Raw genomic sequence first — 144,179 nt, 5'->3', positions numbered from 1 at the left:
ACCAGAAGACACAGGGGGTCCCCAGGACCAGGGTTGGGAAGCACTGTTCTAAGCTTTCCAATGATACTGCCCCTTTCTGTCTAGCTGCTACAGAGCAATACAGACTCAAAACGAAACCTAAGCTGTGAACTCTGTCACATGATGAGAGGCTTAACTCCAGGCGGTCGTGGTTCCGGCTAGGAGTACCGCATACACACACTGAATACGTCATTGGAAAGCCCCGAGTCTGTACTGTCACCACCGGGTAGGTGGCTTTTACGGTGCCTGAGTAATATGTGCGTAACCTTCAGTGCCCTGGTGACCCAAAATGAATGGGGCTGAGTTTTAACCACTCCAGATGTAAAAATGAAACCCCTTCTCAGGTACCAGATTTTGAAAATAATAATAATATTGTTTTCAAACCTGTAATTGCTATAAAATGTTAACATATGATAAATAAAACACAAATAAATGACTTAAACTGTGTTTTTCATTAACTCTTTATGCTGCTGTGTACTACATACCCATATTCAATATAGAGATAAAAAAAGTTTTTTGTTTTGTTTTGTTTTTTAACAATGAAAACAAAAACAATGCTAATAACAATAATAATCAGTAAACAGTATCAAATAAAAATCAAACAACATCAAAACGTGTGCCAGTATCGACTTGCTCTGTGCCATTTATTGAAATGTTCAATACAACTGAACCCGGGATTGCCTTCGCAACCACTGCACATTTTTCTTTTGTCTTTTCCTTTGTTTTCATTTTCGTAGCAGACCCTGTACCTTTTTTACTGTGTCTGCTTCGCTTGTGTTGGAGGGATAGTCACAAATGCGTGTACAGGGCTACTTTGCGTAGGCATTGTGATGGAACTGGCTGCCGCATTGCCTGTACCCAGTGATGTGTTTTGATAGTATTTCGTCACAGCACTGCCATTTCAAACCAAACAGCTTCCTGTTTGCAGCTGGCTTACCTATAAAGTAGCTGCATGCTATTCTGTTTGTACAGTTTGTATTGTTCTTGGCTCCAATCCTCTTCATCATAATCGCTGAGTGATAAGTTAGCATCACTGTCGCTGGTATCGAAATCCTCTGAACTCTTGTTGCTCATTATAGAAAGACCACGTACGTTGCCATGTTTAGCTTTAGCTAAAAACTATATAAACTATAACTAAACAAGTCAAACTAATAATAAATCTAAAATAATAATTTAAAACACTATATATATACTTGTAAAAGCTGAATGGCTTCCTGAAATGTATCTCAGCCTTCTAAACACCCACAGCTACAGACTGGAATTGCTACATGACACGCAATTGGATAAAAATGTCACCTGACCCTCCCCCAACTTTCATTGGACATTACACAGTACTAGCACTACTTTAGAGAATGAAACCTGAAACGCTAGACTGAGAAACAGATCATAGAATAGAATGGGAAACTTGACGTACGCAGGAACGGCATGGTACTGTAAATGGGTTTTCATTTGACGTACATGCGTACGTCATGGTGTTGAAGTGGTTAAGAGTTTGAAAGTCATCGCTTGCAAAACAACACCTAGATAGACTTAAAATCGTCTTTTTTTTTCTTCAAAACTGTTTACTTACTGCAGTGTACTGAGTTTCTATAATCCTTAAAGATAGCTGCCGATACTCACGTACACGAGAATAAAGTCTTGCGGTGCTTAAAATATCCAGCACTACTTTTATGTATCTATTTTAACCAGAACTACTCAGAATGCGGCTCATACTGCTTTCGTCACTGACACACACTTCCTTATAGATTGTTGTAGCGTTTCAGGCATTCTAAATTGGGTGAAAAATACAGTAGCTTGGTGTCTTAAAATATCTCTGCAGGATTGTGACAGGATGACGGAATGTGGTGTAAATAATCGACAGACCAGTCCAGTTTCCAATAAACAAGCGCCCGGTTTAATTTTCTAATAACAAGGAACCAGAAGGCACCAAAAATAGGGGAATTAAACAATAGGGAAGCCGGGGTACACAGTGATGTGTAACCAGACAAAAATAAAGAGAACGGGGGGTTGCAGTCCCAAACAAGGAGAAACAAAACAGTCCGTCTTTTTAAATCCGGGAAGGGAAAAACAAGGGGGTAATAAATCCGGCACTTCCGGGTTCTCGCTCCTCCTGCGTATTCCCGGAGCGTCCCGTTAGTGCTCTAAAAACACACAAAAGGTAGAAGGGGTTAGCAGGTATGCACACACAAAACAACAACCTGTCCTCTTATTCCCCTTTCTCTATTTATTTCCCTGCTCGTCTCTCTCTTTAGCTCGCTCGCTCGCTATCTCTCTCTCACACACTGTACCTTGCCAGAAGGAACAGAACCCTGGGCCACACCCCCTTTTGTACGCTCCATCCCGTCCCCATTGGTCAGCGAGGGCAACCGCCGTTGACCAATACGCAATTGCCACAACGCTTCCCGTCTGGGTCGATGACGTTGCGCACCGTGGTTCCGCCCCCGTCCCAGGTGGCCGACTCCCCCCTTTTGCAGCAATAAAGTGCCTTGCCACCTGTTCTGGGAATGCCTGCTCCTCCTCCCTGGCGCCCTCACCGTTCATTCTCTTTGTCACAGGGATTTTCCCGCACTGAAAGTTGCAGATATGTGGGAGCAACTTGGAAAATGCGCGATTCCCGCAATCCCGCTCTGAAATTCAAAAGTATGCAATGTTACTATAAGAGCGAAAAAACTGAAAACAGTTGATATACATACCTCTAGACAGTTTCTGTAAAATTGTACAGATTTGTGAAATGTGCATTTAGTTATTGGTACATTCTTATGATGTGTGATATCTGGAATATTACCATAGCATATTACCATACAATGACACCCACTTGTGTGGCACTTAGAAGTTTGTTGTAAACCCTTAAAAAATAACTACCTGTATTTACAGATTTGCTTGTGGCTTTAACAACACAAGAGTTTCAGCTTCATTGGTTTGTTGTCTGTCTTGGGTTGTTATTTTCTTGGTCCTGCGTTGAAAAGCAGCTTTGTGGTTGATTTATACCTGCTTTGTTTAGCTCCACCAACAAGAAACCAATTGGTGTCTTGTTGGCTCAAATCCGTCACCAACCTACATGAGTTAATACCTGATTTTACATCATTTTAACTCTGGAAGCCCTACCAGTGATGCAACAAAAATCACAAAAGTCTTCTCTTGTTATTTTCATATATCTCTTATGCCTTTGTCACCATTGATTCTGTCTCCATAGTCACCCATTGTATAATCTTATTTCCTTTACTCCCTTCATCTTTTGTTTCTGCCTCTAGTTTCATCTCACTATGTTTCATTGATACCAGTTTCTCTGTGTTGCTGCACTGTTATCTTAACCTTTAGTCTTTCATTCATACACGTACCATTTTTCTCCTCAGTAGTTTTGCTTTGCTCTTTGTTTTTGCTACCTATTATAAGTAATTTATAAGGCAACATTATATAAAAAGTTACATTAATGTACAGATTTTTTTTTTTAAAAGCTGCCACATTCCTGTCAATGAACAAATAACTAGGGCTGTCAAGTGATTAAAAAAATTAATTGCGATTAATGTCTTTGATTAATGATTTAAAAATTGTAATATTAGTTAATCTTGGTTTTAATCGCAAATGTAATTGATAGAATTACTGCATCCATCTCATTCAAATTTGTTTTATTACTGGTGCTATTATTATTATTATTATTATTATTATTATTATTATTATTATTATTATTATTATTATTATTATTATTATTATTACCTATATGGCCTTATATGGTCTTGTACCTTCTTATCCTCAAGCTTTGCTGACCCTGTATGTTCCTGATCATTCCCTGAGATCAGAAAATGCTAATCTTCGGACAGTCCCTAAAATTTGTTTGAACTCTGTTAGGTACTCCCTGCCAGCTAGGTAAAACCAATGCTTTAAATCTGTCTGTTGATGGAACCATGCTTGAGTTCAGATCTAAGATGAAAAATTTGGTTGTGATTTTCAATCCTGGGTTAACTTTTGAATCGCATGTGCTGAATACTGTCAAGGTTTCTTTTTTTCACCTTAAGAATATTGCCAGACTGCGTCCCATGCTTTCTCTACCTGCAGCTGAAAAACTGGCTCATGCTTTTGTTTTCTCCAGGATCGATTACTGTAACGCCCTGCTCGCTGGGGTGTCTAATAGCATCCTCACTAAAATTCAATTTGTTCAAAACTCTGCAGCCAGAATTTTGTCTCGGTCCCGCTCAAGAGATCACATCACTCCTGTCTTGGAGGCCTTGCACTGGCTGCCTATCAGATTCAGAATTGATTTTAAAATTTTAATGCTGACATATAAGGCTCTTCATGGGCTAGCTCCGACTTATCTGTCAGATCTTTTATCTTTTTACACTCCCACTCGCAACCTGATTTCAGACTGCTGTGTGTCCCGCCTGCTCACCTGCGCTCTATGGGCGACAGGGCCTTCTGTTGCTATTCCCACAAAATTATGGAACTCAATTCCACTAGAGATCAGGGACTCAGCTTCTCTGAGTGTTTTTAAAGTTAATTTAAAGACTTACTTTTTTAGAAAGCAGATTTTTATGATTGTTTTATTTCCTTGTGCTTTTTTATGTATAATCTGTTTATTTTTTGCTGTACTATTAATTGTGAAGCGCTCTGAGATGACTGCTTTTAAGGGCACTATACAAAATAAAGTTTATTATTATTATTATTATTATAACTCTGTCGGAGCCAGGGCATTTAGTTATAACGCCCCTCGTCTTTGGAACTTGCTCCCGATTCATATCAGGAATGCTAACACAATTGAATCTTTTAAATCCTGTTTGAAAACGTATTTGTTTGTGTCTGTATTTGTAACTAGATTCAGTTTTTATATTTCATTTGTAAAGCTCCCTGGAATGCTTGCATGAAGAGCGCTATGTAAGTGACATTGTTATTGTTTTGTCGTTACTATTATTATTATTATTATTATTATTATTATTATTATTATTATTATTATTATTATTCAAAAAACAACCCAGCATAGGGCAACAGGATTTTTTATTACTGGATTAATATTGTTGCCCCTTCTTTACAGTTTTATATTTATTTACACAGAATTATACAGAACAACTCCAGCATTTGCTGTTAAATTGTTTGAACCAACTGCTAAATCACAATGGAGTCAGTTTATTATTCACCTTAATGCATTTCAAATTATACTGTATCTTTTCTTATCAATTTCCTTTAAAAGGGTATCCTTTAATGATGTATTTCATTGCCGTTTAAAAAGAAGTATTTTCTTTTATTAATAACTTTAGATTGTCTAAATAAAACAAAGCATTCATTGAGTAATGGTTATATTCTCCTTAATTGTAAACACTTATCATACTTAGCATGATTCATAGGCTTGCAGCGATCCTGTATTTCTAAAAGTGTACTCTGTCTAAACTGATGGGTTCCATTTGTTGTGTTGTTGTTTAGCACGCGGGTGGATGGTGCTTCAGATTAGATGTAGCCTATGTTTGTGATGCTGATAGTTTTAATTTGACAGACGATACGTCAGAACTTTTTTTTTTAAATAAACTTCTCCTTCACAAGTCCTTCACTTTTATTACTTTGCTCCATAATGCAGTTATATGACTAACTTTCTATGCAAACGCAGACTGCACTCATTGCGTTGCATTCGCTCAAGTATATTAAATGGTGACAGTATGCTAAGAGACCCTATAGTCTGGACGTCGCAAGTTCAAGTCCAGGCTATTCCTTTGCCTACCAAGGACGGGAGCTTCCAGGGGGTGGCGCTCAATTGTCCGAGCGCCGCCCGGGAGGAGGGAGGGTTAGGTCGGCTCACCGCGCACCAGCGACCCCTGTAGTCTGGCCGGGCACCTGCGGGCTTGCCTGTAAGCTGTCCGGGAGCTGCGTTGTCCTCTGACGCTGTAGCTCTTGGGTGGCTGCATGGTGAGTCCGTAGTGTGAAAAAAAAGCGGTCGGCTGACGGCACACGCTTCGGAGGACAGCGTGTGTTCATCTTCGCCCTCCAGAGTCAGCACAGGGGTGGTAGCGGTGAGCTGAGCCTAAAAATAATTGTCCATTTCTAAAATGGGGTGAAAATAATAAATAATTCGCAACGACTACATTTATAGAAAAAAAATAAAAAAAAACAAACATAGGAGTGCAGTTAACACATCTCCAAAGATATGAACGCAGAAGTGAACTGCGATTAATTGACAGCCCTACAAATAACCAAACCTGATTTTTGCGTAAACCCATTAGCATAAAACCACTGTAACTCCTTACAACACAGTTCTTCTTTGGCACAAAGTGCATGCATACATTAGATTTATTCGTAAGTATAAATTGCTTCTAAATATGTTTTTATTTTCTTGGGTGTTGTACACTAATCATATTGTAACACAGAATGCAGTAATCTATTACTCAAAACACCTTTTTTATTCTTAACTGTATGAAAGTGTGTGACAGGGCAGAAGCCTTGCACATGTAAATAGTGTTTTTTTTGTGTGTTGTATAAATAAAGTTTGATTATTTTTTATTTAAGTTTGGCAGGGATGGGGTTAATTCCAACCCAGCCAAATCCATGTGGAGAATGTGGCTGGACTGATAATTGATCATCAATCAAGTCCCAGCCACATGGTATAAAAGGGAGGACAAATCCTTTGCTAAGTTGGGTTCATTAGGGAATGGAATGGAAACAGCAGGTTGTGTGCCCTATACGACACTGTGATAGTGCTGCTTTGTTTGAACCTTTATGTTATTGGTTTTGGTTATTTTTGTTTCGTGTTAATAAATGTGTGCAAACAGCACTTTAAACTGCAGCCTTCCTCTCCACGAATAACCAGGGATAAGCTAATTTCAGTAAGAGAGTTTTCTTTTTTTTAAGTTGTGGAAATACCACATGTGAACTTCAGGAAGGAACAGAATAAACAAAGATGAACCCACAGATTGCATTCCTGTATGTATTATTATTTGTTTATTTAGCAGACGCCTTTATCCAAGGCGACTTACAGAGACTAGGGTGTGTGAACTATGGATCTGCTGCAGAGTCACTTACAATTACGTCTCACCCGAAAGACGGAGCACAAGGAAGTTAAGTGACTTGCTCAGGGTCACACAATGAGTCAGTGGCTGAGTTGGGATTTGAACCAGGAACCTCCTGGTTACAAGCCCTTTTCTTTAACCACTGGACCACACAGCCTCCTGTATGCTATAGTTGTAAATACATTTTATGAGTACTAGTAGCTAGATGGGGTAATGTTATCCTATGAGTTGAATAGAGGCTGCCATAATTCACCATCAATTTGGAAAGGTCCAGAAACTGAGGAAGGTGTGAAACTCAGGAGCATGTTAAAAGTAAGTTGTTCTGAGAAGCTTTGAGAATTGTGTGGCATTCCAGTTTGCCGTTTCTCTTAGAGCACTGCAAAATGGGAGATTTACCGCTGGTGTATTTTACTGTTTTGGAGGGAATTGAAGTTTTCTGACTTGTCTGGCACTTCATTTTTCATTTCCAGTCTTCAGGTTGGAAGCTTAAAAGTAGTTCTGCTCAGGGCTATAATGTGTAACAATAATCTAGACCCTGTTGACTTTTACAAGTTGCTTCATTAAGCTCACACTTGACAAGCAACCCAGACCTGTCATTAACACAAACACCAAGATATCACTAATGGCAAATCTCCACTTTGTTTTTTTACTTTACTCAACCATAATGCAGTGATTTGGGAAATAAATTGATTAAAAAGGGTCTAAAGATCCCTGAGTCATAGACGCTATAATATACCTTAAATGGGACATTATGACATAAATTTCAGAATTAGGACAACATAATGATAATTGCTTCTGATCATAACTGTCTCTAAAGTTTTCAGAACATCATTTAGATAAGGACACAATAACAAGACATTCCTCACCACAATTAGGACATCATTGCAAAACTGTGTGTCTCTGTGTTCTAATTAGTCTGGAGAGACTCACTTGAGGTTTCCTCCTTCAAATTTTTCTTCAGTGCTTTGTAAAAATAAAATATGTTGACAGGTTCTTGTTTAGGTTCACCTAAACTACGTGGTTTTGTGTGAGTTTTGAGACAGTTTCAATACCATATACAAAAGAAAATATCATAAAAAATGTTTTTATTGATAGCACTGAATAATATATATATATATGTGTGTTAAGGGAGAAACCCGGTGGTCTCGTGAGTCACGTTTTGCCCGAGCCAAGGGCTTCTGGACGAATCCCAGAATTTTTTCGGCACACACCCCCGTCCAATCGGGCGAATCTAGATTGGCCCAGATCTTCAAAATCGATGCTGGGTGAATCTGGTTGCCCATGCCATTAATTTTGGCAAGTCTAGTTTTGTCCAAAGCTTAAACATCGATGCTGGGCCAATCTAGTTTTGCCTATGCCAATTATTTGGCCTAGTTTTGCATTTCTATACTTTCCTCTGCCCAAGGGCAGGAGCTAATATACAGTATATATATATATATATATATATATATATATATATATATATATATATATATATATATATATATATATATATATATATGAGATGTTTTTTTAAAAACTTTGTAGGAACAGAGGTAACACACTATGATTGTTGCACTATTATACCTCATTGACCCTGTCCTTTTTTTATTTTGACAATGGTTTACAACAAACTTCTAAGGGCGTGCAAGTGGGTGTTTTTTGTAAGATTTTAAAATGATTTTACAGAAACGTTCCAATTTTACTAGCCTATTCATGGCCATCCAGGTTTACTGCCGATGTAACTGGAGCGTTCTACTGGTCTTCTCTGCTTTTTTTTTTATATCTTCATGGGTAGTTTCTATTAAGATTTCCTCATATCACAAAAGGGATTAAAGTGCTATGCTAAAGTTGTGTCAACATGCTACCGCCACTACTAATTAAATGAAGTTCATTTTTAAAACGTTAACATGTGCTTTGTTTTTTGCTTACTCAGCATTGCGACTATTAGAATTGCTATACTGTAACATGAACTTCATTAAAAAATATGTCTGGTAAAAGATGTAAAATTCTTAACTTTAAATCAATTCTAATTATGAGGAGTATTTTGTATTCAAATATTTTTTCAACAGCAGGATTCAAGGCTATGATCTTAGGGACCATAAACTGTGGATCTCAGCCACAGTTAGGTATGTATATCAACTTGTATATTGCATTTATGGTTTATATTGATACAAATGTTACAGTATAAACAGTATAGTCTAATAATAGATAAACTGTACCATTTTAAATAAAGCATAGTAATATTGTATACTGTATGATGGACAAAACATCTACTGTAATAGCAGGTCATACAATATGCGGAGCAGCAGTGTGAAGTAGTGGTTAGGGCTCTGGACTCTTGACCGGAGTGTCGTGGGTTCAATCCCAGGTGGGGGACACTGCTGCTGTACCCTTGAGCAAGGTACTTTACCTAGATTGCTCCAGTAAAAACCCAACTGTATAAATGGGTAATTGTATGTAAAAATAATGTGATATCTGTATAATGTGAAATAATGCGATATCTTGTAACAATTGTAAGTCGCCCTGGATAAGGGCGTCTGCTAAGAAATAAATAAATAATAATATGCAATTTTCTTCCATCACTAAACACTCCATGTAATGTATTCTGTCAGGTGGTGTGAAGTAATTTCAGTAAGACTCATTAAAAATGTCTTGTTTCTACGATTAGTAACACATATTTATAATTTGATAGAATTTTTCAGTCCATACAGCTTCTTCTAGTTTTTGATATGACAACAAGAAGTATGAGTTATAAACTCAGATGAGGAGGCTGTGTGGTCCAGTGGTTAAAGAAAAGGACTTGTAACCAGGAGGTCCCTGGTTCAAATCCCACCTCAGCCACTGACTCATTGTGTGACCCTGAGCAAGTCACTTAACCTCCTTGTGCTCCGTCTTTCGGGTGAGACGTAATTGTAAGTGACTCTGCAGCTGACACATAGTTCACACACCCTCTGTAAGTCGCCTTGGATAAAGGCGTCTGCTAAATAAACAAATAATAATAATAAATACATTGTAAACAATTAGTCTTTTGTGCGTGTGTGTATATATACTGAATAAGTATGGTTGCCAAATTACAACCCATTTTGATCAGAGCAACGCCGTGATTGCTTGATTCCGGTTTTCATTGGGTTGTCATTTAAATGTCATTACTGCCTAAAAAAATTCTAAAATCAGATTGTTATGCCAGTGCCAAAAGATCTGTTACCACCACTGAAGTTACTTCAAGCACCCTTGATCGAACTAGTAAAATTCTGTTTACTAACACAAACACAGGTCAGATTATGCCTGTTGATTTTTACTTCAGCTATACAGTACATAATCCAACAGGAAATGGTATAACTAGTACAGACAAAATGTTTCATTGAAAAGCAATGCCATGTGAGGATTGTGTGAGAATGAGAGTAATAAAAATCTTATAACTGATGTAGAACTAATGCTATTCCGGTTTCTGGTAGCTGATTGATCCCAGTTGGCGCTAAAATGATTCCAGTGACTCAGCAGCAACAACTTGGCCTGTTAACTCATTCCATACTCCGTTACCTTCTAATTTCCAACCATGTCCTGGTCTTTGTGTCGTGCTTTAATAGTGACTTACAAAATGTACTTGGTCAACTTCTCTCCTAAGTCTCCCCAAACCCTTTTTTGATATGGGTTAAATAAATTAAATTCCCCTCAGATTAATGTACATAAATCATAGTTTTTTAGATGTGAATTTAGCTAGTTGCTCTTCTCTTGCTACCCATCCTTTTTAAAAATGTTAAAATGTAAAACAGTTTAAGTGCGGTCTCACCAGTGCATTATACAGCCTCATCATAACCTCAACTTATTTGTAATAGCTTTTGACTGTACAGCAAGTCTTTTTTAATTGCCTCCCTACACTGCTGTAGGACCATAAGAGTGTTTGGTTAAACTTTGCTATAATGGTCGAGTACCTGGAAATGAAAAAGGGAGTTGAGAAATTCATAGCATTATAGTTTGGAGAGAAATAGGCCCCTGGTTGCCATGACAATTTGAGGTTATAAATAATGAAATGTCTTGGCCACGTGGTAAAACACGATTTTGGGGAGACATCTATCACGAAATCCTAAGACTGGAAGGCCCCTGAATAAATGATATAGCCAAGCCAGGCTGCACTTGGTTACCAAGGTTGAATGTTGCAAAAAGATTAGAGTCAGAAAAGCGGAGAGCTCCCAAGAATATTCAATTGCAACACCCCAGGATTAAAATTGTGAGAAACTTTAATAATACAAAAAAGACTTAGACCAGATAGATCACCATCGAATAAAGAGGAAAGGTCAAGGAACGTTGAGCCAATAAATTAATGAACTGATTTGGTTTGCTGGCACTGGTCAAATTTACAGCAAGATTTCCTATATACTGAGCGAGACTAGGTTGCCTAACCAGGAGCGTAGGCAATCTTCCAGCAAGTAAGTCTCTGACGCAAGTGGAACCACAGACGACTGAATCATACCCTGCATCGACTCTGCAAGACAAACACTGAGTATTCCCAGTTCAACTAAAGAGATAATGTAATAAATGTGTGAGCAGAAAGAGTGAGAGTTATAAAGTATAACAGGGTGTGGCCATAAGTCACTGTATTGTATAAGTGTGAAAGCTGGTGGAAACAATTTAACAATCAGACAGTGAAATGAATTGAAGCAATCTACTTAATTGAGTAATTGGTGCCAAAATAAATATAGAATGAATAAGAGCAAATATAATGGGTGTTAAATTTAGGTGCTGTGGATTTTAATTAAGGGGTACATAATTAAACAACAGATTGCTAAATAATTGATTACGATTTCATAGTATTCTATTAATTAGAATTTACTGAGTTTGTATTTCGATAATTTTCCTGACTCAGATATATATTCAGTTATCCTATCTACTGTACATGTTATATTCATGCTAAAAAAAATTAAATTGGTTTTATCCTATAAAAACCAGAAAAAACACTGGAAATGGTTACTCAATTCATGTAAATAACCTGCAGTTGGTCAATGTCCCTCCTTCCTGACTTGTATCTCTCATTGATTCATTCGAATAATTAAACCCACCCCAACTACTGAGTGGCAGCAAATTCCTACATTTCTATTGGAGGATTGTACACGCTCATGAGATTTAAAACAAGATCACAAGAAACGGAGGATTGTTGTTGCTCACGAGATTTAAAGCTATATTACAGTTTGATAGGGAATATTTACACGCTTGTGGAATTTAAAACAGAATTGTGGCAAAATGTGGTGAATATGCCTGTGACCATAAGGATTTAGTTGTGGAAGACAGCAAAGGAGAGAAGGTACAATTGAAAAAGTGTGCAAGTATTGTCGAGTTACTATACATATTTTGAGAAGAAAACTAAAATAATAATTTCATACAGTACATAAAAAGTGAAAGAGAAAAGAAAACGATTTACAGTCACCTCCAAAATTATTGGCACCCTTGATAAAGATGAGCAAAAAAGACTGTATAAAACCATACCAGTACTGAGCTATATTGTAATTTTCCAACATGTGGAATATATTTAACTTTATTAATGATTCAATGGAATCAACCAAAATTACACATTTCTCAAATTATAAATTTATTTAAAAAAAAAAAGAAGTGTCACAATTATTGGCACCCTTGTTTCAGTACTTTGTGCACCCTCCCCTTGCAATGATAACAGCACTGAGTCTTTTTCTATAATGTTTAATGAGATTGAAGAACACATTGGGAGGGATCTTAGACCATTCCTCTATACAGAATCTTTCCAGATCCTTGATATCCTTCGGTCTGTGCTTATGGACTGCCCTCTTCAATTGAAACCTCAGGTTTTCAATGGGGTTCAAGTCCAGAGACTGAGATGGCCATTGCAAAATGTTGATTTTGTGGTCAATTAACCATTTCTTTGTGGATTTTGATGTGTGCTTGGGGTCATTGTCTTGCTGGAAGATCCACTTGCGGCCAAGTTTCAGCCTCCTGGAAGAGGCAACCAGGTTTTTGGCTAAAATGTCCTGGTACTAGGTAGAGTTCATGATGCCGTTGACCTTAACAAGGGCCCCAGGACCAGTGTAAGCAAAACAGCCCCATAACATCGAAGATCCACCACCATATTTTACTGTAGGTATGAGGTTCTTTTCTGCACACGCATCCTTTTTTCGACGTCAAACCCACCGCTGGTGTGCGTGGCCAAAGAGCTCTATTTTCGTCTCATCTGACCATAGCACCCGGTTCCAATGCCGTTTAGCAAACTCCAGGTGCTTACATTTGTTGATTGCTCTCAATAAAGGCTTTTTTTTCTGGCAACCCTTCCAAATAGCCTATTGGAATGGAGGTGGTGTCTAATTGTAGATTCGGAGACTTGGTGAGCCCAAGATGCAACCAAGTTCTGTAATTCTACAACTGTGGCCCTTGGATTTCCCTTTGCCTCCCGAACCATCTGCCTCAGTGTGCATGGGGGCAAGATACACTTGCGTCCTCTACCAGGCAAGTTTACCACTGTTCCAGTGGTTTTGAACTTCTTAATTATTGCCTTAATAGAGGTAAGTGGTATATTTAGTTTTTTAGCTATTGTTTTGTACCCATTGCCTGATTTATGAATGTCAACAACCATTTATCTCTTTTCATTTGTGAGTTATTTGCCTTTCCATGGTGATGGATGACAAATGGATTTCATATGCGTATTACCTCATTTTTATACCCCAGTGAAACAGGAAGCCATGGAAGGCCACAATACAGTTCCTTAAGACTGAGATGAACTTAAAGAAGTAGAATGTTAATGCAGATTTAATTTTGTTTGATTTTATTTATAAGAATCTTTAGGGGTGCCAATAATTCTGACACCTATCTTTTTGAGAAAGTTTTTTATTAACAAGTAATATTTTTTTTTTCTCTGGGCAATTGTATTAGAATAAATGAATATGGTTTTTCCATATATTTGAGCATACAATATAGCTCATTACCTGTGTTGTTTATTTTATACAGCCTTTTTTGCTCATCTTTATCAAGGGTGCCAATAATTTTGGAGGTGACTGTATATATAACTGGAAAAAATATAAAACAAAGCACAGAAAAATGAAATTAATAAAATCAGAAAAACAGAAGCCCTACTATAATTGACATGTCACATTAAAGCTGAAGTATTACCTGAATATTATCCACTGCTAAACTTAATGTACTGATTATTTTGACACTAATTCTTACATTTGTACCATATTACTTCTCTTTGCTAAAACTTATAGACTACATAACAGTGTTGTGTGATTATTGTATAGGCAGCAGTGTGGACTAATGGTTAGGGCTCTGGACTCTTGACCAGCGGGTTGTGGGTTCAATCCCAGGGGGGACATTCATGGTAAAAATTAGTCCCTTATATGAAGATTGACCAGGGCAAGCTTGAAAAACTATTAAAATAAAAACATAATACTGCTCAGTGTAATCAGACAATAAGTGGAGTAAATGTATCCATAAAATACATAAATAAGTTGTGTAAAACACAAAAAACGTGGTGCCATATGTTGTAGCAGTGTGCAGTCTTTATTACATAACAACCAAATCAATGCTGTGATAGTGGTGCATTACTAAGAATTCCAGCCCATTACTATTTATTTCTAGTGCCAGCTGATTCTAGGACAAGTAAATCCATACTGAAAGCATTAAAACAAGAACAGAATATAAATAAAATATTAATAAACCATATTAGAAACATGTGTTAAATCTACACATGAAAAGAAAATACGTAAGCAGGAAATGTTACCAATTTCACAATAAAAAAGGTCCATGCAACAGCTCCATCCTTTTCAGGATTATGCAAACTGAAAAGCATTCCTGTAGCCCACCCTTAACCCTCCTAGGACTTCATGTGACACAGGCATTAGCATTCCACAGCTCTAAGCCTGAGTTAGAAAAGGGACGCAGTGAGGGAAAATTGCCAGATCAGCCCTGTGAATCACTCTTAATTTTAGCAGCACTAAAAAAACCCCACCTGTGTATGCATTTTATTGCATGAGCAAGTTAACCAATTATTATGTGGTGGGCTCTCTATAAAATTGCTGTGAGACTGTTAATAATGAAATAGTGTCATAACTGAAATGGCAATGCCTGTTGCAAAGCCAGTGTATGAATAGTGATGTTTGATTCATGGGTATCATTATATAAAAAAACATCTGTTATTACCATCAGCAATGGATGGAATTTGTTGTAAAATAAATGCTCTGTTAATTCTGAACACCTAATTAGGTTTATTAGTGGATCGTTATGAAAACAGACATTCAGTAAGACGGCAGATGATAACTATAAACGCATAAAGTAACTTAAAAAACATGACATTTAGGTCAGTATGACGCACAAACAGTGTTATATCACATTATAGCAACCTAGTAAGAGGTTACAAAAGAGAAACAAGGAAAGGTTATGCTTTAGACCGTGATGCTGCTTTCAACCCTGTATTTGAAACTCTGTGACGCTACTGAGCCACAGTTTGGCCATTAATCTGTTTTATTACCCTGCAGAGGCCCTAACCCTTAACAATTTCAGGTTTGGAAAAATAAAATGAAATAGTAATTTAACCCTTATAAAAATGTAGCATGGTAAATCTGCACATTCTCCCATGCTTTCCCGTGGTTATACTGTGTATTTACCGTGGTTTCCCATGTTTTTAAATCTGCATTTCCAGACCTTTCTAGGATTTACAATGCTAAGCAATGCTTTACAATACCTTTGCTATGCTTTATTATACATCAATACGCTTTTAGTCAACTTTTATAAGGGAACTAGCCTACATATTAGAGAAATTGAACCCTCCTGTCCTACAGAAACATACAGTTGTTAACGAAGCTACCAATAGCCCTCAGATGAGATGAAAATTTTTTGAATGCTGACAGGGTGGACATTTCTGGTACCAATTATGTGAACCTACTGTACACAGTATGCAGCTTGAATTGCACAAGATATATCCTACTAAAAACATTTTCCACACACATGGCCCTCTGACCTTGACAAATTGTTCTATGTCACTGACGTGTGAACTAGTCTGAGGCTGCACCATGAATCATTCAAGAGATATTAACTATCAATGATATCTTAACAATATAATTCATTCTAAAACTATTATTATACACTTTGCTTTATTGACAATTGCAGACACTAGACTAGATACACATCAAATAATCAGTTACATTGTGTGACATAATAAAAATGATGTCTGGTTAAATTGATATTCAGTATGCAGGGATGGCAGAGCAAGCATAGGCAGTGCAACCATACATTAGGCATGTGATTTTCCTGTAAATTGTTTATATGTGTATTTTGAAATGTAAGTTACACCCAGAACTAACAGCAAAGCATTTATAAGTTAGAACACAAAGAAATCTATCCAACACTTGAAAAGGCTGAACAAAAACAAGTTACTGTGCTACAAGACATTATGCTGTCCTAATTTGCAATACCGTAAGTCACAAAATCCAAGGAACTAACAGACAACTCAATTTTTTTTGTGAGTTCTTGGTGTAATGAGTACATTGAAAGTGCTGTACATTTTCTGAATAATGAGACAGTTTTCCTACATTCACATTTACCATACTGAAACAAATCCTGAACAACAGATGTGGCATTAGCAGTTCTAATCCCCAATGTTGCTATTAAAAAGGAACAGTACAAACTTTAAGCTGCTTGAGAATCACTGCCTGTGTCAGAGTTAAAGACAAGCTATTTCCAAGCCATTGTAAAAGAATAATTACTGGTGAGACCAAGAGAAAAGAAAAATGACTTCTAAGATTTGGATGGTAAATATTCCTTGCCTTTTCTAATACCTTACTGAAGGTCTGCAACATCACAAACAGTAAATGCCTTGGATAGGTACTTCAGTGGTGGTAGAGTGATTCGCATCTTGGTGCTGTATTTGTAGTGTACAGAAGCATCACTGACTTACCACATCATGGTCAGGTGAAGGCAAATGCTGATATCACCACAACCTGCTGGCATTCCAACCAGAAGCTGACAAAGGTGCAGGGGATAGGACATGACAAAAAGTCCCAATGTATCTCAATAAAGTGTGTCACGGAGGTTGGGAAGGATATGGGGGGTGGTCAGAACAGCAACATTAAAAAGCTTTGGACAAATAAATTGCAGTGTACATTAGAAATCTTGGCACTGTCATCCAGCATCCTTCGGCACAAGTTGGATTGAGTTCTAAAATGAACAAGTCTGATTTCAAACAGGTGACAGAAATGTGCCATGATATGTTGTGCAACATCTTTGGTTTCTACATTGTATGAAACATGTTAGCAGATGTAGAGCAATATTGTTAGTTCACATCTGAAGTATTTAAATGTTAAACTGTAAACTGAATAATAAGTAAACAATATTATGACACTGTGTTTTCTACACTTGAAATCAATTAGTATTTCACATATAAACATGAGTTGCATCTCAGAACTGCCTTGTGCTCTTCTGGGTATTCTCTTGTTTTCATATGGCACACGTATGTATTGTATAAACATGTAATACATGTGAATTCCAGGCTAAGAACCCCATGGGATTACGATGACATACACTCTTTCAGTTCTAAACAAGTCTTACTTATCCACATGTGGGATTTTCACAAGAATGCTATTTATGTGAGTTCAAAGTTTTTTTCAGTCATCCTGACTTTTGTTTTTCTATTTGCAAACAATAATTGTGTGTTTTATCAAGAAAGTGTACATCCCTATATGTAGTAGTTTAGGCTGGAGCTTGGAGCTGTTACTTGTAGTATTGTCATACTCAATCAACCTGTTGAATGGCTTTCTGTTGGTTAACCACAACACACAGAAAAAGCCAAAACAATATGTTTTTGCATAATACTCAAAAGTGATATGTCTGTGCATTAATTAAATTCAAATTTTAATACAGCATCAGGTGAATCCCATTAGGGAATGCCTGTTAGGCATGTTCATTTTAGACAACTGTATAGTTGGTAATACAATGCTTTGGGACTAGTTGGCATTTAGAAACTGATTGCAGGTGCAAAACATGCTCTCTGCTGTGTTGTACATATACAGTATGTATATATATATATATATATATATATATATATATATATATATATAGCGATTGTTTCATATTTTTGGTCCTAAATCAGTTACACCTCGATTGGTATAGTATTTTATGAGGTACATTGACCTACAAAAAAAAATTGGTGCCTAGGATGGGGCATGTGTTCCTGAAAAGCTAATTTTCCCATCTTTATAATATGCAAACTATTTAATAGGTTTGAAGCATAACACAAACTGTTATTTTTTATTCAACCCTATCCCTGTTTTAGATATACTGTACAGTGATGTCTTTAATTGGATTATTACAAGATTAATATAGTTTGGATAAGGGGCATAAGCAGGACAGTTATCATGTTCCCCCAATTAGAGTGTGACGGACGGGCAGATGGACATGATCAGTGCATCTTTTGAATGAGAATTGTAAAGAGGGTGCATGAGTGGAGACAATTGCAAGTGCTTTATTTAAGGAGAACAAACTAGGTATCTAGAAATCAAGCATTTCAATCCGCAAAAGCTATCTTAAACCTCGGAGAAACTCACCTAGCTGTTCCACCACGCTAACCTGGACTTGTCAGATCAGTTCCTTGTTCAGGGGGCAGTGGCTTCTTTCGTCCCTTGAGATGAGGAACCAGCGGCCAAAACTGTAAGCACTAACATCACCCATACCAAAACAAGCAGCCATGATCTTGCCACTGCATTTTAAAGAATGGCAACTGGTACTACACCAGATTAAATGAAGTTCTCAGTTTGTCATTCAGGATGTCCAGGAAGTCTGGCACTGCTTTACTTCCTTGGTTATGTCACGCTTGCAAATCATGTCAGTAACCAAGCAACTGTTTGGTTACTGACAGGAACAAAGGCCCTGGATTTTCACTCTGCAGTATTCTGTGACTTTGACTTGGAAGTCAAATATTTTGTAGGCCTGTGTGACACTGGCTTTCATGACCACCTCAGTTTGTGGGATATGCAGCGTAAAGGGTAGAAATGCATGATGTTAATATACCGTGTCGTGCTTTGTGTGACTGCAGATAACAATATAGTGTAAGATATTTCTTTCCAGTGACACCAAAATCTTTGAAGCTTCATGTTCCTCCTGCTTTTCTCACTGCTTTGTTCCAGTTCCATTATTTACCTCTTCTGATGTATTCTGTTATGTAAAATATTTTAAAATATGTTTTTATTGAATTCATTTTAGTTTGGTTGAAACTGGATGGTTTATGATTTTTGTGTTACATACAGTATACTACAGTTTTTATGTTGTCCAAAAGCACCAATCCTTGTTAATGGTTTTGAAAAGAAATAAATTGAAAAGCTCCACACTGACCAGAGTCCTTACTGATTTGCAGCTGACTCATCCATCGTATATAGATGTGCATTGTTGTAAGGCAATTATCTACCAGCGGCATAGAGAAGCACACGGATGCAATGTTAGTGGGATTATGTAACATGTTAATGCCCTATAACGGAAATAAAAAAAGGAAAACAAGCTATTTTGTAACTATCTTTGTACTGATGGCCAGCGATTCTTACAAATAAGCCTCTTCTCATTTATTTAATTGGATGCTGACCAGGGTCTGTTCAATTGATCTTAAAACAATACATGTTTGGATCCTTTGTGTACCAATGTTCTGAAAAACAACAACTTCAAAAGTACAGGAGAGTCCCTTTGTGTATTTTTGCTTTTCTGTAATTGCACTAACAGATAAAAAAATTGAAAACAAATGTACTAAAAAAAGACTGATTGTGAAAGGTATTGTAACTTCAGTTGTTTATTTTTGTATATCATGGATATTTGAATTTTATGATGCATATGTATTTAACCAACAACTACAAAACAAAACATTCAGCTGCTGTCATTCATGAAATAATTGGACCTGCATTAGTTTACTCTCATCAGCATTGCTGTATCAGACAGTCACTTGCACTTACCAACAGCCAATTACATAAATACTATTGCGTCACCCTAAAAACAACACATTTAGAAATACCAGTGGTTGTAGCCTGACAAATAGGGCATGTTGTTATCTCTGACTTCAAGTTCAGACTCAGCCTGCTGCTTAGACTGTTAATTGTGTTACACAGGGATACAGTATTAGTCTTGACTCTATAGATGTGTAGGGGGGAATGCTAACTGTATAGACACAAACTCATACCTCTTCAAACATTTAAACTACATAATACTGTGCAAGGCTTTTGCCAGCTCCTGATAATGTTTCTTACAGAAATGTAAGTGTCAAGTAGCAGTACTGGCTTTCTTGCAGCATACAGCAGTTTTCTAGCTTTAAATATGTTTTCCTGCTTAAAGTATTATTAACCTGCACTGAAAAAAATGCTTTGTTAAAATGCTGAAATGAGTTCCCTAACCAATCTTTCAATAATTGTGTTTGGCTTAATTCGATTAACTTTTATTGTTTATTTGCTGTACAATTTGCATTGCTATAGCTGCGTTCTGTTCCTAAACAATTCATTTATTGATTTTGTTTACTCTTGCATTCTTAGCACCATTAATCACCCTCTATACAGTCAGTTGTACAGACAGTTTCACAGAGAATCACTAATTTTCTGGCAATGTGGTTTGGCAGACCAGTAGAATAATGCATGTAAGCAGCAGTTATTTGTGTAATGAAAATGACTATATACAACTCAGTGCCAATATATTCATAAAGAAAAAGGGTCAATAGGTCCAACCAAGATCAGATTTTGTGCTAAATGCATCTATACCACTGCACCCCAGCAGTGTTGTATGTCTGTTCACCTTTGAACCCTTTGATAGCATTATGGTGTACATGTATATGTATGTGTTTAAAAAAAGAAAAAAAAGCCAATTGCCTCTTTTAAGTCACCAACCCTAAGCAATGGATCTTACCAAGCTACTGTACCCCTTGAGGTGAGGCACAGGTCAGCTAGTGTCAGTGTGGACGCTGGGTACCTTACCCTGCATGCACATAGGTCATTGCAGCATTAATTGTGAGTCAAGATGGGCAAATTGGTGCTAGCAGCATTCAAACCATGCTCACATGACTTAAGCCTAGGACACACATGAGGTCGTGGCACCGCTTGCAGGGAGTGAAGCGGGGAGGCACACGGCCATACCGTTTTGCTTGGTGGATACACAGCAACGGTTTTGAAGCGCCGATAAAAAAAAAGAAAGAAATCAATCTTTAACTTTTACTGCTTGAACCCAGAGTGAACGACCATGTCCATCTGTAGAAATTTTTATCAGGATCAGGATTTATCAGCTATTATATATCCAGCACCTCACTTAACAAGACTGGACTGTGGTACTGTATCTGTAGTTATACATTGTATAGGAGCTGCTATTATTCTTCACAATTGTATACACAATAATCAGTCGGCTGGCAACTGGTTAATTACTTGACGTGTATATCTGACAAATGATACAGAATGTGAAGTAACTGGATTCATGCAGGGTGTAAGCGGTTAGTATTTGTTTTGGATCATTCAATAGACCCATAATCAACGTCCTTGAAATTCTTATTTTTATAATCAGATAGCTCGGGATGCTCAGAAGCTTCAGCTATCAGTAGCTCCTCCATGTTGATGGATATTCAAGTTCATCAAGACATGACGTATCCCACACCATGGACCTGATTGGCTACACCCAGATTTGCCGCTGCGGGAAAATGTTTGAGCAGCAAAATATCATGATAAAAGGTGAGTGACATGTGGAGAATTTTGCCGCTCCCCGCTAGCGGTGCCGCACCGCTCATGTGTGTCCTAGGCTTTACACTGCATTCCAATCTGCAATGCTTTTGCTGGGTGAGACCCTTGGGACCCCCTTCATTTAATGAATATTGATTTTTTTGAAGGTGTCATAGCAGGTAGTATAAGGCTGTGACCTTCACGCTCAAAGATACCTTCACAGACAGAGAGAGAGAGAGAGAGAGAGAGAGAGAGAGAGAGAGAGAGAGAGAGAGAGAGAGAGAGAGAGAGAGAGAGAGAAGCAAGCTCATAAATCTTTTCTTGTGATCCCTAAATTTACATTTACAATTTTGCTTTCACATAGATACAGACATGTATCAGCAGGGTAAGGTTTTATTTAATTTTTTAAGACTAAAATTCTATTATGGCATTAATTCTTTTCTGAAAGATAAGCCTTGAAAGAAGGCTTTCTTGTAAGGTTAGTTTTCTTACAATTGAATGTAGATATGCAAATGCACAGTACTTTCACCATAACTCTGAGCATTTTAAATAGAAGCCTAATTTCTGAATTAAGGCACATTAATGCAATTAAGTATTTTTCTTAATTTTGTGGATCATTAATACAGTATTATATCCCAACTGTAGATCTTTCACAGATTTAATAATTCTATAATGTAAAACAACAGACAATTTTTCAGTACAAACATTTACTAATAAGATATACTTTCTTTAAAGAGTAAGTACCAGGGTTCCGAAAAATACAGCGTTATACGTCCCCACGTGTTGCTACAACTGTTTATATAATTACCTGTCTGTTTCACAGCTATTTTCAAAATGGACGCTCTAGTGTACTGGATCTGTCCTCTAAATCACTGCTCTGGCTTTTCTGTTCCGTACCACATCATGGATCGTTATTGCTGTGCTACCTATTTGACAATGTGTGCAATAATCCTTACACTATCAGTGCACTGGAGTGACCATTTTAAAAAGTGTTTTGAAATGGTATGTAAAGTTATAAGGGTACAAAGTTGCCAGGATGTTAACAATGAAAATGAAAATTACAGGTACATTATTTAAACAGTTGTAGCAATACCTGGGGACGTGTAATGCTATATTTTTCTGAACCCCGCTACTTACTCTTTAAGGCAGTTGATTTGAATATGAGAAAATACAAATAAAAACATTACTGTCACATATGGTTTTGTCTGACTTCAGCTCATTGAATAATAAAAGTAATAATGCCAAACACGTGGTCAAAATGCTTATGAAGTGTAGGAAACGAAATGCATTTTAGGCAATGCTAGTAATTATTTCATGACACCAATTTCAAGCAACATTGTACAATTACTGAAGGAGTGTAATTGAAGCTAGTCTTCAACAAAGTATACAAACACTATAGTCAATATACATATACAGTAAAACCTGAACTAATTGGGACCAAGGAGTAGTTAGATAATCTAGTTATTTGAATAATTGAACTTCAACTGTGAAATTGTTTATATGACTTTCCCAGTCATATAACCTACTGAAAACAATATAATATAATCCATTTGAGTTTAAATACATAACATACAGTTGTTTACTTTTTTAAATAGCAGAGATTAAAGGTTGATTGCAAGAGGGTTTTCTATGACAACGGGGCAAAAGGGCCCTGCATACAATATGAGACAGGTTACCAAGTGGACTGTTCAGATAACACAGGTGTTTGGATAATTATAGTTTGCATAACAGAGGTTTTATTTTACGTTAGTATATATAATTGTTTGTCCCTTACAACAGTATCTTTGTGATTTGTGCCTAAATTACAATATCCTTTGACAGCCATGATGATGGATTTAGAAATAGGGGTGCATTTGTATTTTATAACTGTGAAATTCATTAAATATGTATGAAAACATACTGACTTACTACACTAGCAGAATGCTGCCTGTAAAAAAATAGTGCCAACAATGTAATTGTGGCCTGTAGTTAGATACTTTACAAAAAAAAATTTAATTAATTATTTTGCAACCTAATTTGCAGCTTCATTCCCTTATAATGTCATGTTTCAATTGAAATCCATACGGTTTGAGTATCAGGCCTAAATCTCATTTAATTAGAAAGTACACCCTTTTCTCAATTGTTCTCGTAATGGCATTCAGATCCAATTGTAAATTTGAGACAAGAACCGTCGAAGGCAAAATACATCAAAAGTGTTTTTAGGATACTGAAATACTGAGATGGCCATGTTTGTGACAAAATACATTATTAAACTGCCATCTTGCAACATTTGGGTTTATCTCATTATTCTCACACATATCCATATGTTACCTTTTTATCTGAGGTATGTTTAATTAAAGAGGCATTCCGTTCATTCTCTGCATTGGCTATTTTTAATCAGTCTATTAGAATTTAATTATTCATAATTTGTGGATATTTGACTTGGAGCAATACAGTATCTGTATAAACTTATTGAGATTATCAACATTTGTGTTCAATTTAGTTAATGGTGCAATATCTTTAAACCTGTTCCTATTATAATTTCAAATATTACAAAGGCTGATTGTAAGACTACGTGACTCATTCTTAACCACCTGAATGTCACAAGAACAAGGTTACTTCCAAGTGAAAAATGTAATTGAAGGCACTGTAAATCTTGTATCATTACAGCTGTACAGCTCATAGGATGGAGTTCCCTGTGAAATATGAGGTTGTGGTCAATTATTCTGTACCTGATAAATAATTAATATATGCAGTGTTAGACTGGGGAGTGGACGCCGGTGGACGCAGTCCACTCACTTTTTTGGAAGGGGGGACGCAGTCCATCTACTATTTTTGCTGAAACACAGTCCTTCATTGTTATTTATCTTGAACAGCCTATTTGATTTCTCCCCAATACTTAATCCTTTAATGTTCCTTAACGTTCCAGACGCAACTTTTCCTTTGAATGCGTCTGTGTGTGCTCTCTGGCTAAACAGTCACTGGAGTCTTTTATTGAAATTGATAAGCGGCACCGTAAACTGAAATTCATGTGACAACTGGTTTTTAAAGGGTGAATACATATTTTAAAGAATGTTATCATATAATAATAACATGTGTTGATTAATTTAATACATTTCTAAAGTAAACTAAGTGAATAACAGCATAACAGCTGACCTTGTTTTTTTTTTCTTCCAAAACTGACAAACTAAAACACTATGGGACAAACTCAATGAAAAACAGCATTTGCTCCACAACAGGCACTGCCTCTCTCATCGGTCCTGCGTTGCTAGTAAGATCTCTCGATTTGCTGAAAATAATTGTGAAAGCTTATAATACAGCGAAAGTTATTTAATATCCCATCTGTGTATACGAAGACACTGCACACTCGTTTTTACTAGGCTATAATATAAAGCCTTCTGTTCTTTATTTTATTGCATACATTTTGTGTATTGCATATATTTATTCATTACAGTGGATATGTTACGTCAAGGCCTTGTTAGTTGACTCTCTTTTTGTGGAAGATATATCTTTGTTCACCGGTTTTAAATAATCATTGTCTAATCCTAACATTGTTTTAAACATTATACCAGACATTTAGTGTATTTAATAACTTTTTGTTTTTATTTTTATTTTTTATTTTAAATGTTTAAACCCTTTTCTTTGGGACCACTTAGGAGATCTGAATTGTCAGATTGTTTTACAAATGGTTTCATATGCGCACAACCGGCATTAACATTTTTGAAAATCCAGTATTGCACCGAATATAGCCTTGCAGCCAAATAATATAGAACAGGCAAGAATAGCCCTCCTAGTTTAGAGAGCGAGAGTCTCCTTTTTTTATTCTGGGCTGGGAACCTTCCATAGACAATCTACCCAACAGTGAGATTGGCAGAATTTTACAGTTTAGCGTGTTCTACTATTAATTCTAATTTTTATACTGATTATTGGTAGCCTAATATAATATACTTCTTTACATACAAATTAACGTTTTCCCATCCAACTAACAGTGAGATTTTTCATGGACCCAGGCTCCCCAGTTAATATCTTCATCTTTTTAGGTGTAAAATGGACTGCACTGGCACTGTAAATGTAAAAATCTCCAGAGGCATTGCCCCTAGACCCCACTGGGGTAACCTGATTGGTCCCAGGCCCCTTGTGTGTAGGAAAATATGCACCATTGGTCTACATTGCGTGACCCTAGAGTCCACTCACTATTTTCTGTGGGAGTCTAACCCTGATTATATGTATGACAAACGTAATGAAGGATGACATATTGCCTTACTTTTACTCCATATTTGTATGACCTTACTCAAAATGTCCTCTTTTTTAACACAAACTTCAGCTACCGGTACAGCAAAATGTTATTATAAACGTAGTTGTATTTATTGTGACTTGTATGATTTATTATACAAATATTTACTGTGGTACTGACTATGTATTTAATATGCATAATAAACATGGCTGTGGAGCTGGTTCTGTTGTAATTGCATCATTACATTTGTGTTCATTTAACAACGTGAGCAGCATTATTAATATACCTTTTCATTTCTTAAAATAAAACTGCTGCATACAATACAGGTTTTATGGGGTGTTTATTATCATTGTAGTTGTACTTCCAACTGTGAAATAGTAACATATGTATCTGAAATGTAAATAAATCACATTTGCTACATGGGTCTATTTTCTAAATCTTTGCTGCTAGTCCATTTATAAAGTGGATTGTACACTTAAATCCCTGAAGGGATTTTTTTTTTTTTTTTTTTTTTGCAATTTGGTTGCAGCTCCTAATGTTAGATATCCTGGTTCCTGTCAGGATATATACTGTGTTGAGAATTGCCAATGAGCTCAAATGTTCAGATTCAACAGTATAACAATTTGCTTTCATAGATTAAGGTTGAAAATGAACACCAAATCCATCCACCATCCATTTATTTTAAACAAGTGCACCTGACAGCCATACTGAACATCATGGTTTTAAGAGGAGCTGTTATAGCTGAAGAGATCAGATGACCATATAGTATTAATATTGCTGTATTATGTTTGCAATCATTCTCAGGTATTCAGAGTTCTTTTGCTCCATTATGAGAGACTGCACCATGTCTTATATTGTTATGTGTATATTGTTTAATCTAACTGGCTGCTATCTGGCTGGTCTCATGTTGCTTCACGATATGGTTGGCTCCCCCTGCTTTGTGGTATAATATAGAAATAGGTGGAGTCCGCTGACATGAAGACCACTAGAATTAATCCGGAATGTATTCAGAATAATTGTGGACATTATAAAAAGGTGTAAACAGGGATACAGCTACTTTAAAAGGCAAATTGTAGCCACATGTTAAGGGTACGTGAATAATCAGGATTTCGTTGAATATAACGTCATGTATATAGGTACAATAAAGGGAACAGTTAAGGTACGTTTTTCAACTCATCTGTGTGAACAGGATGGCTTGTGCTGACGTCAGACCAGGAAGGATAATGGACACAGACAGGACTGAAGTAAATGAAAGCGCTGATGCGTTGGGCAAAATAAATAGACAGACACAACAGACATTGGACGAACCCCAAACAAGTATTGTGCTGGTCCTTCCAGCATGAGTAGCAATTGTTATTTTAATTCTCCTCTCTCTCTCCGGTTCTCCACTGTGAACACACCAACCCTGTGTGTGTGAAGCACTCACTCTTTTATGCAGCTGTGCCGAGACTCGATTGATAATCAATCATTCAAATGAATCTCAGCACAGCCTGCATGTGAACTAATTGTGCACTCCCCGTGCCCCCATACAAATATCCATTTTAATCTGCACATGAGGTGATTGTGCAATCCCTGTGCCTAAATACAAATATATATTTTAAATCACTCGTGATACACAGCCCACATTATACCCCGTACACCAATACAGACACACCAACAATAACACAAAACATAAAACACAAAATACGCACAGGGGCAGGGCACCCCCCGCCACAATCTGGAAAACTGGTTATCCAAAAGCCATGGTATGAAAAAAGAGTTTTACATTTTGTGAATAAATGTGGATGTCTGTCTCTCTGTGCAGACATTTGTCCATCTGTATGTCACATTTACAGGTTTGTATATAACTGGAAAGCCACCTGTTAAATTTGTGATGAAACTTGGTATTTTTTTTTTAGCAAATGCTATAGTGAGTTTTAGATTCTTGGAATTGGCAGGGTCTGTTTCACTGTCTGTATAGTACAGTACATCTGTCCATCTGTATGCCAAAGTTACATTTGTACATTCTATTTTTATTATGAGAACACAAGAGGTTACTCTACATACATTACCAATATAGTAAAGTTACATTTTGTTACCTAATGACATCTAGGTGTTAAATACCACTTACCCAATTTTCATGAAACTATTCATTGGCAATTCATGCTCTCTGCTGATATACTGTACATACTGCTGATATACTATTGGCATCATAATCAGAGGTCTTATGTTGAATTTACAGTAACGGCATGGTGTTACTGACATAATTGTTACTGTTATAAGTCAATTCAATTAATATTATACACTATACAGTATAAGTAGGCAACACATATCTTTAATTTAATCAAAGAAATGTAATCAGAACCAAAAAAAAAAGATGTCTGCTGCCAACAAGGATATCAAATCCTTTATATTAGAACTGAAGTTAGCAGAAAGGTAGATTAATTTTGGTTTTAAACATTGTCTATTATTAGAGACTTACATGCTGACCTGGATCGTCAGGACTCTCAACATGAAGACCCACCCTTGAAAGGACTTTTCTTTTAAGCACACATGTTGGTAAAGTTGTACCATTAACAAACACTGGTCTTGTTTGCTGAGCTGTTTATTTTGTTGCTTGAAACACCAGGATGTTATGTTATATAGCCAGATCCATCTCTTGGTACATTGTAGACCAGGGAGAGAGCCTTTGTATATTTTTACTGAAGAAGAAAATAGTTTGTTGACAAACAGATGGTACTGTTAACAAATTCCTCCTTGCAATGCTAATGAGGCTAAACTATCTCCCCGATGGATAAAATGTTGGCATCTGTTATTTTTGAAAATCCACTCTTTGGGAATTAACTTGGAAATATTGTTACAAAGATGACAGAAAATACATGTATAGCAAACTTTATAAACTTGCACATAGATTTCTACTAGGCCTGTAACAGTAACAGTGTTTCAGCAGAATACAAGGGGGTATATTTGTAAAGTGTTTCCTCCAGTCTTTAATCTGGGTTCACATTAAGAGTGCTGTATAGACACCTTATGTCAATTTGTTGGTTAATTACAGCTTTTTCCTTTTAAAAAAATAACCAATTAATTATCAAAATTATTATTTTTATTAACCTTCCAGTACTGGTTACAACACCACCTACCATGCAAAGGTCTAACATAGAACTAGTGTACAAAACCTCTGAAAATGATATGCAAGTTCTCTAGTTGTGCTTATTTGCTTGTATTTCAAATTCAGTAAAGGCTTTGAAAAAGTATTTTAATGCGATACGGATTTTCAATAATTCAAAATAAAAAATTTCGAATTGTTGCATTTTAAAAAGACATAATTTCCATTTAATTGAGATCCTGACACATAAATCTACCTTTTTAAAAATAAGTGAATAAACAGTTTTCTGAGTGAGGGTAGCTTTGTATTTTTTAAACAGCCTTTGGGGTAACATCCTTCTTTCAGACTGCACATTATTATATTTACAGACTTAGCAAAGCCCTTACACTAACAATAGCAGCAGTATTCCATTTGCAAACATTTTTAAATTCAAATGGAAGTTTACTAGGAGCCCCTGAATGAATCATTTATTTGAATTGCTTTACTGTTTCCTTGCCGTTCGTTCTGACAGTTTTCTTTTTTTTTTTTACGCTGAATGGTTAAGCTGGAGCGAGTTCAATTCAGGAAACTTGCGTTGCATGCAATCAAAAAGATAAACCCTCATTTAAATAATTGTCATGTACCCACTATTCATCTTAGCTTTAAGGAAATGGCGGAACAGTTGTATGCATGTGTTCTTTGTAATCAATAACAAAGATGCTTACATTTTGTCGCGATGCCTTTTCCTCCAAAGTTATACATTTGCTTTCAGGAAGGGCAGGGCTGTTGACAGGCCATCATGAAATAATAGATCTTTCATGTGTATAAACTGGGCCGGGAGTAATAAAATGAACATTTTCCCATTTTCTTTTTTCACATTACTCTCACGTGCCATAATGGATATTTTAGAAATGTTTTCTTTATACATTCCTGAAGGAGTATCCTCCAGCAAGCTCACAGAGAGGAAGACAACATGATACAATTTAAACAAGCAGCAGCCCAGAGCAGAAAGACCTGGTTCATGTGACATATTTTCTTGGTTCTGACGAACATCACAGCATTGCTATTAGTATCTTATGTGTTTGTTTGTTTTTTTTTTTTTAAATGGGGTTTCTATCAATGTATACAACCAAACCTCTATATTAAATACATAAAAATGTCATGAGCTGCAAAGCACGCCATAGTATGGTGTCCTTCAGGCTGTAATCGGTGGGAATGCATTTATGTCCACCTTAAGTAAGTATATTAGATACATTTCATATTTAAGTAGCCAAAGAGTAAGTCATTAATAATAATAATAATAATAATAATAATAATAATAATAATAATAATAATAATAATAAAGGGATGAATACTGATTCTGACCTGGAATTTGTGTCTTTTTTCATCTTCATGTACTGCGTGTGCTTTGATATGAACCATAATAATACAGAGGGATGTAATTTCCATTGATTTGTATTTTATAGCAGCCGTATTTAAAAAAAACAAAAAACGCATAAATTCCAGATAACTCAACACTGGTTTGCCACAGCTACTGGTTTGTGCTGTAATCCACCGTGTGACCTATGCACTCTGTACACTGTACATATACATGTCTTCAATGTACAGAGGAGGACAACACATTTGTAGCACAAACTGCTGTTCCTGACACAAATCATGAAGTGTGTCATTCAGATTGCATCCCTGACATGTACACTATTCTGTAATATAAAAGCTGCATCTGTTGTGACTATGAGGAACAGGTATTATAGAGGGCAGGTATTAGGCACTCAGTTGTCAGATAATGCTGTATACAAAATTGGACAAATTAGTTGCATGAGACGCTGTTTCAAAATAAATGACTCTTTAGGCAATACTGGAGAACATAATTTGCTGCAGTTTTCCACCGACAAGTTGGTCACGTATAGGAAACCAGAACAATTGAAACACCTTGCAGACTTGTCACTTTAAATCAGCGCAGTCCTGGCTTCCCATTTGAAGTGTGTGTTTTATAATCTCACTTTATTAAACCCTCAAATAGCAACTCTCAATCCGATCGGTTAACAGAAATAGTTTGTGCTATGGCTCCAGCGGTCAACATTAAAATTGCCCTGGAACATCACTCTAGCAGTCAAAGTGAAATACTATTGTCTTCTAACATCACACCATAGACTGTGCTGTATATTCCAGTGGGTTGAAAAAATGGCATCCATTGGGCAAAATGCCACATACTGTAACCTGTCAGTTTCTCAACCATCTGAGAAACCCCAGCCAGAATGTGTAATATTTCTTTGTCTAAGTATTACCCTTTCAACACTACCTAAATAATTACAGTGAACATAGTGTCTGTTGAAACCACGTGATTGCCATGCACTTCATTCACAATTGGTTGAGCATTATACAGACAGTATGCATAGGGTATATTTGTATTGTTCTGAATAAACATAAGCAAATAACAACGTTCCCAGTGTCTGTGGACACAGTCTGTTGACCTTCAGAGAGAGTATGGTACAATTTAAACAATGACTGATTTTATCAAAATGGAAAATTATATGTAATTATAATGAATAATACAATGGCATTTTAAATTATGTGTTGGTGTGCAACTTACTTAGCCACATCTGAAATGTTCTACAACATTTTAATAAGCATCTCAAATGGGTGACTATAATACATTAACGTGAGGGTATTTTTTAATATATATTTAAATTGTTTAGGGCAAGATAGCACCACTGAGACACTCAACAGCATCCTACGCGAACTCGCTTGATGTAGTGCTAAGGAAAGCGTCCACATTTCACCAGTACTGCAGGAATTTCAGTTTAATTTGAATATAAAAGTTACGGTTGCGTTTTGGACAAAAGGTGCGTGTTCTTTAACTCAAATGTATAAGGACTATTAAAAAAAAAAAAAAAAAAAAAAAAAAAAAAAATTCTGAAATTAAAGGCTTTAAAAATAGTGTCATCAAGTAATTTGCCAACCCTATCATAAAAATGCTTCTATATCCGTGTATTTTAATATGTATTAAAAAACAAAAAACAAAAAACATAAATCTACAGTTAAACATAGATTTACATAAATCAAACATAGATTTACATATATCATTATATTAATAATGCCATACTCGGTAAGGTGCGTATGTATGACAATCGTTCATCTCCCCATGACTGGCATGAATGGTTTAAAAACCTAATTGTTTTAGGTATGAATTTACTGTGACTTCATGCTTGAATACATTTTATTTCATCCCCCTACCCCGCCATGTTAGCAGGCTGCAGATCTCTCTAGTCAATTTCATGCTGCAGGTGCAATTGCTTCGAGTTACTGATAGATCAGTGGTACTCGCCCGGCGTGTTTGAAGCATCTATCTCCTCTTGCTTATTTCTTCCATTTCCACATAGTGCCTTTACTGCTTACCTTTACATTTTGGTGTGCACTGTCTGAGGGTGTCTCATCCTGCAGTCCGCCTGGCTTCGCAGTGCTTCTTAAAGAAACATTACTTTTTTTTCTTTTTGATCCTGTTATGTCTATTTGAGTGGATTACATTTTTAATCAAAAGGTTATTTGTACATCGACGCATTTCATATTATAATTATTAAGATCATCGTTTATCATCGTATAGCCAACTGTTTGAAGAGGATCGTTGTACAATCCGTTTAACTCTTTGAGGCTGGGGTCACGACTGACACAGGTTGGAAGATGTTTTTTTCGAAAATAAATTCATCACCGGGTGCAAGAAAACTGGACTGAAGAATATCAACACATTTCTAAGTTTCTAAACCAAAGTTGGAGGTTCTGTAGCTTACAATAAACGAGAATGGGTTCAAGGTGGATTTACACGATTTTAAAGGATTGCTTCATAAATAGGGATTAAACAAGAATGACTAAATCCCCTTTTTGTAAATCTTTTTCCTCGGAAGATTGCAAAGGTGGAGCGATCAGGGAAGGCTGATGACGGACCTGTTAATCCTTTCAGTGCATCAAAAGCACCAAAAGGTCTTGGAAACGTTTGGATGGAAATCGGGCGAATGTTTAGACCTGGTCATAGTTTTATATGAAACTGGTGATTAGTTGTTTTTTTACACCTGGGATTCGTTTCTTTTATATTCTTATTATTTGTATTTATTTTTTTTTGTTTTGTTTTTTCCTTCTCTCTAATGTGTGTGTTTTTTAGGTGGTGTAGTAATGATCGTTGTTATTCATTCTTGAATTTTCTAATCTATCAATCCTTTCCACTTGAAGTATTCCTGTATCTAAATGGAATTAGTTGAGATTGAAGCCCCTTGTAAAAGGAACAGACATGGTACATGGGCACAGTTTGCTTCACGGTGAGTCTCCTTTTTATTAGTTTATAAGGATTATAAACGGGCTTAACAGGCGTGTACCGTACTGACAAAAGTAAGGTGTGTTTTGAGGTCTCCTCTTTGCCATTACTTAATTGGGTAGTATTTGGAATTGCTGCATTTAACTGAGTAAGCTATTGCTGTCGTTTTTTAGACAGCATGTAAATTATCAGTACAGGCTGCTCTTTCGTCTCTACTTGTATGGGTTCATGTTGATTACAGAAGAAATGCATGTCCATTTTACACGCAGTGGGCGCTTTGAATGAGATTTGAACCCTATTTCTCATCTGCATATTGTGCAATGATGGTTACTGGTTTCTATAGGTTACAATAGGCAGATACAACACTTTGTTTATATATACTCAAAAGGGTATATAGCTTTGTGGTCATGCATATATATATATATATATATATATATATATATATATATATATATATATATATATATATATATATATATATATTATTGTCTGATGTAATAATATAAAAATAGTTTTTAGAACCTACCATGAATATATATATATATATATATATATATATATATATATATATATATATATATATATATATATATTAACTGCTAGTCTATGTTTAGTTAACATACTGGATGACTAAGCGAATGTTAACTTTTACCTGTCAGTGATGTATTACTATATAAAAAAGAAAGAAGTAATGTATGTGCTATAATCTAGTTAGTATTGGAGATCTGAAAGCGATCACAGAGAACATAATATCTAATGGCTCCCACCATTTAGCAGCAATAATATACAGTAGATAGGGGAAAAAAGAATGCATCATAAATTACTAGCCATTTTACAATTCCCCCTTTTTTTTTAGACCAAAATCAAAACACCCCAAATCAGTTTAGTCTCCACCAAATGAATGTTGTCTTCTGTTTCAGTTGTTGCAAGTCTCATCATACTTGGGTTGTCTGGGGCAACAAAGAAGGGGGCAGGTAATACATTTCCACAATTAAATCTTTCTTTCTCTCATTCTTTTCTTTCGAACATATATATTGCCATATCTTGATTTTCACCTAAGACTTGTAACCAGTTATATGTCAGAGCTATGTTAACTTGAGTCTTTAAAAAAAAGGGTAATACTACTGATAGATGCAATGCAATAACTACCAAATCTACATTGTTATAGCTTTTTGTAAAGGATATTATTTATAGGTAGATATAACTCTGTGTTTCAGAAAAAGCAAACATCCCAGGAGCAGCTCAATGTGGCACCTGGACAAAGAATCCCGAAGGGGGCATTTTCACTTCACCCAACTATCCCAACAAATACCCTCCAGACAAAGAGTGCATTTACATTATAGAAGGTAAGCAATTCCTCCACTGTGTGCTCTACATTCATCTGATGTTCATTTGCTTGGGAAATGGATACACACACAAACAGCAAACGGTTGAAAGCCCTGTACTGTCTGTAATAACAGTTTTGAACCTACAGAAATTCAAAACCATTTATTATCTATTGTACTGGACACTGTAAAACATGGGTTAAATTTAAATGTGTTTGTTTAAGAAATATATAACTTGTTAAGAATAACATCATTTAATGATAGGTTGTGTAAAATGTAGCACTTGTGTTTTCCTTAATCAAACTAATGTTTGTTGTGAGTGTAGTTAAATCCATTACTTCCTTTAGACAGGGAATAGTTATTGTATTGAAAATTGCAATTGTATTGCAATTTATTTGTAATAAAATGTTTGGTTCTGTGTAAGAAGGCCAATTTTAAGTGACTTAAACATTTAATCAATCATGTCCAGTTGTCTGTAGATACAATATCATTGCCTGTTCAATGTGTAATTAGAAGCTGAAAACATGACAGAACTCATATATACTGTATAATGTAGTTCCATTCCACATCTTGTTACTGAAACCCAAGGAAGAGAGGCGACTGCAAAGCATTTAGAGAGAAGGGGAGACATGAATACACTGTGCTATTGGGGATGTATTGCAGCAGGCATCCACAGTTATACTGCTTCAAATAGATTTCAAATAAAATACATTTGGACAGCACTATTTTTCAGTTGTATTCTAAAATTTGACTAGAGATCTGTCAAACAGAATTCTGTCAATGGTAATTTAAAGTTGCTTATAATTTAGTAATAATTTAAGGCTTCACTAATGACAGAGCATGTATAATTTATAGATTTATCATGCAGCAGCCTCTCATATAAATCTTAATGTTCACTGTAGCTGATAACATGGTATTTACTGGACCGACCAATCAGCATCTTCCTTTGCATGCTGTTAAATTGCTTTAAGTTACATAGCTGTAACAAAATATGAATCCCAATGAATAAAATATGAATCCCAATGAAGTCTGCACCCCATTATGTCTACTCGCGCTACCTCCTCTTCTCGCGAATGCTGTCTTTGACACACAGTTACTCTTTTGCGTGTGGGTTGAGTGGTGCTGAAGACACTTATTGATTGTAAGTCGCCCTGGATAAGGGCGTCGTCTAAGAAATAAATAATAATAATAATAATTTGGACTGTATCATGAAATCATCGTGTAATAACAGATATACTGTATAATTTCCAAAGAGTCCAAGTTATGCCACCAAAATAGCCTGGCACTATCACCTTTAGAAAGGAAGATGCATTATATGGCTAAACAGCATCACTGTTCCCACAACTGGTGAACAGCCATGCTAGAGTAGCAACAGTACAGACAGGAAGCAACATCCACTGCATTGGCTATGAAGTTAATAGATAAAACACAACATACATCATTTATCATGCAGACTCAATAGCCCAATAGCAGTGCTTTTGTTAAATATACTGTTTGGCACTGAAAAAAAGGCTGTTTCTTCCTGAATTCATCCTGCATTCATCCTGCGTGGAATGTTGTACAGCAGACAAGCTGCAAGGTCTCTTGATTGGAAGCAGAATGTAATTCCTCTACACCAATCATCTCTGTCTTGATGTTTTATGTTTAATACTGTCAGCTGTATTGAAATATATATCTGAGGATCAGCTTATCTGAAAAACAGCAAATTAATTTCCATCATCTTTTAGTGACAACATCTGCATATCCAGAAAATGAGATTTGTGTGTCAGTTTGGAATTCATTCTATGTGGAAAACTATTTGTGATTTGAAAAGATATAGTAGACATAATAACATCTTTTCATGGTGCTGCTATACTGTTGTAAGTAAAGAAAAAGAAATCTCATTACCCAATATTTTGCTTATAGATTGATATACTGGTATATATATAGTCAAGGTTTTGATACCAACATTTAATGTACACTGTTTTTGTATAAAAAAGGCTGTTATTAACTTAATCACATTTTTAAATTTGCTTTCAGAGGTTATTGTTGTTGTTTTCCTTTTTCCCCACAAAGAAAATGCAAATTGAATTTCATTATTACGATTAATGATGATCCTTAACTGTAAACATCCAATCATAACAAATATACGTATATAAGTAGTATAAAATAAAGTACGGTAATATATTTAAATGTTTCAACATGAAGTCTTTATCAGTGACTTTCTATGTAAATATCTTGGTATCAAAAGTATTCAGACCCCTGACCAATTCTCTCATATTACTGAATTACAAATAGTACATTGAAATTTCGTTCTGTTTGATATTTTATTTTAAAACACTGAAACTCAAAATCAATTAATGTAAGGTGACATTGGTTTTATGTTGGGGAATATTTTTAAGAAAAATAAAAAACTGAAATATCTTGCTTGCATAAGTATTCAACCCCTGTGCTGTGGAAGCTCCCAGTTTACACCGATGAAAGAAATTGCCCTAACGAGGACACAATTACCTTACCATTGGCCTCCACCTGTGAACCATTAAAGTTGCTGTCACATTTTCTGGATAAAAACCCCACTGTTGAAGGATCATTGGTTAGGCTGTGAATCTGAAGGAAAATGAAGACCAAAGAGCATTCTACAGAAGTTAGAGATAAAGTAATACAAACGCATATATTAGGGAAAGGGTACAAAATAATATCCAAGTGTTTGGAGATCCCAGTGAGCACAGTTTGATCAATAATCAGGAAGTGGAAGCTGCATCACACCACCCAGGCACTGCCAAGAAAAGGCCGTCCCTCAAAACTCAGCGCTGAAACAAGAAGGAGACTTGTGAGAGAAGCCACAGAGAGGCCAACAATCACTTTGAAGGAGCTACAGAGTTCAGTGGCTGGGAGTGGAGTAATGGTGCACCAGTCAACCATATCAAGAGCTCTGCATAACACTTGTCTGTATGGGAGGGTGGCAAGAAAGAAGCCGTTACTCAAAAAGTACCATCTGAAAGCACGTCTGGAGTTTGCCAGAAAGCATGAGAGTGACCCAGCTGCGATGTGGGAAAAGGTTTTGTGGTCAGATGAGACCAAGATAGAGCTTTTTGGCCAAAACTCAAAGCGCTATGTGTGGCGCAAACCTCACTGCCCATGCCTCAAGACACACCATCCCTACAGTGAAGTATGGTGGTGGCAGCATCATGCTGTGAGGATGCTTCTCATCAGCAGGGACTGGGCATCTTATTAAAATTAAAGGAAGAATGGATGGAGCAAAATACAGGGAAATACTGCAAGAGAACCTGCTTCAGTCCGCTAAAAAACTGAAGCTTGGGAGGAAATTCACCTTTCAGCAGGACAATGATCCCAAGCACAAGGCCAAAGCAACATTGGAGTGGCTCAAGAACAAAAAGGTGAATGTCCTACAGTGGCCCAGTCAAAGTCCTGATCTCAATCCCATTGAGAATCTGTGGCACTATTTGAAAATTGCGGTCCATAAGCGTCGTCCAACCAACCTGAACAACCTGGAGCAAATCTGCCAAGAAGAATAGATAGATAGATAGATAGATAGAAAAAAATAATGCATTATTCACTGGGCCACATCTGTGCAAATAAGAGCAGTCAAATTAAATAGAGGTGTTTGGATTGGAGGGTCTTTATAAATACATGCTGTACACTGTTACATACTATAGTGTAGGCTCTGAACCAAAGAAATAAGTGCCAGCCTTAGCACTGTCAGTAGTGTGTACTGACAGTGGGTGTTTAAAGCTTGGGGTGGAAATCTGCAGCGAAGTCTCTCCATGATAACCCCTACGGTCATTACTTTTCAAACAGCCTTGAATATGAAAGATCCTGCAGACCCCGCACTTACAGTACAATCAGCCCTCTGTCATTGCTCAGAATAAGTGTCAGGGATGCCATTTGTATACCACTGCAGTTGTCTGAATGATGTAAAAATCTGAATGTCTCAAAATGTTTTGCAGTCAAACCCCAGATCAGAGGCCAGGGAGTCATATTTGATTCTGATTTATGTTTTGAGGTTCATGTCCATAATATCACCAAAGTGTTTTTTTTTTTTTTATCATCTATGAAATATTGCTAAGATTAGGTCTAGTCTTTCATTGCCTGATTCTGAGAAGCTAATTCATGTTGTGTCTCATCTAGACTACTGCAATGCTCTTTTTGCAGACCATGACTTTTCACGGTTAGAGCTTGTTCAAAATGCAGCGGCGCGAGTGCTTAGTAAACAAAAGAAAAGTGACCACATAACTCCCGTGCTTGCTTCTCTACACTGGCTTTCAGTAAGATATAGAGTTGATTATAAGATCCTACTTTTGACTTACAAAACACTTCATGCTCTGCCACCTGATTATCTAAAAGAGCTTTTGTCCCTACATGTACCTAGATGTGCTTTAAGGTCGGCTTATTCTTCTATCCTCCCAAATATTAAGACAAAAAAGAAAGGAGTTACAATGCTCCCAGATTATGGAATAAACAACCATCTGACATTAGAGATGCAGACAGGTAATATTATGTATATGTCACTTAATATTTTTTAATCAAGATTAAAAACTCACTTTTTTTTACTAGCATTTTATACAAAATGTTAAGTGTTCTTTCTTCTTCTTATGTTTTTCTCTACTAATATTGATGTTTTTTGTATTCATTTTACTAAACCAGTAACTTTCTCATGGTCATGTTTTTTAATTGAATAAATGAATTGTATTGTAATTTTTGTTTTTATTGATTTGTAAAGTGCTTTGAGGTACTGTTGTGTGAAAGGCACTATAGAAATAAATAAACACACTTACTTATTACTTACTTATATACTTACTTGTTTAAGGGCCTGCCCTATAAAACAAAGTGTGTACCACATATAACTGGTGTTTCAAGCTTTTGTGCAACTTCTTCATAGGAATAATATTATTGCCAGATTCATCCAAGCTGCATAATGCATCTCTTACTGTTCTTTCTCACCTGATTCAGTCTTTCTGTTTTTGTCTTTTATCTAGCTGCACCCAGGCAATGCATAGATCTGTTCTTTGCTGAACAATATTCCATTGAGCCTTCATGGGAATGTAAATTTGATCACATTGAGGTTCGAGATGGACCTTTTGGCTTTTCTCCAATTATTGGACGCTACTGTGGCCAACAAAGTCCACCATTTATCAAATCCAGTGGCCGATATCTTTGGATAAAGTTTTTTGCTGATGGAGAATTGGAGGCGATTGGATTTTCCGCAACGTACAATTTCATACCAGGTAATAAAATAAATAAATAAAAGTTTGTTGCTTAATGAAATCTGTTCTACTCTTTTAACACATTACAAAGTTGTACTGGTTGCATATAACCAAGATAGATATAGCTTGGTGGGCTTCTAAGACGCTTTCAGTTCTAGCTATTCAAGCATGCTTTCTGTATCTGTGAAGATTTAGAATTTGGAAAAAAAATGCTTGTTTAACTCCATCACATGGTATTCTAAATGAAAATAGACAGGTTGCAGTCTCTTAATAGTAGCGATAGTTAAACTGTGTGCATTCTGTTGCACTTTAACAGGCAGATTTTGTTTGTTTTTTGCACTGCTGAAAGTATATTTTACCCACATGTCTTCTTCTTACTGTTGGTATCATGTTTTAAAGCATTCAGCTGTTTGCCAGATTCCTTTGATGCACTTAAATGTATGAAAAACCAATTAAGCATCTAAGTTGGAGTATCTTCCTGTACAGTTTCTTAGAGCTGATATACTTTCATTTCTTAACTATTGCATCTAGGCTGCACTACAGTGGTTTGTTGAGACTTTTTCTTTAAAGTACATCATTTTGGGTATCTGCATGTAAATGAACTTTTTACTACTCTATAGCACAGGGGTGCACAGATTCGGTTCTCAGGGTCTGCAGTTTTATAGGTAGCATTATGTAATTAACTGATGAAGACCTGGTGAGGAGGTTAAACTTGTTCAGTTTAGTAATTGAATGTACAGGTAGAACAAACACCAGTAGAGCTCTGGACCTTGAGGACAGTACATGTGCAGCCCTGCTATAGAGACCTACTCTACTTTGCTAAAACATTCCAGTCCAGCATCTTCTTCCAACAACTTTATTAAATTGAGAAGTTCAAAGCCTTGTTCCAATCAGGTATTTAATTGTTTAATTGAACCTTCAGTAGTTCGGGACAAACACCAATCACAAAATGTTTTAGTACAAATATTTATAGTGGAGAATGCGGAGTATGCGATTTTACAGAGAAGTATGTTGTATATACACATTCATTTGGCATCAAACCTAGCTTGGTTTGAGGGTTCGCTGCCTAAGACCCCCCATTGATAAAACATAGAAATTGTTATTAAGAAAGGTGGAGATGGGGAGGTGGTGGGTTACGATGAAATCAAAACGCAACTGAGAGGTAAGTGAAGAGGGTATTTATAGTGCTAACAATTTAATTAGCTAATGTTTAAATTGAATGATTCAATTTGGTGATGTGGAGATTGGTGTCTGACCCTCCTCCCGAACTATAATTATAAATTTCATTTGGTAAGCAATTTGGGATTTAAGGTACTGTTTGGACCATGGTCTTGAACAGGAATAGACACTGAAATAGCTAAGATAGTATCAGTGCTTCAGAACCTGGGTAGATTAAATCTAAATTCTGTGTGCTACCTTAGGTAGGGCGGGATAGATCTTGATATTAAAACAAAAACTCACAATGCTGCACACAAAGGGTATTTTGTGACTTCTGTAATATGGCACATTGTATGTCATTTAACATGGTATAGAAACACATTCAAAGTGTTTTAGAACTCGCATTTGGTAAGGTCGGTCCTTTTTTAAAGACAGTTTAGAAGTTAATGTTATACAACTCACTTGATGATTCAAGAGCACAACACAAATATAGACTATACAAGTATAAATGTCACAAAGCATTTAAGAAAATACTTTTTTTGTTTTGTTTTGTATTTTAATTATTTAAAGACACAATAGCCAAATAGAGTAAAACCTGTTGAATCCTTCTAATATACATATCAGTATAAACTGGCAACATTTTTGGGTCCCAACCAAATCTCTATTGAAATTAATGGTGTGATACACTCTAAACCTGTCTATCTTTTCTGCCTAAAATCAGTGTACATCTGTAGGTGCAGTCTGACTCCAAGCCTTGTGATTTAAGTTTATGATAAATTATGTTACATAAATAAAAACACTCCCTGTGGTCATGGTACAGCTGCAATAAAATCCTAGTTTACACAGTGTAGAAAGTAAGACATACAATTAATACAGTCCTTGAATACAGGGTATACCTAAACAGTACATTTTTGCCTTTCTTTAGGTACAGTATTAGATTTGACAGTACCTCTGTAAACCAGTACATTGTATTTTCCAGCACAATTTCTTGGTCCCAAGCAGTGCTGGGCGAGACAGGTTTTACTATACACTACTATTTTACTATACACTGCTACAAATTTTGTCATTTTTACAGATGATATGCTGTTGAGTGACTGCGAGTAACATTTTTTACTGGTGACACATTGAGTAAAGTCCTTACACTGACAATTAGATTTGACAAGTATTCTAAAATTAAGATGTGGTTGCATGTATTTCCTTTAAGATAACATCATCTTTCTCATGCATAGACTATAGGCCCAATTCACTTAACATTTAAGCTAGGAAAAAGCAATGCATTAAAAAAATCTTTTGATCTTTATATATTTGATCATCTAAATAAATAATGTCTATGTTACTGCATTGTATTTTTAAAAAAAAAGTTTCTTATCTTTTCATTGCTTTTCATTAAAAAGCGGGTAATGTCTCATATATTTGAGGTACTTTGAGTAAGCGATAGTGCCACTGTATGCCATCTGGGTAGGTTTTCAGGGTGCCCAGTGTAGTGAATTAGGTATACAATTTATTTAAAAACACATATATGCATATATATATATATATATATATATATATATATATATATATATATATATATATATATATTCCTTATGAATTCAACATCATGTAGAACCCGAATTCCCTTGACAGTAGTCAACAGTCACACAACGAATAAAAGGGGTGCACAACTAATCTAATATTACAGAAAGGAATTTTCTGTACTATTCATTGATTTCTTAGTCAAACGATTACAATGACCACAACATTATTAACATACATGGCTAATATACTAATATTAATTACAACTGATCACACAAAGTGTCTACTTGGCATTAGTATTTTCAATACTTGTTTCTCATTGTAATCAATCATATTTCATATCAAAATGCACAAGAATTAATTCAACTTACCATTCAGAACAGAATCCAACATTCCAATAACTAATTTATCAAATTAGTTTTACCGTGTTAATTTAGTTTAGAGGTGATCTACCAAACTGACCATATGTTATCAATCTCAATTGTTTCTATATTCAAATTAACTCAGAAATTGGGCAATGATCAAATTCTCTGCATTTATTAGACAACTCCTTTGCGTTACACATTTCAAAAAACAAAATACATTTCTTGCACACTCTAAAACAGGAAGTTATATTCTATTCCTAGAACAATGTATCCACTAACTTGACAGCATTAGCTGCAATTAATTTCTTGAGTCATAAAATGTTTAATATTTGATATGCTAAATAGTTATCGATTTTCAACAAAGAAGTTAGTCCCCTTTGGCGATGAAAACAGTTTCTCCCATCTCTCAGTTCCACCGAAAGAAAAGAAGACGGTACTTTGCTTGAAGCACGTATCTTATTGCGTCATCTCTCAGCAAACAATAGTTATTTTCAAAGGAAAGTAGCTGTTGATTTTCAATAGTTTTGCAACATTAACTTTGGCTTGTTGGAAGATTTCCAACTGGAATGGGTTCCGTTGATCAGACAGAACTGAATGGTTAAAGAATGCGTTGCAATTGAAAAGTTATGTAGTTTATAAAAATGTTCGTGTTGCAATTTTTTCGTATGGCTAAGGGACCTTCCAGAAGCACAGCTGCTGGCTAGTTGTTTCAGTTCATTTCGTGGTGGATTTCAAGCAGCAAAATAAAAACAAAGACCCGTTTTCGGATCTTTGTTGTGTCCTGTTTCCTGGTTCAGTCTCTCGCAGGACAGAGGGCAGGACCCTCTTCAGAGCTGCCTTCTCAGGACATGATTTTAGCCATTTTCGTATCTGATTCTATTCCCACTTCAGAGCAGATTTCAGACACTTTTAGGACCACATTTCCAGAACCACTTTTAGACCCACGTCTCTCTAATTTTCTGACCATTTTCAGACGTTCCAGTCTTTTTTAATAGATGGGGGGAAGAGAAAAAAAAAACATTAACTTGCTGCTTTCTCAAGCAAGTTTAAACAGTGTATATTACATCCAGCAACAACCTGATTTGACTGCATGCACTGTCCGCTACACCTGAGAGGTGTAGATTGTGTAGGACGAGGAATGAAAGGATGTAGTCCTGGTTGAAGGAGGAATGGAGATCCAATTTTGAATGCAGATGGTGAAGGCAGACCAGGATGTCGCATCGGTGGAGAGAGAGCAGCAACCATGTAGTCTTAAGCGGAGGTGAGGAGATTGCGCAGGGAAGAATTTAACTGAATATCAAATCACTGAACTAAGGAATAGGCAGGGGGAAGGTGTGCTGAGGGGAGCAGCAGACGGAACCAGGGAGCCCGGGATGAGAGCATCATTATTGTTAATACAGTTTTGGATTATAAAATGATGACAATAACAGAAATCCAGATGAGATGGTGCTGGAGTTGCATGATGAGGAGGGAAGTCTTTTGTTGATGATATTAGCTGTAGCTTGATTGTCGCAAAAAAAAAAAAGTATTTCCGCCACCTCCGGGGAGAATGTGACCACGAAGGGGTAGAGCTTAAGGAAAGCGGTAGATTTCAGTTGTGGTGGAAACTCTTGAATTTTAGGGTACCAGAGACTGGAGAACCAGTGGTTGTAGAAGAGCCCCCTGAAGTCGTGGAGTAGGCATCAATATGGAGGGAGAGCCTAGGGGCAGAAATTAAGTCCTCATAGAACATAAGTAGGCCATTCCAATGTTGCAAGACGGAGGACCACATCTTAGTGTCTTTGCAAGCTTCAGCGGAATTGTTGATTACTATACACAAAAAGACGGGAGATGGCAGTCCGGCTCTAGAGGATGCTCTGGAAGTTGAAGTGACCAAGGGAAAGTAGTTTCCGTTTGGAAATGGTGATGTTGATCTGGAACAAGGAGATGAGGGAATGGAGGTGGTGCAACTTGTCGGACGCAAATTGGAGTGTGTCAAGTGTGATGCCGAGGCAGTCGAGGGAATAAAATGTGCCATTTTTTTCCCCCTTCAGATAGGGGGTGCCAACTGCAGAAAAGATTGTGCAGAGCTGCTTGAGGTGTTCTGCTGAGGGGTCAGATGTGGTGGGAGATGAAGATAAATTCATTGAGGAGAATCAGGAGGAAGGGGACGCAATGGTGGTTGAGCAAGATCCAGTGGCGAGCTTCAGAGAGGGAGTAAACATCTTGGCAGCTATAGCAGCCAAAATAGAGCTGGAAGGGAAATATAATTGACCCAAAGTGAAGAGGTATAGCAAAAAGATATTGGCCCTTCCTGCAGGCACCGAAGAGATGAGGGAGTGAAGGGTGGATAGGCATACCTTGAAAGCATTGGAGAGATTTGCCTTGTATAAGCAGGACCCTCGGCCAGCTGCATTGATGGAATGAAAGCATCAAAGTTGATGACCCCCCTGGTTATAGAGTTAGCCACTGATGCCTATTGAGGAGGTGTCTATGCGCATGGAAAGTTTGTGAGGTGCTGAAAGAGGTCTTAATAAAATAAGGTAAGTCCAGGAGGGGAGGAGCCAGAGGCCCAGCAGGTGCAGTAATGCAGTAAGCATGAGCTTGCTCTGAGAGTCTTCCAACGGGAGGTAACATGCTGTGCGAGTTGGAGGAGGGTAGAAGCCCAGCAGGGACCAGGAGGAGGGTTACAGGAAGGAACAAACTTGATCTCTGAGAGTCCACTAGAAGGTATTGCATGCTATACCAGGCGGATAAAGGTCTTGCCCAGGGGGAAGATGTGAATTGCTGCGTTAAGGAGGGAGTGCAGATCTGGAACAGGGAATAGGAAGCAGAAACCATCGTAAAGGGGTTCCAAACTCTGACCAAAATGTTTGCGAATGCGACTAAACATTTTTTGGGGCAACTGTCTTTTTGGGTTTAGCTGCCAAATGCACCTGTAACCCCCAAAATGCTGCCTCTCCCTTTAAAAAGTGTGTCAGTATTTATGAGTGTGCTATGATGTCATTCTGTAAATACAACATTTAAAATACAAATAATAATAAAAAGGAAAAACCGCAAGTGAAAAGGTTACCAAGCTGAAAAAACTTTTCTTTGGATCTCCAGTAAACCAATTGTTGTCTTTCGCCAGTTAAATCTTAGGGTGCTTAAATAATGTTTTGAGTCTGTTGCATCTTCTTTAGCAGCCACATCTATCCCAGATATAATAGATTTGGTTATTGTCTACCGTCAGGAGTCTGATGATGATTTAATTGCGCAGCAGCTTCCCTGGTTAGACGATGAGCTGTTATCTATTCAGCCAAAAAAGCAGGCATGGCAAAGACGTTACCATAATGAAAAACAGTTAATGTATCGTGAGTTTTGTACTAAAGCACTGTCAGCTGTTGCAGGGAAAAGGGAGTTTATTTCTCGAACTGACCATTTGAAGAATATTGAAAGCAGAAATACTTGGGACTGACACCAGTAGCCTGAGCTGTGTGCTACTGAATTAACTGCTGAGTAAAACAAAAAATAAATTAATGCTGCTTACTTGATTGCAGTAGAAAAGCTGCTATTCACTGCTAATGAAAAATTATAGTTTCTAAAATATATGACAGTGTGCTTGCAAAATATAAACATGCTGTTTTCATTGTAGTCATCAGCTGCATAGATTAACCATTCAGCAGAATGAGGCAATAAACAAGTATTTTATTGTTTTAGTCTCACTTTAGTGTGATAACAGGTGGTTGTATTTTAAGCAGTTGAATATGGTATCAACCAACTTACTCTTAAAGTAGAACCCAGCAATTGGATTTGGGGTCAATTTTTCTTTGGCCTAGGAGCCATTTGCTCCTAAGGCAAAACGTTTGTCTGGAGCCCTGCCGTATCTAAAGGCCATGCCGATAAATAAGAATGAATACGAGTCCTGTATGTCTTCATATCGCAGATCCTGTTTGAAGACTGGGAAGAATCACTGAAGTTGAGTGATTTGAATGGTCTTGGATCCTGGAGCTTCAATTATGTTGAGGCGGAGGAAGAAGGCAAAGGAAGGTTCTTAAAGATGTAGCAAGAAAGAGGAGCGGCTGGAAGGGGGGGGGGGGGGGGGTCAGAGAGGAAAAGCTGGATCCAACAGTACATGTGTATAAGAATCCAAGCAGTCAGTCACGTTGGAAGGACAGAATTATCTGCTTTAAAAAAATGGACTAATTGATTGAGCTTAAGATATTAATGCACAGTTTGCAAAGACAGAATCAGTTAGGGTAATGCGTTAGGGTAATGCGTTACTGTAACATTACTTTTGTCAATAACAAGAAAATAAAACATGTTAGAATTTTAATGGGAGTAATAATATTACAGTTACTTTCTGCAAAAAATGAACAAGCTTGTCTCGTTACCGTTTCTCTGTTATACACTATGGCAGCATGGCAAGGTGAAAGCCTTGCCAGTGCACGGGTGTGTGTGTGGGGGGGATATTAGGTTGGCAGGGAGGGGGTTCAATTTCTCCCCGTCGAAACACGTGGGAATGTGGCCACAGGTGTCTAAAGTAGGTGTTCATGGGTGTTAGGGGTTGATTAGGATTGATGTTGGTGATAGAGGCGGAGGGCTGTGTTTCGATTCCGTGGTGGGATGTCTGTTTGTTTACATTCATGAGTTTTTGTAAAACCTTTTGTTTTGGCCCTTGTGCCTTTTGTTTTGTTAAGTGTGTTTTTGTTAGGGTTTGTACCATTTTATTTTTATTTATTTGTATGATTAAAGAGCGCATTAGCACATGTTACCTTACAGCTTTCTGTGTCCGAGTCTCTGTCCCTGCCATTACCATCTGGGCTGTGACGCATACACTTACTTAGGTAGTATTTTCTTTTTTTAAAGCCAAAGCATATTTCAGTTCAGTTGTAACTGTAAATGTGAACTGCTCTTTATTGTATTTACAGTCAGCACCACATGCTGTCAAACTGGAAACACTAACAGCTCAGCTGAGGGCAGTCCCTAAAGACGTAACTGCTATTTTCATTGAACACATGGAAACCCTGAACACAGCATTCATTGCGTGTGTGCGCACAATCAGGATTAACTGGATGAGTACAGATCTTAATAAATGCATAACAGAGATCCCGACAGGTACATACACAGCCTCTTCTTCAGTAACCTATGCTCCTTTTGATGTGATACAACAAGGACTATTTAGATTTATAAACAAAACATTTAAAATAGTTTGACTAAATCTATTACGTTAAATACTTTATCTAACACAATGTTTTATATACATTATGTCAGTTTTTTCCTCCAGCTAACGCTCGCTATTCTCTTATAAAAAGCCTTTATGTAACTTGTTACTTTTTTTAATTTTCACTCCTTATGACTTGCGCAAAGCCGCATGTATTGTAATTACAATTTACCATTTGTTATAGCCAGTCAATTATTAAGTGTTGTTTGTCTGTTATACTACAAACATTTTGAAAACCTGTTTGACACATTTAATACATTAATTACCAGACATACAATTAAGTAGAAAACAATAGTCAGAACAATTGTTTTGCAGGACAAGACAAGAGAAAGCAATATAACGAGTAATATAACAAGTAATAGAACGTACTACTTTTTTATAAGTAGTAAGTAAGGACATTATATTAGTTTTTTTCTGAAGAAACGAGTAACGAGTAATACGTTTTTTCAAAGACATGCCCAACACTGGAAATGGAGAATGCTGGGGTTTGAATGCAAGATTAATGCTATGCTGAGATTATTGGTGTCTTTGATAGAAAATTGGTCCATATTGTGGAGGAAAGCAGCTTGGAGAAAAACAAAGTCTGTTGACTGGTTTAGATTAAAAGGCCGTCCCTGGAACGTGTGGTAGATTAAAAAACCCTGGACAGCTGTAATGATGCAAACAGGTGGAGGGAGGGGGATGTGGTTGAAAGTTGTGGATCTGGAGCCTGACAGACTGGAAAAAGCCACAGAGGAGGAGATAGATCAAAATGCAGGGAGACTGAGACTGATTTGAGTAGTTTATAGCGATGTGTTTTCCTGGGCTGCTGAGCTGTAGGGATGATATTGGCGTCAGAGATTTCGGCTCCAGATAAGAAGGGTGACGCAGGTATCTATTTTATTAATTATTGGAGGTTTAGTTGGGTAAGTTAAATAATGTAGTTTTTTAGATAGTGAGATGTTTTGTCTCTAAACCAAAGTGGCAAAAATACTCACAGACCAATGTATTTGTTTGATTTATTGTCCAAGTTGAATTAAAACAGAAGTTTGGGTCTATACTCGGAACACAACGGAACGCAAGCTCAAATGAAAAGCAAAACAGGGAATATAGGTTACTAGGGTTACATAGGAAGTTTGACAGATAGATTGACAGGGGGCACAACAGGGGGGAGGAGCCCTAGCTCTTGCCACGAAGCACAGACAAAGGTTATAATAAAAAAGATATAGTGCTACAATATGTACAGCACGGGACACTCAGTTTGCAGACAGGTCATTATGTGCTGTTGTGGTATGACCTGTAGTATTCGTCATAATATGTGAATACTTACAAATACACCGGTAAGATTTTGCCAGATATTTCATGTTTTATAAACAGTGTAAGTGCCCAGACATAAAGCCCTAATCTATGTACTATATAACATAAATGTACCCGAAAATGGAATTTAAAACTGGATTGTTTTCTTAACATGCTCATGGGGTTTATGGGGTTTCACCAAACATGAAAACAGGGCATCCTTTTCAAGTTGATGCATTTCAATGAATTTATACATATAAGTGTAAACAAATCTGACTATAATAATTAGTATATTTAAAAAAAAATACTTATTTTTTGTAATTACATTTTTATTAAACAAGTTTATACAAAAAGACATCAAGTATAAAAATGTGACTTCTAAATGTGTTTTACATAAAGTACAGTATTAAGCATATTTAGAAACACAACATTTAGCACCACTTTGGTAAATTTAAAAAAGGAAATTAAACTCAATAATAACATTTGATTGATTTGACACTTTATTTCTGATTAATACGTGTGGTTTGCATATTGTGATGGGGTGTACCTGCACTACCACAGCTTGGGGGGATTATTATTATTATTATTATTATTATTATTATTATTATTATCATTATTATTATTATTATTATTATTATTAGTGTATTTAGCAGACGCCTTTATCCAATACAACTTACAGAGACTAGGGTGTGTGAACTATGCATCGGCTGCAGAGTCACTTACAACAACGTCTCACCCAAATGATGGAGCACAAGGAGGTTAAGTGACTTGCTCAAGGTCACACAATGAGTAAGTGAGTGAGCAGGGATTTGAACCGGGGGCCATTTTGGATCCCACATGGGAGGTCGGGAGTCAAAATGGATGCCAATTTCCAAACAAGCAATGTCCCCACAAAGATAGTGACTCCTGCAAAAACGACATTGTGGGGACATCCCCACTTTGTAAAACACCTTTTTAAGAACTAAATATGCCTTAAAAAAAAAAAAAAAAGGGCCAAAATATTTGTTGTCGATTTTCACTCTGTGTGGAGTTTTGTCTGATTGGAGTTAGAAATAGTAAATAAAAATATAGTGAGAGTCAATGAGAAGTCCCCACAAATATAGGAATGCAAAAGGTGTGTGTGTGTGTGTGACAGTGGGTGTGGTGGAGAGTGGTGGCCAGTGGTGGAGACACTACCAGGAAAAGGATGTGTGGTGTGGATTTGAGGAAAATAAACTTAAAACAAAGAAAAGTATTATTTAAAAGATATATGGTTTGATTTGTACAGGGTAAAAGGAGTTAGCCTTCCCTGTCTTAGGTTAAGGTTTTGTTTGTTTCTTGGCACACTGTGGCAAAGTGCCCCGCCCCTGTGTGCATTTGTGTGTTCTGTGTTGTGTATATGCGTGCGTATGTTAATGTTGGTGTATAGATTGGTACACGGGATATAAACGGGTCTGTGTTTCACGTGTGTTTAAAGTGTATAATTATATTTAGGCACGAGGATGGCACATCACTTCACGTGCAGATAAAATGTGTATAATGTGTGGCACGGGGTTGCACGTAATGAATTCACGTGCTGGGATTCAAGTGAGTAATTAATTAGTAATTGAATCCCAGCACAACAGTATATATAGATGCACAGTTTCACTCAGTCGTGGTTAGGTGTTCGGAAGAGGAGAACGGGTGAGAGAGAGAGGAGAGTTAAAATCATTAATCGTAAACGTAAAGTGTTTGTACTCACCGTGTTTGTTTGTCTGTCCGTGCACCGTTTGTTTAGTGTTAGTTGTTTTGTATTCCATTGTTCAAACCTTTTATTTGTTATTAAACGCCGAGTGCAGCCATTGCACTCGGCTCATCATCACAACCACCGTCTCTGTGTATTCCTTTTCTGGTCTGACGCCACCCACTCTGGCCGTCTTTGTGACACGTGGTGTCAGAAGTGGGATAATAGCGCCTCCAAGCGTCAGACCAGGAGGGGTATGGATTAAAAAAAAAAAAAAAAAAAAAAAAAAAAAATTACAAATATTGTTTTGGGGGAAAAAAACAAAACAAAACAAAAAATCAATGGCAGAAGACGCCATCAAACTGCGGGGCTGGTTCCTGGAGAATGCTGGGCTGGAGGCCCAGTCTCTGCCCATGGTCGTCCAGGCCCTGTGGATGATGGACAGTGAGAGATGGGAGGCCTTTCAGGAGGAACACACCCCAAACACCTTGGAGGAAGGTGTGGAGTTTGTCCTCAGCTACCTGGAGGCAACCATCAACGGAACAGCAGCCCAGGTAGCAGGACCACCAGCAGAGGGTGAGTACCTGCTGTCCCCATCTCCACCAGCAGAGGGTGAGTACCTGCTGTCCCCATCTCCACCAGCAGAGGGTGAATGCCTGCTGGTTTTGCCTCCACAGCCCAAGTGGGAGGAGCCTGAGCGTCCACAGCCCAAGTGGGAGGAGCCTGAGCGTCCACAGCCCAAGCGGGAGGAGCCCGAACGTCCTACGCCTGAGTGGGAGGAGCCCGAACGTCCTACGCCTGAGTGGGAGGAGCCCGAACGTCCTACGCCTGAGTGGGAGGAGCCCGAACGTCCTACGCCTGAGTGGGAGGAGCCCGAACGTCCTACGCCTGAGTGGGAGGAGCCCGAACGTCCTACGCCTGAGTGGGAGGAGCCCGAACGTCCTACGCCTGAGTGGGAGGAGCCCGAACGTCCTACGCCTGAGTGGGAGGAGCCCGAACGTCCACAGCCCAACAGGGAGGAGTCGGGGCGTCCACAGCCTAACAGGGAGGAGTCGGGGCGTCCACAGCCCAACAGGGAGGAGTCGGGGCGTCCACAGCCCAACATGGAGGAGTCGGGGCGTCCACAGCCCAAAAGGGAGGAGTCGGTGCGTCCACAGCCCAAAGGGAGGCAAGTCGGGGCTTCCACAGCCCTGGGACCCAAGCCACCAGCAGAGGGAAAATGCCTGCTGGTTCAGTCCCAAGAGCCAGAAGGGGAGGAGTTACAGGCTCAACCCCCTGAAAATTTTTGGGGGGGAGAAGGGCAGGATGCTGGTGTCCCCCAGCAGCCTCTCGCTATGCTGCTGAAGGCAGCACGGCGCGCACATGCCCAGCCGCCACAGCAGAGGGAGCCAGCACCGCCAGGAGCAGAGGAGCAGGAGCTGCCTCTGCCTCCGCCACCACCACCGCAAGGAGCAGAGGAGCAGGAGCTGCCTCTGCCTCTGCCACCACCACCGCAAGGAGCAGAGGAGCAGGAGCTGCCTCTGCCTCCGCCACCACCACCGCAAGGAGCAGAGGAGCAGGAGCTGCCTCTGCCTCCGCCACCACCACCGCAAGGAGCAGAGGAGCAGGAGCTGCCTCTGCCTCCACCACCGCCAGGAGCAGAGGAGCTGGAGCTGCCTCTGCCTCCACCACCGCCAGGAGCAGAGGAGCTGGAGCTGCCTCTGCTGCCCGTACCTCCGCAGGGAGTACGGTGGCCGGAGCCCCAGAAAGGGGAGCTGCCGGCCACGAAGAAGGGGGATGAGGTCTGGAGACCACTTTCCCCAGCAGCAGTTTCGCTGCAGGAGTTCTTGTGGCCGGAGCCCCACAGGAGGGAGCTGCCGGCTATGAAGAAGGGGGAGGTCGGGGGACCACCTGCCCCCGCAGCTTTTTCGCTGCAGGACGGGACCAGCATGCTGTCAGCCGTGCCACTACCGGCAGGGGAGCTGACAGCATGTCCAGCCATGGGCCCACTAAAGCCTCCCTTCCCAGCCCGAGACTTTGGCCTGGACTGCTGGGTATTTAAGGGGGGAGGTGGCCGTTGAGGCCATGTGTGCTGCGCACAAGGGGGGGTATATGTGGCAAAGTGCCCCGCCCCTGTGTGCATTTGTGTGTTCTGTGTTGTGTATATGCGTGCGTATGTTAATGTTGGTGTATAGATTGGTACACGGGATATAAACGGGTCTGTGTTTCACGTGTGTTTAAAGTGTATAATTATATTTAGGCACGAGGATGGCACATCACTTCACGTGCAGATAAAATGTGTATAATGTGTGGCACGGGGTTGCACGTAATGAATTCACGTGCTGGGATTCAAGTGAGTAATTAATTAGTAATTGAATCCCAGCACAACAGTATATATAGATGCACAGTTTCACTCAGTCGTGGTTAGGTGTTCGGAAGAGGAGAACGGGTGAGAGAGAGAGGAGAGTTAAAATCATTAATCGTAAACGTAAAGTGTTTGTACTCACCGTGTTTGTTTGTCTGTCCGTGCACCGTTTGTTTAGTGTTAGTCGTTTTGTATGTCTGTTTATTTTGGCTACCAGTGCCGTGTCCTGTTTTTGTGCTGTTTTCAAACCTTTTATTTTCTGTGCTGTTTATTATTAAATGCTGAGCGCGATCACGCGCTCAGCTTAAACAAACCACATCTCTCTGTTTATTTACTTCCTGTTTCTGGTCTGACGCCACCCACTCCGGCCGTCTTTGTGACACACACCCACACAAAAGCAGGGCTTCATCACAATAAATATATATCTATTTATTTTAATTGGTTCATGGGGAATATCTTCCTCAGAATATATTTAATTTATTTTGTGTACTGTTTTTTTGTTCAAGACCCAGTATCCAACAGTTATTGTACTAATTTTATAAGAGAAACAGATTAAGCAAAAGAAATTGAAATCTGCATGCCTGTTGGAGAATTAATGAATGGCAGTTCAATGTAATCCTAAATGTGATTATTTCATTTATATGTATGGTGGAAATATATACTGATGCACAAAAGAAATGGAACACTCAGGCCTAATGGATTTAATCAAATATTTTAAACATAGATATCAAACAAAATCACAGAAAATGTGAACAAAAATACAGATCAAAGAACCATGATAAGTTTTCAGTATGAAACGTAACACACTGTCAAAATTAAAACATTACAAAGTTAGTATCGGGTATGACCTCCCTGAGCATTAATACAATCCTGGCAGCGCTGATGCATAGACCTGATCAGCCTCTGGATAGACTGCTGTGGGATGTTCCACCGCTCTTCCTGTGCAGCTGCAGCCAGCTGGCGGAGGTTGGCTGGTCACGGTTGTGTCCTCTGGATGGCACTGGTGATTTGGTCCCACAGATGTTTTATTGGACTCAGGTCAGGAGAAAAATCTGGCCACGGCAAGACCTTGACATTGTTTTTTGGAAGTTGTGCAATTGTAATCCTAGCACTGTGTGGTCTTACATTCTCCTGCTGGAAAATCGACACTTCCGTATTCGCTTGCAGGAACGAAAAAACTGTTGCTTGATCAAAGCAAGTCAGCATAACACTCACCACGACATCTCCACACACGTTGTCTTCTGTCAGGTCTGTCAAGGGCAGAACAGCATTCATTGGTGAATAAAACACTCCACCACTCTCTCTGCCGCCACTACAGATGTTCTCTGGCCCACAGAAGATGGCGATTTAAACTCTCAGCTGTCAACATGTTACCCCTGAACGGCCTCTGAGCATGCAAATTCATTTCAATGCAGACGGCGAGCTACAGTTATTCTGCTGATGCACGGGTTATTTCTTCCTGGAATTTCTCGTGCTGCAGATGGATCAGTCGGATGTGATGGCCCTGGGCCAGTGTGGTGACCCTCTGCCTTCCAGGACGTGCCCTGTCCCCCACAGAGCCGGTTTCCTGGTTTCTCTGGACTAGTCTGCTGATTGTTGAAGCAGAACATCTCATTCTCCGGGTAACTTCTCTCACAGACAGACTGCCTTCAAGCATGCCGATAGCAACCAGGCGATCTTCGTTGCTCAAACTGTTCTTGCGTTAATTAAAATCATGAATTTTCAAATGGCTATTTATACAGATTCTTAATCAACTAATTTTGGCAATTTTAACTCAACTCAAATACCAAACACTGAGCACCTGGCGTTTTTATGAAATCACATGACTTGAGCTCAGTATTTTGTTATCCCAAGGAACAATACTACTCAAACAATCAACAAACCTATCTGCTCACTATTTAAAATGTAAATAACATTATGTATTTTCCCAATGAGCTATTAGACTGTTGCATTTTCATTGTGCATCAGTATATATTTTATCTTGATTATTTTGAAATTCCTGCTCTTTAAATAATAATTGATATGTTGAGTGATTGACAGTAACAATGTTGACAATGCCCTCAGCATTTTAAACCAGTTTGTAATTCAGTTATTGAAATTAACAGGGAGTCGAGACTTAATTAGATATTTTAGCACTGACAGTGTATGTTTTTAAACTGCTTGTCATAACATTTATCACCTCTGTGGAGTTCTTTTTAGAGTTGAGTCAGCACTTTAATTCTGAACAAAGTAATACTTTGCAATTACAATAAGGAAATGTGTTATTCTGTGAGTGGGTTGAGACCATGTACATTTTTTTTCCTCCAATACTGTATGTGGATGACATCATTTACCTTGATTCTATGCACAATCTCATCGGATTCAAGCTAGGATTCCCAGATCCTCTCTATGCTCTGTATGTCTTGTGTTGGAATCGGGTTGGAGGGTTTCAATGGGATTCAAGTGCACACAGATTCAGGAGCATTGGTTCCTCTGAATATGCAATTGTGGATCCAGAAGCATCTAATCATCTTCTACACATAAACTTTACTGTGTCGTTGCTGTGTCATTGTTTCTGATGTAGTTTTCAGAAAGTAATGCAGAGCTGGGTCTCCTGAACTGTGCAGCATCATTTTATTGAAAACTAATTCTGATTTCAAGTCATGTAAACATAGTAGTCAGAACACATATCAGAATATTAATATCGGGTTATATTTTCCATGTCATGTTAACACAGAAAGGAGTTTTTCGAAACCAAAAATAATATTCCGATTTTGTTTAATGAAAAAACACACTTTTCTGAACCCTTTAACCCATGTTATACATATAATATAAACAACGGGAAGAAAACTAATATTTTTGAAAATAAATAATGAATGCCATTTCTTTGATTATTATACATTGTAGTTAATTGTGACTGGTAGCAGGCGCAACAACTATGCTGACATTCCTAACCAGGATGGTTTTGCTAAGCACATCCATCTCTAGAAAATGTACTTAAAACAACATAAATCCCCATAGATATATGCCAGCAGCCATTTTAACATGCTGCTTGTTCTCTGTGATAAACAAACAAGCATCCTATTACCTTGTACGGATGCACATTTTAGTTGCATGTCCCAAGCCTGTTCTTTCTTACTTTTTTAATAATATTGAAGATGTGTACAGTAGCCAGAATCACATGTGTTAATTGCTAAAACTACAGAGCCACCCAAAGTACAGTATTTCATGATTTAAAAAATCCAACAAATGTGTCTGTTTCACAGTTTGGCCATGTTGACAGAAAGGTGTACATATACTATAGTATAAGGTTATAGCACAGCAAATGTCTGTGTCCGAGGGGAAAACCGGTCGAAGTGAGCAGACCAAGGCTGAAAGTGTCAATAGAATCCACAGCCCAGTCCTAGCATTATTAGATATGGCTGTATAATTAACAAGTTTAAAAAAATCCACTTAGGATTTTTTTTTATTCATGGCCAAACTTTATTTAGTTCGTTGTCACTAACCTTTATTTAGTCCACTGTCAAGAGAGAATATGTCAAGGTTGATAAAGAGCATGTCGTTCAGTGGCTGAGTTAGGTGGTTGATTGTAATGTGATATCCAGGACACAGCGATTAAAACTCAGTATGGTACGATGGATGTCATGAATAGGGATTCTCTGTAATGCATTGTGGAGTAGAGCAGGTGAAACGTGCACTCGGATTGGATTTACAGTATAAAGGCCCTTCACTAATATGCTGTTTTCAATATTATTTTTTTATATATAAGTAAGATAGCAAACAATCAAGGGAGCACTGTGCATTAAAGATTTTTTTAATTAAACATCAAATTGGCCATCAACAATATCAATAAGGTGCAACAATGCTGGAAGTGGATGAAAAACTAGACAGCAAAGCAAATATACAGTGTGTGTTCCTCACTAATGTATGCACATTTATAAGCAGTGCATTTTAGAAACTATAATAATATTATTATTATTATTATTTATTTCTTAGCAGACGCCCTTATCCAGGGTGACCTACAATTGTTACAAGATATCACATTATTTTTTACATACAAGTACCCATTTATACAGTTGGGTTTTTACTGGAGCAATCTAGGTAAAGTACCTTGCTCAAGGGTACAACAGCAGCAGTGTCCCCACTGGGGATTGAACCCACGACCCTCCGGTCAAGAGTCCAGAGCCCTAACCACTACTCCACACTGCGTTCAAAATGAGATATTTAGTGTGTTGCAGGTTTAATTTGTTACTGGGTGATCACATTTGTTCCTTTTTGTATTTATTCCATAAATGCTTGCAAACTATTTTTAATACGTGCCATGTGTTGTTTTATGTAGCCATCGTAGACCTGGCTTTCAAAAGTAGGTTAACTTTTTCTTGGTCAGTTGTACAGTGTGTCAATAACCGTGGTTTGTACTGGTTTATAAAACCCAGTATGAAAAGTATTGGTATGTATTGATAATGCCTGCTTATTTAATTTTAAAATACAGGAGTAGAATAATAATTTTGTTGAATAATGTGCTTCAGTACATAATGAGAATTTGAATAACCGTCATTATTCTTACACTTCCGCATTGTACTTTCACTTTTACAAACAAACATCTCGGCTCTTATGCACTACTCTAACTGAATAGACTGCTGCGTTCCCAGCTCTCCTGAGTCCTCAAACATAGTCACAGGGGTTGACATAATGAAAATACACATAGCAAATAGCCCTGGCACTGAAATATGGTCATAAAAGGATTACGGGATGTACATCTGCAAACAATGTGTGTTTCTACGCTAGATGTCATGGAAATAACATCAGTGTTTTTTAGTATACATAAACATTATAGAACATTTTAAATGTGAGATCACATTCACTTGCAAAATGTATAGATATTATTATTTATTTATTTAGCAGATGCCTTTATCCAAGGCGACTTACAGAGACTAGGGTGTGTGAACTATGCATCAGCTGCAGAGTCACTTACAATTACGTCTCTCCCGAAAGACGGAGCACAAGGAGGTTAAGTGACTTGCGCAGGGTCACACAATTAGTCAGTGGCTGAGGTTGGATTTGAACCGGGGACCTCCTGGTTACAAGCCCTTTTCTTTAACCACTGGACCACACAGCCTCCTATATGAATTTCTGAGGAGATTTCTAAGGAACATCATCATTTTTTTCAATTTAAATTTCTCAGTTCACAAAACTAATTTCTTAACATTTTAAAATCATTTTTCTTGGCACTCCTTAGCACTAGCAACATTATCACTGGTATCCTGGTATAGTGCTATCGTTAGGTTTTTGTTTTATTTGTTTTACTTTAATTTGGAATTTGGTTGATATTTCAGCTACAAATAGAATGTGTGATTTCACAGTAAATATAAAAAATTCAATTGAAGTAACACGTTCAGCAGAAAAAACAATACTCAATATATATTTAAACCTATACAAATCTATAAATCTCAAGTAATACAAGTAAAACTCCACCAGGTTTTCGTCACAATAAAAAGGGGAACATTGATTTAAAAGTTAGCGTTATCACTACTTTTATAATTAAGACAACCCTGACATTATCAGTATTTAAGCCTAATGTTTTAATTTTACATGTTACCTGTATGTGGCAGGGCTGAAGAGCCCTGCTGATAAATGTATTGTTGTGGGTATATTGAAATGTATTGTTTGGTGTTTATTTTAGGGTGAATTATTATATAGTGGTCTGGCAGGGGCAATTGTTAGCAGCTCGTCTCTGCTGGACATCTCGTAAAAATGTGTGGTCGGCAGCTGGTGATTATAGATAAATTGGCTGTCTGCCACGCAGGTGTAGAATGTGACCATCTTCGGATTGATTAATTTATTGGTAATCCGGACATGGTCACATTTATAAAGACCCACAGCTTTTGCTGGTCAGGGTTGGATGTTCAGAGGTGGAAGGATACAGTGAGACAGTAAGAACTGAAATTATACAAATATAAACAATTGCTACTCGTGCTGGCTTTAAAACCAGCACGTTACTTGTTTGTTTTGTGTGTGCGTGTTTGATTTGGCCACCATGCCATTTTGTTTTGTGGCAAAGTGTTTCGTTTCCATTTTTGTTTAAACCTTTTATTTTCAATAAATACGTGCAGCAGTGCTTCATACCTCGCAAAACTGTGTCTCTCTTCCTGGTCTGACGTCACCACAAAGCCATCCCGCCACATCGTACCAGAATTTTGTTTTTATACAGTCTTTCTTCAGTGTTTTAGCATTATTTATAGAATGCAGGATTGCAAATCTTTATTGTCCTCATATGCAACAGCCTGGTTCAGCCCGGGTCCAGATTCAGTTGTGACGCTACATAGACTGGTGCAGCCTGGCCAAAACGGCCAGTAGAATACAGTCACCTTTTTCATTTCACTGTTGTATTTAACATAAACAGATATTACACAAATGATTTGCTTTATACAATCTAAATAATTGACAGTGTTTTGCTTTGTAATGGCTACCCTGTATTGCTTCAGCGGAAACATGTATTCCTTCCTTGTGTTCTCTATTGGGAAATTACATAAAAGGACATTTGTAGAAACAATACAGTTGTGCTCCTGTAGGCCTCTTGTTTTACATCTGTGAATTTAATAATTCACAGAATCATCTGTATAACAATATACGTAATCCTTCCAATACCCTAACTGCCAGCTCAGCAAGTTCTTTCTACCACATACTATACCAATTGATCAATGATTTTGTAATTGAATGCAGTGTAATACAATGATATGTTGTTTGATTTCAAATGTTCTATATATATATATATTGAAACCAGACAATATGGTGGCAAAAAAGCGTGTTCTAAAACCCATTGCTGTGCTGCTATGTTGAAGTGATTTGGCTCATCCCTTAATATCCTTGATGCCATTTACTGCATTTGTCAGTTTTATGGCATTTTGTAAATACCCCACCAGGACTGAATATAAATAAAAATGATGAATGAGAATACATCGTCCCTTTACATGGTTAGTAAGGTTATAGCTAAAATGTTGCTAATGTTATACTGTTTTTACACTAGGCTAAGGCTAGACCTGGCTAAGCCTTTAGGCTTGACCTGTAATTTTTTGCAAATTGGTGCAACATTTGTATTGACTTTGGTTGACTGAGATGTAACATTTTTTGCATAATTTAAGTTTAATGAGGTAAATGTTAATCTCTAATTTCATTCATTTGTTGCAAACTAATTTATATAAATGCCTGTTAGAATATGCCATATTTTCTAAGAATTTCAGATGAGGCATCTAACCGATAATGGAGCAACTGCGTTAACAACGCAATGTACAAACTTAAGAGTGCTGGCGTTGTGCTGTCCCATATTGTGATTTTGATCAGAGCAAACACTGGAAACTGGTGTGATTTGGTTAGCACTGGTCAAACAGAAAGGGGGAGGACAGAAAGAGTTTGAAAATAAAAAGAAACTGCCTTTCCCATTAATGCAGAATACTGTAACTGCGTTTTCTGTGTTTTTTCAATTTAAGTAAACATCCCATCACGGGAGCATATAGTGGAACATCTGGCACGACAGAAACCTTTTTGCAGACATTAGGACTCTCTACCATGTCATATTAAAAAGGTAACCAATAGAACCCTAAAGTGATGGGCAATATGGCTGGACTCACACATTTTACATGACCTTTGGGAGCTAAAAACACTCCGAATGCAAAACATGCATTGTAGATAACAGCATTCACATGATACCTAAATACCTTTTAGTTTTCTAGAATCTGAAGCTGCCTGCTGCCTTTGTGTTTTATATTCTACAGAGAAAGCCATGACCTTCAGTGAAATCAAGGGACAAACGCAGCCTAAAGATATAAATCTGTTTAGCCCCTGGGCCAAAGGGAAATTTAAAAATATGTTATCGTTCTGACCTCATTGAGCCAGGTTGACACTATAATGTATATCATGTGATTGTATTCTTTATACAGCTTTTGGTTAACTTTGAAATAGGGCATTATTCCCCAGTAGTTCACTTCATTTCCCAGTTCTAGTTTCAATAAAAGAGAAAATCCAATATTACAAATGTGACTAGAGCCATGAGGATATACTGAGGCTCTAGGTCTTATCTGAACAAAGTTGACCATGATGGAAATGTGCTCTTCGATAGGACCTGGGTATTTATTTTCTGTTTGACTTAGAAATATCAGACAGATTCTTAGTTTTATCTGTGATGAGCAAATGGTTCTCGCCAAAGTGACCTACAGAATGCATCTTTATTTTCCTTAAAAAATAGAAGACTGATACTTGATGTGATATTATGTTTGTTATTAATTACATTTAGCTGTTGGTGAACATGGGGTAGAATGTGTAAACCTTCGTATATATGAGTTTTTCCTGCTGTGTTTTTAAACAGTGCCTCCTGTAATTCACTGTATAATTCTGTGGACTTTCAGTCCACATTCCACTTGACCAAGTTTATTTGATCCTGTTTACTTGATCATTATTGATCTGCTGAATATTATATACGTGGTGCGTGTGTGTGTGTTGAATGTGTCAGTATTTTAATTTGATTTGTGGTCAGGAGGTAAATTAAATTCTTATTTTTTTCAAAGGCCCTTTCTTTCTAAGTTAATACATATAAATAAGGGTTCCAGCACACTTGTATTAGTCAAAGTTAATTTAAATCTAACTTGGCACCTAAAACCTAATCTAATAGTTTAAGTGCAGTACTGAAACCAGGACCAAGTACACAGTTCTTTACACAGTGGTGAGGGTATGGGATGGGTTACCTTGTCATGTTGATGCTGAATCATTTGGGATCCTTTAAGACCCGACTTGAGAAGGTTTTGAGATCAATCAGCTTCTAGTACCCAGATGAGCATTGATGGCCAGGTGGCCTCCTCTTGTTTGTAAATGTCCCTTTATTGTTATGTTTTTATATGGTGAAGCTCTTTGACTGATTTTACACAGACGTACAGTGGCTCTCAAAAGTATTCACCCCTCTTGGACTTTTCCACATTTTATTGTGTTACAACATGGAATCAAAATGGATTTAATTAGGAGTTTTTGCCACTGATCAACACAAAAAAAGTCCATAATGTCAAAGTGAAAAATAAAATCTAAAAATTGTTCTAAATTAATTACAAATACAAAACAGAAAATAATTGATTGCGTAAGTATTCACCCCCTTGAGTCAATATTTGGTAGAAACACCTTTGGCATCAATTACAGCCAAGAGTCTATTTGGATAAGTTTCTACCAGCTTTGCACATCTGGACTCTGCAATTTTTGCCCATTCTTCTTTGCAAAATTGCTCAAGCTCCGTCAAGTTGGATGGGGACCTTTGGTGAACAGCAATTTTCAACTCTTTCCACATATTCTCAATTGGATTGAGGTCCGGGCTTTGACTGGGCCACTCCAGGACATTGACCTTTTTGTTTTTAAGCCACTCCAGTGTGACTTTGGCTGTATGTAGGGCAGCAGTGTGGAGTAATGGTTAGGGCACTGGACTCTTGACTGGAGGGTTGTGGGTTCAATCCCCAGTGGGGGACACTGCTGTTGTACCCTTGAGCAAGGTACTTTACCTAGATTGCTCCAGTAAAAACCCAACTGTATAAATGGGTAATTGTATGTAAAAATAATGTGATATGTGAAATAATGTATAATGTGATATCTTGTAACAATTGTAAGTCGCCCTGGATAAGGGCGTCTGCTAAGAAATAAATAATAATAATAATAATAATAATAATAATAATAATAATATGTTTGGGGTCATTGTCCTGCTGGAAGATGAATCTTCTCCCAAGTCCCAGGTCTCTTGCAGACTTCAGCAGGTTTTCCTCCAGGATTTCTCTGTACATTGCTGCATCCGTTTTAATCTCTATCTTCACAAGCTTTCCAGGCCCTGACGTAGAGAAGCATCCCCATAGCATGATGCTGCCACCACCATGCTTCACAAGATGATGTGCGGTGTTAGGCTTGCGCCAAACATAGCGCTTAGCGTTGAGGCCAGAAAGCTCTATTTTGGTCTCATCAGACCATAGAATCTTCTTCCACTTGGTCTCAGAGTCTCCCACATGCCTTCTGGCAAACTCTAGCCGAGATTTGATGTGAGTTTTTTTCAACAATGGCTTTCTTTTTACCACTCTCCCATAAAGGCCAGTTTTGTGAAGCACCCGGGCTATTGTTGCCGTATGCAGCTCAGCCGTGGAAGACTGTAACTCCTTTAGAGTTGCCATAGGCCTCTTGGTGGCCTCCCTGACTAGTGCACTCAGTTTTTGAGGACGGCATGTTCTAGACAGATTCACAGTTGTGCCATATTCTCTCCATTTCTTAATAATGGACTTTACTGTGCTCCGGGGGATATTCAAAGCCTTGGAAATGTTCTTATATCCTACCCCTGATTGGTGCTTTTGAAGAACCTTATTCCGGATTTGCTTTGAATGTTCCTTCGTCTTCATGATGTAGTTTTTGTTAGGAAATGTACTAACCAACTGTGGGACCTCCCAGAGACAGGTGTATTTAACCTGAAATCATGTGAAACACCTTAATTGCACACAGGTGGACTCCATTCAACTAATTATGTGACTTCTAAAGACAATTGGTTGCACCAGAGCTTATTTTGGTGTGTCATAGCAAAGGGGGTGGATACTTATACAATCAATTATTTTCTGTTTTATATTTGTAATTGATTCAGAACAATTTGTAGATTTTATTTTTCACTTTGACATTATGGACTTTTTTTTGTGTTGATCAATGGCAAAAACTCCTAATTAAATCCATTTTGATTCCATATTGTAACACAATAAAATGTGGAAAAGTCCAAGGTGGGTGAATACTTTTGAGAGCCACTGTAAACCTGGTGCAGACCTACTGTTAAAACCTTGACATGTTTTTTCAGCCTGCACTTTTATCCAGAATTGTTTTGACAGAAGAAGAAATGTTTGATAAATTCTCTTAAAGCAAAACTTAAGCTGCATCCACACTGCGATGCGAGCGAATAATTTAGAAGTCACTACAGTCAAATGGCAGTATCCACACCAGCAGTGAGCAACGTCACTGAGAAAATTTTGCGTCGCTAAAATAGAACCTGTTTCTATTTTTTTTTTTTGTCGCACTGACCAATCAGAAGCAAGGTTAACACGCTTGACACACATCAAACACACGCCTCAAAACACGTCACACCTGAAAACAAGTTAATCATTTTATGTAGCACCAGTAGTCTTGGCTTGCAGGTGGTGCATTTAGCAGCATCGAGACATTTTCTTTCTGATTATGCAAGTTGCATAAAAATAGGTTTATTAATAAGCAAAAATAAACCAGACCATACATGCAGTCTATATATCCAGCATTTAAATGAAAAATGTGAACTTTTGCTGGCTTTTCAAAATGACACAAAAAAGTTCCCACATTTACAAAACTTGAACATGTGACCTAATTTTAAGCTATGGCTTTTTTTGGTTTGTTTATTTGCTTTTATGATAAGTAATGTTTTGTTCATTAAATTGTTCTGTGGCACAAATCTGTGACAAGAAGAATGTCTTTACGTATGCATAAAGTGACCGTATGCATAAAGAGATTCACCAAACAAACTAAAATATTATCAAGGTCCTACTATTCTATACGTTGTAAAGCAAAGCCAGCAACACGTTTGTATTCTATGTGACACATCCCAACATTATCAAGCTCATAGTTTTGAAGATTATGAGCCTTATCTGTTCACTGGACTGTTTTAAAAAGAAAAACTAAATAAAAGTCTTGCGTCTTGCCATGACACACAAACTTGTTCTGTGTATAATTATTCATAAGTAAATTAAGTCAGAGACGGCTCAAACACTCACCCATGATCTGATGCGTCACAGTCTTCAATAGCGTTTACGATAAAGTAGAAAAATACATTTGCAGAATAACATCGGTAGTAATACAAGGTAAGTGGTGACTTGCACATAATAATAATAATAATAATAATAATAATAATAATAATAATAATAATAATAATAATAGTTGCACTTTAAAATACTTAAAGAAGTTAATAAAAAGGATCACTGAAGGAAGAAACACAACTGAGATTGCAGTAAGTTGTATATATAAATTTATAACAATACATTCATTTTGTTGAAAATATTAGTTCAACTGTACTACTATTGTCCAGCTGTCTGCTGACAGCTGGAGATGTACCGGGCTTCAAATCAGACGACTACTACTACTGGTACCACGATGAAAAAAATAATAATACTACGAATACAACTGTAGAATTATTACTAATATATGATAACAATGAAACTGTTCAATAACTCTGATCTATAGATTTTACAAGTCCAACCAATTTTCCACGGAGTTGCTGGAGGTCAGGGTGGTAACCTTTTATCAAAACAAGACCTGTTTTATAATGGGACAGCCCACCTCTAGTGTGTCCAATAGGAATGCGTGGGCGGGGTCATGTATTTATTTTCAGTCTTTTGGATCGTTTCCAAGTCTGGTGTGGATTGCTCCAATTTCCCCTGTGATCTTCCCTGTAGACCTTTAAAGTGAAAATACTGTACTGTATCAGGTCTAAAATAGTGACTTACTGTTCTATATGCACTATGAGAATAAAACTTGAGTGACAAGATGTAATTTAGTTTTAAAATGAAAATGGTTTTTGATCCTGTATATCATACTCCATTTAACTCTCAACTTTAATGCACACTCAGTTTGGTTTTGGAAGGTCACAGGATAATTGTATGTATCCTATTTTGAAACTAAATAACATCAAACTCAGTGTATTGAATGTAGCTCTTTATCCTAGACTTATGGTAGGGTATTGCCTATCAAACAATAGACAGTTAACATTAAATTACTACCTTTAAATATGTAGGAGCACTTTGGAGAGCTGTGAACCAGAGTGTAATTTACTGGTAGTACTTTGTTGCAATAATGCTTGTGTAAAACTGTGAGTTACTAACGCGGAAATAAAGATAATTTACTCTATGGTTTAAAAAATCAGCAAGGTCTGTTTCCAAAATGGAAAGATATTTTTACACATTCCCTTGTGTAAAACCAGCCAATTGTGAGGGAGATTCTTCTATCAGCTCTCATAGGCTGTCAGATCTATTGTCTTGCCCATCATGACTTGAACTTACAAAGAAATGCGTCTTGTAATTTATATTATTAATAAAAAAAATGTCACGTCACTTGCATAACAAATCAGACACATGTTTCCTTTTTTGTCCAACCTATGTATCAATCAATCAATCAATTTTTATATTATGTAGCACCTTTCATAGTGGACCACCATCACAAAGTGCTTTACAAGATGCAGTAACAACAAGAAAATCTATAATACTTAGAAATGCATAGTACATGCTATACAAAAAAAAAAGTGCATAATACATGAAATAGTAGCAGCAACACAGCAGCTAATAGCAGATATCAGGCTTAAAGAGCATGGAAAGCAAGAGAGAACAGGTGGGTCTTGAGAGGGTGGGTCTATATTCATACAGTGTGGTTGCAAGGAATTATAATCTTCAAAATGCATGACCCAGGTCACTTTTAACTGATTTGTGGGATCATCTATATAAATGTATTCACAAAAGAGTGCAGTAGAGCCTACAATCATAACAAGGTAGTGAGTTTCCCTGTGGGAATATAGGAAAGTGACCTGCATAACAAATTGGATGAATTAGCAGACCCTTGCAGTATGTGATTAATCAGTCCATATGTTTTAGTTGAAACATTTTATATATTGTGGTAGAAGTAGTAGGTAGGTCCTGTGGATTTTACTTTGAACTTCAAAAACACATATGTAATTGAATGAACAAACGTAAAGAGCCTGATTCTGATGACGGGATAAACCTCTAACGCAAGGGCAAAACATGTTTGTCCCTGATTCCGATGAAAAACACAATGCAAATGGGAGTAAATGCTTTTGCCCTGTAATGCGATTTGGTAGAATAATTTGCCCGACCTCTTCCATCAGCGTTAGTGCCAGTGGTTGGCACAACTACTTTGATTGTGCCCCAGACTCGCCTCAGAAACACTTCAAAGAAACAGCCTGTAATTGTCATAAAAAAAAATGAAATTCTATTGGTCAATTTACAATGACAGATTGAAACATTCCTTTTCTGGATGACTGTTGATGTTAACCAATCAAAGCTTTACATAAAACTTCTGTCGCCCTGGCAACACATAATGCTTGCTAGATGCTTTTTTGGCTAGTGGTGTATTTCTGCTCATCCGAGCAAGCTGCTTGAGCGGCTTCTGGTGTATAGGGGCCCACACGGTGTTTATAGGGTTAAATACACTTTTTCTTTGTGTGTGTGAAGCATGTACATGGTTATTTGGAAGACCGACAGCAAAATAAAAAGTGTATTATTAAGTGTAATATCAAAATATAAAACATGTTGGACTAAATTACTTCCAGAAATTATGAAGTATGAGGTGGAGGCCTATGTATTTAAAATAAATATTTCATACAAATATTTATTTTCACAGCACAGTTGACATTAACATTTTAAATAAACTATTTATTGCAAAGGCTAGAAGTATACAAATAAATAATGTTTATGAATATAATGAAACACTGCAGTCACATACGCTAAAATTGTTCAAAGAATGTAGATATTTCTAAACAACAGCTATGGCAATAAAGAACTGCTTTTTGTTCATCAAAATCACAGCAAACGCAAACACTAGGGCTATCATTTTCTTAAAGGGAATGTCAGTTGTTCCTTATTTGTTAGCAGCTTCAGACTCCCATTTTTTCTTCATTGGTCAGACCTAACGGAATTCTACCACCCAGCTCAAACTCCATACAAAATCATGACGGGGACCCACCATCCAGCACAAACGTGGCTTTACGATTCCTCAAAATCAGGCCCAGACTGTTAATCAGTTGTCACAGCTAATAGTTTATTTTAAAAACATGATGTGCCATAATCAATGACTGTCAGGTATAGACACATGCTCATTGGAGATTCAATATCCCAGGTTGGGGCCGAGCCCCCTTTTTATTTCCAGGGGGAGTCGGCGCCTATGCCATACACTAAACCTTTTTCAGGGTGGGCCAACAAAATAATTATTTTGTAAATATGAATGTGAGTTGAGAATAGTTGTAATACTATAAAGACAATTTATATAAAACGAATATAAGACTCTGTGGGGATTGACTTTGTAACACCTGATTGGTTGGTTATACTACTGGAAGTGAGGGGCCTGGTTTTCCACTGTAGGCAAAATGCCCATGTATTTACTGTGGATGGGGCAATATGCCTATAGGGAAAATATAAGCCTATATCTTCAAAGCTGCTTCTAAGAATTTGAAACAAGACATTATTATATATAAAACAGTTGGGTCCATTCCAGAATTTACTATGAACTTAATAACAACCCCCTGAGCTTGCTATCTTAACATCAAGTTCATCCTGGAATGTCTAAAACTGCTGTGCAAGAAGAGTCTTATTTCCATCCCTGCTGAATGATTCAAACTTTCATTTTAATATCTTTTTAAGTGTTTATGATATAATTCATTCATTTTAGGTGTGGGTGTTTATATTAATAAGTACCAGAAGTACTGATTTATGACCACATAATTAGTGGAACTTAAAACAAAGCTTTACCATTTATTATTAATTTTATATGTTTACTTAAATACTTTTTTTCTAGCCCACAATAATGTATTTGTCTGATTTTATAGCAAGGTCCTTAATTTCAAGGGGAATTTGAATAAAGTGGCTATTAGTGTTGCTTGCACTATGCTTTCCTAGCTCTGCACCACAATGACAGACATATAATTGTTGTTTTGCAGAGTTGACAGTATTGTTGCAAAGTGCTGTCCTGAGCAGCATAGCGTGCCTCAAAATTCACTGGGCTGACAAAAACACAGTGAAGATGAAACCGAGAAAACTTATTCTTATCACAAAGATCATATAGATTGCCCTGGTAATATGGAAGAAATAGCTAATTAAAAAGTAAATTAGGTTCCCAAGGCAGCAGTTAAAAGGGTTTTTTTGCATTAAGTGCAGTGTTGATCAAAGTCCAGAGATTAGCTGTTTTTGTAGCATAGAAATAATTTCAGGGACGTACATAAATCAAGAAAAAAAAAATCGTATACTCTGTCACCCTACAGCTTAAAGGGTGCATCAGCACTACATGAAAGATAAAATATAAACTATCCCACCTTGCTGTTCTGAATACATTTGGTCATAGTAATCCATATGCGCCCAAACAGCTGCATAATGCGACACTGCTATGTCCAGAATCACTGGTCTCGAGCATCTCTTCCGAGCCAAAAAACATGACTCCCGCATGTACCCTCACATGTGCTCTGAAACGTACCAGCCATGTATAATCAGCATAGAGAAGCCTGAAGACTTTTCTTTTTTTAGGGGGGTGCGGGTGTTTTTTAGAGATTATGAAGTGTAGTTTAATATAGATGTGAATGGGGTGCTCTGAAGATCAGGACTGTTGCAGAAATAGTGGAAAGTTTCCCTTATATATTCAATCAAATCACTTATCTCCGGTGTATAAAGAGTCTTTCTTGCTATTCACTTTGGTGCTTTTCAGCTTTTCTGAAGGCAGTTCAATAAAAACGTATATTCATGCAGGTGGTGGTGGTTTTGAGATGCTAGATTATTATTATTATTTGTTTATTTAGCAGACGCCTTTATCCAAGGCGACTTACAGAGACTAGGGTGTGTGAACTATGCATCAGCTGCAGAGTCACTTACAATTACGTCTCACCCGAAGGAGGTTAAGTGACTTGCTCAGGATCACACAATGAGTCAGTGGCTGAGGTGGGATTTGAACCGGGGACCTCTTGGTTACAAGCCCATTTCTTTAACAACTGGACCAAAAACGTACATACATGCAGGTGGTGGTGGTTTTGAGATGCTAGATTCCATCCCATGCCAAGAATGCAAAGTTCTCTGCATAACTGCTAATGGAAAGATTCAGATATTGTCGCTATAGCTCTGCTAATGTTGCCTACACTGGGGAGATTTAAGACGTGGACATTCTAAGCAGATAGAGAGGTCATTCTCACAACTCGTGTTTAATTTGACCTTCCAAGAAAATCTTCTAATTATTGCACTCATTCATAATGTGTCGTTCTTTATGGGCTTCCAAGGCATCTCTTTTGTCAAGGAGGGTAATGTCCTAGAGCCACTGTTAGATTGAATGCCTTCTACTCTTTCTTCTTCAGCTTGTAATTTACAGATACTTTAAAGAAATCATGTAGTGTGCACTCCAGATAAAGTTTTGGGTCATTGAGTAATTTACTCCAATTTGGGCACTGTGAGTAAAATGTATGTTGGGTGAATAAAATTCCTTGATACCTTGAAGTCATGAGTAAGTGTAATAAATACTGTACATACTTTAATATTAACTTACAGGGTATTCATTAACTACAGCCTTGCATTTTAACTGTAATGTTACTTTAAACTACTGTACAAAAACAACAATTATTATTATTTGCTTTACTGACCACAAACAATATGGCTGTGCAAATAAACATGGAAACAGATTTTTTTTTGTAAATCTTCCTTTCTCAATCTCTTGCGCTCTCCTTTTCCAGGTTGACAGACATGATCCCTAAAAATTTAAAAGCAAACAAAAAAATGTATTTAAAAGTAGAAACTCGAAATGTTGTCTTTAAAACTCGAAATATCGCCTTTAAAAACTCAAAATTTCACCTTTAAAAACTCGAACTTTTGACATTCTACATACCAGCTGGTCTGGGGAAAAGCCAGAGGTGGAACTGAGAATTCTTGCGGACAGCACTGCTGCCTGAAGCCAATGTACTACCGCCAGGTTTTAATTAAGTCTAAAAACGGTCTTTTCTAGTATAAATTAGTTTTCCCACATATATTATAATCATATCTGTTTGAAAAAGCAACTAAAGTTTGGAGTAAGCATTTTTTACACGCGATTGATCAATAATTAATTTATGTTTCTCTTTAGGCAATATGTATTTATGAATTAAACCATTTTATGCTTTTTTTCTTAAACATAGAGAATCAATGGTTTTATTATCGAAATCAAAGAAGTATTACAATGAATTCACACATGCATTAGCTGTGTTAAAATTAGATTGTATTAAAAATAATTTTAAAAAAGAACAGAGAGAGAGAGGGGTAAAATTCAAACCCAGACCTTATTGTGTTCAGTTCTGGTCACCTCGCTATAAAAAGGATATTGCTGCTCTAGAAAGAGTGCAAAGAAGATCGACCAGAATTATTGCTGGTTTAAAAGCCATGTCGTATGCAGACTAAAATAATTGAATCTATTCAATCTTGAACAAAGAAAACTACGCGGTGATCTTATTCAAGCATTGAAAATTCTAAAAGGTATTGACAATGTCCACCCAAGAGAATTTTTCAGCCTGAAAAAGGAAACAAGGACCAGGGGTCACAAAGTTAGATTAGACAAAGGGGCATTCAGAACAGAAAATAGGAGGCACTTTTTTTACACAGAGAATTGTGGGAGTCTGGAACCAGCTCCCCAGTAATGTTGTTGAAGCTGACACCCTGGGATCCTTCAAGAAGCTGCCTGATGAGATTCTGGGATCAATAAGCTACTAACAACCAAACGAGCAAGATGGCCTCCTCTCGTTTGTAACCTTACTTATGTTCTTATGTTCTTAACTGCGTGTTTGTAAAGCACCATACCGGAATATGGATAAGCATTTAAATGATAAATACTTCTATTACCATTAAGGAATTTATTTTATTTTACCCAAAAGTTTACACAAGTTGTGATGCAGAGGGCACAGAACCATACCAAGTATGCACAGGATTTGAACATACCACTTTGGCTTGCTTTTCATAAACGTACGGTCTTGGATCATAAAACAAACTTTACTGGCACAGGTTAATCAAGGTCATTCGCCAGTGTCCAAACACTGTAGTTGTCGAGGGGGGCACTGACTTAAATAGGGGGTTATCTAAAAATGCAAAGAAGCATTGGGTCATCCAGCATTGTGCCATTCTCCCATTTATTAATTTTTTTTTTTTTTAACATTCTGCCAATAGAACCTACGAGCAGATCACAGCCTGATTTAGCCCTTAGCGAATCAGAAAACCCTGAGAGGTAACTCGTTTGATTACAGCATGACCCCCCAGACGCACAGCGTATCTCTTTTAGAATAGACCCCTAAAGCATTGTAAGTAGGATACAAGAGAATAGATACACATTAATGAGCTGAATAATATTATTTTTAATTATATATTTTTTGCCAACAGCCAGCCAGTGTTATCAAGCAGGTTGGCTAAGTGCCAGTATAATTTTGGAGGCACACTGAGGAAGCATAAGTCTTTAAATGGCTTGACTCAGGTTGAGCTGCAGGGAGTATACGTTGGCTCGTTCTTAGACTGGCTCAGTTGCTTGATCAAGCAGTACTGGATGCACGCTGTAATAGAGCAGATTGTGACTCTGGCACATTCCACTGAAACTAACAGAGACTGCAGTGTGTGTAACCGGTACAGCTATTGTGCTCAGTATCGGAGCCCATGAAAGAGGGCAGAGTTCCAGAACAGCATAACTGTTCCTGAGGGCAGTTGATTAATCAGCTGTAATAAAGAGTGATCATTCTAGAAAGCCAACAGCTTCTGAAATAAACTACACATAATCCTCAGCCTAAGACAGAAATAGAGGGGAAAAATAAGCAGAACATAAGCAAAATCAGCCAAATCACGTGTTCAAAGTGTACAAAAACATTTAGTTCTGTTTTGTCGCAGAAATGTTTACTGTATTTGTTTGTTTTTGGGGAAAAAAGGACAATGTAAATGAGCAGACTATAGCATTCAGAGCTTATGTTAACCAGATCTATACCTATTAGTATTCATAGAGTATTATAGCAGGAGACTGGTCCCCTACAAAGTGTACTTGTTTAAAGATCCAGACAGCAGCCTACCGTACTGTACGTTGCATTATTCCAATGCAGAGCTGAGTAAAATACCTTTATATATACATGTATTTGTTAATGTTAAAAACACCATGTGAATAAAACCTGATTTCCTTTAATGTTTTAATGTTGGTATAAATATTTGTATTTGTATATCATGGTGAAAAACAATGATTCATCTTCTAACTTAATATAATTCATTATTGAAAAATGAGAATCATACATTCAAATCACTTTACAAAATGCACTATAGATGGGACAACTACAGATTTGTATTTATGTTTTCTGGTTATACTGTATCCCTTCTAGCGTAACAGTGTTCAGACAGGTGTTTATATTTGTATTGTTCATCCCCTGTATGGCACTGAAATTAAAGTAATTGACTGTGGTATTGATTAATAGCTTGAATAGCTGGAGGTAACAGTGTTGATTGTAGCTGTCAGCAAGTATTAATTGATATTGTGTCACTTGCATGTGAGCAGCTGCTTGTCAGTAAGTGCTGTATGTGAATGATTACAAATGAACCAAAGGAGCATGCTAAGACCAGTATCAGGATTGGATTTGCTTAGTTCTCAAATGCATGTGAATGCCAGGACAAGGGTGATTGAGTTGTGCCTGTAGGGATTTAACAGCTTAATCAATGACAATGAAGGATAGGACCCGTTTTCATTCCAAGGACTCTGTGGCTGAACCAATTATAGCCTCTATCTAAAAAAAAAAAAAACAGTTGCAACTAAATTTTATCATGCCACATTTAAAAGTTTTGCAAAAAAGCTAAGATTCCAGGTTCTGCGTATGCTGCAGAAGGGGGAAATTCTTCTGAAAAGCCGTTTTACAAAGTCTGTGGGAAAGTTTTTGGTAAAGAAAAATTAACATATGAAATGGAACCACACACACAGCTTTTGATAAGTCTGTTTGTCAAAGGGATGCATAGAAAGTAAGACACTTTCTGTGAGAGTATTTGGCCAAGTGCACGACTGTTTAGCTAACATTACATCATAATGAAGACTTACTAACTGTAAGTGCAATTCTGACTAAGAATCCACACTAAATAGTGCCTAGTGTCTTTTTTCTAATGTTGTGGGTATGGCTAACCCTAACAATATAAGCAACATTCAGAATAACTCATAAGTTGTGTACCGTGTCTGTGCTGAACGGCATGTTTATGCATCTCACAGTTTTTGAGCTGTGGGTAGCCAAAAAAGCAGTCTGAAACATAGAAATGTAACTCAATTCTAGGCACTCCCTTTAACTTGAAAAATATGCAATGGAGAGTTATGTCATTTTCCAGTTCCAGAGACAATCCGAGGAACTAACTGTTTACCAAATGTAATACTTCTAACTGCTTTTAAACCGTTGTTCATATCTCAAATGTCATGTTTATAATGGGAGCTTCGATGCTACCACGCCTCTATAATGAATATCAATACAACGTTGTGAATGGCATACACACATCTGTAAACTAAACATAGAGGGGATATATCTCATTAACATGCCAGTGCTGCCTGATGTAGGCCAACATGATTGTGGTGCACAGGATTGTGAAAAAAACAATGGCAGTGTTTTGCATTTAAACACATTTTTACCTGTTGAAAATGCTGGTCTTCTGCTAGACAATAGGGTGTGTAAGGGTGGCATCATTCAATCCCATTTATTAAAAAGGAAACTCAAAAGGAAAATATAAAGTAGTTTTGCCTGAGAACAATCCATTTACTGTGGGAGATTTGTCATCTGAAGGCTTTTTTTTAATTAACTGCTATAATATGTTTGAAATGCTTCAGGGAAAACATAACACCTATTTATTCTAATCTGACTTTTTAAAGAAACGTTTTTTTTTTATATATAACACTTTAAAACTATTGTAACATTGTTTATTCTCAGATTCTGCTGTAAGGCGACATTATGTTTTACATCTCTCTATATAACTTCATACCACATAGGGTATTGTTCTCCTCTCTTTCCAGAGATTCTAGTCACATAGCTTTCCCCCTGATGATTCTGGAGGCAGGAAAGGCTATATAACAAGACTGCATTACAGAAATGTGCCAGATGTTATCTGGTTGTTGGACCACCAGGGAAAATGTTTACTTACAGCTTGGATACAATGCAGGGTAGAAAAAATACATATTGATGTTTAATGTATATTGATAAGGGATAGCATAACAAAAGAAAGCATGGCAAAAAACATATAAAATAATAAACAAAACTAGTGTGCAATCTGACCCGATGGAGGGTATGTGGCTGAGGTCATTTCTTACGAAATTTATGTAGCTTATTGTTGTCTAAGGTATTTGTGTTATTCTGCTCTTCCACAAATTTCTAACAGTCTTCTGCCGATAAATCTTGAAATCTGCAGGGCACTGTTGTTTGTTTTGTTACTGACAGTGTTGTTTTCATGTACTAGTGGAAGAGTTTGTCTTTAAAAACAGAGGTTAGCAGTTTTATCATCAAACTTATACACAGGTCTCACGCCACCACCGTTTATAATGAGACTGTAAATCACTGAAGTTTATAGGAAAATGAACATTCACCATGTGTAATAATAATAATAATAATAATAATAATAATAATAATAATAATAATAATAATACACCTGAATCCAAGGCCACAGCAATGCTCTTGCCAGTAGAATGCTGTTATATGTTTTTGTTATTGGGAATCCAGTGTTCTGATAGCTTGTATTACACAAGTTCAACAAATTCTTCAGTAGATGCTTAATCTGCCCTGGGCATTTTTTTTATACTTTCTGAAACTTCATTCTGTAAGCTGATATTAAGCCCTGTATTTATCTCTGAAGAAATCTGTGGAACCAACAGGTTTGTTTTGTTCTTTTTTCGTGTGAAATAAATCCTGCCCAATGAATTATGTTTAAGAGATTTCATTTCAAGTCTATGCATGGTTGCTACAGCCTGGTGCTGGGGCCGGTAACTCGCAGCAATGCAAGACCACTGGTATGTATTCTCTGTTATGCTAATTTTATACATTTAATGAAGTCACGTGAACATATGGTTTGGCTTTTGCCATACCATGTTTCGGTTGTGCACTTACAGCGTGAGAAGTGTACCTGTTATGTTTGTACTGTGTCATATTCTTATGGCAATGGAGAGAGAATTCAGAGTTTCTAAACTGCATGCAAACCAAGCCTACGTGAACATTTTGATAACACTTTATTTAGCATGGAATAAGTATTTAATTGATTCATACATATTTATTGTGTAACATGTTAGTAAATAGACACAATATCATTAGTATTCTAAAATGTAATAACCTAACCAACGTTTTACATAGTTGTCTGTTACGTATTTAAGCTTTTGTTTTTAAAATCCTCTTTTATCGGATGACACACCCTGCTCTTGCTGGAAGAAGACTCTTTTTTTTCGTTTGCACAGTATAAGAGCTTTTGCAGAGAACAATGTGTTCTCTTAAACTTTCTGTACATTAAACAAAAGTCTTCCATTAGTGTAGAGCAAATAGGATGTCTCTGTAAGTGCTGACAGAAAGAACTAATAAAACCAGTTAACAACATAGCACAAGTTATGCAAGTAACATATTGGAAAACCAATTTAATTGGATTAGTTAGAACCTAGAAAAGTCACTGATGTGTATACAAGAGGACCACGGGCTGGTGCAGATCAATCTCAGTGCTCTATAAACCAGTCCAAAGTGGTTTAGCAGTCCAGCACAAAGCGCAGTAAAACCAATGTTACATACATTTTAAGCTTGTAGTTTGTTAATCTTACTATAAAAATACTGTTATATTTTGCAGTTTATAGAAAAAAATCACAATGTTTTATAATAATAATATTAAAATAATGTACAATCTATAACAATTAAATAAATCATGGCAGTAAATTATTATTTACTTATAAATGTATTATTTATTTATTATCTTCTGAAACTGGATATTTCTGTACTAACTACCAATCTGTTTTTTTTTTTCAGACCCTGACTTCAAAGACCTTGGGGCTCTAAAACCTTTGCCATGTAGGTATAATTTATGAAAAGTAAACATGCTACAGCCATTCTGTCATGCTAGGCATTTAAACCAAACAACAAACTATATATATATATATATATATATATATATATATATATATATATATATACAGTATATTGAATCGAATAATAATTTGTGGTATATGTTATCACAGAACCGCAGAATGCATTTTTTGCTTGTAATTCACTGCAGCCCATATATTATTATGTTGAAAATATATTTTTAATCAGAATTTTTTGATTGTTTTTTTTGTTGTTGTGGTGGTGGCTTTAGTTTGTGAGTTTGAAATGGGAGGACCTGAGGGTATTGTGGAATCTCAGCAAATCACAAAAGAAGGGAAAGCCTTAGAAACAGAGGCGGTTGACTGTAAATGGTATATCCGAGCACCACCGAGGTCCAAGGTCAGTACTTTCCACTTTTTTAATTCCACTTTTTTTTTTTAATGTATAGATAGTAATAATGTGTCAACGCACATGCAACTTAAGCACAGCAGTAGCAGGTGGCTATAGAAATATGATGGTGTCTTAAAATATTTTGAGGTTATTTGTTAAGTGAGAAAAAGACCTCTGACGGCTGTCTTTCAAAAAATCCTGACGTATGTTGATGGAAGGTATTGATATTATACCAAGAGTGAAATAGAAGGGAAAGGCCATTTCGTAGAAAGGTTAGCCCGGGGACAGTCTCTTTGCAGTCATGAGTGTTTTTTTTTATTAGAAATACTTTGCCATGAACTAGTTGTAAGACGGCTGAGAAAACCTCCCAACTGATGATCTGTAATGTTGCTGCTTGATAGCTGATATATTCTTTAGAACCCTTTACTGTGGGATGTGACTGGCTAATCAAAAGCAACAAGCTATTCCTTTTAGCTAAATGTGCCCTCCCCAAAACAATTGCCTTGTCACATGGAATCAGTCTCTAACCACCGAGTTGCCCATGCACTCCTACACCCTATAGACAACGTTTTAGTACACCAGGTGTTTACAATGTATTTTCCAGCCCCTGTAAGTGACTGTAGATCATAATTGATAGAGCTAAACCTAGTTTGCACAATGGAACAGGTATTTGAATGTATGCTGTCAATCATATTATCTACAGCTATGGTCAAAGGTTTCGCATTAACTATAATTTTAGGATTGAGACTTAATAAAAAAAAAAAAGTAAATTATATGAACATTATTTAGAGCTTGTATTTAACACTGTGTAATCAAAGAAACTACAAAATGAAATTGCAAAAGTCTACCGAAAGCCATAATAGTAGTACAGTATTTTATGTTGGAATTTCGAAATTTCACATTTTTAAAATTTGTCAGTTTTTCGTTAAGTATATGGAAAACTACAAAGTGGTATGCAATTCAATATGTTGTTAACGTAACATTATTCAACAGGTTTTATTTGACTTTGTGTAGCAAAATGTGTTGATTCTATAGGGCAATGCAAAACCTTTAGCCGTAGCTGTGTTGCAGCCTTTTTTATGCAAATGATTTAGGAAAGTGCGGAATGTTCATGATATATTCCACATTATTATTACTGATGTTTAATTCATGGTTTAATTCTTCTATTTTTTTCATGTTGGTTACAAGCATCTAATGCATCTAAAGTTGCACATAAATATCAGCTGACATTTTATTTCTTCATAAAGCACGGAATTATATTACCAGTCATTTTAGTTTTAACTAGCCAGATGCTTAAGCAAGCCAAGTGCCTAGTGTATGAAATTATGTGCAGAGGAATTTACATAATGTATGTCTTCAGGAAATACGCAGTTTGAGTCTTGTAAATAATTATTTGTTCTAATAAAGGTTAACCCATCCACTTGCTGTCTCCACCCTTGTTGATGAAAGGTATAATGGAACACTCCATTAGCCATGTGCATGTATGAAACAATATCTGTGCTGCTCATTAATACAGTACTGTTTATGATAAAATGGTAAAGAGACAGCGCGAGGGTATAAGTTTTGAACTTGCACATATTCCTGCCTGGAATCCTGTTAAAACCAAACTGGCATTGTAGGGTCCATTAGTTGCGAGCATCAGTGTCATTTATCTTGAGGAATTAACGCATTACGTTTCCTTGTCATTATCTGGTGCTGAACACTCATTAAATCTAATGATGTTATCTCATGGGTAGCAGGCCAGAACCAGCACTGGGATTGCTTTCCACCTCAATATCAACTGAGCTTGTAACTCAAATCACTATATTTAAACTGAAATGTAATAGTGATAATTACTCTAAGATCTTTTAAATACTCTATCCTGATTGGTCAAAACAGGTGACATGGGGGGTGTTGATATTACAGTATATCAGCATGGCACTTCTTTTCAAAAAGGGGCAAATCACTTGTACGTCCATACGCCACTAGAATTTAAAAAAAAACGCAGACATATTGGAATTTATCGCAATAAACATGACTGACGAGATTTATGTAAATATTGAACTTTTGGGAAACCGAGGTGTACATGAGATATTGAATGAGTCAATCGGATACCAATGATTAATTAAAGTAGTGAAAAAAAACAAAACAAAAGTATTGAAATCAATTCAAAACTGCTCCTTCTCCCTGAACTACAGCGTGTCCCTATCCCATTCTGAAAATAAATAGATTTAAAAATATATCTACTTTCAGCTTTTCAGTAGAGATTTGGGTCACTCTTCAAAGAGACTGTGGTGGTTAAATGGATGTTTTGTTGACGCTGTCCCCGGTCTATTGTATGTCCGTTCTTCTCCTCTGGTTGGTTGCATTTGCGCCCTGCCTGCTGTAGCCGGTCCCACCCCCTGCGCAGCTGTGTGATCTCATGCAGAATATTTATAAATGCATCTCGACAATTCGTGCCGTACCTTTCTTTCCACATAATTTTGTCCAGGTACGATGGTTTTGTCCATCTCTTCTGCTGTGCCCTGCATTGTTTTAAATTGTTTCTTAACACTGGCCCAGTAGTTCTCCACGTTGTCCAGCCGTAAACTGCAAAGTCAGTTTGATAAGTAACTGGGTATTCCATAATGCAAATAACGTCTCTCTTGCCACTGTGAAGCTGTAGCACAAATCTGTTATGGATACCTCCTGTTACTACCCCTGATAACAAAGAATGATTTAAAAAAAAAAAAAAAAAAACAGCACTGTCATCTGATACTGTCGCAGGTCTTGTGAGGAAGGTACTGCGTGATTTAAAGGCAGATTCATTTGTACTGTGTCATGATGAAAATGGCCAGTAATATTTTACTTAAAAATGTAATGAACAAACCAAGAATTACAAGAAGTATAACTAACAAATAAAGAAAAACTGCACTTTCAGTGGCAATGTTTAATTCAACATCTATAAATCGCTTTTTTAATTAATGCATTGTTGGTTTTATTTTAAAAAAAAAGTTATAAGGAAGTATTTTTTCTTAGCTCAGTTTTAGGCAGAAGGATATTTAATAAAAATGACTTTTTTTCAATTTAGTTATTTAACCCTTTTTTAAGTGCAGTAAAGCACTTCGGGGTGTGTGATATACTCTAATATCACACACCCTGTCATGTCATATTGCTTACATATTAAATACATCATAATTGTACAGAAATATACAGCATCATTTATTTTCCAAAATGTAGATCTTAAATCCATATAAAACAGTATAATGTAGGTCTCTGTTTAAGGACAGCTTCGAAGTTGCTCTTATACAACGAGCTTGAAGATTCACGTTCAAAAACGCTCCAGGTATAAAATGGTCATGATATCATACCAAAGTACACCAAACATAACTATAGACTATACAAGTGTAAATGACACAAACATTTTAACATTTTACATAGATTGTTATCATTTTTATTGCATTTGTATTATTTAAAAAGACATTAACCAAATGCACAGTAAAACCTGTCTAACCCTTGCCTTTACATACCGGTATTCTGTTTCGGGATCATTTTGGGGTTTTGTCCAAATCCCTATTAAAAATAATGGTGTGATACCCTCAACAATCCACAGCCTATCGATTATGGAGTCTGGCATGATTTGTAAGTCTTGAGTGTCTAAAACCAGTGTAAACCTTACTTTGCAGTCTGCCGTTGCGTCCTGTGATTTTTTTTCCTTTCTGAATTTATATTGTGTATAAATGGACGTCCCGTGAGTATGGTACATCTGCAGTATAATACGTGTTTACATAATGGAGAGGTTTCTTTTTTGTTGCCCATCAATGCATTTAATCAGAAACACAAACATAATGTAGCCTATTGTATATTAATAATAATTTTAAAAAATAATAATAGTAAAATTACAACCTGCATAGGTCATTTTTTTGCAAACATACATATTTTATTAAAGTCATGTATCACAATCTACAAAATCTACTAGCATTTGATAACTTGCTTATTATCACCACAATTAAACGTCCTGGCAGGAATATAATGGGAGTCAGCAGAGACACACTGATGGTATCACTGTGAGTCTTGTCACACTCTGCTCATGTCCCTCTGCAGTCATAGTAAAAGGGTTTGACTGTACTGAAATGTTGTGGGCTGGCACTAATTGTTAAACTATATGTTTTTAACATAACATAGTTTTAGGTAGTTCATGGATTCCAGATCATTTCAGTGAAATCCTGTATGCACCTGGAAGGTGAAATGATGTTCTAAATGAGTGTCTGAACTGGAGTATAAAAATCTGAATATCCTGGGCCTTCTTGGACCTCAATCCTCATTACTAGACTACGCTGCAATTAAAATAAAGCACCCATCATTTACAAAAGGTTGAGATAAGTTGTTTAAGGGCATATTTGTAACACAATTACTTAATTATATCTAAAAGAAGAAAAACATATTTTAATTTTACAAAAAACATCACCAGAAAACAGTACAATTAAGGCCCCTTAAGCAATAAAAGTCAATTGAAGACTGAAGTAACCACTTTAAAAATAGCAAGCCTCTACGTCCAGTTATTTGACAAATAAAATGAATATACACAGCTTATTATTTATTTTATCCAACTAAATCTCACCTCCTTTGTTGTGGAGTCCTGCAAGAACAAATAGCTACTGTCTATCACACAACCATGCAAAGCAAGTGTTAAGGAGTCTGATTAAAGCAACAAAAAATGACTGGTAAAAAATACTGTTAAAAGTTAAATGCCGTAACTGAGTTCAGCAGTGTTTGCCTTTTGTTATTGAAATTTGAAATGCTTTGTCTGCTGTGTGTATCTTGCAGATCTATCTGCGGTTCTTGGACTATGAGATGCAGAACTCTAATGAGTGCAAGCGGAATTTTGTGGCAGTCTATGATGGGAGCAGCTCTGTGGAAGACCTGAAAGCCAAGTTCTGCAGCACTGTGGCAAATGATGTGATGCTGCTGACAGGGCTGGGGGTTATCCGCATGTGGGCTGACGAAGGCAGCCGCAACAGCCATTTCCAGATACTTTTCACATCTTTCCAAGAACGTAAGGAATTTAATGAGTCAATTTACTGACAGGGCAATTTAACCATATATTGGGCATTTTGTGTCTGGTGTTTCAATTCAGTGTCAGTTGTCAGTCAATCACAGTTTTCATTCCTTCTCCGCAGGTTTAATTTCAATTTCTAGCAGCAAATACATTATTTGCCATATAATTATTTCCAAGCGTTGAGAAAATCAGGTGCATTAAACCAGCATAGATTCTTCAGTAGATTAACTGTCTCGCCTCAATAAGTTATTGTGGTATCTTGATGTGCATTTTTTAATTAAAGAAAGGATGGAAACACACCAAAATGTTACCAGTATATATACAGGTCATATAGAAACAACAGCAATTTGCAGCACAGATTTGTGTGTGAATAGTCAGTCTCTCACTCTGTAAATTATGAATGCTGCTACTTCTTGTTGCAAGGCAGTTTCAGTCTGATAGTTTGGTGAAGAGCTGATAGTAGATGGTTGGTTGGCCTGAGCAAATTACTTAAAAGTGATGAGTCCTATGGGCTGTACTGGAAAACACTCTTTGCTGAATTTTTCCACCCCCAAATTCCTTGAAGGAATTAAACGCAATAATTGAGGAACGTATCCCTCCAAAACATTTTTGCTATACTGGCAGCCCGTGGTGGTCTTACACCCTATTGTCAGAGTTATGGCATACCTTTTTTTTTTTCAAAGAGCTGTATATGAGTGCACTTCAAAAGAAAGGAATAAAATAAGGCATTCGAGATGTTATTGTTAGTAACCTACCTTTAAACAAAAGTTTAAAAAACTACTCTGTCTTAATTCAGTTTTTTTTTTCTTCAGGGCTGAACTAATCCGATCTTCAGGTACATGCTGTACGTTTCTGTGCATGAATGTGCTTCCTGGAGCTTTCCCTTTAAAGGAAAAATGCCTGAATGTTTAAACAGTGGCTGTATAGGAAACAATTCATGAAAGGCATTTAGATTTAACGTCATCACTTTTGGTCTCTGGTCCTGTCACTCAATTATTATTTAATTGAATGTTCTGGTCTGAACAATTTAATTGAATGTTCTGGTCTGGTCTGGAGTTTAGTCTTTACCTATCTTTAAACAATGTGTGGTTCTCCCTAAAATGAGTGGTTATGAGGAAGAGGACACCACCTTGTGGTCAAATAAAGATTATCCTTAGATTGTTATTCTGTAGAGGTTTTGCAACATTGATTTATGAATGATTCATACTCTGCACCATATATCATCCATTCTGTATATAGAATTAGCAAGAATGTATTGCAACCTTAAACATTGATATTTACAGCAGGTAAGGGCGTCTGCTAAGAAATAAATATGGAATTATAAAAAAATATATGTATTTGGTGGTAGTGAGTAGTTATTATCATATACAGTAGTTGTCACATGACAACAGAAAGATAATACCGTTCATGCTTCCTGTCCTGTAGTTCATATAAACACATCTGTGTTCACCAACTTGGCCACAAGACAGCTGTATAAACCAACAGGCAGGATCAGCATATCAAAAGTCCAGATTCCAACTTGTGCCTGATGATGACAGCATTTTTTATTACTATTTAACAAAAAAAAATGCTACAACAATAACAAAAAAATAATCTAGTTCTAATTATAATGAATACGGTACAGCCACCTGTACAAAATAAGGATGTTGTCATTTTGTCTTGGGGTTTCCGATAAAATAAAATGACAGCCTTATTTAATATGCACAGTTGTACTTTACTCCTAATATAATTACAAATTGAAAAGGAGGTGTCATCCTGCAGATGTGTCTACAGGAAGTCACCTTGGTACTTATTTGCCAGACAGTTCCTGAGTGCTCTACTGATGAGATAAAACACTGGCACTTAAAACACAAAGAGAAGATTGTAATTGAATAATTTCCAGGCTCTGAAAATCCTTCTCTTATACCCCTAAATCACATGACCTATCTTGTTTTAGGTCTCATTATAACAATGCCTGTCACTGAGCAGTTACTCTGCTGCTTGAACTTATCATGTGCTGCTACTGTAGCTATCAACACCTTTCTTTTTGTTCAGCCCCATTGTTTTATGAAAGTAACAAAAAAAGAGTATAAATTAGGGAAATGCACTAAAGAATTTCTAATAATTCTCAAGTGTTTATTTTGTAGTTTTATGATATTTTTAGGTGTACTCTCCTGTAAGATAGTGCTGTGAATGTTGCACTGGAGTAGATAAGTCTGAAATAGTCCTCTTGTTGATTTGAACCATGAAAATTAAACTCTACTTGTGCCACTGAATTACTTCATATTCCTGTTGCCAAGTCGTCATTCTCTCAAATGTGTAAACATGATCCATTCCAAGATTTTTAACAAAGATAATAACATGTGACATTCTGGTGGACAGTATATATAGTTATTTGTTTATTTAGCAGACACCTTTATCCAAGACAACTTACAGAGACTAGGGTGTGTGAACTATGCATCATCTGCAGAGTCACTTACAACAACATCTCACCTGAAAGACAGAGCACAAGGAGGTTAAATGACTTGCTCAGGGTCACACAATAAGTGAGCTGGGCTTTGAACCATTGACCTTCTGGTTATAAGCCCTTTTCTTTAACCACTGGACCACACAGCCTCCTATATATTTAAAGAATAAAGAATGCTTTAAAACAAATGTATTTGTTTTGTTTTCACATGATCCTTTCTAAGAAATGTTATAAATGTTGTCTACCAATTTTGCATTTTCTGCCAATTTCAGCTCCCTGTGAAGCCGATGCATTCTTTTGCCACAGTAACATGTGCATCAATAACACTTTGGTTTGTAATGGAGTTCAGAACTGTGTGTATCCGTGGGATGAAAACCATTGCAAAGGTAATGTTAAAAATCTATGTTGTAAGTGGACCTCAGTTGGTCATTCTTTATTTGATCAGTTTGAGATGGTGCTGATGGGCCACTGCCTATATTCTGCATTATATATGCAGTATATATATATATATATATATATAGAGAGAGAGAGAGAGAGAGAGAGAGATAGAGAGAGAGAGAGAGATATATATTAAATCAACAAAGGATGTTAATGATGGTTCTCCAGGCTTGATGTGCTTTATGATTGGGTTTTTAATTAAATGAATGCATTAATGAAAATAGAGTTTAGTAATTAATTTGTTATCCATTTATTCATCACTGTTAAGACATGTATTTAAAAATAAATATGACTGAAAAAGAAAAGTGCTACGAAAGCAGTGCAAAAACATAATTATAGAACATTTTAAAAATTGTTTAAATTAAGTTTTTAGGGTATTTTTTGTGACTTTCAGTTATGGTTTATGGTACTGTATGGTTCACACTATCATAGATGTTAAAGCAGCATAGCTTACAAATCAGATCTATAGTAGGAGACGAGATGGTTTTGAATACCAGTATGTCTACTGATTTACTGCAAAACCTTGGGCAAGCCATTTCAACTGCTTGTACTGCAGTGCTTCCAGCTGTGAAACTGTGGGAAAGAAAGACCTAACTGTAAATAAGTTATTGTATTTCAAGTAATCATTAAAAGAAAAATAAACTACAGTTTTTAGATACGGCCCGTACTGTAACCTGATGCTAAAGGGCTCATAGTCAGTTTAAGTTGGGTTTTTATTTGTCTTGTAACATTTTCATTTGTTCTTTTTTGTCTGAAGCGTATAAGTCAAATGGATTCTATCATTGTCATGTGTGTGTTTAAGTGTGATTGAACGTGCATTATGGGTAGAACTGTAACCACGTATTTTTGTTTCACACAGAAAAGAGAAAAGCTAACCTGCTGGACAACCTCACAAACACCAGCGGGACTATAATAGGAGTAACCTCTGGCATTGTCATTATCCTTCTTGTTGTATCTGTTATAGTTCAAATCAAACAGCCTCGCAAAAAATTCATCCAAAGGAACGAAGACTGTGACCAAACAGTGTTTCAGGAGGTGTTTGAGCCCCCACACTATGAACTCTGCACGCTCAGAGGAACGGGGGCCTCTGCTGATTTGATGGACATTGCCGATGACTTTGAGAACTACCATAAACTGAGACGGTCTTCGTCGAAATGCATTCACGACCACCACTGTGGATCTCAGATGTCCAGCACCAAGGGTAGCCGCAGTAACCTCAGCACTCGGGATGCTGCTATCTTAACTGAAATACAGCCCCAGCCTGTAAGGCCTCTAATCCCACCCAGTAACAGGAGGAGCATTCTGGTGATGAAGCACAGCTATTCGCAGGACGCAGCGGATGGATGCGATCTGGATGAAATCGAAGAGGTGCCCACGACAAGTCACAGGCTCTCCAGGCACGATAAAGCAGTCCAGCGGTCAGTATCCATTGATTTTTGATGAAGACTATTACATGGGGACTTCTATGCCCAGACATTAATTTCTTTCTTTTTTCTTTTTTTTCTTTTTTTTTGAGGTTACAACTCTCTTCTTCTTTGTTATTTTCCCACTTTCCATTTAGACCTCTGAGTATCATTCATAACGAATAGGTTAAAATGTTCAAATACAATTGCTCTCAGGCCAAAGAAAGTTACCATGTTGTTGAAATCTTATAGTCTTATACCAAACCAAAATGCATGTTGCCACCTAATGCGGCTCATACCATTAGTGATAAGACACACAATTGTGAGATGCAATTATATGATATTTAGTGCATGGAAAATATTAAGAATTAATAGTCCAGTGAAAGGACTGAACAAGTACATTTTGAGCCTATTTTGTCTTTTTTTTCAAAAAGCTGAAGTAGAAATGCTTGTTTTGTGATTAAATAATCAAAGCACCTATAAATTATATTTAAAAATGTAGTGCTCATAGAATATTCTTATATACCGGTAATATAAATATATATTTACATATGCAAAAAAATGATACCATAGTCGAAATAAATCTTTCTACTCAGTAAATTAGAAAACATGGGCATGAACCTGTTTTTTACAGTCTAATAAAGAGATTATTTTTATTGTATAACTGCACCTTGATTGCTTGTTGACTAAAGGAAAGATTAAACGTTTACAAGAACATGGTAGTTATGAAGCCCCTTTTTTACAACCCATAAAACATGCAAACATATCTTTTATGTATCTTTGTCGTGCATGCACATTGCGTGTGCTCGTGTGTGTGTGTTTGGCTTGTATACACGCATTACATCCTTGTTTTGTACATTTGTATCACCTAGAGTTTCAGACAATAATTGTTTTATTGTAGTATTTCCTTTTCATCTTTGCATGCAAGTGTTTCACACTTCACTAAAACACTTCAAATCAAATGTACTGCATTTATGTAGCCTATGTATATATATATATTTTCTATGCAAAACATTATTATATTAAATGAAATAGCCATAACATTCCAGGTTCTGCCTCATTGGGTCTCTAAGCAAACATGAATCTGAATACAACACAACTAGGGTCTAAGAGACAAACTCAAGGTAAGCAAACCAATCTAAACAAAACTAAAATGTCTTCCAGTCGTTTTCCTAGTTCTGAAACTTTAACATATCAATGGTCTTTCTTTCTTGCTTTCCTTTCCTCCAATTGTTTTGTTTAACAAGTGACTGCTTTTGAATAGTTTTAGTGTTCATTTAAATGTAGTCAGTTATAGTTGTATTCATTTTTCCATGTTTTCCGTTGATATGTTGCAAAAGCTTTTAATGCAGAATGTTTGCTCACAGCACATTCACACTAAACTGTAGATACTAACGCTTGCAGTTTACATTTGAATAGTATTCATTTGTCATTGTATGCAAACTTGAATTTATGGTAAATACAATATTGTTGTCCATCATAGGTTCATTTTTGTCTTTCCAAGAATTTTGGAACAATGGTATTCTCATTAAATTATATTCTTGGCATACCAAATTAGAGAGCAACATGCCCAGATTTTGTACCCATATGCAGGATATATATACCGAAACTTAAATAATATCTCTCTATTAAATATATTTTTAGAACCCTTTGAATATCATTGTGAAATTACATGAGAGATCTTATATACTTTTTTTATACTGTTTCAAGATACAGAATTTGACAATATTTTGACAACATGCTTATATATGTGGAACTCCTAACAATGTTGTATTACAGTTATTAAGAATATATAAATATACTGTAGTTAGCTTTTTGTGTTTCTTTAGATATGTATTTAGATGTTGCAAAATGCTAAATGTCTTTTTTTTCAATCTTTTGTAGTTTAGTGATACATTTTAGAAATAACAAACTTGTTTTTTAACAAACTGCACATAGTGTGAATTTTGCAATCATTTTAATTTTATGTACTAGTTGATATTCTGTTGTTGTCTGTGTTTTATCACTTTGTGTAATGTATTATTTGTGATGTATTTTCTTACATTCTACATTCTGTTACATATGCATTGTTTTCATTATATAGACTGCTTGAGAATAGTGCATTCGTCCTGGATGATTTCGAGCAAGCTTCAATGAAATATGAAAATATGGACCGGGAATATACACCAGCATGATGTTTTATGGACTTTTCTTAGTGGAATATTTTCATAGTATTATAAAATATTATAACAAGATCATTTACTCCAATAAGAATGGCAATAAGAAGCTATGACATTTTAAAGTGAGAACTTAAAATTCAGGACAGAAACTTGAATTCAGGTATTTTGCCTTGATTGTCACTTTTTTTTTTATGCTGATCACAATGAAGAACGAGTAATATAACAGCTTAATATTTGGATTAAGTAGACTGCTAAATGGAAATATGTGACAAAAAAGACAGCTTTTAATATTTGGAAAAAAGAAAGTATTATTTCATGTTTTATTAGCTAAAAATAATGTGTTAAAAGCATGCAATTTATATTCCTGTTCTGTGCAACTAGGTATACATTATATTTTATGTCAAATGCCTGCTACCTGTATATTTCTATGAAATATGTTACACTAATAACTATTAATTACTATACTTATTTCTTTCGTACATTCTAAGTTACCAAGCAATATAGCATAAACTTGAGATGTAGGGCACTTCACTGAAACTTTAATAATGTTCGCTCACAACGATTGCTAAACACGCATTGCATTTTAACATCTATACTGTTCTACTTGAAAGAAGACCGTGTCCATATGGAAATGAAAAAGAAAAACTGTGTCTGGTAAGAAAAGAAAGAAACAATTTAAATGCATGCGAATAGGTGGTCCAGCCAAATTTCAAATAGAATTCAATAACATACCCTTATCTTCTACCACTATTCAAAGTGACAGGATTTTGCTGACAGAGGAAAAACTCAAAACATACTGTATGCAGGATTTTTCTGTAATAAAATGTGAGATTGCTTTAGATTAAATTTGGCTTTGAAGAAAAGTAATTCTTTTGATATAAAATATGTGATTTATAATTTTAAAACACTGTCCTGGTGTTTACTGTCCATGTTGTGTTTTGTGTTTTATGTTTTGTTCATGTGTTATTTGTATACTAATGCAAACTTTGTTTTCTTTAAAAAAAAAAACACCTAAAGCAGATGCATTTAAACATACAAAATGCTTTGTAAATAAAAAAAAGTAACACAAGATATTCTTTTAGAATTTTATTTATTTAAATTTGTGTTCATTTTGGTTTGTATTTATTTTGTTTATGATATATATATATATATATATATATATATATATATATATATATATATATATATATATATATATATATATATATATATTATAGGTTATACAATACATTTATACAGGTATACAATAATAATAATTTGTAAAAGGTATCATTTGCATAGCTGGGAAAAAAAACATAGATTTTGAACTAAATGGCCTCCTGAGATCATAAACATCTATTGATTCAAAATTATACAAACATCTTTACCATCCCAATGAAACAGACAGCGTATGATTCACGTTGCCCCAGAGGTGAGACAAGGTCAAAACCTCTAGAACTACTAGAGCAAATGCCTGGCTCTTTTGTAGCATGTATCATGATCGCCGTTTTGCCTACAGTCTGTCTACTGGTTAAGGTATATGAAGGTACAGTGTACTAAAACACAGGTCAACTGACTTTGTGCAAAGAACAGTATTTACTGTTACTGCGTTTTTTATTTATATATTGAAATTCTGTAGCAATGGTTGGTCACGTGGATGTCAACATATTTGTGTGTGTGTGAGAGGGTAGAGTATGCATTGAAATCATGAAGGTGTGACCTGAGATGTCTCCAGACAGTTACGAGAAACTCTTAGTTACAACAGGGACTCGATTCTCCAATATTGATGCACCTACATCAGGAAGTCACAGTCCTGTTCAAGAGTGTTTCCCAAATTGGCCTGTGAGCATCAACATAATATGTAAAATAGACTATAATTATTTAAATAAAATGTTCATGTGGTCTTTCAAGTAAGATCTGTATTGTATTAAAAGCTTGGGTCCCTCAGTAAAGTACTGCAGCGTGGTGTACACAGTGAGTCATAAAGTCAGGGGAGCACAGGTTTGCATCCTGACTGGGCAAAGTCGCTCGTTTCAATGGGGATTCTAAATGACATCACATTGGGGTTAGGGAAGCAAACCTGTCAAGGACTGTTTCTTCTCATCGTGCTAGAGCGACCCCCTACTGGCCAGACGCCTGGTGAGCTCAAGCATCTACAGGCCAAGCCATTGTCTCCCAGAAGCCAGTAGCTCATGGAAATATGCTCTTGAGTTCCTGGGTGTAAAGAAGCAATTGGCTAGAACGTAATTGGACATTCTAAATTAGGCAGAAAATCGGCCACTGTAAATTGAAAAAAAAAGAAGCTCAGTTGAACATTTTTAATAGCTATTTTATATTATTTTTAAAAAGAGACGCATGAGTCCCAATTGGACTAATGTATATAACTATTCACCTCGGTCTTGAAGCTATATTGGTGTGATATTGCAGAAAGAAAATGTATGAATGTAGTTTTATGTTTTTGTATGCACCTCAGACTCATCAGTTTATCATTCAGTAGTGAAAACAACTGAAACAATGCAATAAATCCTATTAAGGCAATTTTCTATCTGCATCTGGAAACCAGTCTGCACAATCCAGTCTCATTTCATTTCAATATCAAACTGGGGTTGTAGCCAGTTCCATCTGCAGTTTAGAATCTACTATCCAATCTGCAGCCGAACACAAAATTCAAAGATCACCTGTTGGTTTCATGGTTTTGTATTACTGCTATTTATTAATTCAGTTAAAAAATGAGTTTCCTACCATTTTTTAACTGAATTAATAAATAGCAGAGGGTATCTCATAGCCTGCTAGCATTTGCAGATCAGTACTGTGGGGAAGTCAATGTGCATACTTTTAGTAACACCCTAAAAACTCAGCCTGTGTCAAGTGTTTTGCTTGTAGGCATATGAATGGGATGACAATCCTTCATAGTGTTCAATAGAATGCGCTGACAACAAGCAGATTAAGTACAGCAGCTGAGCTGAACACCAGAAAGGTGTAGCACATGCTGAATTTACAAAGAAAGAAAGAACACAAAAATGAAAGTTAATATATCTCTTTACTATAGGAAAACTGTTTTCAAAGAAATATTTTCATCCTATAATTACGTTCTTGAATTTTAAATAATACACATTGGATACAAGAAAACAGGTTGTTTTCTAGAATTTGAAAACTATGTCATAATGTATATTTTAAGAAGTGATGCTTACATTTTGATTCTTACTGCAGGTATACTTTATATTACAATAAAAAATGTTTGTGCCAATATTACCAACCTGGAAATGAAACACAATATCAACTAATGCTAAACAGGTAGAGTTGCAGAAAATAAGGCCAGTACAGTGCTCCCCTTTGTAAGGCGGTACAGTCATGGCTCCCATTTGCCCCATAATGCCATTACACTAACACAAGTATTCTCATTATAAGGTGGAACACAAATAGCAAGGTCTCTTAACTACAGCGTTATAAAGGGGGAACACTGTATAACTTTATTTTTACAAAGATTGTAATAATCATGAATGCATTTATGACCACATGTTAGCCTATACAAATAGGGAGTTAGGAAGTTAGCCTATATAATAAATACAACATATACTGTTCGATATATAACTTGGGTTATGCATTATAAGTTAAAAAAATAACATAATAGTATTTAGTTGTATGCATACCTAACCAGTAGATACTGTATATATCTACTGTAATAAGCACTCTAATACAAACACTGCCCCTGTTTATGAAGGGCCTGAAGTGACGAAATACAATAACAGACCTAATAATGTTTTCATTTTTCTACAGGCAGATACATCAGCCAACTGCGTCTTGCCAAGTATGACATCTAATGGAATTAACTCCACCCTACACGAAAGAACAGCTTTTCTCAGAAAGTTTAAAAATGTATTGTGACCAAGAAAAAAGCAAAACACTTTTGTGATATGCATTTGATATGTTTTGCGAAACTTAAAGCCAACATGTTGTGATGCAGATGTTTTAAAAAGCAAATCTATTTGTGAAAATATGAAGTCCAAATTACAGTTTCTTTTACATTTACTGGTATGGATATTGCAGCTCTCTACATTGGGTTCTGTCCATTTTCTTCCCTTAGCTGTCTGGCTGGTTGAGGCTGACAGATATTTACACTTTTTAAACTTGCAATGCTTAATTCAATTTCCAGCCCTATTAAGTCTTTCCTGGTTGCCCAGATTGATTTAAAACTGATGTTTCCATCACTGATGGTGGTAATTTGCAAAGGATTTCTGAGTAATGCCTGGAGTTGAACATTGCCATTTCATGTCATCTAAGGACCAAAGTGATTTATTTTTACTCCATCCAAGGAAGCATTAATCCAAGACTTAGTGGGCTGATTCTAAAACTCACTTTTCACTATTCTATAATGTGCTACATCTGAATGGATTAAAGGTTTAAAATCTATTTTACTACCTTGTATTACAATAAGCAACATCATCAGTGATGCTCTTTTTTGTGTTGTTGAATATTTTCATTAAAATGATTTTGTAACTCCAAAACGTCACTGATTTGTTACTGATTTGTGCAACTCCACTCCTTGGAATCTGGTTCATCTGGTATTGGTCTCCCTTTCCTCTCTGGTATCTCCTCTTAAAGTTACTGTAGCTAACAAAATAATTCCATAAATTGTACTTGTTGTGCACTTTCATTCGTTATATACTGTATGTGTCAAATGTGCAGTTTTGAAAGAAACACGTGTTACAGTAAACATGTTTTTTTTTTTTTTTTTTTTTTTAAACATTAGATATGGTACTACACTTGGTTTAAGACATTTCTGTTTGCAAGCCAAACTTTAAGTTAGTGTTGCACTTCCTTGATCATTTCACCTGAAGGGTGAAATTGTCTCTGCCCCTTCAATTACTTATTTCCTGTCATAAACCAACCAGCTGCTTCTGAGGTGTAATGTAGGAAGTGACCTTAAAAAAGCACAGAAACTGAAAACTTCCATTAACCTAAAGTAGTACCAGATACCATTTTTGGTACAACATGTATTTCTTTAAAAACTGCAGATTTTAGACCATTGTACAGTAGCTAATGGAAGTATACAACAGGTTAGATTCATATCATTATTTTGTTAGCTACAATAGTGAACTGTTATGACAATGTATTTTTTAATTAAAGCTACACAATTACAGTGCTTCTTCATTTCACAATCTGACTTACACATAACAAAATCTTATAATATACCTGTGAATCAAGAATAGAGATGGGCTGTTTAGTGTGGCTCTGTAAATTACATGAATAAATAGAGAAGTGTAAATTGCACTAAAAAGGATACATCATCCAATAAAATACTTTAAGGGTGCAGTGTGGTCCAGTGGTTAAAGTCCAGGGCTTGTAACTAGAAGGTCACCGGTTCAAATCCCACATCTGCCACTGACTGACTCACTGTGTGACCCTGAGCAAGTCATTTAACCTCCTTGTGCTCCATCCTGCGGATGAGATGTTAAATCAATGTCCTATTGTAAGTGACTCTGCATATAATGCACAGTTCACAGTCTACCTCTCTAAAGTGCTTTGTGATGGTGGTCCACTATGAAAGGTGCTATATAAAGATATTATTATTACACACCTGACATTATATTGGAGTTGCAGATGCTTTTGTTACTGTTACTATATTTACCACCTGTATTATTCTATGTGTTTATTTCATGATATTAATTTAGTGTTGGAGTAAATTACATATATAAAAAAAAGATTTTCACATTTATAAACCATTTGTTACATGGCACTGGATCAGGCTTAATTTGGATGAGATGTTTGACAGGTGAGATTGTGTCACCACTGCCCCTGAATTTACTGGCTTAATTTATCTACAGTTCCAACAGCTGTTTATTCCACATGAATTTGTAAAGAAAAAATGATTTGATTTTAAATTGACATGTAATATAATAATGAATTGCAATAAAAGTCAATATATTTGTACAATATTTAAATTCACTCTTATGTCAATAAAACAAAGAGACAGAAGGAGTTATTCATATGATCTAACAGATTAAAATACTTATGCAAATTAAATATTTTTTAAACAAAGTCCTTATAAAGTCAAAAAATAGAGCAATGCACACTTGGTAGAAAAAATATTTTGCGATCTAAACACAGTTTGTAAAGATCAATTGGATATACCCAAGTATGTTACATGAAGTTGCTAGGTTTGGACTTCTAATTGAATCCAATACCACATTTGTATTTATGCTTTCGGCTATTGTCCTGTTTTGTGTAATAAAGAAATACAAATCTACTGTCACCTGATTAATCGGCCAATCGGTTGCAAGCTGGGACTGTAACTATCATGTTTAAGTTAATTAAATCTCCATATTCCTTTTGCTTCGATCCTATGCAGGGACTCTGGAAGTAGGGGTGCTGGGGGTGCAGCATCACCCCTGGCTTTGCATGGCTTCCATTTTTGTTCAATGGCTTTCAGCACCGGGGCAGCTTGGTGGCGTAGTGGTTAGCGCTGCTGCCTCACAGCGCCAGGGTCCTAGGTTCGAATCCGGCCTAGGGTACTGTTTGTGTGGAGTTTGCATGTTCGCGTGTTCGCGTGGGTTTTCTCCGGGTACTCCGGTTTCCTCCCCAGTCCAGAGACATGCTGTCCAGGTTGATTGGTCACTCTAAATTGTGCCCTCTGTGTGAGTGAGTGTGTGGTGCCCTGTGATGGACTGGTGTCCCGTCCAGGGTGTAGTCTCGCCTTGCGCCCTGTGTATGCCGGGTTAGGCTCCGGCTCACCTTGACCCTGTAAAGGAGTAAGCGGTTAATGACCTGATGGCTTTCAGCACACCCACTTTAAAAATGTTTGCAGTATGACTGATCCTGTGGTGATGTAAATGCTAGCAATCTCAGCTAGATAGACTCCTGCAGTTTGTCTGGATTGTTTAGATTAGAATGTAGAGCTAACAAAACAATGAAGCAAATTTGACCTAACACGGTATGCATTACCATCACTTTGTATATCTGACATGTTCTTATATGAAAGATGCTCACATTATGTTAAATGTGTATTTGCTTCTTTGTACTATGACTCTTCTCGAGTGTAGTTCATATTTCCTGTGAAAGGGACACTGTATGGGACATACATGTAAGAGGGTAGTTCTATATTAGACCTTCAGAGATATTCTAATAGAAAATAAAAGCAATGACAAGGGTTGCAGTGAATTGGTTATGAAACTAATTAAGGGTGGATATAAAAATCCATCCAGTCTTGGTTCTCAAACAAAGGCTGGATTGTGATCCATTAGCCTCAGTGCCAGTCTATACATTTTAGTCCTGTGTAGTGAGAGGAAGGATCTTAACAAAGCAGCACCTGGCATCAACATGATCACTCTGGTATTTTCGTATGGAGCAGCTGGGCACTTCGAACCCCAGTGTACCCTTCTGAAATCAGTGATCCGGCAGAAGAAATAATTGCACCATGAAATTAAGGCTGAGGAAAAATAACATCCCTTGCACATTTTTAATGAATGCATCAGAATCAAACAAACACATTGATTAATTTAAAATGATCTCATTTGCAACTTGAATAAAGAACACATCAATGAATGATGTGTACATATGATACAATCATATGCTGAACATTACAAACTTTAGTTTTTTTTTTTTTTTTTACATCACCAAACAGTGCTCTTACGTATACATTTTATTTTGCGGGACTGCAGGTTTTAATGTCAATTTGCGGGTTAGAGTGGTCTGTAACCTTTATGAAATGTTGTTTCCTTTCAACCATCATTCATAAAATCACCTCTAGATGTGATTTGATCAAAAAATGAAAATTCGCCCTCCTAATTATTATTATTATTATTATTATTATTATTATTATTTTAATTAATCAATCAATTAATTAATTAATTAATTATTGTTATTATTATTATTAATAATAATAATTTGGGTGACGTCTTTATCCCATGCGAAGTTACTGTATTAGATTGTGCCTGCCAACTACAGATTGATTTTTTGAAACTTAAAAAAATGCACTTGTGGTGAGAGGAACTGTATGCACCCAATGTATTTGTGGGTGTTGTAGTTTATTTTTTATGAAAACGTTCATTACTTCTTGAGGGAACGCTGATACTAGAAAACTCTAAGTCCCAGAATTCAATGGCTGGTACGTGCGACGCATGGTTCGTGGCTGTCCGCGCAATAGCGAAACCGAGGTGACTTTGTTTTTAAGATGTTGGTTAGTTATAAATCGTGGACAGATTACCAACATAATAATTACTTTAATTGAATTAGAAACCGACACATGTGTTAGTTTAAGTACGTGGTTCATAGATAATTCCATTTTTGAATCATTAACGTTACAATTTTTACAAAAGCATTTACAAAAGCAAAATGATGTATTCGTTAATACTGAAGACAGCTCAACTAAGACTGCAGCAGGCGAGATTTAGACAGTGCTGTGTTATTCAAACATTTAAACAGGTTCATACCAGCAACACGTCCTTACAAAGTGCACTAGAACCAAAGAAGCGGAAACCAGAAACTTCGTTCTGTTCGGTTCGGCTGAACAGTGTGCAACACGTACTGAGGAAAAGTATTTCAATTGAGAACACACTACGAAATAAAGGAAATCACGACAGAAAAGACCATGCAGCTGGACAGGTGTCTGTGCACAGACGACAAGGTGATCCTGCACTGTCAACAGCGCAGAAAGGTGAGTGACCACATACAACTGTCTCTTTCCCGTGTTGACCTTGGGTAATACTTGGCAACAATATGTAGCCTACACCACATGCTACATATTCAGCAGAAGTTGAGCTGATCTACAGTCGTGCAACAAGTGTTACAGTCAGCAAAGAAAGCACAGCATGTCACAAAGTGTGTATACATACACACAACGTGTCGACAGCAATGTACTTGTGTATAACAGAGCTACTGTACCATGTTACGACTCATCAAAGTTTTCTGATATATCACGTATGGAAGGAATTTTGCACACTAGACAATGGAGAGAGAAGCGTGTGATGTATAGTGCCGTTCACAACACAGCCATAATAATCAATTCGTCAATTATAGTTTTCTTTGTAGTTAATTTAAAGGGCATTTTAAATGTTTATTACACCGCTTTTAATCTGTTGTGTTTGTTCTACAGTTAAAGAGGCTGGGAAGGATTTTACCTACTTAATAGTGGTTCTTGTTGGGATTGGCGTTACAGGTAAATAATAAAAAAAAAATCCTATACGTCAACACTATAGCCTTTATATGTTTTTAAGTGGTCTTTTCTTAATATAAATTCTGTTATGGCTTTACTTTAAAATGCAGTTCACTCAAAACCTTGAAAAATCCCTAAAGGGACAAGAAGCCTACTGAGTGTCATTCGCAGTATATAGTCCATCTCAGTTTCATAATGCAGACAGAACATCTTATTTTAAGTGCACTGCATTTTAATAATAAATAAATAAATAAATAAAAACATTTGGCAGAGGGTTATATATATATATATATATATATATATATATATATATATATATATTAGTGCCTTGCAAAAGTATCCAGACCCCTGACCAATTCTCTCATATTACTGAATTACAAATGGTACATTGAAATTTCATTCTGTTTGTTATTTTATTTTAAAACACTGAAACTCAAAATCAATTATTGTAAGGTGACATTGGTTTTATGTTGGGAAATATTTTTAAGAAAAATAAAAAACTGAAATATCTTGCTTGCATAAGTATTCAACCCCTGTGCTGTGGAAGCTCCCAGTTTACACCGATGAAAGAAATTGCCCTAACGAGGACACAATTACCTTACCATTGGCCTCCACCTGTGAACCATTAAAGTTGCTGTCACATTTTCTGGATAAAAACCCCACTGTTGAAGGATCATTGGTCAGGCTGTGAATCTGAAGGAAAATGAAGACCAAAGAGCATTCTATAGAAGTTAGAGATAAAGTAATACAAATGCATAGATTAAGGAAAGGGTACAAAATAATATCCAAGTGTTTGGATATCCCAGTGAGCACAGTTGAAGCAATAATCAGGAAGTGGAAGCTGCATCACACCACCCAGGCACTGCCAAGAAAAGGCCGTCCCTCAAAACTCAGCGCTCAGATAAGAAGGAGACCTGTGAGAGAAGCCACAGAGAGGCCAACAATCACTTTGAAGGAGCTACAGAGTTCAGTGGCTGGGAGTGGAGTAATGGTGCACCAGTCAACCATATCAAGAGCTCTGCATAACACTGGCCTGTATGGGAGGGTGGCAAGAAAGAAGCCGTTACTCAAAAAGTACCATCTGAAAGCACGTCTGGAGTTTGCCAGAAAGCATGAGAGTGACCCAGCTGCGATGTGGGAAAAGGTTTTGTGGTCAGATGAGACCAAGATAGAGCTTTTTGGCCAAAACTCAAAGCGCTATGTGTGGCGCAAACCTAACACTGCCCATGCCTCAAGACACACCATCCCTACAGTGAAGTATGGTGGTGGCAGCATCATGCTGTGAGGATGCTTCTCATCAGCAGGGACTGGGCATCTTATTAAAATTGAAGGAAGAATGGATGGAGCAAAATACAGGGAAATAGTGCAAGAGAACCTGCTTCAGTCCGCTAAAAAACTGAAGCTTGGGAGGAAATTCATCTTTCAGCAGGACAATGATCCCAAGCACAAGGCCAAAACAACACTGGAGTGGCTCAAGAACAAAAAGGTGAATGTCCTACAGTGGCCCAGTCAAAGTCCTGATCTCAATCCCATTGAGAATCTGTGGCACTATTTGAAAATTGCGGTCCACAAGCGTCGTCCAAACAACCTGAACAACCTGGAGCAAATCTGCCAAGAAGAATGGGCCAAAATCACTCTGACACTGTGTGCAAAGCTGGTACATACTTACCCCAAAAGACTTAAAGCTGTTATTGCAGCGAAAGGTGGCTCTACCAAATATTAATGTGTGGGGGTTGAATACTTATGCAAGCAAGATGTTTCAGTTTATTATTTTTCTTAAAAATATTTCCCAACATAAAACCAATGTCACCTTACAATAATTGATTTTGAGTTTTAGTGTTTTAAAATAAAATACCAAACAGAACGAAATTTCAATGTACCATTTGTAATTCAGTAATATGAGAGAATTGGTCAGGGGTCTGAATACTTTTGCAAGGTACTGTGTGTGTGTATATATATATATATATATATATATATATTAAAAAAATATGTATATTGTAGTGATCTTGGTTAACGCAGTCAGGCGCATCACACAGAATGAGGCCTTCCCTCGTGCATGCTACAATATAGATAGGTAGATAGATGGATGGATATATGGTAACACAAAGAAAAAAAAAAAAAAACATGTATCAGATGTGAAAGTAATTACTTGCACATACCAGTGCTTCACAACGTGTTGGTTTTGTTTCAAAAACTAGCTTTGCATGACTGTCCCTCTGTCAATAAAACACTTCAAATAGCATCCTTAAATTCTTTTAACCAATAATGATATAAATTATAATTTGGGTCACATTATCCTAGAACCTGTAACAGGTTACAATAAAGAGAGGGAGAAACTACATATTGTCTTTAATTGCACAGTAAATATTTCTTCTTTCTCTTAGGTGGCTTGTTGTATGTTGTTTTTAAGGAGCTTTTTTCTTCATCCAGTCCAAGCAAAATCTATGGTGATGCTTTAGAGAAATGCAGAGCACATCCAGAGGTATTTCATGAAATACAGAGATGTAAATGAATTGTTGCTACATTGGGCCCTATTCAGAAACAAACACTTCTCATTACCAATTACAGGGGTGTGCAATTCTTATCGCAACGCCCGGGATTACAAGATTTGCCGTTATACTTTGCCCGTGGGACAAGTAGTTTTTATTTGTTTGTTTTTCCTATGTTCGTTCTGTGGCTAGAAAGACACTGTGTATTTTTTTATAGAGCCACGCAAGTTTCTGAAAACTGAATTGCGGAAGGTTTACGTCCCACCCCTATCACTTCTGATTGGTTAGTTGTAAAGTTACAACAACAAAAAAACACCATAGTCGCTAAGGTATTGGCGGATTAGAAAAAAAAAGATGTGTAATTTTATAACAGTCCGTGGTCAAGCCTGTACTTGTATGGAAAAAAAAAAAGTTTACTGTTAGAAGCATTTCAAGACAGACTTTCCCTGGCAAAAAAAAAAAAAAAATCGATTTTAGTGTTGCTAACTTGGTTTGCTGTTTTACCTTATTTATTTTTTTAGATTTAAACGCTATATTTAAAAAAACAAAAACAAAAAACCTTTTGTTTGTTTACTAGATTTGGACAGAAGCGATATTAGGTATTTATTGGACATGCAGAACAATCCATCGATTTGTATAAACATGAAGATTGACAAATGTTTATAGTGAGAGAAATGAAGTGCTTATGTATGTGGTTATCTGTACAATATTTCATTATTGTTTTAAAATAAAACAGACTAAATTTCATGGCAGTGTGTTTATGTATTAATTCATTTATATATTTTTCAGTGAGAGTAGTGCAGGGAAAGAATGTTGCCCTCCCAAAAGAAACCACCATCAGGGTATGAAACCAGGATCACTGTGCTGCAGCATGTTCCAGTTAGCCATCATGGGACAAGATGTTAGTTGAGGAAAAATAGCTGTAAAATGTTGTACACTGTTTAAAAAAAAAAGTATATAATAGAAATAAACAAAAGAAAAAACATATTTTGTCTTTGCAGAATTTGATGGAGCCTACTGTAAATATTGTGTGTATTTTGTTTGAAAAACAGTACAAAATGCAGATAAACTTGACGGGTTATGCACAAGTCCTTTAAAAATGTGGGTTTCAGCAGTTTCAAAACTGAAAGAAGTCAAGAAAAATCAGAATTCCACAAAGCAACAGTAATAGTTGGCAATGATTATGTATCTGTGATGCAACAAACTGAAACACCTGTACATCAGGAGTTGGATTCAGCTTATAGAGAATGAGTGGGAAAAAAAACAGGCAGAAGCTATTTTTATATTTGAATAACTCCCAAGTGTTGCTTATTACAGTTGTACTCTTGGTATGTTATTTAAATGTACTAACAAATGTGCTCCAAGCTGCACTGAAAGGAACATTTCCTTAAAGTGTGTTATACATTTGTTGAGGTGAGGTGGGGTCACAGGGATTCTTTTGTGTGTCTTGAAGAATCTAGTGAACCTGTCAAGCTACAAGGCGAGGTCCTCCCCTATTAACTAATTGATTGATTGTCTTTACTGTTAAATAAAACCCAAATCCTACAAGCTATATTCTACATTTTTGTGTGTGTCTTGTGCGACAGGGAGGGGGCACGTAGATTTTAAAGGATGATTTTTCTAGCATTTTGCCCCTTTTTAAAAATTGCACACCCCTGCAATTACAGTACTGCCTTATAAAGGTTCAACGCAAACACTCAAACATAGGCTTTGAAACAAAAATGTTATTTATGATTTATTTCACATAATCTGTATTTTTTTTAAATTAATTTAAACATAGCCTACACAACAGAAGTATATGTGATGAGGACCCAACAATTCCACAGAAAACTGACAATTTAGATGACCAGATTCAACCTGTTAGTGAATTTTAAACCCTGTTTCGTGCACCTTATTGCAAAAATAAGAAAGTTAGCATTTTTTTATTTATTCTTTTGTGGACACATGTACCGTGTATCTTAAAGGGTTAAGTAGACAGTTACCAGTAAATCAGTGTTTGCGCTGGACCTTTTTTTATTATTTTTTTATTTTAGGTTATAGGAGTCTTTGGAGAGCCTATTAAAGGTTATGGTGAGACAACACGTCGTGGCAGAAGGCAGCATGTCAGGTACAAAAAAAAAAAAACGAAAATTCAATATGCTTATCAATTTGTGTGTATTGTAATCTGTGGAATTGCCAAATTCTCCTTTTTTCAGTCATGTAGAGTACATGAAAGATGGGCTGAAGCACATGCGACTGAAGTTTTACATTGAAGGTTCAGAACCCAGAATACAAGGAACTGTGCATTCGGAAGTTAAAGAGGTACGTTTGTCGTGTATTCAAGAACAGTAACCACATTGAGAATGATTGGCAACCACTGTATTAAAGTAATGAAACCCAACAGTGCAGGTATCATTATTCGGTACATCATTTTGCACGAGGGACCTGGACCTAGTAGGTCCAGAATATGGACAGGTTGTGGGAGGCTTCATTGAAGATCCTAAAGATCAGTAAAGCCAACATCAGCTATTACATGTACTTCAAACTTAGTGCAGAGGACCCAGTGGAGACAGAGGATAGGAGGCACATTTTCATCTACAGAGTGGTGGCTGCATGGAATGGGATTCCAAGCCATGTTTTTGGCTGCTGAATCCATCTGCATGTGGGTCTTTGAACCATTAGTTAATTAGGAACCGGACAAGTATTGATGGGCTGAATTGCTTCCTCTTGTTCGTAACTTTTCTTGTGTTTGATTTTCTACAATTTTAAGCCTGAGATGCCTTTTAATTCATTTCTTTATTTTTGTGTGTGTTTTTTTTTTTAATATGAATGAATCATAGGATTCACTTTCTTACATGTATTAATTTAGCAATCACTGGCTTATTGTTTGTTTGTTTTCCCCCCCCACTACAGAACCCTGAAACTGGAAAATATGAATTTCGCTTTATATTTGTGGACATTGATACATATCCAAGAAGAACAGTTGTCATTGAAGACAACAGATAATATTATGAAGAAATAAGATGAATATTTATATTACTCATAAAATGTGTACTTCTGTGGCACACAGCAGCACTTTTTTTGTCTGTAAAAGGTGTGCATACATAAAAATAAATTGAAGTGACAATGTTGCAGATAAACAAGGAATTTAATGCATTTACTGGTTAATTGCAGTAACACAAAAAGCAAATTGTAATAATAATGTGTAAGTAATTTGCATATTGCACAGAAGACCACAAAGCTAAAAAAGCATTTTTAAGAATTTAGCATCCATCTGATTTAGCATCCATTCGACATGTTCTTTGATCAATTACTGATATAGATAAAGGAGTTCTCCATCATTAATAAATATATGTATATGTATTATCTCAAAACTAATGAAGAAAAACATGCATCATGATGCATATCACATCACATTGCCCCTGCTTCCAGCTTTCTGTTTGTTTTCATCGGGTTTCATGGCTGGAAACAGAAGGAACGCCTAAAAAATGCAGAAACATTTTGAATTATCCAGTTAGGTATGCAATGCAAAATAAGAGAGGATCTCCATAAAACATTTAGTAGACAAGCAAGTTGGGTGTACATCAATATGCCAGTAACGTTCCTCCTCGACTTCTAACTTTAATTATGTTGTATATGAAAGTAATACTATTCAACATGCTTGGTACTGGTACTGTGTTATAATGTCAAAGAAGATTAAAATATTTATGTTGCTTTAACATCTCTAATAAGTGTAATTTAAATGTCTCGGTACCAGTTTAAAAGTGAAGCATTATGGGACAATAGGCTAGGGTGGTGTGATTTGCTGCATGTTTGATCTTTTACCAAATAAACTTCTAATTCTGAACAAGGTAAAACAATATTCGGTAATGCTTTATATTGTGTGGCATAAATTAATATTAAATAGATATGCAATTGCATATTAAATTAATGTTCAATTAATATTGAATAAATATGCAATAGCTGGTTTCTTGCTAAATGTTAACCGAATGTTGATTGAAAATGTAATTGCATATCACGTCCATTTATATTACGTTTTTTACCCTTGAAAATATGTAATAATTTCCCATTTACATGTTTTTAATTGAAAATACAGTTAATCTGACTTAAATGTTAATGGAAAGTAACAAGGAATAATTGAACGTAAATTTAATATCAGTTGCATATCTATTAAATATTAATTTAACATTAATTTAATATGCAATAGCATATCTATTTAATATTAATTTATGCTACGCAATATAAAGCGTTACCCAATATTTAACACAGCTAAAATACAGATGGTGTAAATATCATAGCTAATGGAAGCCTATGAGACAAGATGCATAGGGCCATGTTTTGAAAGTGTTTCTTTCATTCTTTAACAAACTATTTTTAATAAGGAGAAAAAATGATGTTTGAGTGCTTAAGAGAACTTGAAATATATAGCAATTGTTTGGTTCTAGTTTTGTAAAATGAACATGTATTTTAACTTTTTCAAAAAACACTAGACGGCAGTAAATGTCTTCGAAAATATGGCCCATAGTTATTCAATGCAGAGACATACACGCTACTTCAATCCTTTATATGTGCTTGGTATTCTTGGTTAACATTAAAGCTGGTTTACACTCCATTGCTCGCCTAAAAACCCAGTGACAGCTGGCTGTCGCTCGATTATCGCCTGATCAACACAATAATGTCAGAAAACAATCTGAAGCAACAATTGTTAACAGATCATATATAATATAGATATAAAATAAAAGATTTGTTACATTCTAGGCTTTTTTTGCTACTTTTTGCTACAGATTAAATGGTCATTTTAATTTCACTTTGATGTGCTACAGTAATTTAAATATATAACTTGAACTTGACTTGAACAAACTGGCATATTACTACCACTTTGTTCTACCTGTAAAACGTATTTTACATGCTTTCAATATTTTGTCAAATATCCATACCACGATACCCAGGCCATTATCAGTTTGTAATCATTTTTACAGTCTCTGTCTGTCTATCCACACACAGGAAACATTTATTCTATGGTCGTGTACAAATATATCAATGAAGCAGAAAAAGCAAATATATTTGCTTTTCTGCTTCATCAAGATCCTGCAGCTGGTAAAACCTGAAATGTTCAAACTGCTATGCAAGGAGTGTCTTATTTCCATCCCTGCGCTAGTAGATGTATTGTGGCATCTGGTATTAAAACCCCAGAGATGTACCCTACTTAGCTCAATCCAGACGGTTGTCATGCTGATGCGCTGGGGAGGCCGCACTTTGGTTGATCCCCGGAGCCAGCATCGCAGCCGTTGTGTGTGCTGATGCGCCAGGGAGGCAAAATAAGCTGATCCCTGGAGCCAGCATTACACTTCAGCCATTAACACCAGACAGAAGGATATCTACATCATCATATGGAAGGAAATGTAAATGGAGGGAGACGCATATGGATCACATTAGTTTACTGTAAAGCTACGTCTTAGTTGGTGCTTATCTTGGCGAGAGCCGAGTTCAAATCAGCATGAAGTTTTAACATCTACTCTCGTGTAATGGAAATCAATGTGTGTTCGAGACAGATTACAAAAAAGCCGGACTGGGGTTGTTCTTTGTTGAGCTCTGATGTTCCATTTCGTTATGAAGTCATGTTGATTTTATTTGCGCTATATTGCAATGTAGTTCTCATTCTGTTATTTTTATTGACTGCATTCTAGAAGAATAAAAAACGCTGTAGTAGGTTGGACGGTAGCTAGATTAGATAGACAGATCGCTTGATTTCAAAGCTTGTTTATTCGTTACATTCCATTTATAATTACATGTTATTGTCCTATAGTTCTGCACTGCGGTTGTTTAATATTATGTGCACATATATTAAGATATGACAGTGCGATGACATTATGTGCCGGTCAAAAAGGAACAATCTTGAGCCTTCATTTGCCGAGAGTGTAAAATACTCAAGCTTTCTCTTTTTTTCTGCTGATCCTTATAATCTGCTCTATCTACTGCATACAGGCAGGAATAGGCATTAATTATACTGAGCAGCTTCTCAACAAACAGCCTGTCATCCATTTTGCGACAAGGTCAAAGTTCAGTTGATTTGAACTCTCAGCGATGCTGCCAGCGACTGTCGTTTTCAAGCCTGGTGAATGTCTGGCGAAACTATAAACTGCACAGTGACGCGACAGCGATGATCGCTGGTCGCTGTGCTCTTTAACAACGGTCGAGCGATGACGTATAAACTGGCCTTTACTGGGCAATATTCATTCAACAAATTTCAATATTTCTGTTGCTTTAACTTCTCTATTAAATCAGTACCAATTAAGAAATGCAAAATACTGATTAAACTGGCCCAGTAGTCACAGTGGAGATTACCATATTTACACACAGCACTGTTTACATATCTTTATGTTGTTGGAGTCTGTTAGAAACATAGTGAGACAGTCAATTCCAAGTCCCCAACCTGCTGTTGGGGAGAGGCCATATTCCAGAGCTGTACATAAATCTTCATCAATCTCCATGGCCTCTAGATCACCAGCTGCTTTTGCCTATGTACAGCCATACAGCGTATATGTTCATAGACATTCAAATTCAAGCAATTATTTTTTTTAATAACAGTTCAAATTGTAATAGTTACAAGAAGAAATTTAAATTCTATTCTGTTTTGTTTAATATTTGTGTAAAATACTGCAATCATTTTTTTTTTAAATTATAGTATATGTCACTGTACTTTGCTTTACTCAACCTATTCTGGACAGGTACCTTGGCTTGTTCTTCAAACAGTTCCCGTTGTTTACGTTGGTCGTTCAGCTTGGTATAGGCATTGCACAACTCCTTTTCCATGACAAACAGTTCAAAGTGTTCAGTTAGTCCTTTCTCTGATCATGTATAGGTCCATGTTCAGATCATTGTGATGTGTGATGAATGGTCTGGCAGCTGCACCTCCAGCAATCATATTCATCATTGGGGTTGCCACCTAGAAATGACAAAAACAGGTCCACTTGTGCAATTTTTAAACCGCCACTCTGAAACTACAGTAGTGAACCTGCTCTATCACATACATTACTCCATTGTATTTGAATTGTATTCAGTGAGCTTGGCAATGTACATAAGGGGGTCTATAAATCCCAGCCAGTGCAGTATTAATATAGCATGACTAGGCTTAAAACAGACACTGAAGGGCTCCCGAGTGGCGCATCCAGTAAAGGCGTTCCGCGTGGAGTGCAGGATGCGCTCTATAGTCTGGACGTTGCCGGTTTAAGTCCAGGCTATTCCACAGCCGACCATGGATGGGAGCTCCCAGGGGGCGGCTCACAGTTGGCCGAGCGTCGTCTGGGGGGAGGGAGGGTTAGGTCGGCCAGGGTGTCCTCAGCTCACCGCGCACCAGTGACCCCTGTAGTCTTGCCGGGCGCCTGCGGGCTTGCCTGTAAGCTGCTCGAGAGGTGTGTTGTCCTCCAACGCTGTAGCTCTTGGGTGGCTGCATGGTGAGTCCGCAGTGTGAAAAAAAGCGGTCGGCTGACGGCACACGCTTCGGAGGACAGCGTGTGTTCGTCTTCGCCCTCCCGAGTCAGCGCAGGGGTGGTAGCGGTGAGCTGAGCGTAAAAAATAATTGGGCATTCTAAATTGGGCAAAAATAATAAAAAATAATTGGCAACGACTAAATTAAAAAAAAAAAAAATAGACACTGGATACTTTAAAATAAAATAAAATGGTGTAATAGCTTTTCAAATGTACCTCCAGAAACCCCAGGTCATCCAGAAAACTTCAGATATTTAATAATTGCAGCTCTTGTTATGAATTTCTGCCTCACAGACTCATTCATGGTCAAGTCAAGATAACGTTGGCGGTACCTTTTCTCCTAAAGACATAATATCAACAGTTTATAAAAAGGTCAGAACAACCAAAACGTACTGTTTGAGTTGGCTTACAGAGAACAGCTATAGGCATTCCCTTACTCTGGTCTTTTGGTGTACCAAAAAACATCTACTAAATACTACAACCGTTTCATATATAAATGGCATGCATAGTCTTTATTATATCAAAAGTTCTGTGTTTATGTATGCTAATCCATAATTGAGTAACAATACATTTTATCCTTTGATTACCCTTACCTCACCAAGATGCATCATGAACTGAATACATTTAAAACAGGCCTGTATAAGTTGTATTCTGTTTGCTAACGAAACAAAACACACACACACATCTGTAGACTCCTGCTAACTGCTCTTTATGATACCTAAAACGTCCTTGGTACCTGGTCTTTGAGGCCAAAGTGAAGGTGTGGGAGCATGTGCAGACAAGGTGACAAAAGCATCATTTTGGTTGGCACAATGCTGAGCTCTCCTTTCTTGGTTTTGGTGGGATTTCCTTCAACTCCAACAATGTCCCCATGATGGAGATCCTTGATGATCTTCACAAACTTCTCCTCAGACTCGTAGAATCTAAGAGATGCACAGGTTGCAGGCTGGTTTAATTACATTTTTATAAAGTTTGAACATTTGAGGTTTCTGTTGATGGTAAAACTATAAGAAGTAAACACATGTCACCAACACTGTCATCAACAGTATTGTTTATTATAATTGACTGACTAAACAACACAAGGTCAATTGAAGTTACTAATAATACATATAAAACCTCATCTCATGACTAGAGGGCATGGGTGGATGTTGACACATTATTTTTTTTAACAAAATCATTAAAGCTGACAATGCAGGTTCTACTGATCCATATGACAAACATTTATATCAGATGTGTTATGCACTGTTCCTTTGGACAGGAATTCAAATGTTCTACTCAAACAGCTAAGCAGTTTAAGTGCTGTACATACTGGACATTTGCCATAATCTGCAGTTTAACTCCTTCCCCTCTCAGGTCGTAAAACACTAGTTTTCCACTAGCGTGTCTGATGGGAAGAGTGTGCTATAAAGAGCTGTTGATTTTGGTGTGATGGGGAAAGTTCAAAACATGGTTTTTACAATGACACAATGTATATCAAATAACAGATACAGCGTAATGTTTGGTGTTACCAAAGGAAGAAGTTACCCATTATTCACAGAGATAATGCAAGATCAACTTTTTTTATTTAATTTTTATAATTTACCTATTTGAGTCAGGAAGTACAGGTAATCTGTGAAGATTAATAACATCCTTACAACTTTTCAAAATGAGAAATTGGCAACAGAAAGATGCCAATTAAATGCAGCACACAAAACAGAAGGCCTGGCTCAAACATAGCAGACATTACTTGTGAGTTGATGCAGTTCAGTGTACTAGTTCATGTACAGGTTGCCCTGCAGTGTTTGTATGTTATCAGACAGTTTGATTGGTTTTGTGCTGAATGTCAAGTACAGACTGTGCACTTTGTCAGAACAACCAGGTCTAATTTTAATATTGGACCTTACCAGCCACCCTCGGGTTTGAGAATGCTGTATGTCTCAATAAACTGCGACAGACATCTTCACGTTGAACTTATGAGGTTAAGTTTCTTCTCCATTTTCTTTCATCTGCCTGATAGCCTCAGTCCGGAGCTCGGTGTATTTCTATTACAATATTTAAAACACAGTCATAAAAAGTTACACAAATCCTAATGGATAATGTATGACTGTAAATGTTGCTTTGATTCTAGAAGTCACCTGGAATCTTTAAGCTGTTGTTGTGGGGAAAAAATGAAGAAATGCAAGTCAATTTAGTTAGATCATTTTCCACAGTTGCAGATATGATGGCGAAGTGAAAACTTTTTAAATTTCATCTGTGGGACTACCGAGTCAAGGGCACATACTGTAGACATATATTCTAGTTCAATGCATATTGTAGCTCAGTGTGGATGATTCTTGTGCAGCGTCTCAAATCTTATTCTGTCAGTGATTTCCTTTGGTATTTCAATGCACACTATTTGTATTGTCTTCTTAAGATAATGTCTGTTTAGAAAGAGCCTAGAGGGATCATTATTTGTTTACTGTTCTTTACCTTTTTATAATGTGTGCCATCATTCTGAGCGGTTCATATGCTGCTCTTCGATCAGCCAAAGTGTCTTTTTTAAAAAGAAGAGCCACTACATTCCATAGCATGTCATTTGAAGCTACTCAGTATTTAATAAAATACCCTTTCACTTCCATCATTAATATACACAACATTGAGGACATGAGGACTTTGGAGTGATTTATTGAGCTGCTGTAAACACACAATGTCTTTCAATGTTTGTACAAGGGCGCTCATGGGAAATATGTGTTCCAAGGAAACATAATTCAGAGTTATCTACTGTTTTGTTTTAAACTGAAACTATGGGATATTTTTTATTGAACACTACTTTAACAGCAAATATGCTAAATAAATATTATGTAGGGCTGCAATGGCATAAACAATTCCTGTGAGGTGTTAAAATTCTAAAGATTTCTGTGATTATTCCTCATTGACTACTACCTTGAGTGCATTTTGGATGAAAATCTCCATCTGTTACACATAAAAATAAACATCAGTATTTTGTCTTTTTTGTGTAAATGGGCTGAGAGAGAGAGAGAGAGAGAGATTCAATTTGTATTCCAAGAGAATAATGAGGTGCAGGCCATTTACACAACAAAATACAAATGGTTAACCCATTTACATTCAGATTCACTTACAGTATGCATACAATATATAATTACTGTATATTACAAGAACACCTCCTATCTAATGTACTAAATGCAGATTATTTTTGTAATTATCTCTGTTAAAACTAATGTAAATTCTTACATAAGTTGTAAAGGTGTTGACTTACATGCGGTTCTAATTCCTCCAGTCCTGTCATTTTCACTGAAAGGAAAAGCACAAACATTACTGGCAGGACTGAGACCTTGGCTGTGGATGACAGGGGCACCAGTTATCCTTTTGAGAATCCATTCAGTACTTCACAGCACCAGCTCCATTCAGAAAGCAAACAACCTACCTTTTTTCTTGATTTAGAATATATGAAAATGTCTTAAAAAAATGATGAGATTTAAAAAAAGGCATTAAACTACAGGCTAATGTATATCAAAATAGCATGATGAATGATTTCTTTATTCTTATGGTCCTGAAAAACTATTTCCAGTACAGTTATTTTTTGAGATCACTGTTATTTCTTGAGATCTCTCAGTTTTGTTTACAAGCCTGGAAGTGGCTATGATTTAATACAGTATGAAAATGTACTGCTAACTAGACCATGTCAGATTAATTATCAACCAAGTAAAACATGAAGGGAGTAAAGCACCACCCTGAGATAAGAAAAGATTATTACGTTTCAAGATGCATCAGTGGGCTGTTTGTAGTTATTTTGATTTAAAATGATATGACTGCTTATGAATGCTTACTTCTGTATAGCATTTGTAAAACTTAAGTGTAAAGTAAAACAAAATGAAAGTATTCAGTTAAATTAACAAGTATTGCCTTGACCCTAGGGCCTGCTCTAATGATTTAAACAGCTGTGTCAATATAAATCTTTTTTTTTAATTTTTTTTATAAAAGTCCACAATTTCTTTAAACACAAATATTTTAGAGCATCCGCTTTGACCAGTGAGGGCAGCGATGTTCACGTCTCCTTGCTAAAGTACTCTTCATTATGTTGGAAAATGGAATATGATGTAAGTGGACTGCCTTTTTAGTTCTTTTGTATTCTTTTTTTTTTTTTTAATAAGTACAGAAGCGTCCTAGTGCCAATTAAAAAAATAAATAAAAAAAGTATCTCCTACGTAGGACTTTATATCTCCTACATAGGATTTTGTAACTCCTATGTAGGACTTTTTTTAACAAGTCTTTCGTAGTACAGGCACTGCTTATGTGTCGTTTTATTGCTAGTGTATGACAGTAACAATTTTATTTTGTACTCGACTAACAGTGATGCAAATTACCCTTCAACTGCTTTCACTTTGTCAAAATCGAAACCTAAGTCTGCACACGGAAGAACAATAGCAGAATCACGCAGACGGTATCGTTTGCAGTGTGATCTTGACTCGGAGCACAAAGTAAGGCGTTTCTTCAGATACCGGTAAATATATTTGATGTTGTTTGTTGTTGTGATTAATTTGAAGTAAATTTAAACAAATTAAGCTTTTCTTTTAAATATGGTTTTGTAATACAAAGACTGATGTTACGCGGTTATATCCGTTTTGCTCTCTACAACAGGTCTGTTTGTTCTGGTTGGTTCCATCCTAGTCGTTCTCACTATAATAAAATGTCCGTAGATGATTGTGTGTAGTAAATGTGATATACTGTACTATTCAATTCATACTGCAATTAAACCGTTCTAGGGACTTCCTGATAAAGGCAAGAATAGATGTAGGCACGCAGCAAAAATATTTCACCCAGAAGATTTAGGTTAGAATACCTGTTGCATAAAGCTCCTTTTGTCACAGTTTGTTGTTTTTGTTCCACACACTTTGCCATTTTAAGATTAATTGTGAACTTTGACAGTAATGAAATGTTTTATTCAACAAATTGCATCATTCCCAACCAATTAGAACAGGTTAAACTTGTAAACCATGAATAGTTTGCTTAATAGGAGAGGCACTACAAATTAACCAATGAGAGTGCAGCTTTCTGATAAAAGACTTTGATAAAGTAAAAGCAAGTAAAGTAAATTGAGGAAATCCTGGGAAGCAGAATCATTAACCTCTCACAACTCGAACATGATTATGTCAGGTACCAGACCAAAAAAATAAATAAATAAATAAATAAATGCTGTGCCAGAAAACAGACACTTTAAAACAATTAATTTGTTACTGCTAAACAAGTGGCAGCAACCTAGTTATAATATGCAACAATTTCAAAGGTTAAATGTATCTTAATTGTATTTTTTCCTCTGAATGTTTTAGGGGCCATTACTATAATGGTCTGCAACCGAAACATTACCTTGAATAAAGATCTCAGACAAGTTGCCATCTAAAGAAAATGGCTTCGAATAGAAATTGGTCTGGTAAGTCTATATCTAATGGCATCTAACTGGTATTGTAGGAAAATGAATGTAGCATGTAGCAAACCTGAACTTTGTGAAGAAGAATGTTTTCTTGCCAGGATATGCTCAATAATTGTGTAAGACTCTGCATACATGTATTTGTTTATGTCGTACAAGAAACATTAACCCTTTTGTGTATCTCAGAAACCATTTCAGGAAGTGATATCATATTTTCAGGGTTACAGTATATAAACCTGTGGCTAATACAGCTGTCAAATTGAGGTCATTGGCCTTTTATATATATATATAGACAGTACACTTGAGTTATTCTCAGTGCCTGCTACACAGCTGTATTCTTTGAATTTATTATTTCCATTACCAATGTTGTCGAGTAAAAAATAACCATTATTATGTATTTCTTAGCAGAACTCACCAAACTCCCTTCACCAGACAAAGGCGTTCTCCTTCCTTATATACATGTGGCCACTCCCCAATTAGCACTCATTACCTAACTGGGGAATGGCCACACCAGTGATTACTGGCAAGGATGGATTTAACCCCACCCCTGCCAACCTTACATCCCCCCCCCCCCCCCCCCCCCACACACACACACACACACACTACCTAAAGCAGCAGGGTATCTGTCCTGCCACACTCCTATTACTAGTTTTTAACAACAAAATAAAGAAACCAGATTTAATGCTTAATGGTATTTTATATGGCACACCAATTCCAGCTATGTAACACAATCACATTCTAAAGAAGTTTGATACTTCCTGTGTCACTTTCAGGATGTCAGTACCTTGCAGTTCAGAGGAGATTTAGCAGACTGATCATTTTAGTAACACACCTTAAGGTGAAAACCTTACTTTTTGTGCAGATGGATCTAGCACTGATGAAGCCGCAATGTGGAAATACCGTATATCTTTAAAAAAGGAGTGTTAGCCTGCTTTTGGGACAAACTGTTGTTCAGGGGGCTCCCGAGTGGCGCATCCAGTAAAGGTGTTTCGCGTGGAGTGCAGGAAGCGCCCTATAGCCTGGATGTCGCCGGTTCGAGTCCAGGCTATTCCGACTGTGGACCGGAGCTCCCAGGGGGTGGCGCACAATTGGCCGAGCGCCGCCCAGGAGGGGGAGGGCTTAGGTCGGCAGAGTGTCCTCAGCTCACCGCGCACCAGCAACCCCTGTGGTCTGGCCGGGTGCCTACGGGCTTGCCTGTAAGCTTCCCAGAGCTGCGTTGTCCTCCGATGCTGTAGCTCTGACGTGGCTGCATGGTGAGCCTGCAGTGTGTAAAGAAGCGGGTGTCTGATGGCACGCACTTCCGAGGACAGCTTATGTTTCTCCTGGAATTCCTCCTGGAAACCCAGGAACCAAAAGGGTAACTGTTAAAAACACATGTACTTTATTTTCAATCTCCTATAATATTGGTAATTCCATTGTTTCCTCTAATGTACACTATTTAACTTTTGCTACACACACATATATATATATATATATATATATATATATATATATATATATATATATATATATATATATATATATATTTCTGAAGTTATTAAGCACAAGATTTCCATTTACAGAAAGCACTGCTGGAGAGGGCAATGAAAGCAGCCAGACTCAAGAGAGATGGGGAATCAGACCTCCTTCACGCGGAAGAGGATTTGGTGGTGGACCCGATAGACCTCCGTTTAGACGTGATCAGAGTGGGAGTAGGGAACGTACCAATGACAGACTCCTTTCTGTTGCAAAGAATCTTCTAGATGAAGGAAGAAGCAGATTTAGGCAAGGTAAAAAAAAAAAAATCCAGAGATTATACTTATTTTTCCTGTTAATATATTGCTTGGCTGAAGCCTATAGGGAAAATATGTCATGCCATTTGGTCCGCCTGTGTTTTACATATTAACTGATCAGATCTCATTTGCATCATTAAGAAGTTATGGGTAATGTATTTACAGTGATTATCCTAACCCGAACAGTCTCTAGTACCCTGTCTTGTGTGCTGTGCTACCCAGTTGTCATAGAGAGTGTGCTAACCAGCCCTCCATCTCTGTTGTTCACAGAACAGTTCAGTAATGTATTTGATATATTTACAGGTGAACAGGGGTGAGTTTCATATTTTAGGTAAAGTCATATAAACAATTTCACAATCGTAATTCGATTATCTGAACAATTTGACTCTCTGAACACCCTCTGGTCCCATATAGTTTGGAAAAACTGTAATCTCTTGTAAATCTTAAATTGCAGATCATTATTGTGGCCGAAGAGACTCTGAAGACAGACGAGGAAACCGTCATCACTCACGAGGAAGGAGTGCTGCAGGGTTTGTTGAGCAACCTGACAGCAGGCGCAATGCTGGGTCTGGACAAGCTCACACAAGGGGCCCAAATCACAGTTTCACCAGTTGGAACAACATGAAGTCAAAAGGTGTGGAAACAAAATGATTAACATTAAAATGATAAATAATTTGTTTTAGGTCCCCATACTCTATGCCTCCAATGCAACTTGCTTACAAAAAGCATTTGCTTTACCATATATAACCATAGAAATAAAAAAAATAATTAACTAATGACAAATGTTTCAACTCTAAGTTTTTCTTAATGTCATCAACATGTTTATAGTTATGGATCATTTATAATCTTGCCAAAAATGTTTTTGTATTCCTTTTCCTAAATTATGGATAATAAATAAAATATGTTTCAAATATGTAAGCCTGCTGTTAAATGCTTTATGATTTTTTTTTTTTTTTTTTAATCTTTCCAGATTACAGCAGAAACAGTGACAAAGATGACTTTCGGAAGCTAGCAGGAAAAAGGGCAGGAAGTCATCCCAACCTTTTAGACATCTCCAAAGGCTGGGATTCAGAGCAACGTGGCCGGAGCAATGAGAAGTCCCCAAATCAAAGCCGGACTCCCAGGGTCAATAATTTAGACTACAGAGCTCTAAAAAAGATTTTCGAAATGGAGCCTTCAGAAGTTGTCATGAAACTGGCCTCTCCAGGAAGTGGTTTAAAAGAATTCTTAAGCCATGAAGAAATGACTGATGAACTTATTGCCATTGCTCTTGAGGTCCTCGGTAAAGCATGCAGCAGCAAGTCTAACCGAGAGAATTTACAGCATCTTCTAATTGACGTGAAAGAATCTCGCTTTTTGAAGAGACTCCTCCCTATGTATGTCATGAGAGTGAGCCGGCACAATGATTCAGTGAAAAGAGAGCAGAGCATTGTGCAGGTTGACCAAATACTGGCTCTGCATCAGACATTAATTAGTGTCTTCCCTGCCAGCACTATCCTTGATGTGTCTCTTATTGTAGCTCTTTTGCAGACTGAAATCACTTACCTGCAGTCAACTGGGCTTACTATTCCCAAGGAAACAGAAAACAGCATAACAAGCCTTCAGAGAGTCATCGCCCATTTGCAAGAGAAGAAACGAGAGGGAACGCTTCGATCAGACAACTATACATACATAACAGGGAATCTGGAAGAGCTAGACATTGAGGACTTCAGATACATGTCAATCTTTCCGACATATGAAGACATACACTTGACTGCGAAACCCTTCATGCGGCCGAATATTATCGGCCAAAAATTTGAAGACACAAAAACTTACCTTGATACTCATTTCCGCCTCCTTAGGGAAGACTTCATTAGACCTCTGAGAGATGGGATCAATCAGGTTCTGAAGTTTGATGGGAAGGATCTGAGAAAGGGAAGGTTTGATGACATTAGAATTTATTTGAATGCTTATATTCTTTCCCCCATCTGCACCCACAAAGGGATCCTGTACAGAGTTCAGTTCGGTATTGATAATTTGAAATCTGTGAACTGGGAAAGCTCAAAGCGACTGTTGTATGGAGCTCTGGTATGCCTGTCCAGAGACAACTTTGAGACTATGATTTTTGCTACAGTGGCAAACCGGGATGTAAAGGATCTCCAGAAAGGCATTACGACTCTAGATTTCACTGAAGAAAGCAGACTAAAATTATCAGAATTCCAGGAAAATGATTATTTTCTAATGGTTGAAACAACTGCCTTTTTTGAAGCCTACCGACATGTACTTGGAGGCTTGAAAGAAATGGCTTTGGGTGAACTTCCTATGCAGAAATATATTGTCAGCTGTGACACTAACATTTCAGCTCCTCAGTACTTAATGAATCATCCTCATACTTACAGTCTTCAGTCACTGACGACAGAGGGCCCTGTCAGAATACAGGAGCTTGAGAAATCTGTCAGTACTGAGGAATCTGACGATAGTGACATATCTGACACTGATGAATTATTAGGCCTGCCTTGGAAAGATAGGCATGATGTGCTCAATTTTGCTGATTGGCCCAGTAAGGAAAGGTTAAAGTTGGATGACTCCCAAATGCAGGCAGTGCAAATGGCCTTGACTAAAGAACTGGCTATTATTCAAGGCCCACCCGGCACAGGTAATTTCTTTCTTTCTTTCTCTTTCTTTCTTTCTTTCTTTCTTTCTTTCTTTCTTTCTTTCTTTCTGTTATGCTAACTCTCTTATGCTTTGTTTCTTCTAGGCAAAACATATATTGGTCTGAAAATTGTCAAGACTATCCTTTCTAACTCAAACACTTGGCGTTCAATGGGGGGTTGCCCCATCCTGGTTGTATGCTACACAAACCATGCACTGGATCAGTTTTTGGAAGGTAGTCTAATTGTTATCTTTTATAGATGGCATTATACCATTGTTCTACACAATACATATGTTAGGAAGTAGGAACCATAGACATGAGAATTCTATAATAGAGGATCAATAATTGTAAATGAATGAACTCAAAATAAAACTTTTTACAATTCCAAAGTAACACTAAAATAACAGAATGGAGGTTTTTAAGCACTCTGCATTGTATGATTGAGTCAAGTTTGATTATGGTATTGTAAAACACAAAATATAAAACATGTTACTTCTGGAGAAATCTTAGAATACATTTGTGATACAGACATTGTATATTGTAACATTATAAAAATACCTGTGACAGTCACCTTTGGCTTCACATATAAGACCAAATGTGTCCTGTCACTTGTAAATTTCAGAACGATAAAAAACACACTTGTTGTTCACAAAAGACACTACTATCTAGTTTCTTCAGATTGATAAAAAAAATAATTTCCAGAAATGATATTGTTATAGTTTCTGTTTACCGTATGCAAATCTGTCAAGGTACCTTGGATTAAGAGAAAACATCTCTTCGTTTTTAAGGCATTCACAAGTTTTTAAGGACAGGATTGGTCAGAGTAGGAGGAAGATGTGCCAGCGAGGTCCTCCAGAAATTTTCTCTGAACAATTTAAGAAGAGATAATATGTTTAAACAGAAACTGCCTGGACATCTGCGAGCAATGTATTCAGTGGTAAGCTAACAGTATCAAAAAATCTTCATGGTAACAGTCATGGAAATACTGCTTGTACAATGTTATCAGATTTTCTTCCAACTCTTGCACAGTTGTTTAGTAACAAGTTTTTATTTTAAAGCATGACATCTGGGAATACACTTCTGTTCGCAAGCCATGCTTCTTCTATTGACTGTCATGCTTTCAGACAGTAAAATGCTGACCCAGGAGATACTGCTGAAGTGAAATGACCCAGGAAGTGCACATGTAACAGATAGTCAGAGAAAAACACTTAGAAATTTCGATCAAAATTAAAAAGCAAGTGTTTTGAATACTTACGGCATAGAATTCAAAACTAAATTGTGCACTTGAACTCCAGTAACATTTTTATCAGGAAAGAGGGCTTGTCATTTTAATGTATAACTCACATTTGTTTAATCCTAAACAGCTTACAGAAAACCGAAAAAGTGTTGAAGAGAAAATTCAAAAGAAAGCAGCTCTTTTTGAAAGTGCTGCGAAAGGAGTTCTTCATGAGAATGTCCTGGAAGATATTATTATTTCACTTCATGGGGCTAATCTAGGAGACGTACAGGTTAGCAGCACAGTGTTTTACTAAACATTGAACTAAAAATATAGTTTTTAGGAAGTGTTATGTTTTTTACAGTAACTTTCATCATTTCTAATCTTGATGCATTGTAAACCACTTTGATTAAACACTGTAATCTATTAAACATACAGTACTGTGCAAAAGTTTTAGGCAGGTGTGAAAAAAAGAAAAGAAAAAGAAGAATTGATGCAAAAAAAGAAAAAGAAGAATTGATGCTGTTTTGAAGGCAAAGGGTGGTCACACTAAATATGGATTTGATTTAGATTTTTCTTCTGTTCACTCACTTTGCATTTAGTTAATTGATAAATATAATCTATTAACATGTCTATTTTTGAAAGCATTCTTACTTTACAGCATTTATTCACACCTGCCTAAAACTTTTGCACAGTACTGTAGATTTGCAGCATTAATTACTGTGTTTGGTTGTATCTACTGCACAATAAACACGCATTCAACTCACTGGATACCACACTGCAAAAATGAGTGTTCTTCTGAGTGTACACAATGATACCATTAACTTCACTGTTTATTTAAGATAAAGCATTGTAAATGTAATACATTTTTATATTTCTTTTTAGGCTGTGGAAAATTCCCGCAGAAAGAAAGCCCCCTCGCTAATGTTAGAATGGCTAGGAATTTCACTCCTGAGCCATATGTCAAGGCAAACTGGTGATGAAGACACCAATCAAAGTAAGAACAAAGTACATTTTAGAGACCTGTAATACTACTACTACTACTACTACTACTACTACTACTAATAATAATAATAATAATAATAATATAACGACATAACATTTAACCAATGCTTTTTTTTTATCCAAGGGGGTAGTGAGACTGCAGATTGTGGTGATAAAGATTTAGCTCAAGCGGCTCATGAGGAGAAAAGCCATGATAGCAAGGAAAATGAAAATGGTAAGGCTGACAATGAGTTTTAGGAACATATTTATTTTTTTGGTGGGGGATTATTTAGAACATGTACTTAACAGGGCCAGACTACTGTATGTATGTGTCAACATAGAGGTTGCAGCTGTTCCTTGTATTATATATTCATTTAATTTCAGTAACTTGTCTTTAATGTATTAATAATAATAATAATAATAATAATAATAATAATAATAATAATAATAATAATAATAATAATTTTACATTTCTGAAAACAAAATATATATATTTGCTTTTGAAATATTGCTGGAAGAAGTTTGTACTGTACATGACTTGCAATGTCTCTTTACAGAAGAACAGAATCTATATGAATCTGAACATGAAGAAACAGGACAAGATAATGGTAGGTTATTTTAAATATTTAAAGTCGTAAAGCCAGTTCAAGACTGCTCCTTAAACTTTCCTATATAGTGCACCTTTAGTTCTTAGAAGTAAAAATATTCCAAATATTCACACAGATATTCTCACTCCCACCATTTCTCGCTCCATAACCAGTGGTTTAAGATGTGCATTTATTAAATTAACATACCTTGTGATGAGTTGTAGGAATAAGGCTGGCACCCCAAATGTCTTTTCAGTTTGTGTTACCATCAGGGAGGTTGCAACATCCGCTGTTTGCAAACCCGCCATAACACCTACTACTGAAAATGTCTAATTTAATCTGGACATTTTTCAGTGTTACAGCAAGTTAATGGCATGCTTGGTGCTTCACTTTGAGTTGAATGGAAAAAAAAATCTATCAGCTTTCAGATCTAACCCTTGTATATTCTTTTAAAGTAAATGTTTTTCACCTTGTCTTAAATCTGCACTGGTGTACACAGAACACATTTCCCATTAGCATATCTGTGCCTTTGAACTGTTTGTTGGATGGATGTACATTCAATGTTCAGAATAAACATATCTTATGCCTTTCAGAGGGCAGAGCTGATGAAAACTTAAACAAGCCGGAGATTGGAGAGTGGAAGTCATATGCAGATGATGTAGCCAAAGCAGCTGAATTACTGAAGCTGGCAGACACTCAGGAAGAAGGTACATTTCAGCCCTTAATATCTGCTACTTGCAGTAATCATGGACAATATATAATGTTACCTTAAGTAAGGTAGTCCATCATTAATGATAATCACATATAGTTACTATTCGTTTTTAAGCTTACATTTATGAATTACGATTGACAGTATTCTGAATAGAACCTGGAATGGAATTCCAATGTAAAGAAGCTTCTGACTAAATGCCCTTTAATCGAGTTCTTGGAATTACCAAGAGACCGTTACTGGCGGACCACAAAGTATGAGCGGTTTGTAAGGAATAAGTAACTCACACAAGTAGGCAGGACCAAAGCCATGGATTGACTTGTGAATGAGGAGCAAAGTTATAAAACCAATGTGATGCTTCATTGGCAGCCAATTTAGTGGTCTTAAAACTGGAGAAATGTGACAAATAGACCTGTTAGGAGTATTCTGGCTGTGGCATACTGAACTAGCTGCAACCTATTCAATGATGCTTCTGTGAGGCCAGCAAATGAAGGCACTAGCTGAATCTTTTGTTTCTTATAGAATGTATTATTGAGTGTGCAAAGTTATGGATAAATTAGCCTGGAAGACAAACAAGATGAATTAGTGTCCTTTTCAATGCCCTATATATATATATATATATATATATATATATATATATATATATATATATATATATATATATATTCCTTTGTTTTGGTCACCTTATAGAAGATGCTTCTGAGACAGCAAGTGTGACTACAGAAGGAGATGAGAATGCAGCTGATTTACTCGCAGTCACTGAAGAGGCTGATCTGGTTCAGGCCGAGAGGATGATAGAAGATGATGATGTGCAAAAGCAGATCCAACAAGCTAAGAGGAGAATTTTTCAAACAAAGAGGGTGGTTCTGGCTTATGTACCTGGAGAAGAGAAAGAGGAGGTGCAAAGCAAGAATGAACCTTACGATGAAGGGTGGGAGGTAAGTTTCCATCACAGGGGATGAATATCTCCAGCAACTGGGAAATATACAGTAGTTGAATCTGAATCTCAAAAGCTGCTTTAAAAATAGTAAAACTGTCCTGTTTTGTGTTTAGATAACAAAAGATATGAAGAAAAAACTGAAGCGCATTGTCAAGGTGGAGCTTCTAAAAACTGACCACATGCTGGAGGAAGAAGCTGAACAAATCGCCAACCTCTGGGCTCTGTCTTACACACAACGCTGGCATCTTTACAGGTGAGTTCCTTGTGCTTGAAGATGTGACCCATCATTCTAAAATCAATCGGGTTTCACAATAACTCAATCTGAAAATACAGACTGAAAACAAATTGGTTGAGCTAATCAATGAACAAATGTTTAAATTGAAAACCCAATGACATCCTTCTAGAAATTTCACAGGGATGGTGGGGAGTTTGAGAGAGCTCAGAAATGTTTGCCCTCAGAGTTTCTATAATCATGTTTAAAAATAACAAAATAACTAAATTAAAACTGATACCTAGAACTGATAAAAGTTTGCTACTGTATGACCGAAAGCATTGCAATTAAGCAAAATGCTGCCACCTGCCATTCTTTATTATTGTTGGTGGTTTTGACTGCTAAAACTGTAAAGATTAATTTTGCAGTATTTTACGGTGATAAGCATTGGCATACCTGTTTGTAAATTGAAATTGTGTCAAGGGAACTTTTTTTTTTTTTTTTTTTAAACCATGTAATCTTAGGCTGTGGCTTTTGAAATATCGGAATGATATCAGACGGCAGATTCTGGAATATGAGAACGAGTATCAGAGAACGGTTAACAGGATCACTGAACTGCGAAACCAGGAGGATCAAACTATCCTGAAAATGGCATACGTCATTGGAATGACAACAACATGTAAGGAGTAATGCATAACCCTTTTAATTTCCCATTATTTTAAATGTATAATGCTGCAGTTATTTTTCCCAGATTGAGAAGCATATTTACTAAAATGAGGAGATAGTGGAGGCAGTCGAGATTTGAGACCCATTTGTCAATTTGTCTTCAAACTTGCTTTTGGACCTCCTTTAAAAAAAAAAAAAAAAAAAAAGAATGTGTCATAATCTAGGGGCAAATGAAGGCTGACTGTCTGTCAAATGTTTACATACAATATATCTGGAGAAGTGCTTATTGATTTGTATCACAGTGTATACATGGGCATTTGTCCATCTGTCTGTATGTCAAACATGTACATGCAGTTTTCAGACATCACATTCTCCTTCACACACATGTAATCCAACAAGATTACTATTTAGATCACTAAATAGAACATTGTGGCGTATTTGCTGGTTTCACACAACAACATCCAGTACCTAGGTGTCCCCAAGCGACAGGTTTACATTCAACAGGGACCATTGCATTGGTCCTGTGGTTAGAGAGACCATTTGTAAATGCCAATTTGCCAATTGTTAGACTTCCAGAAGAGATGTAATAATAAAATAAACTCCTTTCCTGTAGGTGCAGCCAGATATAGGAAGGTCTTACAGGATATTCAGCCCAAGATTGTGGTGGTTGAAGAAGCAGCTGAAGTGCTGGAGGCTCACATAGTGACAACTCTGACCTCTGGATGCGAGCATCTTATTTTAATAGGAGACCACCAGCAGGTGAGTGCTGTAAAATGTAGCAATTGTGTATAAAGTGAATAAAGGACACATTAAACACAGCCCAGATTATAAAATGAATTTCCACTGGAGACACATACTTATTTGCACAAAGAGTGTTGAGAATATAGAATGGGTTACGTAGCTATGTTGCTGATGCTGAATCATTCGTATTCATTAAGATCCGACTTTAGAAAGTTTTTCGATCAATCTGCTCCTGGCATCCGGACAAACGTTCATGGCCCAAATGGCCTCCTCCCGTTTGTAAATGTTCTAGTGTTCTTATGTTCTTTTTGTTTTATTACTGTACTCTTTGACTTTGGTCTCTCTAGATGTTACCACTATTGTTCACATACATATCATCAGTGAAGGTGCACAATACATTACATTGTATTCAGGTTTACATATTTAATTCACATAACAATTAGGGTTTAAGTTCTGATGGACATTTCTTTAATAAAGTACAGAGTGTGTTTTCTACTCCACTGTACATGCCACTTTGCTTGTGTTATTGGATCATTAAATTCTACTTTCTTCGCAAATGTGCAAATGTTGTAATGTTTAATTTCAGCTTCGTCCAAGTGCCACAGTGTATGAGCTGGCAAAAAACTTCAACCTGGAGGTATCATTGTTTGAGAGGCTTATAAGGATGAATGTCCCATACGTCCGCCTTGATTATCAGGTAAAGCAAACATTAGGAGAAACAGTTGGTTGGTTAGTGACAGGTAAGAAGGAATTGAAGCAGTGGAGAGAACTAAATACAAAAAATCCAGTTAAAGAAAGTCTGCTTCTAATGCAAAAATTGCTTCTGAAAAGAGTGCTCAAAACTGACGAGGAGGAAGCTGGACGAGCGTTGCACAGGTTTCAAGGCTTCCCCTATGGGCTTCAGTGCACAGCGCAAAGCTAATATGCTTCTCCTCTTCAGAAAAATCAGTCTGGAGAATTTCTTTTCTGAAATAATTATTGCTGGACTACAGCAAAAGAGAATCATACATAGCACACATAATGGAGATATAAATCAGGTAAGAAATTACATATTATTAACCTGTATATGATATAAGGTATTCATTTACGTTCTGATGCACATTCATTTTTACAAGTGTTTTCTTCTGTAGCATCGCATGCGTCCTGAAATTGCTCGGCTGCTAACACCACACATCTATGACAAGCTGGAGAACCACAACTCTGTCTGTCTGTATGATAACATTAAGGTACAACTTTTATTACATATTATAATTTTTTCATTGTCCTTGCCTGGTAGAATTGTATTTACTTCGACAAAACACAATGAAAAACACGTTTAACTAACCTGTTAAAATACTTAAATCTGAAGATAAGTAGAAAAGTTGAAGCTATTTCTGACTGATTTTATAAAGTGGTTAAAAAACTTTGCTTATTTTTTTTTAAGTGAATTATTAAAATACCTCATTATATATAGTGATGTTATGTAATGAATTAATGCATAAATATATATAATTCGTTTTGAAAGTATGCTGGAAGTAATATTGTTTGTTATTGTTTTTTCTAACAGGGAGTTACTACAAATGTCTTCTTTGTGGAACACAAGCACCTTGAAGAAAGCATCCACGAAGGACGAAGCCACCAGAACCTACACGAGGCTAACTTTGTCAAGTCCCTCTGCTATTACTTTATCTGTCAGGGATATGAACCCTCTCAGATAACGGTTCTTACCACGTACACAGGCCAGCTCCATTGCTTAAAGAAAATCATGCCCAAGAGTAAATTTGAAGGAGTCAAACTGTGTGTGGTTGATAGATACCAAGGGGAGGAGAATGATATTATAATCCTTTCTTTAGTTAGGAGTAATCAAGAAGGGAAGGTGGGTTTTTTGCAGATTCCAAACCGAGTTTGTGTTGCTTTGTCCAGGGCAAAGAAAGGTTTGTTCTGTATTGGCAACATGAGTATGCTGTCAACTGTTCCGCTGTGGAGTAAAATTATGAATGTGTTACGCAGCAATGGGCAGATAGGAGAGGCTCTAATGGTTCGCTGTGAAAATCACCCCGAAACTGCTAACTTTGTTTCTGCAGCAGAAGACTTCCTCAAAGTGCCACAGGGGGGATGCTTAGAGCGCTGTGAGTATCGGCTGAATTGTGGCCATGTCTGCACCAGGTTTTGCCATCCATATGACTCGGAACATAAGGATTTCATCTGCACCAAGCCATGTTCTAAAACACTGTGTGACGATGGGCACACATGTCCAAAAAAGTGCTCTGCTGTATGTGGCGAGTGTGAGGTGATTGTCACCAAAACAATACCCAAGTGTGGTCATGAGCAGAAGGTGCCCTGTTCATTACCTCCAGAAACTTTTTCATGCCACATGCAATGCAACAAACCCTTATCCTGCAGTCACTTGTGTGTTCGTGAATGTGGTGACACATGTACCCGCAGATGCCCGCAGAATGTGACGGTTAACCTAGACTGCGGTCACCAAAGGACCATTTCATGTTACGAAAAGCAAGAAGCTGAAAAAAGAAATGAGAAGATACTTTGTTTTGTAAAATGTGAGGCCAGGCTGCAGTGCGGACATAAGTGTTCTGGTAGCTGTAGCGAATGTTCGAATGGAATGTCACATGTTGCATGTCGTTCTAAATGCAAGGAAGTGCTAATTTGTTCCCACCAATGTCAAAATAAGTGTTGCGAGGATTGTATTCCGTGTTCTCTTCCTTGTGACCGCATATGTTTCCATCAAAAGTGTGATCAAATGTGCTGCATGCCCTGTCGCCCCTGCACACAGCCATGTGGCTGGGGATGCAAGCATCACACGTGCACAAAGTTATGCTTTGAACTTTGTGACAGAAAGCCTTGTGAACTGCCTTGCTTTCAAAAGCTTAAATGTAAACATCGATGCATTGGTATGTGTGGGGAACCATGTCCAAAGAAGTGTCGCATATGTCATGCAGATGAAGTTCAAGAACAGTTTTTTGGTAAAGAGGCTGACCCGGAGGCCAGGTTTGTCCAACTTCAGGACTGCAATCATATCTTTGAGGTGACTGGGTTTGACACGTGGATGATGCCTCCTGAAAACGATGGCCTGATCAAGCTGAATGTGTGCCCCAAGTGCCACACTCCTATCCGGAGCAGTGTGCGCTATGGTTCTGTCATCAAGAGAACACTGATTGAAATGGAGCAGGTGAAAAAGAAGACAGTTGATATGTGCTCAACGCAACTTCTAATCTCAGTAACTGAACGCGATGAAATGAAAAAGTATTTCCCATTAGTTCTTGAAATGCTTCTGTCAAAGTTGGATAAAGCTGATTTGATGATGTCCAAGCTGCTCTTCATTAAAGATCAGATTACCATTCTCTCAAAGCTGGCAGAAATAAAAAAGAATGTTCAGCTGCTTTTGCCAGTCACCTTGCTCCGAGACAAAATCAACAAGGAAATAGACATTTGTAGTTCAAACATAACAAAGCCAATATACAGTAATTTCCTCCTTGAAAAAGAAATCATAAGGATTTCACTCTTAGCTGAAGCCTACGTCATGTCCTACATGCATAACAAACCTATACTATCCTCTGCAATCATGTTTGCCCATATTCGGTGTACACGATCACTTGATAACCCAAAAGAACTTGAACACATAATTTATCGTCTGGAACGTAGTGTGATGGCACTTAAAGAAGAAGAGGAAATAAAAAATATTCGGAAAATGCTTGACAGCCTCCAGGAGAGGTTCAAATTGCACATGTTGTTTAAGATCTTGGATGAGAAAAATCACAAACTGCTTGATGGTGCCATTTTTAGACAGGGCCAGTGGTACAAGTGCAGTGAGGGACATGTTTACTGGAACCAGGGAAGTGGAAGTGAACCAAAGGTCAGCCAGTGTCCAGAATGTTAACATAAAGAATAATAAAACCATCACGTATGACACAGATAGAACAAATCTAAATGTGTAATTATTTTGGCGATAGCTAGTTGGGTTGGTTCAGTGTTCAAGGTAGTGTTGGCCGATATACCAAAATGTTACAACATCAATATTAGGACATTGACTGCGTCACAATAATATTGTGGAGATGGTACTACAGTGAACTCTGTTTATAAGAATCACATCCGTCCCGGATGGTTTGATTCTTATAAGCGGTTGATTCTTAAAAGCGGATTGATATGATTAGCAAAAGCGTGCTTCCATGCAACAGCAGTTTAAATACAGTATACAAATGTCAGTGATGCTTAATCACTGAGGACAACACATCAAAACAAGTCCTCATGGATAAGCAACTTGTTATATGATCATGATTATGTTTACTCAAGGCTGCAGAATCCTATTTTACTACAGTATACTTGAGAAGTGATATTTATGGGGGAGATATTTCAGTAGCTGTAACCCCTTTGACTGAGTTTGACTGAGGCCAGGGGAAAAATGGGAAACTTCATTCCGATGAAACTGATAGATTGTTTATTTTTTGAATACTTGGTCTTAATTGAATCTATGTCTTTGTTCTTAAGTCCATGGAGTTTATTCAGTAATTGGTTTGTGCAGTGTCATGACATGATCCTTGTTGTAAACTTGGTGTCTGATTTAATAAGCTTTTGCACTAGTGCAGTGTTTTGATAAAAAAATCACAAAAAAACTGTTAATGTTGCCAATCAATAACCAAATTCTAGTTCTGATTCATTAAACCAGTTATATTTTCTTTTCTGAAAAAAACTAACATCTTATATACAGCCCATAGCATGATTGTTCAAGTGCATGCTTACCTGATACTGCATTACAATTTCTGCATTGTATTTTAAATTATACTTATGTATTAAAATGTATCATTAAAAAAAAAAAAAAAAAAAAAAAAAAAAAAAAATTACCAATAAGTATAGAAATGTTGCAGGTACAGTAGACATACAATCAGACCCACTTAAAATCACTCCTGTTAATGTCACCCTCTACTTATTATCACCACATTGAAATGCCCCAACTTGAATATAACCGAGAGTCAATGGGGACAAGGTCCTGAGCTCACATTTATTAGTCATACAACTGATTTCCACACAATTTACTATAAGTGATTAGAGGCTTTAAGTGTAAGAAATTGCTGTGCGTTATTGAAATGTGCTGATATGTAAAGTAGAAAAGTATAGCATACAGAACCCTGAAATGTGTGTTTACTGTACATTGAAAATAAAGTATATTAATAAACAAAATAACTGCAAAAAATACATTTGTTGTATCGGTACCTGCTTTGTGTCTTAAGAGTGATTTGCCAGGTTACTGGTGTACTCGTGATAAAATGCATATTGTAATGTTTTTTTAAATGATAAAAACCATGGATAGATAAATCATTTATTATTTGAACCAGTGACAGATATTTGGAATAGTACAGTATTTATCTGAAAAGAATCGTCCATGCAGTACTGTATGGTTCCCTTTAGATGGCACAAAAAGCTTATATCTGAAGGTAAATATTGTGTCTAGTTCTACCATGGTAACTTGGGGTGTACATATGTGTTTGTGAATTGCATAGTGTTATTAAATTTGACAATAATATAATAACTACCTTTTATACTAAATTGAGCTGAAGGTGGATTTACTGACGTGATTGCGTTTTTTTTTTCCCCAGCTAATATTTGCTCCAGTTCTCAAGCCTTGTTAGTATCACTGCTCACCAGTAGTTGCTGGAGTTTTCAGGGAGGGTTTATACTGGTGGAAACCAAGTGAACCACTTCTCAGCTATGTTCATAAATTCTGCCTTGCACATTTTCTTCAGCTTTAACAGCCTGGAGACCACAGTGGTAACATTTAAAACTTGACATACTAAATAGTATAACAATGTAAGAAACCAACACACTGTTCATCAATTGCAGGACCATTGAGCTCCTTGTGTGTTGATTTATACCTAATCCGCTTTCCATTAATCAAGAAAAAAATATTCAATTTACAAAACATCTGTGCTGGGTAAGCCTACTGAAACTATTTATCTATATTTTAACACGGACAATGAACAATCCAGGATGAAAACGCTTAACCACACAATTGTATATGTTAAAATACCAATTGACTCCATAGCTTATACAAGTTTATATATATATATATATATATATATATATATATATATATATATATATATACATTTTTATTATTATTTAACCCTAAATAAACAAATGTATTTGTATATGTCTTTATTGTTTGTAGAGATGACTTAATTTGAGTGGTGTTTGGCTTCCTGTAAATTGTACATAACCCAAACTGCGTTTGCTCTCCAGGCCAGAGGGGGCAGTGTTCTTAATTTGTACGCTTCACGTTGGGTGTTTTTATCCCTACTCTTTTTTCTTTAGTTTGTTGTGTACAGTGTTACAAAAGCAAACGTGAAGTTACATTAATAAGTGGGTACAAGTGTTGTTTCTCGTAGGCAGTTGTCATTGTATAATTGTCTTCAAAGGGGAGGACTAAAGCAGTCGAGGAAACGCTTGGTATGGAGAGAGAACATGACCGGAAAAATATAAGTCATTAGACGGCAGAAGTGAATACATAAATCTGTGGGTTTTACAGTAAGTTACAAAAAATACATTTTGACGAAGTGTTGTTAAGTTATGTTTCGTTTTTTATGACGATGCTGGTTTATATATTGAAGTGGTATGCAGTTTTACCGTGTTTGTGAGAATATTGTGTTTTTAAATTATGTATTTTGTTATTTTTTGCGATTGGTAATTATTTACATTCAGAATTTCTACTTATTACTTAATTCTTTAACAGAATTATCAGATTATGAAGCAAAAATACGTAGAGAATACTTTTTTTTAAATTTGGGGGACGCCCTTTTCCGCATGATTGAAGTGTTACCAGCCTACTGTGTACTTTTTAGTTTACTGAATTCGAGGGATGGTTAAAGATACTGTAGCTAAATCTTTGACAAAAATGCTTGGCCACAACATTATTACAGGGTATTTCATTATTGTGTTTTAAATTCTAAAGTAGATTGGATTTTTTGTTATGCATTTAAGTACTGTATTACATCTGAAATACAGTGCTTTACACATGGCTGCTGTTTCACATTGTTTTTAATTTGTCAAAGTAAAACAACAAATTATAGTACTGTAGTAAATTCACGTTACTGTAAGTGGCCCAAAGAAAGGTGGGGGCTAGACACAGGTCTTGGGTCAAGTTTTATTTATTTATTTATTTATTTGTTTATCTTTTTCTAGGTTCATTATTTAGTGTAAAACATATATTGACATAATTCAAGTAAATGTTTTGACTTGCATTCTGTACACCCTAAGAACTTGGCGGTTTAAAAATATGTATTGAGGATTAGTCCACTGCAAGAACATTCTGATAACAACAGCAAAAAAAAAAAACAGACCATAAATCGAAATATGCAAGCCATACTTTGAGAAGAAGAAGAAAAAAAAAATCTTAGCTATGATTGGTTTACTGAATGACACAGTATAGGGGTTGAGTTTTGGTCAGTGCTGACCCTTTTTCTTGTAAATCAGGAATTCTTAGTTTTAATTTATTTTGAATAGCAACTAAAAGCAAAGAAGTTTAATACACGAGATGTGTGTGTGTGTGTGTGTGTGTGGTGTTTGGCATTACAGTAAATATTCATTACACACACATATCATGTTAAAGCAGTGATTAAACAATGCTTTGTAAAATGTTTAGACTTATAAAGTGTCACATGGAACGTAAGTGTAAACAAGATGATGAGAGAAACAAGATGATGAGACACAATCCAGTACAAGCTATTAACTCAGCCATGGATATGTCCTTGGGCCTGTTTCATCAGGTTTGTATTCTGTATGGCCTTAAAGATGAGTATTGTCTTTGTGGGGTGCTATGAAACAAGCCCCCATGTCATGTTCACACAATGTGTCACTAAACAAGAAGTCACCTCAAACTGCAAGTAACATGACTTTCCCTAAAACGGTTTGCCATTTACTACCTGACAGCAAGTTGCTGTAAGTTTGTTGCAGTTATTACTTAATACAATTCCGAGGGTCATCTGGTTAAAAACAAGGAAAACTTATAAGAAACTAAGTTCCAGTAATTGTGTTTTAATTTTGTCCTTGGTGAGAGCAATTTTGTTTGTCTTCAATGTACCCGTCTCATCTGAAGAAAAGACTTTTTGTGTTCTTGAAAGCTAATGTACATATTTGTTATACATATTTTAGCTGATCCTATTTAAAAGGTATTCAAAAAACAATTGTTCAAGAAATGTAGTAATACTAAAAGAAACCGTCCTAGAAGTCTTTCTCGTTGTTTTCAATTAGAATAATCTAAGTCAAGTTTTGCCTTATGATTTTGAACTGTTTTGGATGTTCTGGAGGGATTCAAAGATGTGTCCAAACTATCTCTGATAAAATAACAGTACAGTGTCTTTTATGTGGGTGTAGTATTAATTATAGTTGAATGGGTTCTGGAATGTCTCTGTTTAAGATTTTACCTCAAAAGTAAGCTAAATACCTGAAAAAAGGATTTGAAAATCTCTTGAAGTTCTTGGCTCAGCTCTTGCTGTGTTCGAAGGTTTGTTAGCTAACCAGGAATTTGAAGATAGTTTTAAACCTTCGAAGGTTCGTCAGGTGTTTTTTTCTGTTAACAGAAACCATTTGACAATGTTTGAATACTATAAATCACACATTAAATATCACTCGCATGCAAATCTATTGATTTGTATAATGCATATTACGTAAACAAAAGTTGTTGTATTACAATCCACTACCAAATCGTTCTACGTAGCAACTCTATATGGCGCCGCTGCCGTACATGGAGCAGGGTATATCCAAAACACTGAGGGGGCACTATAGCTGTATTGCTTCAGTAAAATACGTACTGAATACCTAGTGTGCAAGACTGTAAGAGAAGTGCTATGGTACAATATGTTTGAAACCATACAGAATATACGCTAACACTAATTTTAATTTAAAAAAACGTGCACAGTCCGCCCCTCCCCCCTCTAGCTTGTGTTATCCAGAGACAAACCTTTAATTTCTTCATTTGCCATCTCAACAGCAAAGCGTTGTGTAGCGTAAGCTGTATTGAAAGAAATGTATCGAAATCCCTCTGCTGTTCGGGATTTTTTTTGTTAAATGCCATACAACCATAAAAAAAAAAAAGTTTAATGCAAGCTGTGCAAGCGACTGTTGATGTATCATGGAGGCACAACCAATCTCTGGGGTCACTTGACAAGCATAAGATCATATTATTAGTAGTAGTATTAGTATTATTAATATTAGTATTATTAATATTTTCAGTAGCAGTAAAAAGTAGCAGTGACTGACAACCAGCTTGGAATGGTGACTGTTAAATAAAGCTTTGTTTTGTATTTTTAAACTACATGTTAATGTTTTATTCCATTTATACGGATTACCTGTAAAATCAAATATAAACAAATAGCTATGGTGATGTCTCCAGTAAATTATGCAAATGAGTACCATCGAAGGTTCAAACTGTCCTTCGGTAATGTCTTACGAACCTTCGAAGGTCAAAATGTACCCTTCGTTGCAGCCCTAGTCATTTCTGGCACTCTTTATATAAGAACAATGTCCTGTTGCACTGTGAAGGTAAAACCTTGTATTGTGTCAGAGTTGTTTTTATCTTTTAGTTGAAAGAGACAAGGTAGAACGTTTTATTTGTTTCAAGGGTGAAGTAATAATCCTTTCTTTACGCTGAGTTCATTCCAGACCAGGACAGTGTTCCAACCAGCTATTCAATTACTGAATTAAACACCTAGGTTTAAGAAACAATGAAATGCCTGGTTGGAACCAAGCCCCTGACTGCTACATTTGAAATGAATGTTTTTGAACTAGGTCCTGGACTGGAATGGATTGAAAGAGCCACAAGTTAGTAACACTGCTACTACTAAGCCACCTACCTGGTTCATATCTTGTTTAAAAGTACAGACTCAGGGTTTTCAAAAGACGTATTCAGTGTGTGTGTATGCGGTACTCCTAGCCACGATCGCCTGAAGTTAAGCCTATTATCATGTGATAGAGTTCACAGCATGTCTGGTCCTGTTGCAACTTAAATAATATGAGATGAAATGAAATGTGGCCTTTCATTTGATATGTTACATGCATGCAGTATAAAATATCCAGTAGTTAATTATACATAAACGAAAACAGTGAAAAACAGGCGGAAATGGGGCTGAGTGTAAAGAGTTTTAAAAAACAGAGAAATGGAGCACTGGTTAAAAAGAAAAGCACCTTTTTCTTCTGCTGCATGCAAAAACTTCACGTCAGGCAATGGACAGTGCTCTGTCTCACAGTGATGAACAGCTGTCAGGTCTCCTGAAAGCATCTTATTTTAAAGCAACACCAGTGTGAATGATGATGCAGTAAAATATATATATACAGTACTGTGCAAAAGTTTTAGGCAGGTGTGAAAAAATGCTGTAAAGTAAGAATGCTTTCAAAAATAGACATGTTAATAGTTTATATTTATCAATTAACTAAATGCAAAGTGAGTGAACAGAAGAAAAATCTACATCAAATCAATATTTGGTGTGACCACCCTTTGCCTTCAAAACAGCATCAGTTCTTCTAGGTACACTTGCACACAGTTTTTGAAGGAACTCGGCAGGTAGGTTGGCCCAAACATCTTGGAGAACTAACCACAGTTCTTCTGTGGATTTAGGCAGCCTCAGTTGCTTCTCTCTCTTCATGTAATCCCAGACAGACTCGAAGATGTTGAGATCAGGGCTCTGTGGGGGCCATACCATCACTTCCAGGACTCCTTGTTCTTCTTTACGCTGAAGATAGTTCTTAATGACTTTCGCTGTTTGTTTGGGGTCGTTGTCATGCTGCAGAATAAATTTGGGGCCAATCAGATGCCTCCCTGATGGTATTGCATGATGGATAAGTATCTGCCTGTACTTCTCAGCATTGAGGAGACCATTAATTCTGACCAAATCCCCAACTCCATTTGCAGAAATGCAGCCCCAAACTTGCAAGGAACCTCCACCATGCTTCACTGTTGCCTGTAGACACTCATTCGTGTACCGCTCTCCAGCCCTTCGGCGAACAAACTGCCTTCTGCTACAGCCAAATATTTCAAATTTTGACTCGCCAGTCCAGAGCACCTGCTGCCATTTTTCTGCACCCCAGTTCCTGTGTTTTCGTGCATAGTTGAGTCGCTTGGCCTTGTTTCCACGTCGGAGGTATGGCTTTTTGGCCGCAAGTCTTCCATGAAGGCCACTTCTGACCAGACTTGTCCGGACAGTAGATGGGTGTACCAGGGTCCCACTGTTTTCTGCCAATTCTAAGCTGATGGCACTGCTGGACATCTTCCGATTGCGAAGGGAAGTAAGCATGATGTGTCTTTCATCTGCTGCAGTAAGTTTCCTTGGCCAACCACTGCATCTACGGTCCTCAACGTTGCCCGTTTCTTTGTGTTTCTTCAACAGAGCTTGGACAGCACATCTATTTTTTAAAGCATTCTTACTTTACAGCATTTTTTCACACCTGCCTAAAACTTTTGCACAGTACTGTGTGTGTGTGTGTGTGTGTGTGTGTATGTATGTGTATATATATATATATATATATATATATATATATATATATATATATATATAAAATCTAATATAGTTTTTTATATGCAAAAGTGCCTTTTTTTTGCCATTCCCCTCTAAAAATTTTTAATCTCCCCCAATTGGCTGCAGCATAGAGAGGAAATCCCCCCAGCACACACAAATGAAATTCAAGCCCTGCTGCTGTGTAGGCCTACATGTTGTGCAGGGTAATGTGGGTTGTAACATAGTAAAAGTACTCCGATTTGATGGTTGTGTTTAAGGTTATGGATTATTTACAATGTTGTACCATGTGCATTTCATCAACCTCCTCCTCCCCCATACTGGTAATTAGAGAAGAAACTCGGGAGTCTCTAGTTCTGAATTGAGGTGAAACTTGAGACTTGTGCCAAGAGTGGTATAACAATTTGGCCTCCACATGCACCAATCTTCAGACTTTTCCCATACACTCCTAGCCTCCTACAGTTAGATTATACATACTGTAAGAATGTATTTTTTATTTTTCTGATCCAAAACAATACAGCAAGACTGCCATGTATACTATACATGTATAATAAAATAATACATGTATAATTAGATGTTTTGTACATCATCAGGTTTTCGTCAATCACATAATCTGAGCCTTAACCCACCCTCTGCCCTCTCACTGTAATGAGGTCAGCCTAATATCCAAACGTCCCCAGGGATACATATCCACCGGCGATGGGGAGGTATGTGATGTATAAAAGCAAAAAACTCATCACAGGGTGTACAGATATTGGTTGAACAAACTGCTCTCTTCAGTTAAACTAAACTTTGCATCAATGTTTCTTTCATGACACTGTTCCATAAAATGTAGGGCTGGTGACCTTGTGACACAGTAGCAGTTAATGCTGTCTTGGGAATCACTGAGCTTAATTTGATGCATGGACATTCCACATTTTTGATACTTTAATACAGCACTGCAGGGTACTGAACAATTTGTCTTGTTGCAACTACAATACTATATGCTTGTGCTTTTTTGTTTTCCCTTTTTTAATTTTATTTTCTTTGCTATTCTACATTTTATTGTACTAACATTTGTTAAAAACCATTAATGGCAAATCAGTACATAGTTGTCTGTTTTCTTTTTAAACAACCTTTCTATCTGAATAAAAAGCCATCTGGATATAATTTGCACCCAGCTATGTTAGTAGCACATAACATTTTTTGAATGTAAGTGCCAGTTTTCCTTTGTGGGTTGTGGTGTTTTGCATGTTGGCTTAAAGTTTGTACAGTACCGTCATATGAAATGAGAGTGGTTCAAAATGTAGCCTAGAGCTTGACATAGGGCCGCCCTATATTTGGGTCTGCAACCTCGTTCACATTTGCATTTAAGGCACCTTGGGTTGCGAGTTGAATAGCCTGAACTATCCCAAACTGTCCCGCTGAACATGGAGCTATATGGTCACCTTACATGGAGCTCACAGACAGAAAAATCACCAGGGAACACGTGTGATTGAGAATTCCTGGAAGTGTGGTCATATTGAGCTCAGTCTAACATAACAGCGTCCCTCCCTCAGTCTGCCCGTCATTAACCAATGATACAGTACATCTTTCTCCTGGCTTAGTGCTGGGAGGTGCACAGTAAAAAGAATGGCAACAATAATACATTATGATAATGACTCAACTTTTGCCGTGAGTTTTGTAAAATGTGGGAGGCATTGCGGCAAGCAGCTTGGGCATTGCAGCAATTGCCGTCGGTGATGTCGGTTATTTCACACCCTGGACTTCAGGAAGACCGGAAGTACAGCCCTAAAGATTCTGCCAGGAGCGTTCAACAAATATTCTTCAACAGCTTCAGATATATTGCCATTAAAAAATCAAATTCTCCTTTACCACAAAGTTTTTCATGTAGGAAAATATGAGACCAGTGAAGCAATATATATTAAATAAGAATTTTATATATATAGTACTATAGTACTAGCTGCACTGTGACATTTTTTTCGGTCCCTGCTGCATTTGATAAGCTAGTGTCTGCGTTCCTCTCTTTTCACATTTTCAAGAATTTCCGCTACCCAGTTACACAGACCACATCCTTTCAGATAGTGTTTGCAGTTGGTACACAATTTTAGTGGTAATGTTATATTTTGACAACACTGTAATGTTGTCAAAATACAAGACAAAGGCTTTTTATTTTCTTCTGAGTTTTGACTTTTGTATGTTTTAGTAAGTTTGAGGTGTATAGATTTGAGAGGGGGGAAAAATGTGACATAATTACCATCTGATAAATCACATCTATATTGAGAGGCGAAAAGTGGCTTACTTGTACCTACTGATTGCTAAAATAAATTAACATCACTGATGTCTCGCTTTAGATGTAACCTTTTTAAATAATTTATTTCACTTGTTTTACCGTATGTCGGTTGCATACTACTATGTCTTTAAACATAAACAAATGATTATGTAAAGTGCTTTTAATATGAACTTTATGAATCCAAAAATGTACAAAACTTTGAATCTATTTTTTACAGTGATATTAAAGCAAAGCTAAATTTAGTAAAGCATGGCAAGGCACAGAAGGATGTCAATGATACGAGCATGATAAGCAATGGTAAATACTGTAGTGAAAGCATGGAAACTGAAAAATGACATGCACATTTACTACACAGTAACATTTATAGGGCTTTGTGCAGATTTTACCCTCTGCTACTGAAAAATCATTTTGACTACCCATAGTAAAACAGAGACAGTGTTTATGGATACAGTACACCTACAGTATTCTGTAACCAAGGTAATGAAGTCAGCGGTAGCATTTACAGTAGACAACATTCTAAACTAGCACAGACACACACAGACATATTCAGGGGATTTGATTTTTTTTTTTTTTTTAGTGATTAAGCCACAAGGACAGAGAGACCTTTAATCCAAATCAAAGAAAGGGATAACCTGAAAGTTTTTTTTTGTGTGTGTGGATGTTGAGTGACCTGTTGGTGTATGCTCTGCTAGATCACTTTAACCTTGTTGTTTTTGCTCTTGTTAGTATTTTATTCCTCTCCAATGCCAGTAGTCTTTGTTAGGCTCTAGGACTGGGGTTGGCAATTCTTGTCCTGGAGGGCGGGTGTCGCTCCTGGTTTTTATTCCAACTGTTCCCTAAATCATTTAATTGCGCCAATTAACTGCTTATTATCAGCTTAATTGGTCTGTTGAAAACAAACACCAGGGGGGTCACCGGCCCTCCAGGACTGGAATTGCCCACCCCTGCTCTAGGAGGTGGTCTAAACACAGCCACAGCTTATTACACAGGGACCTTTTGATGTGTTTGATGTTTGTGTGTGCGGAGGTGTTATTTGTCAACTTAAAATACATCTAACAAAAATATCAAAAAAAGAGCAGGTCTTACTAAATGACATTTATTAAATGCAGGTGTATTCGACAGCTTAACAGCCGCACGTGTGGGCCTTAAATGTTAACCTGTAAAACGCAATGTAGTATAACAAGCTGTTTTGGTGCAGGCGACACATTTTATATAACTCACATAGCGAGGTGCAAAGCTTGTAGTACAGTGTATATCGTGTAAGTGTATATCCCGCCTAAATGTATTCAATTCCAAAATCCAAAACCATTACCAATACTGCATCGTTAAATTTACTCCGTTTCAGTGCAATATTGTAAGTGTATATTGCCATTTTACTGTATAGCAATGATTCTTAAATACAGTTAACAGAGCATGTGCATTGTGAACTGATGTAAATGGGCACATGCTACAAGAAAGGAAACTGAAAGGCATTTCATTAAGAGACTGTAAAGGACTGTGATGTACAAAAATGAACACAGCATTTGTTAAAGGTACGTCAATGATGATTTCTATTCAGTTTTCAGGTTGGCTGAAATTACATCTAGATGTGTGAAGAGAGAATGAATGAATGAATATGGTACATTGTCTGTGTTGTACATACACATTTAAGTACACATTATTTACATTCAAGTCAAAATCGGTATTTTGTGAATGTGCATCACTGTGCATTGCTTACCATTGTATATAAAGTACATTATAAACTGATGGTTCCGTGTTTTCTTATCAAGTAAAATAATTAATTGTGGGCCTAAATAAGTGAATCCTCAAAGAAACAACAAATGCTTAGGACTGTAGTGTAATGCATTTTGTTAAGTGGAATAGACTGTAATTTACAAATAGTGTTATTAACTAGATGAAAAAACACTAGGTGTTTAAAATAAAATCGCTTGGAGACTTATAACTTCTGAATGACATGGACTGATCTGAAAATCTGTATCTGTCTTCATAATGGTGAGGAAATTAAGCAGACACAGTTACACACACACACACACACACACACACACACTATATATTTTAACAAAGTTCCCCAACGTTCGTAGGCTATTAAAAGATCTGTAAGCATAACCATTTGTGATTGCATTTTGGTCAAAACAAACAACCTTCTAGTTGACTTACCACTCTGGCAAAATGAAAAATAAACTATTTGGGCCTTTGTGTTTTTTAACCTCAAATAAGCTTTGACATAAAGATGACAGATATTTGTATTACTTTTGAATCATTATTAATAATGATAAAATCTGCATCAGTATCGGTATGTGCAGATTATGTGTATGGTTTATCTGTATTCAGAGCTGGTTTAAAATCCTACAAATAACAATAGGCCTACTTTTAAAATAAGACAATTTTAGAGCTTCCAGTGTTGTTCCTACGCAGTCCTGAATTCTTCCTTTGCAAATTCCTGCTATGCTTGGTGGAGAAGAGGCAAATTGGCCCAAATTTTCTGTCCTTTTAAGTTTAGTCACAACTGTAGAAGTAAAACAAGAGGTGGTTAAGGTGACCAGCATTGATGCGTATTATTTGGACAAAAATTGAAAACTTGTAGATCCTTCTAAAATAGTACCTTTTTTTTTATTAAACGTTGAAACTGCTATGTGGTTTAGGACTTTTGTTTACATTTTAAACGTTAACAGCTTTAGTACTAATAATATATTTCAGATGGCTGAAATTGAAAGAATATTCAAATGTTCTTTAGATTTTTAAAGAATATTTGAACATGAAAAATCTGTTTGTTTCAGCACTTATTGTATGTTAGATTGTCTCTTGTGTAACAGATTCATTTGTTCTGCACATACATGTGAAGCAGCACATCCTTGTTGAATGCCAGTTTTAGTTCAAATGGACATAACTGCAGATCTGTCTGATTTATTTTAAACAGTAGGCAGGTAGTAGGCACTCGGAGTGATGACTGGGTGCTTTTCAGAAGGACAGATTTTGCAGCAGATTTCCACCCCCACTTACTATTTTTGTACTTTGCAATACATTGTTTTATTGTTCTTTATGTATGACCTTGATGATTTGCTATCTGCAGCCTACATAAAATATGCTGCAAGCCTAAAGTGGAATGTCAGAAATCACTCCCATGAGTGAAATTGAAGGGAGACCAAAAAGGAGATTATAAGAACATGAGAAAGTTTACAAACGAGAGAGGCCATTCGGCCCATCTTGCTCGTTTGGTTGTTAGTAGTTTATTGATCCCAGAATCTCATCAAGCAGCTTCTTGAAGGATCCCACGGTATCAGCTTCAATAACATTACTGGGGAGTTGGTTCCAGACTCTCACAATTCTCTATGTAAAAAAAGTGCCTTGTATTTTCTGTTCTCAATGCCCCTTTATTTAATCTCCATTTGGTCCTTGTTTCTTTTTTCAGGTCGAAAAAGTCCCTTGGGTCGACATTGTCAATACCTTTTAGTATTTTGAATGCTTGAATCAGATCGTCTCGTAGCCTTCTTTGTTCAAGACTGAATAGATTCAATTCTTTTAGCCTGTCTGCATATGACATGCCTTTTAAACCCGGAATAATTCTGGTCGCTCTTCTTTGCACTCTTTCGAAAGCAGAAATGTCCTTTTTGTAGAGAGGTGACCAGAACTGAACACAATATTCTAGATGAGGTCTTACTAATGCATTGTAAAGTTTTAACATTGCTTCCCTTGATTTAAATGCAACATTTTCCACTATATATCCGAGCATCTAGTTGGCCTTTTTTTTGTTTGTTAGCTTATCCTTTCAGACAACAATTATAATGTTTCATTTGTGTTCATTGTGTCTACTTTCCACTAAACTCGGAAGGCTTCAGCTTGTTCAGAACGCAGCTGCCAGACTGCTTTCTCATACTCGTCAGTCTCAACACATTACTCCAGTGGTCAGTTATCTACTGATTTGATGTTAAAGTTGCTGTAATAACTTAAGGCCCTTCATGGATTAGGACCATCCTACCTCCAAGAACTACTAACTCTGTATGTTCCTAGTCGTTCTTTGAGATCAGAAAATGCAGAACTTTTAATTGTTCCAAAAAGTCGTCTTAAAACAGCTTTGTGCTGTTGTGGAACTCTATTCTGATTATCATTAGGCAGGCTGAAACACTGGATTCTTTTAAATAATTGGTTATAACGGGAGTGTTTTGTATACATGAGCTACTTTATTTTGTTTTTAACTTTGTACAGCACTCTGGGATGCCTTGGCGTGAAGGGTGCTATATAAAAATATATTTGTATTGTATTGAAGTATTATCTTCAAGGACTACTTTAATCTTGCAATATGTATCTTTAATCTGTCTTTTGTAGAAATAAATAATCAGGGGTGTTCAATTCATATCGCCCGACGCCCGGGACAACAAGATTTGTGTGAGGGACAACAAGTTTTGCCGTTATACTTTGCTCGTTGGACAAATTGTTTTTTATTTATTCGTTCTGTTGCTAGAAAAACACTCCAGGTATATTTCTAGAGAGCCATACCAGCTTCTGAAAACTGAATTGTGGAAGTCTAGCACCATTTTAAAAAGTGTTTACATCCCACCCCTAACCCTTCTGGTTTGGCTAGCTGTGGAACAAGCTGATCTTCTGTTGGTTACAAAGAAACCCAGACTTGGCAGCCAAGAGAGCCTCTGGCAACACACAGACTAATCTTTTAAATTTAAGGTATTTAATTTCTTTATAAATAAGTGATACTGCTTTCTTAATACATGAACCTGACATTTAAATGCAGCAATCTAGTAAAGTTACAAAAATAAATAAATAAATAAAAAAAACGCTGTAGTCGCTAAGGTACTTGTTGGGATGTTTAAAAAAAAACATGAAGTTTACTGTTTAGAAGCATTTCAAGACAAGCTTTCCCTGGTAAATAAATGTCTTTCGATTTTTTAATGACCTTAGCATTTTGGACAGAATGCTCAGATGCTAATGTCCTGGCATGCGAAATCAAATCAATCATAACACAACTCAAACTTTGGGCTTAAAATGGTTATATATATATATATATATATATATATATATATATATAACCATTTTAAGCCCTGAGTTTGCCTGTCTGATGTATTTCTGGTTGAAAAAGGAAACAAAAGATAATGATACTGTAAATATCGAAGACAATTGGATGAAATGCACTTCTTAACCTTCTCCTTTTTATCTTGAATTGTATTCCTTGAATTGTAATAAATGCATTGTGAATAAATTTAAATGCTTGGTGAAGCTGTGTGTGTTTTGTTTTTGAGGAGCTTATTTTATGTAATTAGTTCTTGTCTTAAGAATTGTTGAATTTCTATTTTTTTTTTTTCCCCTTTGCGGAACAACTTTGAAGTCTGTCTCTGGCTAGGCTTTCAGATTTGCTGTTTTCATGTCTTTCTTTTGGTACCCTTTTGGTTTTACTGTAGGTATACAATTTGCATTTATGGAACATTTCATTAAAATGTATTTAATTCACAGTGGGCCCATTCATAAAGCTTTAACACGTGAGTTATTCAAAGTAATTGGAACTAACAAAATCATTTCATAAATATGACCTGTTCTCCACTTCCATTACAGTAGCTATGTGTCTCAAATGGGCAGTTTTTTTTAACAAAACACATTTTCAATGTAAAACATGATATCTGGTACTTTAAGTTCTGTCTTATTTCCATGTGCACTTCCTAGGTCATTTAACCTCAGCATGTTACTGGCTGCAAACCATGTCATTCATTAGGTGAAGCACCTGGTTGGTTAGACAGGAAATAAGCCATTGAAGGGGTGGAGACTATTTCCTTCTCACGGTGAAATGACCAAACAAGTACAACACTAACTAAAAGGATGGCTTACAGACATAGATTTATTTAACTAAGTGTAGTGCAGTATCATATATCATGCTTTATCATAATTTTTTTTTTTTAAGGTACCATCATATCAAAGAATGTTTTGAATACAATGCTGTTTGAGTTAAAGCTTTGTGAATAAGGTCCAATTCAAGAGAATTACAGATTTTCTTTTCTTTCCTAGATAAAGGGAATTCACTGAAAAGTGTTTTGCTTTTAGTCGTCCGTATGAAAAAAATTAGGTAACAAAGGTTGTTTTTTTGGTTTTTTTTTTAGGGTAAAAACATTTCTTACATATCTAGAGGAACATAACACCTGCATGCCTTACTGAACGCATACAGCACATTGTGAGTGTTTAGGTGAGTAATAGTTATATTTTTTTTATAGCTGTTATATAAGCTGTAACATATACAGTTTTTATCATTGTGAGGGGATTACATTCCAACCATGCATTTACATTACTTGGCATGCTTTACATTTTCCTGGCAACAGTTCCAGAGTTTTATCCTCACGGCTTATTGTTTCTTTTTTAAACAGCACAACGGCATTGTGTTTAGTAATGAGAAGCAATTGCATTTGAACCTACAATGGAGCTGTACTGGTACATGTAAGTATTGCACTGATTGCTAATTAGGATAGCCATAAAAATAGGATAATCCCAAATAATGAAGA

General features: G+C 36.7%; 3 protein-coding genes across 7 annotated transcripts; all 3 read left to right on the top strand.

Annotated features, from left to right (window-relative positions):
* Positions 1–32,035: 32,035 nt before the first annotated feature.
* LOC117399355 (neuropilin and tolloid-like protein 1) lies at positions 32,036–94,788 on the top strand. Of its 3 annotated transcripts, none has more exons than XM_033998454.3 (11): positions 32,040–33,245; positions 34,162–34,215; positions 34,459–34,587; positions 39,543–39,791; positions 77,061–77,102; positions 77,389–77,516; positions 82,293–82,521; positions 85,243–85,356; positions 86,268–86,826; positions 87,861–87,935; positions 92,727–94,788. In XM_033998454.3, exons 1-10 carry the CDS (start codon positions 33,218–33,220, stop codon positions 87,919–87,921), a joined length of 1,593 nt encoding a protein of 530 aa, XP_033854345.1. In that variant the 5' UTR covers positions 32,040–33,217; the 3' UTR covers positions 87,922–87,935; positions 92,727–94,788. The 3 variants fall into 3 exon arrangements, with proteins under 3 accessions (XP_033854346.1, XP_033854345.1, XP_033854343.1); XM_033998452.3 differs by lacking the exon at positions 92,727–94,788 and adding an exon at positions 88,895–90,035 and having other exon boundaries at positions 32,041–33,245; XM_033998455.3 differs by lacking the exon at positions 87,861–87,935 and having other exon boundaries at positions 32,036–33,245.
* A 2,238-nt stretch (positions 94,789–97,026) lies between these two features.
* On the top strand, positions 97,027–103,699 carry LOC117399898 (mitochondrial import inner membrane translocase subunit Tim21-like). The gene is made up of 6 exons (XM_033999331.2): positions 97,027–97,602; positions 98,041–98,103; positions 100,485–100,582; positions 102,623–102,696; positions 102,785–102,890; positions 103,482–103,699. Exons 1-6 carry the CDS (start codon positions 97,281–97,283, stop codon positions 103,572–103,574), a joined length of 756 nt encoding a protein of 251 aa, XP_033855222.2. The 5' UTR covers positions 97,027–97,280; the 3' UTR covers positions 103,575–103,699.
* A 3,479-nt stretch (positions 103,700–107,178) lies between these two features.
* Positions 107,179–128,750, top strand: LOC117400386 (NFX1-type zinc finger-containing protein 1-like). Of its 3 annotated transcripts, none has more exons than XM_059023107.1 (19): positions 107,179–112,513; positions 113,363–113,463; positions 115,023–115,229; positions 115,687–115,866; positions 116,203–117,867; positions 117,970–118,098; positions 118,653–118,801; positions 119,229–119,372; positions 119,966–120,077; positions 120,210–120,299; positions 120,622–120,672; positions 121,245–121,358; positions 122,051–122,298; positions 122,414–122,553; positions 123,036–123,190; positions 123,791–123,936; positions 124,505–124,615; positions 125,049–125,144; positions 125,465–128,750. In XM_059023107.1, exons 2-19 carry the CDS (start codon positions 113,439–113,441, stop codon positions 127,790–127,792), a joined length of 6,090 nt encoding a protein of 2,029 aa, XP_058879090.1. In that variant the 5' UTR covers positions 107,179–112,513; positions 113,363–113,438; the 3' UTR covers positions 127,793–128,750. The 3 variants fall into 3 exon arrangements, with proteins under 3 accessions (XP_058879090.1, XP_033856159.3, XP_058879091.1); XM_034000268.3 differs by having other exon boundaries at positions 107,180–112,536; XM_059023108.1 differs by lacking the exons at positions 107,179–112,513; positions 113,363–113,463 and adding an exon at positions 114,793–114,817.
* Positions 128,751–144,179: the final 15,429 nt, after the last annotated feature.

The sequence above is a fragment of the Acipenser ruthenus genome, chromosome 4, assembly GCF_902713425.1.
Source record: "Acipenser ruthenus chromosome 4, fAciRut3.2 maternal haplotype, whole genome shotgun sequence".
Lineage (NCBI taxonomy): Eukaryota > Metazoa > Chordata > Actinopteri > Acipenseriformes > Acipenseridae > Acipenser > Acipenser ruthenus.
Note: the sequence above shows the minus strand (reverse complement) of the source record. Positions and strands in the feature narration are given on the sequence as shown.

Excerpts from the sequence above, each read along its gene's own strand:
- LOC117400386 (XM_059023107.1), top strand. The coding sequence starts at position 113,439 with ATGGCTTCGAATAGAAATTGGTCTG. Across the intron at positions 118,099-118,652 it reads ACTGGATCAGTTTTTGGAAG|GCATTCACAAGTTTTTAAGG; the intron begins GTAGTCTAATTG and ends TTCGTTTTTAAG. Across the intron at positions 121,359-122,050 it reads GGCAGACACTCAGGAAGAAG|AAGATGCTTCTGAGACAGCA; the intron begins GTACATTTCAGC and ends GTCACCTTATAG.
- LOC117399898 (XM_033999331.2), top strand. The coding sequence starts at position 97,281 with ATGATGTATTCGTTAATACTGAAGACAGCTCAACTAAGACTGCAGCAG. Across the intron at positions 97,603-98,040 it reads ACTGTCAACAGCGCAGAAAG|TTAAAGAGGCTGGGAAGGAT; the intron begins GTGAGTGACCAC and ends TTTGTTCTACAG. Across the intron at positions 100,583-102,622 it reads AATGCAGAGCACATCCAGAG|GTTATAGGAGTCTTTGGAGA; the intron begins GTATTTCATGAA and ends TTTTTATTTTAG.
- LOC117399355 (XM_033998454.3), top strand. The coding sequence starts at position 33,218 with ATGGTACATGGGCACAGTTTGCTTCACG. Across the intron at positions 39,792-77,060 it reads AACGTACAATTTCATACCAG|ACCCTGACTTCAAAGACCTT; the intron begins GTAATAAAATAA and ends TTTTTTTTTCAG. Across the intron at positions 82,522-85,242 it reads TTTCACATCTTTCCAAGAAC|CTCCCTGTGAAGCCGATGCA; the intron begins GTAAGGAATTTA and ends TGCCAATTTCAG.